At 44.7% G+C, this 113,256-nt stretch overlaps 3 protein-coding genes across 5 annotated transcripts; 1 reads left to right on the top strand and 2 right to left on the bottom strand.

Moving 5' to 3' along the window:
• Window positions 1–11,963: 11,963 nt before the first annotated feature.
• PCSK4 (proprotein convertase subtilisin/kexin type 4) lies at window positions 11,964–49,297 on the bottom strand. Its single transcript, XM_067473614.1, has 15 exons — window positions 48,984–49,297; window positions 42,741–42,845; window positions 38,611–38,697; window positions 38,387–38,515; window positions 37,837–37,913; window positions 37,591–37,679; window positions 35,431–35,603; window positions 25,659–25,871; window positions 20,977–21,077; window positions 20,556–20,659; window positions 20,285–20,402; window positions 15,590–15,775; window positions 13,386–13,510; window positions 12,950–13,069; window positions 11,964–12,286 (listed from the first exon to the last, which is right to left on the bottom strand). The coding sequence occupies exons 1-15, from the start codon at window positions 49,152–49,154 to the stop codon at window positions 12,039–12,041; spliced, it is 2,046 nt and encodes a 681-aa protein (XP_067329715.1). The 5' UTR covers window positions 49,155–49,297; the 3' UTR covers window positions 11,964–12,038.
• A 4,584-nt stretch (window positions 49,298–53,881) lies between these two features.
• On the top strand, window positions 53,882–68,581 carry REEP6 (receptor accessory protein 6). 2 transcript variants are annotated; one of them, XM_060784738.2, is made up of 6 exons: window positions 53,882–54,066; window positions 62,842–62,935; window positions 63,912–64,050; window positions 64,176–64,332; window positions 66,993–67,077; window positions 68,469–68,581. In XM_060784738.2, exons 1-5 carry the CDS (start codon window positions 53,952–53,954, stop codon window positions 67,016–67,018), a joined length of 531 nt encoding a protein of 176 aa, XP_060640721.1. In that variant the 5' UTR covers window positions 53,882–53,951; the 3' UTR covers window positions 67,019–67,077; window positions 68,469–68,581. The 2 variants fall into 2 exon arrangements, with proteins under 2 accessions (XP_060640721.1, XP_060640720.2); XM_060784737.2 differs by lacking the exon at window positions 66,993–67,077.
• Window positions 68,582–90,045: 21,464 nt separating this feature from the next.
• Window positions 90,046–102,259, bottom strand: LOC132780266 (retinal homeobox protein Rx1-like). Of its 2 annotated transcripts, none has more exons than XM_067473615.1 (3): window positions 101,712–102,259; window positions 92,823–93,100; window positions 90,046–91,963 (listed from the first exon to the last, which is right to left on the bottom strand). In XM_067473615.1, the coding sequence occupies exons 2-3, from the start codon at window positions 93,078–93,080 to the stop codon at window positions 91,541–91,543; spliced, it is 681 nt and encodes a 226-aa protein (XP_067329716.1). In that variant the 5' UTR covers window positions 93,081–93,100; window positions 101,712–102,259; the 3' UTR covers window positions 90,046–91,540. The 2 variants fall into 2 exon arrangements, with proteins under 2 accessions (XP_067329716.1, XP_060639860.2); XM_060783877.2 differs by having other exon boundaries at window positions 101,708–102,259.
• Window positions 102,260–113,256: the final 10,997 nt, after the last annotated feature.

Here is a 113,256-nt window from a genome sequence, read left to right on the forward strand (position 1 = left end):
TCTGGCTTCTTTGCACTTGTCCTATTTTTTCTCTTTGTTGGCACAGTTTGCAATTGCGCCTTGAGTATTTCACTCTTGAGAAATTCCCATCCATCCGTAACTCCCTTGTCTTTTAGTATCTGTGTCCACGGAATGCTGCTCAGTGTTTCCTTCATTTTTCGGAAATCAGCTCTCCTAAAGTCCAAAATGCGGGTTTGGCTTGTCTTAGTTTTGGTCTTCCTTTGTACCTCAAATTGCAGGAGCACGTGGTCCCTTGCTCCTAAGGATCCGACCACTTCAACCGCATCGATCAGGTCCTCCGCATTTGTTAGAATGAGATCAAGAGTAGCCGACCCCCTTGCTGCCTCTTCTACCTTCTGGACCATGAAGTTGTCTGCAAGGCAAGCGAGGAATTTGTTGGACCTTGTACTCTTGGCCGAGTTTGTTTTCCAGCAAATATCGGGATAGTTGAAATTGCCCATGACTACTACATCTCTCCTCTGTGCCTGTTTTGTCAACCATTGGCAGAAGACTTCATCAAGTTCTTCCTCCTGGCTTGGAGGTCTGTAGTAGACGCCTACAATGAGATCTTTTTGAGTCCCAGTTCCCTTGATTCTTATCCAGATGCTTTCAAGCTAAAATGACAACAAGGGGAGCCTGGGACACCCCCCCCCCCCGCGATAATGGGCCAATAGAAAATGGATCTTTTGGCACCCCAGAGTGAAAACAGGTATCTGCCCTCCTGATTTTGGGAGGCTCCGAAAGAACTGAACGGGGGCCCCACCGAAACCCGGGTCAAGGTTTACCACGAATGCATAAGCCTAGTTCCCCTGCGCTTTTCTACTGTTGGAAGAGTGAAAGGACTACTCCTAGGTATTTGAAACACGGGACCTGTTCAATTCTATGTCTGCCTATGCTCCAGGACTGACTCTTGAGAATTTTGGCAAATGCCATCGTTTTTGGTTTTGCTGCTAGATAAGTTGTACCATCATAGCCCATCTGTCTGGCAGTCTTGTCTTAGTGCTTTCAGTGCTTTTTCAAGGCCGATGGGTGCTCTTGAAAGTAGTGCTGCACCATCTGCATAGAGTAAGTGGTAGTATGTCTTCCCGCTAGTTTTGGAGGGTCGGAAATCCATTTATTTATTGTGTCAGAATCAAATGGAGAATACAGTTATAATGTACAGAGAAACCACAAACAAAGTTAAAAACTTGGCTTGATTCTAATTGTCCTTTGACCAGAAGCTGTCCACTTAGATTGCCTCTGGTGTGGCTGTGAGAAGGTCCTCCTTTGTGCATGTAGCAGGGCTGCATTATATTTATTTTATTTATTTTATTAATCAATAAAATTAATCAAGGCTTGGAGCAGTTTACAATATACATATGTGATACATTACACTTAAAATCAAAGAAAATTTAAATCAGCAAGATTCAAATGCCAGCCTAAATAAATAAGTTTTACAAGCTCTAAAAAAAACATAGCAAGTCTCTGAGAGCTCGTGTTTCCACTGGTAAGGCATTCCACAGGTAAGGAGCCACCACCGTGAATACTCTACGCCTAGTAGACTTCAGGTGAAACGTCCTAAAATTAGAAACTTCAAGGAGATTCTGATCATCTGAACGGAGTGATCTTGGGGGTTGGTAGGGGGTAAGGCATTCCCTCAGGTACTCCGGCCCCAAGCCATATAAGCCCTTAAAGGTAAGAATCAGCACTTTGAAGGTAATCCGGTGCTTGATCGGCAACCAGTGCAGTTACTGCAAGATTGGAGTGATATGACACCTCGCTGGGACCCCTGTGAGAAGCCGGGCAGCAGCATTTTGCACTAGTTTAAGTTTCCGGATCACCAATAAAGGCAGGCCTATGTAGAGGGCATTACAGTAGTCCAACCTTGAGATGACCATAGCCTGGATCACCGTGGCCAGGTCGTCCCTGGACAGATAGGGAGCCAGACGCCTAGCCTGACGCAGATGGAAAAATGCGACTCTGCTCGCGGCGGGGACCTGGCCCTCCATTTTCAGCAGAGGGTCCAAAAGGACTCCCAGACTTTACCAAAGATGACGAGCATAATGTCACGCCATCCAGCGTAGGCAACCGGATCACTCCTCCGTCCGGGCGACCCAACCAGAGGATCTCCGTCTTCGCTGGATTCACCCTCAACCTGCTGCCATACAACCATCCAGTAACGGCCTCAAGGCATTGATGGAAATTATTGGGTATGGAGTCTGGTCGGCCTTCCATCCTCAGAATGAGTTGAGTGTCATCAGCATACTGATAGCACTCAAGCCCAAAGCCTTGCACCAGCTGGGCAAGTGGTCGCATATAGATGTGGTAGGTGGTCTGTGGTTTGCTCTTCTCCACACTCGCATCTCACGGACTCCACTTTGTGGCCCCATTTCTTAAGGTTGGCTCTGCACCTTGTGGTGCCAGAGCGTATCCTGTTCAGCACCGTCCAAGTTGCCCAGTCTTCTGTGTGCCCAGGAGAGAGTGTCTCATTCAATATCAGCCATGGAATGAAGATCTGGGTTTTTGCCTGCCACTTTTGGACTCTCACATGCTGAAGTGTTCCTGCAAGTATCTCTGTAGATCTTAGGAAGCTATTCCTTGTTTTAAGGCATTGGCATGCTGGCTGATATCCAAACGGAATGGGCCGGAGATGTCACTGCCTTGGTCCTTTCATTGCTGGCTGCTACTTCTCGGCGGATGTCAGTGTGTGCAATACCAGCTAAACAGTGTAATTTTTCCAGCGGTGCGGGGCTAGACATCCTGTGATAATGCAGCATGTCTCATTAAGAGCCACATCCACTGTTTTAACGTGATGAGATGTGTTCCACACTGGGCATGCATATTCAGTAGCAGAGTGGCAAAGTGCAAGGGCAGATGTCTTCACTGTATCTGGTTGTGATCCCCAGGTTGTGCTAGTCGGCTTTCATGCGATGTTATTTCTAGCACCCACTTTTTGTTTGATAGTCAAGCAGTGCTTCTTGTAGATCAGAGCACGGTCCAGAGTGACTCCCAGGTATTTGGGTGTGCTGCAATGCTCCAGTGGGATTCCTTCCCAGCTCATCCTCAGAGCTCGAGATGCTTGTCTGTTTTTAAGGTGAAAAGCACACGCCTGCATTTTAGATGGATTAGGAATTGGCTGGTTTTCCCAGTAATAGGCAGTAAGAGCACCTAAAGCTTCGGAGAACTTCTGTTCCACCATTTCAAAATTCCCTGCTTGAACAGTGATGGCACAATCATCAGCATAGATGAAAGTTGCTAATCATTTGTGTAAATGTTAAACATTGTTGGCGCAAGCATGCTCCCCCCGAGGCAGGCCGTTCTTCTGTTTTCGCCATCTGCTTCTCCCCTTAGGATCATAACACATCCGAGTATTTTATTTGTCGTGTCAGAGCAGCCAGTCCGTTATATTGCATTTCTAACAGAACAAAGCAAACAAACAGAAAAATACACAACTTGTGAGTTTGGTAGCTGGTTAAATGTCCTTTGACCAGTATCTGGCCACTTGGAGTGCTTCCGGTGTTGCTGCAAGAAGGTCCTCCATTGTGCATGTGGCAGGGCTCAGGTTGCATTGCAGCAGGTGGTCAGTGGTTTGCTCCTCTCCACACTCGCATGTCGTGGATTCCACTTTGTAGCCCCATTTCTGAAGGTTGGCTCTGCATCTCGTGGTGCCAGAGCGCAGTCTGTTCAGTGCCTTCCAAGTCGCCCAGTCTTCTGTGTGCCCAGGAGGGAGTCTCTCATTTGATATCAGCCATTGGTTGAGGTGCTAGGTTTGAGCCTGCCACTTTTGGACTCTCGCTTGCTGAGGTGTTCCAGCGAGTGTCTCTGTAGATCTTAGAAAACTATGTCTAAATTTAAGTCGTTGGCGCGCTGGCTGATACCCAAACAGGGGATGAGCTGGAGATGTCTCTGCCTTGGTCCTTTCACTATTGGCTGCTACTTCCCGGCAGAAGTCAGGTGGTGCAATACCGGCTAAGCAGTGTAATTTCTCCAGTGGTGTAGGGCGCAGACACCCCGTGATAATGCGGCATGTCTCATTAAGAGCCACATCCACTATTTTAGTATGGTGAGATGTGTTCCACACTGGGCATGCATACTCAGCAGCAGAGTAGCACAGCGCAAGGGCAGATGTCTTCACTGTATCTGGTTGTGATCCCCAGGTTGTGCCAGTCAGCTTTCGTATGATATTGTTTCTAGCACCCACTTTTTGCTTGATGTTCAGGCAGTGCTTCTTGTAGGTAAGAGCATGGTCCAGAGTGACTCCCAGGTTTTTGGGTGCGCTGCAATGCTCCAGTGGGATTCCTTCCCAGGTGATCTTCAAAGCTCGGGATGCTTCTCTGTTCTTGAGATGAAAGGCACATGTCTGTGTTTTGGATGGGTTGGGGATCAGCTGGTTTTCCCTGTAATAGGCAGTGAGAGCACCTAGAGCTTCGGAAAGCTTCTGTTCTACCGTCTCAAAGCTCCCTGCTTGTTTCTAGCACCCACTTTTTGCTTGATGTTCAGGCAGTGCTTCTTGTAGGTAAGAGCACGGTCCAGAGTGTCTCATGGGCAATGTCTTTGCAGACAGCTAATTCTCTTACACCAGAAGCAATTTGCAGTATGCAACCAAACAAACAAATGGACCTTTTCAGGTGGAAATCCACGTTGTGAAGATGATCCACTATGGAGTTGAGGTAGAAGTTAAATAGCAGAGAGGCCAGAGTGCAGTCTTGCTTGACGCCTTTCTCAGTTCCAACTGCATTGGTGAGGTAGCCTTGAGGGTTATATCCTATTTTCAGTGACATCCCTTCGTGGAGTCTGCGGATTAGGTGAAGCAGTTGCCAGGTCTCCAGTATTTCCATAGTTTGACTTGGGAAATGGAAACAAGCTTTTCTGGCAGATGGATGGCCTCCTCTTGTTTTCTCCTCCTGGACGAAACCTCCTGTAATATTAATATTAATCTCATGATAATTAGGGCAAAGCAGCGTTGCAAACACAGGCCGTTAATAATGCATACAGGCAGACAGCTGTTTCAAAAGAGCGCATAACCGACTGACCGGGGGTTACTCCAGGTCAAGTTGACCCAGCCACACAACCAACGTCACGAAAGTGAGGTCTTGTTTCCTCAGATTGTTTTCCCACATTGGTTTCCCATCAAAGGCCTTGGCTTCCCCCTTTTGGAGACAAAAAGACAGGCAGAAACAAAGCCATGCCTGTCGGATTTTTAAAAGCACAAAATTAATTAAGGGAAGCAGAGTTTGAAAAGAGGTAAGAATAGATTACCATATCGACTGGAGTCTCATGCACCATCCACTCGAATCATAGACTCATAGAATCAAAGAGTTGGAAGAGACCTCATGGGCCATCCAGTCCAACCCCCTGTCAAGAAGCAGGAATATTGCATTCAAATCACCCCTGACAGATGGCCACCCAGCCTCTGTTTAAAAGCTTCCAAAGAAGGAGCCTCCACCACACTCTGGGGCAGAGAGTTCCACTGCTGAACGGCTCTCACAGTCCATGATGTCAACAAGGGGGCGAACCTATGTGTCCACAAGCACCTTCCTGATGGTAATGACCCATTATTTTAAGCAAGGTCAAATTGTTATTAGCTCACCGAGTCACAAATTGTCTTCTGGTGTAATTAGAAGACAAGTAGAGCGATCATATGATTGATAGTTTCTACGTAGCCATATTATATCCTTCACTCCGACTTCTGATGCTCTCCTTGAAAGAATTTGAGCCAGAGATTTGCAGACCGCCCTCCTTAGAATCATAGAATCAAAGAGTTGGAAGAGACCTCATGGGCCATCCAGTCCCTGTCAAGAAGCAGGAATATTGCATTGAAATCACCCCTGACAGATGGCCATCCAGCTTCTGTTTCAAAGCTTCCAAAGAAGGAGCCTCCACCACACTCCGGGGCAGAGAGTTCCACTGCTGAATGGCTCTCACAGTCAGGAAGTTCTTCCTCATGTTCAGATGGAATCTCCTTTCTTGTAGTTTGAAGCCATTGTTCCGCGTCCTAGTCTCCAAGGTAGCAGAAAACAAGCTTGCTCCCTCCTCCCTGTGGCTTCCTCTCACATATTTATACATGGCTATCATATCCCCTCTCAGCCTTCTCTTCTTCAGGCTAAACATGCCCAGCTCCTTAAGCCGCTCCTCATAGGGCTTGTTCTCCAGACCCTTGATCGTCCCCACCAATTGCGCCTGCGATGGAGGTGGGAGCACGAGCAGGGCCTCTCCAAATGATTGAAGAGATCGTGTGGGTTCGTACACAGAAATGTGGTCACGCAGATAGGCAGGTCCCAAACCGTAAGAACCTGCACCTTGAATTGGGACCAGAAAATGAACGGCAGCCAATGGAGCTCCTTAAACAGGAGGGTTGACCACTCCCTGCAAGGAGCACCAGTTAACAACCTGGCCACTGCCCATTGGACCAATTGAAATTTCCGGGCCGTTTTCAAGGGCAGCCCCATGTAGAGTGCATTACAGTAGTCCAATCTGGAGGTGACTAAGGCATGGACCACCCTGGCCAGATCCGCCTTCACAAGGTACGGTCGCAGTTGGCGCATGAGTCTTAATTGTGCAAAGGCCATCCTGGCCACCGCCCACGCCTGAGCAAGTGTCAGTGATGAATCCAGTAGGACACCCAGACTGCGGACCTGTGACTTCGGGGGAGTGCAACCCCGTCCAGCACAGGTTGCCACCCTATACCCCGATCTGGTTTACGATCGACCAGAAGGACCTCTGTCTTGTCGGGATTAATCTTCAGCTTGTTCATCCTCATCCAGACAGCCACAGCAGCCAGGCACTCGCCCAGCACCCGTGGGACTTCCTTGGAGTTAGGAGGGAAAGAGTAGTAGAGTTGCGTGTCATCTGCGTAGAGATGGCACCCAACTCTAAAACTCTGGATGACCTCTCCCAGCAGTTTCATGTAGATATTAAAAAGGATGGGAGAGAGAATGGAACCTTGCGGGACCCCACAGGTCAAAGGCCAGGGGTCCGAGCAGGTGTCTCCCAGCTTCACCATGTGGGACCGACCCTCCAGGAAGGACCAGAGACATGACAAAGCCGTGCCTCCAAGGCTGATCCCGGAGAGTCGTCCCAGAAGGATACCATGATCGATGGTATCGAAAGCCGCTGAGATATCCAAGAGAACCAGCAGGGTCACACTCCCCCTGTCCAGCTCCCTGCGGAGATCATCCATCAAGGCGACCAAAGCCATCTCGGTACCATGACCAGGTCTGAAGCCAGACTGTGACTGATCCAGATAGTTGATGTCATCCAAGAAACCCTGGAGCTGAGAGGCGACCACCCGCTCCAACACCTTACCCAAAAAAGGAAAGTTGGAGTTTGGTCTATAGTTGGCCAAGACCATGGAGTCAAGGGAGGTCTTTTTAAGGAGTAGCCTGACCACAGCCTGCTTTAGTCCAGATGGAAAAATCCCTTGCTCCAACGATACATTAATGATCAACATAAACCAATCAATCAAACCACCTTTGGCCGATTTAATTAGCCAAGACAGGCAAGGATCCAGAGCCGACGTGGTCGCCCTCACAGCCCTGAGGACCTCCTCCACGTCCTCAGGACGAACGGAAAGAATCCCACAAAACCGGACAAGCAGATGCCTCGGTCACCTCCCCGGCACTGTGATGGAACTGGAGTCCAACTCAAGACGTATCTGTGTGACTTTATCTACAAAATGGTGCACAAACTCGCAGCACCGAGTTGTCGGGTCATCGAAGGCCTCCTCCACCTCAGGGGGGTGAAGGAGTTCCCCAACAACCCGAAACAACTCCGAAGATCTATTAGATGCAGATGCTATAAGGGCAGTCGTGAAAGTCTCCCTGGCTACCCGTATAGCCATGGAATAGTCCTTAAGTGAGGCTCTAGCCCGTGTTCGGTCAGAGGCATCCTGAGATTTCCTCCATTTGCACTCTAGCCTCCTTCTCGTGTGCTTCATCACAGCCAACTCCCCAGTGAACCAAGGAGATGGTGTGTCTCTACGCAACGAGATGGGGCGTTCGGGAGCGATCGTGTTTATCACCCTGGCCATCTCACTGTTGTAGCGATCAACCAGGGTGTCGACAGGATCGCCAGGCTCCATGACAGGAAGAGCCCCAAGATTCCTCAGGAATCCATCTGGATCCATCAGTCTCCTGGGGCAGACCATCTTGATTGGTCCTCCACCCCTGCAGAGGTTAGAGGTCACAGCAAGTCTAAAACTGATCAGATGATGGTCAGACCATGACAACGGAAGAGTATTTTGCTCTTCCACTCTGACCTTTCCACTGTCCGCAACAAAAACCAGGTCGAGTGTATGTCCAGCCTGATGGGTGGGTCCAGATATAACTTGTGATAGCCCCATGGTCCTCATGGCAACCATGAAGTCCTGAGCCATTCCTGTTAAAGAGGTCTTTGCATGGATATTAAAGTCCCCCAGCACAATTAAGTGCTGGGAGACCAGGGCCGAATTGGAGACCACATCTGCTAGCTCAGGCTGAATCCCCAAGCTATCATGGTTTCCCAACCTCAGGTGAACACACTCAAAACCAGAGGATTGCGGTACAGCACATCTGACCACGGCGATGGACTGCCGAAAGACTACTGCGACCCCTCCTCCCCACCCCCCAGACCTAGCCTGCTGGTGCACCCCGAAACCAGGTGGGCATAACTGGGTGAGATTTACCCCACCCAGCTCGTCCAACCAGGTCTCACTGATGCAAGCCAAGTCCACCCTCTCATCCAGGATCAAGTCCTGGATGGCAGCAGTCTTTCCATTGATGGATCTCCAGCAGGGCCTTAAGACTGGGGGGGTCTGTCATGGAGTATACCACTTCCTACCTTCTCCAGGGTCGCAAGAGCTCTGTTGCACTTCTCCCTGGGATGTTGGTGACCAGCAAATCTTCTCCCTCACACGACCTGAATGGTGCCCATCTCCTCCGGAACCCCTCCATCCCCCTGGGAATCATATTCAATGGCTAGTCAGCTCTCTAAAGAGGGGGAGCTAGGGCGTGATTTCCTTTGGGCATGTCATATAAGGATGTTTCCAATGTCATCGAAGAAAGGGAATCGTCAAGGGAACTAAGAGGACTGAAAAGAAGGAGAGTCCTTGGGCGGGAGAGTGTGGCCGATTGAGTGGGGACAACAAGTGCAGATGGAGTTTCTAACTGGTATTGTGCAAGTGGGATGGTCCTAACCGGGGAGCTATTTGTGGATTTATCACTGGGACCAGATGGAACATGGTGAGAAGGTTCCATGATGTCAACAAGGGGGCGAACCTATGTGTCCACAAGCACCTTCCTGATGGTAATGACCCATTATTTTAAGCCAGGTCGAATTGCTATTAGCTCACCGAGCCACAAATTGTCTTCTGGTGTAATTAGAAGACAAGTAGAGCGATCATATGATTGATAGTCTCTACGTAGCCATATTATATCCTTCACTCTGACTTCTGATGATCTACTTGAAAGAATTTGAGCCAGAGATTTGCAGACCGCCCTCCTTAGAATAATAGAATCAAAGAGTTGTAAGAGACCTCATGGGCCATCCAGTCCCTGCCAAGAAGCAGGAATATTGCATTCAAATCACCCCTGACAGATGGCCATCCAGCCTCTGTTTAAAAGCTTCCAAAGAAGAAAGCCTCCAACACACGCCGGGACAGGGAGTTCCACTGCTGAACGGCTCTCACAGTCAGGAAGTTCTTCCTCATGTTCAGATGGAATCTCCTCTCTTGTAGTTTGAAGCCATTGTTCCGCGTCCTAGTCTCCAAGGAAGCAGAAAACAAGCTTGCTCCCTCCTCCCTGTGGCTTCCTCTCACATATTTATATATGGCTATCATATCTCCTCTCAGCCTTCTCTTCTTCAGGCTAAACATGCCCAGCTCTTTAAGCCGCTCCTCATAGGGCTTGTTCTCCAGACCCTTGATCATTTTAGTCGCCCTCCTCTGGACACATTCCAGCTTGTCAATATCTCTCTTGAATTGTAGTGCCCAGAATTGGACACAATATTCCAGGTGTGCTCTAACCAAAGCGGAATAGAGGGGTAGCATTACTTCCCTAGATCTAGACACTATGCTCCTATTGATGCAGGCCAAAATCCCATTGGCTTTTTTTGCCGCCACATCACATTGTTGACTCATGTTTAACTTGTTGTCCACGAGTACTCCAAGATCTTTTTCGCACGTACTGCTCTCAAGCCAGGCATTGTCCCCTATTCTGTATCTTTGCATTTTGTTTTTTCTGCCCAAGTGGAGTATCTTGCATTTGTCCCTGTTGAACTTCATTTTGTTAGTTTTGGCCCATCTCTCTAATCTATCAAGATCGTTTTGAATCCTGCTCCTGTCCTCTGGAGCATTGGCTATCCCTCCCAATTTGGTGACATCTACAAACTTGATGATCCTGCCTGCTAACCCTTCATCTAAGTCATTAATAAAGATGTTGAACAGGACCGGGCCCAGGACGGAACCCTGCTTGTGGCACTCTGCTCATCACTTCTTTCCAGGATGAAGAGGAAGCATTGGTGAGCACCCTCTGGGTTCGTCCATTTAACCAATTACTGATCCACCTCACCGTAGTTTTGCCTAGCCCACATTGGACTAGTTTCCTTGCCAGAAGGTCAAGGGGGACCTTGTCGAAGGCCTTACTGAAATCCAGGTACGCTACATCCACGGCATTCCCCGCATCTATCCAGCTTGTAACTCTATCGAAAAAAAGAGATCAGTTTAGTCTGGCATGACTTGTTTTTGATAAATCCATGTTGACTATTAGCGATGACCGCATTTGTTTCTAAGTGTTTGCAGACCACTTCCTTGACAATCTTTTCCAGAATCTTGCCTGGTATCGACGTGAGGGTGACCGGACGGTAATTGTTTGGGTCATCCTTTTTTCCCTTCTTGAAGATTGGGACCATGTTTGCCCTCCTCCAATCTGCTGGAACTTCTCCCGTTCTCCAAGAACTCTCAAAGATGATTGCCAATGGTTGATGGTCCTTGAGGTCCATCAACCTCAAGGACCATCATGGTATATTGGGGGTTCCCGGGGGGAGGATTGTGGGTGATGGCAAAAATTCCTCCCGGAGCTGCTGTGAGTTCCTATTGTAACTCCGCCATCTTGGGAGGGAAAAAAAAGACCTTGCTTTTACTCTTGCTGAAGCCTCACCAAACTACAAATCCCAGCATGGCAGAGCATTGAGCCATTACATGAGAGGGTGGATGGACAGACGCAGAGCCCACAACTTCTGCCTTCAGGGCTTCCTCTTTTGGGCCATCGCTGGATGCTGCTTCCTTCACACCCGTTTCCTTGGACACAGCCTCCCAGGGAATTCACATTGCTCAACAGAATCGGGTGAATCCAGAACAAACCACACAAGACAGAACCCCCCCCCCCCTTTCCCTGAGGCTTTGAACTGGGACGTCCAGGAGGAATTGAGCCAGTGCTCAATAAAGCCTCAGAACCAATTTACAGGTAAAGCTTACGTTCTCAAGCTTATCTGCCAGGCCTCTCTAATTATTGTTTGCAGAGTTCCTGAGCACGCCCAGAGTGCTTCTCTGTCTCTCTCCCCAGTGAGGAGATGGGCTAAACAGTACCAATCATCATATTAAATAATAAGAAGAACAACAACTTTTACCAGGTGGGGAGCTGGGCCTAATAGTAAGGAGGAGGAGTAGGAGTAAAATTGGGCAAAGAGTACCAATCATCATCACATAATATTTTGCCAAATGGGGAGATGGGCAAACAGCAGTGGCAGCAACGTCGTCTTCCAAATGGAGAAATAGACAAACAATGCCATTTATTTATTTATTTATTTATTTATTTATTTATTTATAATTTATTACCTGCCTCTCTCTCCTGGAGGCTTGAAAGGCAGGTGGTGAATGGGACGAAGCAGCCTGTGGGGCTCAAACATACCCCTTTCCCCTCTCCTTCGAATATATTGTATGTCTTTTTTCCAATTAGTAATGTCATTCGAAGGCCCTGTTGAAAAGAATGAGCAGGAGAGGGCTGCACTCTGGAGAAAGGGTTTATTAGCATTGCTTTCGGAGGGGCATAAATACCCAAGGAGCATCCGGAAATCCTCCCTGGGGCTCAAGGTGGCAGCAGAGGAGGAGAATGAGTGCTGTGGGGGGGCCCTGGCTGGGGGACGTGGGGTGGGCCCCACTTCCTCTGGCGTCGGCGGAAGAGCAGGAACAGGAGGGCCCCCAAGGCCAGCAGGGCTGCCAGCAGGGGCAGCAGGATCCTGGCGGGGCCTCGGAGGGCCCTCTCTTTGGGGCCCAGCTGCACGGAGGAGGAGGAGGAGGAGGAGGGCAGGGGGCAGTCGGCAGGGGCAGCACAACCTGGAAAGAGGAAGTGGACAAGGGAGATAAACACCCCAAATTAATACACACAATAACAATAACAATAGCAACAACAACACTATGTTACAAGCTTTTTGTTCCTGGGTGATCAATGTCATGTCCTAATTAGTTCTGTCATAAAGCATGAGGCAAATGGATTCAACTGTAAAATGGTTATAATATATAATACTATAGCAGTAATAATAATATAGGAGCCCCCGGTGGCGCAGTGGGTTAAAGCACTGAGCTGCTGAGCTTGTTGATCGAAAGGTCGCAGGTTCGATTCCGGGGAGCGGCGTGAGCTTCCGCTGTCAGCCCTAGCTTCTGCCAACCTAGCAGTTCGAAAACATGCAAAATGTGAGTAGATCAATAGGTACCGCTCCAGCGGGAAGGTAACGGCGCTCCATGCAGTCGTGCTGGCCACATGACCTTGGAGGTGTCTACGGACAATGCTGGCTCTTCGGCTTAGAAATGGAGATGAGCACCACACCCCAGAGTCAGACATGACTGGACTTAATGTCAGGGGACTACCTTTACCTTTTAATAATAATATAATACTTATAATAATATACAATTATGATAGCACTGTTTACACTAATCATTGTCATCCTAATCGTCCTGTGGGGTGTAAAGCCATGGCAAATGCAGGGGGGGGGGGCTCACCTCGACATGTCCCGCTGGGGCCTGGCTTCCAGCAGCCCCCCTTCAAGGCAGCCGGGCTGCTCCGCGCCATCATGTCCTCTTCCGTCCCATAGAGCTTCAAGGTGGCGCCATCCAGGAACCCTGTCAGGCAGAATCAAGGCAATGTGGAGGGAGATGCATATACACACAAATATAGACATGCTTTAAGAGCCCAAAGCAGCTGTGGAATAGTTTGGATGTCAAGCATAAATATAGGATCAGGAAGATGGAAGGGACCCCACAATGTCCATCCAGTTTAGCCTCCTTCTTTCTGCCAGGCAGGAATAGCACAATTCAAGCCCTCCTAACAGGTTGCTACCCAGCCTGTTTACATGCCTCCAGAGAAGGAACATCCACCAGCATCTGAGGCCCCCCAAACAGCACACGGAAAGAGGGGCAAGATGGAAGGGAGGCCCACCTGTGTTGTCGGCGTCCCCTTTATTCTCCAGCAGGAGGGTCCAGGTGCCCCGGGGGTCTTCGTCCCAGTGGTGCGTGGACATGAAAGACCAGTCCCGGTAGCCCTGGCGGCTGGTGTCGGAAGGCCTGCTGGGCAAAGGGACACACAGGCGTCACCCGGGGGGGGGGGGGGCGTATTGGAAGGGACTGCAAGGGCCATCTAGTCCAAAGCCCTTCTGCTTTCATGCAGGAAAAGCATCATCAAAGCCCCCCTGACAGATGGCCACCCAGCCTCTTTTTTAAAAACTTCCAAGGAAGGGGCTTCCACTGGACCCAGGTCAGAGTTCCACTGCTGAACAGCTCTCACAGTTAGGAGAGAACTGTGCATGATGAAGATGATGGAGATGCTAGAGATGGTAGAGATGATGATGATATAGATGATGGATATTATGAAGATGGAGTGGATAGAGAGGATGAAGATGACAGAGATGATTAAGATGATGGGGATAAAAATGATGGATGATGGAGATGCTAGAGATGATGGTGATACAGATGGTGAGTATTATGAAGATGGAGATGATGGATAGCGATGATGAAGACAACAGAGATGATGAAGATGGGGATAAAGATGATGGAGATGATAAAGATGATGGCGATAGAACGATGGAGATGATATAGATAATGGAGATGAAGATGAAAGAGACGAAGATTATAAAGATGAAGGAAATGATGATGGAGACAGTAATGATGAAGATCTGGCACCACAAGGTGCAGAGCCAACCTTAAGGAATGGGCCACAAAGCAAAGTCCGTGACATGCGAGTGTGGAGAAGAGCAAACCACAAACCACCTACTACAATGCCCTGCCACATGCACAATGGAGGACCTTCTCACAGCAATACCAGAGGCACTCCAAGTGGCCAGCTTCTGGTCAAAGGAAATTGAGTATAATGCCAAGTTTTTAACTTAGTTTGTGGTTTTTCTATACATTATACCTATATTCTCAATTCACTTCTGAAATAATAAATAAAAAATGGCACTCCACCAGTCTCTTCTTTCTAGGATGAAGAAAAGCAACTACTGGGGAGGAGCACCCTTTGGGTTTGGCCGCTTAACCAATTACACTGTTCTACAAGTTTTCAGTTTTTCTCAGTTACAGAAACAAAATGTGCCGTTTCTTAATAAATTTAACATGCTGAATTCTAATATAATAATTAAATGTGTTAATTGGCTCTGGTTTTTATGCAACAGCTATTTCAATTTTCTCCACAATAGGTAATTCGTTAATATTATGATAATGCGCCTAACCTTACTGCATGTATATAAACCGTGAATATTTACTAAATTTTAGTCATATTATATTGCCAATAGTTTATACATGAGAAATATTTATTTAATTAGTCTATTGTTTATGTTTGTGCAGCAAGAAACTATATTAGTAGGCCTAATGCAGTTGAAAAGTCTGAAAGTTTAAATGTCGCTTTGATCGTGACTTTAGTTTATATCCTGTTTGCTTCTCTTGACTTTTCTTTTGTATTCAAGGAAAGGATTGTCTCTTACAATGCTCCAGCAGGAGTCTGACAGCATTGACGGAGTCCATTCGCCTTGATATCTTTTTTCCATAGTGCTTTATTTACACACGTGCGAGGCATAACTACAGTAAAAAGAACAATGTAAAACGATGTTTAACGAGACTGTCTCAGTCTTCAACTGACTGACCCTCACCGTTCAAAGGTCTGGCCTTATATAGGGCTTTCTGGCTTTTGCACACGGCACTAATACTGCGTCATCAAACTTTCTAGAGTATTCTAGAATCTTCCATAGTGTAAGTCGCAACATGCATTTTTTCAACCATACGTGATCACGTGATTGCTTATATCATAAAAACTAGAGCCAATATACATTTTTAAATGTCATTTTCGTTTTCAGCACCCCAAAATCATAAAAGAACAGCTATTTTCAGGCCCGCAACTTTCTAGAATCTTCTATAGTGTAAGTCACAACATGCATTTTTTCAACCATACGTGATCACGTGATTGCTTATATCATAAAAACTAGAGCCAATATACATTTTTAAATGTCATTTTCGTTTTCAGCACCCCAAAATCATAAAAGAACAACCATTTTCAGGCCCGAAACTTTTTCTCCGTTGAACAGTGTTACCGATTTGCCTCAGAGTAGCATTGCCGAACTCACATTGGATTAGGGAGATCCTGATCCCACGCACCTGACGTCGACCAAGACAGAGCGGGTCCCCCTGGGGCTGGAGAGGGAGATGGCCAGGTCCCCGCGGCGGCTGTAGCGCAGAGAGAGCTGGACCTGGACGTGCTCCAAGGAGCGGATCCAGCGGCTCTCCCCCAGGCAAGACCCCGTCATGTTCTGGGAGACCCGAAGCCTTGGCCCCGCCAGCCGTCTGCCTCCAGAAAGAAAGATCATCAATCAATCATCCTCATACTGCATTGACTCGAGTCTCATGTGTCATCAAATCTAATGCTCACCCCCATTTTCAAAACCCTGGCACCCAAAAGGATTTGCTGCCGAATGTCATGCGCAATAGCAAAAAGTGCCCTCTTCGTGTTGCAAATTACAACTTTCCTTAAGTCTCCTCTAGTAATTTGTTTATAATCCTGCTGCTAACTTATTATATGTATGTTCTGGGATGCAGCTTTATTTCCTTGCTCTATGTTTTCCTAAGAAGTTGTGAGAGGGGTCACAGGTCACATGATCTGCTCTGGGATGAGCACAGAGCACAGACTCCTTTAGATTTTGTGACTGCTCAGATAGCAGCCTTGCAAACACTTGCCTGTTGTTTATTTCTAAGAGAGATGTTCTGACCGGATAGCACAGAAACTATCTCAAACATACCTGTAACTGACTGTGTATGTTATTTTTACTAAAGTCAACTTTATTTTGTCTCTTGAGTGCATAATATAAAACAAGTTGTTTTATGGGAGAGTAGATATATTTTGGGGCACTGAAAAACACCCCTCAAGAACTTCTATGTTATGCACTGGCATATTCTCCGTTTCCTCACAGATCAGAGACAACAGGTTATTCAGTCTAACAACTGAAGCCAATTACCTTTGTATAATTACATTTGGTTGTATACCACTTGAGAAGATTCTACTCAAATGGGTTTTTGGCTCTTCTCTAAAAGGTTGTGAATACAATTTACTAAAAGGTTATGATCTCTAAAAGGTCATGCTTTTCCAAAACTTTGTCATTTGGTCATACACTCACTTTCTTCTTTAAAAGCAAAAGTGTTAGGACACCAAAGCTTCCAACAACAGAAAGGAAAACCTTGGGGTACATCTTTGCTGCAGAATGAATCCACTTCAAATAATAATAATAATAATAATAATAATAATAATAATATTATTTTTTTTTTTTAGTGTGAGCCACTTTGAGTCTTCTTTGGGAGAGAAGAAGTGGGATATAAATGAAGTCGAGCATGCCCCCCCCCCCCAAACAAGGGATGGTGACTTATAGTTCTGCAAAGGACAAAGGTACCAGACTGCACAATAGGGGTTAAGTCTTGGTCAATTTGCCAAGACCTTAACAACAATGAGGACCTCATGAAACTTTGGGAATGGCTAGACCTTGGGGTCTCTGCCTCTCTCGAGAGCTGTAGTTTTCCAGCTCTCGAGAGAGGCAGGAAATTCCTATCTCTAGCATCGGAAGATGGTCCACTAGAGTAAAGAATTGTTTGACAAAAGTTTCTGTAAGATAAGGGGAAATCTTCCCCTCTGCTTTTGTTTACTTAGCATTAACCTCAGGCTGCCATCATTGTATTCCTGTCTCACAGCCAGGAAGGATCTGGATATTTTTACACATGATGATTCACAACACTCATGAACACAATAGATCGGCCCTGTTTGAGCTCTTTGTCTCGCCGGCCACATGGCATTTCCTTTGTTTAAAGATCATCCTGCCTCCATCTCTCCTGATTGGCTGTTGCCACCAGGTGGCAGAGGTCTCCTCATTGGATCCTACGGACCACTGGAGCTTCCTGATTGGTCCAGAGGCACCGGGGGCAGGAGGGCCGCCTCCCAGCTGTTCACCCATCGCCCAATCATGGCGGGGAACAACAGGGAAGCCGGGGCGGGGAGTTTGAACTCTGCAACTTTGAATTTGCTATAAATATGACTGTATTGGTGTACTCCCCTCATGCTTAGCTTTGGCAAATTATTGCAGCTCTGCATCCGTTTCAGCTGAATCGCATTAAACCTCGATGACTTTTCTTCAACTGGTGAGACTTTTCATTGGGAAATCAGGGAAAAATATGGGTTGCTTCTCTGTCTTGCCAGGGAAAAATAACTCTTTGATGAGTCTAATTGGTCTCTGCCTCCTGGCAAAGACCCCTAAATTTTAGCTCTATAAAATAAATACTATCTATCTATAGCCATAATAAAAGTGTAAATGTTTATGCATGTGTGTGGCTGAGATACCCACTTCCACAGACAGGCTCTATGTAACATACTGGCTTACTGTGCAGGGCTGGTGTTTGGTTCCTTAAAGGCCAAAAGCCAAGTAACCATTTTCTTAGCTCAGAACTGAGGGGGCGGAGCCAGCAGGCATCCATTTTGTTAGCACAGAGCCAAGAGGGGTGGAGCCAGCAGGCAGCCTTGAGGATACGTGTCTCCACCTGATTGGTCAATAGCCCTGGAGGAAGAAAGTGAGTGGAGCTAAGACGAGGCAAGGCAAAGAAGGGAGCCATTTTATGTCAGTTGGAGTTTGGGTTTTGAAAAGGGAGGAAGAAGGAGGTTTAGGTTAGAAGTGGAAGTTTAGCTTCAATAGTTACCTCAAAGAAGAACTATTTTTTTAAACAGACCCTGGTGATTGGGCTGTTTGTAATTAAGGAACTGTTTAGTGGAAGACTAAAAGTTTCTTGGGTTTTGAATGTGTTGAATGGAACCTGTAAATTAAGCTCTGAACTACTTCTAAAACCATCACGCTTTGTACAAGTATTACTGCAACCATTAAGCTTCTGTGCCTGTTCTAAATAAATAAATAAACAACTTTCTTTGTTCATACCAAACAAAAGTTTCTGTGTGCCTCACATACAAGCTACAGATATAAGGAGGTAGCCTGTTGAAATGTTCTGTATTTGGTGGCATCGTGTATTAAACTTTAAGAATAATAAAGGAGACTCTACAGTTGAGTGACACAAAGTCTGATATTCCTAAGCTATTAGGGTATCTGTTACACTCCCATTTCTACAAACAGCTTTAACCTATGGTGCTGAGGAGCCACCGAAAGCCCTCTCTTCAAAGACAATTCAGGCTATAGAGCGCCATGAACATGCAACCCAACTCCTGCCAATGTCCTCCTCAAACACCACACTGCCCACCACCCAAGTGAAGGCTTTCATATGGGGACAATTCCATCCTAGATTTTATGTGTTTCCTCCAACACAGGCATCCCAGTGTTCCTTTCTCTCTCTACTGCTGTGAAATTCGCATGACCCCCACCCACTGCCTCCCCCTTAACCCTTTCCTATTCTATTCTTTGGCATACAGCAAACAGAGGAATTGATCAGCAATTGAACATACTAGAGAGGTTTGGAGGACTGACTCAACATCATGGAAGTTCACCCTGCATCAAGGCAGAGCACTGTGACCCCTTTCAATAATGTACCTGTTCTGTGTACATTTTGGCACACAGAACCCCCATAGCCAATGAGAAATACTGGAGAGGTTTGGGGAGAATTCACCTTGAGTTATAGGAATTGTAGGTACCGGCAATCCAAGAATACTCTGAACTCCCCCAACGGTGTACCTGGAACTAACTTGTCACACAGAATCCCCGTGACCAAGAAAAAAATACTGGAGATCTTTCAAGGAATTTATAGGAGTTGTAGTTCACCCTACAACCAGACCGTAGTATGAACCCAAACAATGGTGGATCTGGAGCAAACTTGTCATGCATACCCAATATGCCCAAATTTGAATACTGATGGGTTTTGAGGGGAATTGGCCTGGACATTTTGGAGTTGGAGGTACTGGGATGTATAGTTCACCTGCAATCAATGAGCCCTCTGAACTCCACCAAAGATGGAATTGGACCAAACTTGGCACAAAGAGCCAAGTGACCAGCAAAAAATACTGGAGGTATTGGGGAAAATTCACCTTGATTTGGGGGAGTTGTAGTTCAGCTCCATCCAAAGAGCACTGTGAACCCAAACACCAATGTATCTGGACCAAACTAGGCACACAGACCTGATATGCCAAAATTAGATTACTGGAGAGGTTTGGGAGGAACTGACCTTCCCTTCTGGGAGTTGTAGTTCACTCCCAACCAGAGACACTGTGGCTTCCACTGATGATGGACCTGGACCACACTTGGCACAGAACCCCAAGTAACTCAAGTTACTGGAGGAGTTTGAAGGGACTGACTCACCATAGTGGGAATTGTAATTCACCCTACAACCAGAGAGCAAACTGGACCCCTCCGACAACGCATCTAGAGCAAACTTGCCCAACATAACAAACTTGAAGTACTGATGGAGTTTCAGGGGGTTAACTCATAATGTGAGTTGTAGTTCACCCACAACCTTATGCATTTTGTACAGTTACAAAATAGACTTTTTCAAATAACCCAGGCAACACCAGGTACCCAACCTTGTATATAACAATAACAATAACAATAATAATTTTAGTGTGAGCCACTTTGAGTCTGCTTTGGGAGAGAAGAAACGAGATATAAATACTATATGACCCTGCTGACTTTCTCATACCAATACGTACACATTACTTTTTGCCTTTGGCCTGAAGGAGAATGTTTCTCAATGTGTCTAAAATGTTCCAGAGATGCCAGGCACATCCTGGACTTTTACGTGTTCTCCTGCAGGGAAACCCAGTCAAACCAGTCTTGAATGGGTGGGCAATGGGGGATCCTTTGTGCATCCCTCCCTCTTTCTTACATGGGCTGCTGGAGCATCTTGACAGCGCATTGCCTCTGTGGCCGAGTGGCATTCCACGTTGTGGCCAAGGCCACTAAGGCCCCAGCGTCCAGGAGCCCATATCCGTAATAGTGACTCACTGAAAGGACAAACAGAAACCACAAGGAAACACACAGAAAGAAACAAAGGGAGAAAGAAATGGCTTTTAGAAGAGCTTGTTCCTGAGGTTCCCAGGCCTGTCTCCATTGAGGGGAGACCTATCCCCAGATGTTCTTCAATGAATAAGACGTACCTTTGCGTCCCACTCCATTTGTGACCCAGTCATCTGCCTGGAGGTGGGCCGGACGAGAGGCTCTGACCACTAAGTGCTGCATGTCGCGCCAAGTCAGGGCCGGGCTGGGGGAGGAAAGAGAGAGAGAGAGAGAAAGGATGTGTCAGTCTCCTCAGAAGATGAATGGATGCTCCTCACTGGGGATCTTTGCCTTGGTTTTGCATCACTGTCCGAAGAAAGACACCAAAGTGACTGATTAGACCAGGATGGACAAACTTTGGCCCTCCGGGTGTTTGGAACATCCACTCCCAGAATCCCTGGCCATGGGACAAGCTGGAAATAGGGGTGTCTGGGAGTCCTGGAGCTCCCAATAGGGGTGTCTGGGAGTCCTGGGAGCCCTGGAGGGCTACAAGATGGACATCTCTTCCCTACGTTTCCTTACTTGGCCTCCAGCGCGAGAGCAATCATGCCGGCGGCCAGAGGGGCCGAGGCTGAGGTTCCCGTGTGGCTGCCGGTGCAGGTGTGTCTCAGGTCTGTGGTCACCTGGAAGAGGGAGGTTTGGAGGTCAGACTCAGGGGCTTTGACGCAGGCAAGAGGCACCCCACCGCCCTCCTCGCCCTCTTCCCAGAGACAGCCATAGCACAAGCCATGATTCTGTGATTGAAGAATGAATGAAATGTTGTTTAACATCTACATGAAGCCGCTGGGGGAGATCATTCAGAGTTTCGGACTGAGGTGTTATCTCTACGCAGATGATGTCCAGATCTGTCACTCCTTCTCACCTGTCACCAAGGAGGCTGTCCAGACCTTGAATCGGTGTCTAGCTGCTGTGTCGGACTGGATGAGAGCTAACAAATTGAAACTGAATCCAGACAAGACAGAGGTCCTACTGGTCAGTCGCAAGGCCGAACAGGGCATAGGGTTACAGCCTGTGCTGGATGGGGTTACACTCCCCCTGAAGACTCAGGTTCGCAGCTTGGGAGTGATCCTGGACTCATCGCTGAGCCTGGAACCCCAGGTTTCAGCGGTGTCCGGGAGAGTTTTTGCACAACTAAAACTTGTGCACCAGTTGCGCCCGTACCTTGGGAAGTCTGATCTGGCCACAGTGGTCCACGCTCTTGTTACATCCCGAATAGACTACTGCAATGCACTCTACGTGGGGCTGCCCTTGAAGACTGTTCGGAAACTTCAACTGGTCCAGCGAGCGGCAGCCAGATTGCTCACTGGAGCGACATACAGGGAGCACATCACCCCCCCCCCCCGCTGTGTCAGCTCCACTGGCTGCCGGTTCAGTTCCGAGCACAATTCAAGGTGCTGGTTTTGACCTACAAAACCCTTTACGGTTCCGGTCCATTGTATCTGTCCGAACGTATCTCCCTCTATGTCCCACCCCAGAATTTGAGATCATCTGGAGGAGGCCGTGGTCTCGACCCCACCGCTATCACAAGTGAGGCTGGTGGGGACGAGGAGCAGGGCCTTCTCAGTGGTGGCCCCTCACCTGTGGAACTCACTCCCGGGGGAAATTAGGGCATCAACATCCCTCCTCTCCTTCAGGAGGAAGGTAACGACGTGGTTGTGGGACCAGGCCTTTGGGCAATCTGACAACTAGATATGGACAACCAGATGGATAGGACTGAAAGGACTGACAAATGTGGATTGGAATTTGAACTATGAGATTGCGAAACGCTGACCGTCAATGAGAAGAATGGTTTGTATTGGTTTTATTTCTTTTTACTGGTTTTATGGTTGTTTTTGCCATACGATAATTATTGTTTCTGTTAATTGTTATGTTAAATGACATTGTTAAATGTTATTGCTAGAATTGCTGTTTTCTGTTAAGTGATGTTATTTGTCTTATTGCTGTTATGTGATGCGGGCATCGAATTGTGCCTTGCTTTTGTAAGCCGCCCTGAGTCCCCTCCAGGGTGAGAAGGGCGGGGTAGAAGCAACCCAAATAATAATAATAATAATGACTGGGGTCTGGCTGGAACCTATGAAGGTCTGCCAAGGCTGAAGACACCAGTCTAAAATTGAAACCTCGGAAATTGCATGATGGAGACACAAAGGAGGTGAAGAATTTGATTAACTTTAGCATGAAAAGTGATGAATGGATGAGAACAGACCTGAGAACTTTTGGTGTAAATAACGCATGTTTACATAGTCAGGGACAATGACTCTTTAAGTCAAGGAAGTTAAACAATGCCTGTTCCGGAACTGATGAAGCTCCAGCAAGCCTGAGCTGAATGACAGGTAATCTAAACCATTAAGCACAACAAGAACAACCAAGCATCGCAACATAAGGAGACCCTTTTCAGTTTCCAGAGTGTACCAGACTTGCAGAAATGCAGCATTCTGAACACCCGTCTCCTTCCTCCCTAGAAGCCAGATGGATTGAATGAAGGATGGTGAGTATGAATGTTCAATGCATGTGATGGTGAGTATGAATGAGTGAATGGATGGATTGTGAGTGAATGTTGGAGAATATGTAATGTTTCCCTTTTTGTGTAACTAAGATAGTTATTAAGACACAGTACTGGAGTCTGTGTGTTGATTACTTTCTCTGAAAGTGCCTGATGTACTCTATCCCACTGGAAACTAGTTAAAGATTGGGTTGCTGTGAGTTTTTCGGGCTGTATGGCCATGTTCCAGCAGCATTCTCTCCTGACATTTCACCTGCACCTGTGACATGCACCCTCAGAGCTTTGTTCAGAGGTTTGTTGGAAATGAGGCAAGTGGGGTGTATATCTCTCTGTGCAGGCATGTAGCCGGGAGGGGCTTGGGGGGCTTCAACCCCCCCAAAATTCTCATGGTGGTCTGCGAGAAGGCCTTATTGGTACATTATTTCAACTGTTATGTTTATTCATATCATGATCTGATCACCATGCTCAATATATCCCATATGCATGGGGGTATTGGGGTAACGATACAAAAGGTTTGCTAGGGTAGACCCCCTTTCACTCAGACTCAGCCCCCCCCCCCGAACCAAACTCAGCCCCCCCCCCCCCCCCCGAAACAAAATCCTGGCTACGGGCCTGTCTCTGTGGAATGATGTCCAGGGTGGGAGAAAGACAAGGGTCTATGTAAAGCAATGTAAATGTTGCAACTTGCAAGAATGATTAGCACTGAGTAGCCATGATATTTGCAAAGTTAATTAATACAGTTATTTGGAAGCACCTTCTGTTCGGGAGGTGTTAACTGGCCCTTGATTGTTTGTTGTCTGGAGTTCCCTGTTTTCAGAGTCTTGCTCTTTATTTACTGTCCAGATTTTAGAGGGTTTTTTTTAATACTGGGAGCCAGATTTTGTTCATTTCCATGGTTTCCTCCTTTCTGTTGAAATTGTCGACATGCTTCTTGTAGATTTCAGTGGCTTCCCTGTGTAGCCTAACATGGTGGTTGTCAGAGTAGTCCAGCATTTCTATGTTCTCAAATAATATTTTGTGTCCAGGTTGGTTCATCAGGTGCTCATGCTAAGGCTGACTTCTTGGTTGAGTCAGTTTGCAGTGCCTTTCATGTTCTTTGATTCGTGTCTGGGCAATGGTGCTGCAATTGGTGGTCCCTATGTAGACTTGTCCACAGCTGCATGGTATGCTGGTAGATTCCTGTTTCAAACACAAGAGTTCTTTCCCCCACCCTGGATAGCACACAGATTTATTTATTTATTTATCATGTCAGAAGAGAATTGAAAATACAGTTATAATGTACAGAAAAACCACAAATAAAGTTTAAAACTTGGAATGCTAAATGTCCTTTGACCAGAAGCTGGCCACTTGGGAGTGCCTCTGGTGTGACTGTGAGTAGGCCCTCCTTTGTGCATGTGGCAGGGCTCAGGCCGCATGGTAGTAGTTGGTCTGTGGTTTGCTCTACTCCGCACTCGCATGTCGTGGATTCCACTTTGTGGCCCCAGTTCTTAAGGTTGGCTCTGCGTCTTGTGGTGCCAGAGTGCAAGTTGTTCAGTGCCTTCCAAGTCTCCCCGTCTTCTGTGTGCCCAGGACGGGGTGTCTCATACAGTCCCAGCCACGGATTGAGGTTCCAGGTTTTTGCCTGCAACTTTTGGACTTTTGCTTGCTGAGGTGTTCCTGCAAGTATCTCTGTGGATCTCAGAAAACTATTTCTTGTTTTAAGGCGTTGCAATGCTCGCTGATATCCAAACAGTAGATGGGCCGGAGATGTCACTGCCTTGGTCCTTTCATTGCTGGCTGCTACTTCCCAGTGTGTCAGGTGGTGCAATACCAGTTAAACAGTATAATTTCTCCAGCGGTGTAAGGCATAGGCATCCTGTGATAATGTAGCATGTCTCATTAAGAGCTATATCCATTGTTTTAGCGTGGTGGGATGTGTTCCACTCTAGGCATGCATATTCAGCAGCAGAGTAGCCAAGCACAATGGCAGATGTCTTCACTGTATCTGGTTGCGATCCCCAGATTGTGCCAGTCAGCTTTCATATGATATTATTTCTAGCACCTACTTTTTCCTTGATAGTCAGGCAGTGCTTCTTGTAAGTCAGAGTATGGTCCGGAGTACCTCCCGGGCATTTGGGTGTGTTGCAATTCTCCAGTGGGATTCCTTCACAGGGAATCCTCAGAGCTCGAGATGCTTGTCTGTTCTTAAGGTGAAAACAGAAGAACAGCCTCCCTCATGGGAACATATTTGCTCCTTCAATGTCTAACATTTCCACAAATGACCAGCCACTGCCAGATGGAGCAGAGAGTTTCATCTAGGCTGACGATCATGCCATTACCGATCAAGTAGGGAGCCTTGAAATGGTTGTACAGAGCTCTCCAAAGCTTTAGGTGCTCTTACTACTTGTTACAGAGAAAACCAGCTGATTCCTAATTAATCTAAAATGCATATGTGTGCTTTCCATCTCAAGAACAGACAAGTCCAAGTGGAGTGTGTATGTGTATACATACATAACACACACTCCACTAGCCTCACTTCCAAGAGACCTCTAAACAAACCTCTGAGGATGCTTACCACAGATGCAAGTGAAATGTCACAAAAATGCTCCTGGAACATAGCCATACATTCCAAAACACTCACAGCAACCCAGTGATTCTAGCCATGAAAGCCTTCGACAATACATTAAAGGCGGCGGTTAAGATTCCGAAAGTGTTTGTGACTCACGATCTGCCGCTCGCCCTTAGCCCCGCTGCTGTAGGTGGTGGTGAGGGTGGAGGCGCAGGCCTCACTGTACCAGGGCACCCGCCCACCTTCGCTGGTGCTGCCCACCGACAAGGTGTAGAGGCTGTTGGTGTAGCCGTCACAGTTACAGTCATCGCGGCGCAGGCCCCCATTCCCCGAGGCCCATACAAAGAGCGAACCCAAGCCGCCACGGCCCTAGGAGCAAAAGGAGGGAGAAACCTTTTGTTGACCTCTAGGCTTGAGACACCTTTTTACCCAGCACCACACCAGAGTCCAGTAGTACTATCTACAAATGTTTATTAAGAAAAGCATGTACAAAGGAGAAAAAGGAGAATTCCCAAAAGTGCAGTAGAGTAGGAAATACACAATAGCAGCAATCCAAAAGTGTCAAAGTACACAAAGTCAATAGAGCCAAAATCTCAAGCATAAAACCATAAACATGAAAGCAGAAACTTTTTCCAAGGCAAACCCTTCAAGGAACATAGGCAAAAGTAGGAAACTTGAATCATGAACTTGAGAACTATGACGGGAAAGCAATTCTTTTTTTTAAGTTTATTATAATTTTGCTTACAAATATTTTAAAAGCAGAAAGAAGATCGAATGGGGGAAGGTGATTGGGCAGGGTTGAGTATAAGGGTGTGCAGGGATGGGTTAGGGATGTATTGGGGAGTGGGGGGGAGAGACAGAAAGTTGAAGATAAAGGAGAAAAGGGGGAGGGAAGGAGGAATTTATTTATTTATTTATTTCAGAGTTTTCTATACCGAGCTTCTCAACCTCATTGAGGGACTCAGCCCGGTTTCCAGCCATAAAAAACATATACACTCATTAAAATATCATATATCACAATTACAAAAACAACTTTAAAAACACTATATATAAAACTACAGTGGTCAGTCGTCCTATTAAGATGGATCTACATCAACTTCCATCCAGGGTCCTCATTCATCGAAGGCCTGACTCCACAGCCAGGTCTTCACCCGTTTCCTAAATGTCAGGATGGATGGGGCGGTTCTGGCCTCCAGAGGGAGAGAGTTCCAAAGTCTCTCCCTCTGGATGCAAGTGAAAGGAAAGAAAAGAAAAAGAAAAAAGGACAAAAAAGAGAGAAAAATACATAGCAGGTAAAAATCAGGTTTGAAGTAGGTTCTATTAGTTGACTTCCACCTTTATCTTCCCTGGGTAGTTTTAGTTTTCACACTGGTGCCATACTTTTGTTTGATGTTGGTCATTTCTTTTTTGGATTTTTCAAATCTCTAATTTCTTGTTTTCAATTCTATATCTCGTACTCACTTGGGAGTATCAAGTTTTCGTGGGCTTCGTTGTAATCTATATATATAAATTTGTTAGGGGCATTCAACGAGGAAACAAAACTCAAAAACCCCCCAACGAAACTTAACCAAAATTCCCATGCCCATAACACAACCCACAAGGTACAAACATATCTACTCAAAATGAAAAACAACACAACAACACACTCACAAAACGGCAAAACAACAAAACTAAAAAAAAAACCCAACGAAACTTAACCAAAATCCCCGTGCCCATAACACAACCCACAAGGTACAAACATATCTACTCAAAATGAAAAACAACACAACAACACACTCACAAAACGGCAAAACAACAAAACTCAAAAATCCCCCAACGAAACTTAACCAAAATCCCCGTGCCCATAACACAACCCACAAGGTACAAACATATCTACTCAAAACGGCAAAACAACACAAAGTTAGAGGAAGAAGAAAAGGAAAGAAAAGGAAAGATGGAAGGAAAGAAAAGAGAGACAGCAGAAGAGAAAGAAAAAGGGGGAAGGAAGGAAAGAGATAGAGAAAGAAGAGGAGAAGGAAAGATGGGAAGGAAGGAAGGAAGGAAGGAAGGAGGGAGGGAGGGAAAGAAGGAGAGAAAGAGGGAAGATTGGCCATAGCAACACGTAGCGGGTAAAGGTTGTTATTTCTATTATTATTATTATGCTATTGTTCCTATGAGACCCTTTTAGGGGGAATGGGACAGGTGTCAGGTCCCAGAGGCAATGCATTACATTATTGTTATTGTTATGATGGTGGTGAAATAAAAGGAAATAAAAAGTGAAAGAAGGAAGCAAACAGGGAGGGAAGAAAGGCAAAGGAAGGAAGGGGGAGGGAATGAAGGAAAGAGAGAAGGATGAAACCAAGTAGTGAAAGAAGGAAAGAAAGAAAGAGGTAGAGAAGGAAGAAAGGAGAGAAAGGGGGAGGAAAAGGGGGAAGGAAGAGGTAGGGACCTCTCTTTCATAATAGTCCAGATATCTACCTCAACTTTGATAAGTTTTACTATAGGCCACAGCAACGCGTGGCAGGGCACAGCTAGTGCCTTATAATTTTTATAAAGGGTCCAGTCTGTTGGGTTTATAGGTTTGCCCTCTGGGTCTTTTAGGTGGTATGTCAATAGGTCCATATCCATGATTTCGGATACTTTAGCTTCCCATTCTTCTTTGGTTGGCAGTTCCTTTAGTTTCCACTTCTTAGCATATATTATCCTTGTGGCTGTTGTCAGGTAGGTGAATAGTTTGTCCTTATTTTTTTTTAAGTGCAATGTCTTCATCCGTAATGCCGAGAAGGAAGTATTCTGGTTTTAATTGTATTGTTTGTAGTATCTTCTGAGAGGCTTCCTGTATTGTTTTCCAGTATTTTCTAGCTCTGGGGCATGTCCACCTCATGTGGCAGAATGTTTCCACATGTGTTTGGCACTTCCAGCATTTATTTTGGATATTTTTATACATTAGGCTCAGCTTCTGTGGGGTCATGTGCCATTGAAAGAACATTTTGTACCAGTTCTCCTTCAGATCAGTTGAATATGTGTATTTTAGTTTCAATTTCCATAGTTGTTCCCATTCTCTTAAGTTTATCGGTCTTCCAATATTTCTGGCCCATTTGATCATGCATTCCTTTATTAGTTCGGTCATGGTGGACCATTCTAGTAGTTTTGAATAGATCTTAGTTATAATTTTCTTTCCGTTCTTTATCAGGGGTTCCCAGAAATCGTCCTTATCCGTGAATCCTATCTTTGAGTCTTTACTGAAATGTTCCTTGATTTGCAAGAATTGGAATCAGGATATGTTTTTGTATTGTGATGTTATCTCCTCTTGTGATTTTAGTTGTATTTTCCCTTCCTTCTTCATTAACAAGTTGCTGTATGTTGGCCATTCGTACCAACCTAGTAGTCTCCTTTGGCTCGCTTCTAGGGGCGAGATCCAAGTTGGCGTTTTTGTATAGAAGGAGTTCTTGTATTTTTCCCATATCCTTATCAATGCAGCTCTTACAAAATGATTTTTGAAGTTCTTCTCGATTTTTATCTTTTCATACCAGAGATAGCCGTGCCATCCGACCCTTAGATCGAACCCTTCCAGGACTAATATCTTCTCTCTTTTAAGTGTAATCCAGTCTTTTAACCAAGACAACCCGCATGCTTTGAAATATAGTTTAAGATCCGGTAAACCGATACCTCCTCTTTTTTTGCTATCTATCAGGTTTTTAAAATTTATTCTCGGTTTTTTCCCCTCCCATACAAATTGTAAGATGTCTTTGTTCCATTTTTCAAATGTTTTGTTGTTTCTGATTATTGGTATGGTTTGGAACAAATATAAAAACCTTGGTAATATATTCATTTTGATTATTACAACTCTACCCAATAGTGGGAGTTTTAGATTTTTCCAAGAGGATAGATCTTTCTTAATATCCAACCACAGTGCTTCATAGTTATTTTTTAGTAATTGGGAGTTTTTTGCTGTTATTTGGATTCCGAGGTATTTCATTTTGGTTGAAATTTTCATGTCAGTTATTTTCTCTAGTTTCTCTTGATTTATTTTGGAAACATTTTTCGTCAAAATCATTGTTTTTTTCTTGTTTATTTTGAGACCGGCCAAGTTGCCGAATTTTTCAATTTTATTTATCCATTTTCTGATGTTGTCTCTAGGTTCTTCGACAAAGCATATCAGGTCAACCGCGAAGGCTTTTATTTTGTAGGTTTATTTTCCTACTTTTGGTCCTAATAATTCCTGGTCTGTCCTTATGTTTCTCATTAGGATCTCGATGGAGAGGATAAAAATTAGGGGCGAGAAGGGACATCCTTGTCTTGTGCCTTTTTGTATTTGGAAACTCTCTGTCAGTTGGCCGTTAATCCATAATTTTGCCTTTTGTGTTTCGTATATTGCTTTGATTGCGTTTATGAAATGGAAGCCTATGTCGACTTCCTCTATTAGGAGTTTAAAGTCCCAGTTCAGGTTATCGAAAGCCTTCTCTGTGTCCAGTGCAAGGAAGGCTATTTCTTTTTGATGGTTGGTCTCATAAAATTCTATTAGTCGATAACCGTTCTCACGTTGTCCTTAATGTGTCTATCTGGGATGAATCTACCTTGGTCTTCTCCTATCCATTCGTTAAGCCATGTTTTGAGCCGTTCCGCTAGGATGTTCGTGAAGATTTTGTAGTCAATGTTGAGCAGAGATATTGGCCTGTAGTTTTGGACGTCCGTCTCGTCTGCATTTTCTTTGTGTATCAGTGTTATAACAGCTTCTTTCCAGGTATCTGGGATATTTTCACCAGTTAGCACAAGGTTCATCAATTTCTTGAGGAATGGTGTTATCTCCTGTTTCATTACTTGGTAGAATCCCGCCGTCAAGGTTCTTTATCGCTTTCTTTATTTCATCCTCAGATATTTCTCTGTTTAATAGTTCTCTATGGTATTCTGATATCTTATCTAATTTTTGTTTTCCCAAGAAGTTCGTGATGTCTTCTTTTTTTATTTGATCTTTATTATACAGCTTAGTAAAAAATTTGTACAATTTGTCCTTAATATCCTGTTCCGATACTATTATATTATTTTCTGCTGAGACTCCGGTTATGAGGTTCGCTTGTTTTTTCTTCCTGATCTTCCTAGCTAGCCAACGGCCCAGTTTGTTTGCATTTTGAAAGGTTTTTTGTTTGATGAATTTCAATTCTTTAGCCATTTGTTCTATCTCTAGTTGGTGTTTTTGCTCTTTTAGAAGGTCCAGTCTGTCTGTCTTTTGGTTTTTGTTTAAGATTTTTTTCCTCTCTATTGATTTCTGCTTGTATCTCTTGCAGTTTTTGTCGTTGTTTTTTGTTTTTGGCCGCAGTTTGCTGAATAAAATGGCCCCTCGTGACTGCTTTGCAGGCATTCCAAATTGTCTCTGGCTTTACATCTGGTGTAATGTTATTGTCGACATATTCCTTTATCAATGCTGTGTTTTTCTTAATATCTGCCTCTTTTTTCAGTAGGTTGTCATTCACTCTCCATCTTCTCACATTATTTCTATGGTTGATTTTCATTTCTATTGGACAATGATCTGAGTAATTCCTGGCCAGAATTTTTCTTTGGGTTATTTTGGAGGTTAAGGACTTTGAAGTCCAGATGTCAATTCTGGACCAGCTTAGGTGTCTATTGGAGAAGAATGTGTAGTCTTTTTCTTTTGGGTTATGTGTTCACCAGGCATCTTGTAGGTCGAGTTCTTCTTTCATTCTTACTAGAGATTTTGGAAGTATACTGATTTGTTCTTGTTTTCTATTTTTCTTTTTGGGGTTTTTGTTGGATTCGGTATCTAAAACACCATTAAAATCTCCAAGAATGATCAGGTTGTCAAAGTCTTGTTCTTCTATGTGTTGCTTTAGTGCTGTCACAAATTTGGTCTTTGGTCCATTTGGGGAGTATATGTTGCAGATTAGGGTTGTTAGCCATCCTATTTTTAGCTTTACCCCCACTATTCTGCCTTCCTGATCTTTGAAATGTTCTCTTTTACGTACACCACCACTCCTCTTTTTTTCTGTTGCCAAGGAATAGAATTCTTTACCCAAATTTTTGTTCATCAAATGTGATGCATGTTTTTGTTTTATATGAGCTTCCTGCAGCGCCACTAGATTGTATTTGGCTCTCTTAATGTGGTTAATTTTTTCCCCTTTAGTCAGGGAATTGAGTCCATTTATATTGTTGGAAAAACATTTTATTTCTATTTGTACATCATTCATCATCATCTTTATCATTAATAAGTATCTCATCCGGGGTGGTTTCGTCTTCTTCGGAGTTGTTCGGCTGCTGGGTATCCATGCTAGTTGTTGCTCTGGTATATTCTGGTGAGGAAAAGTGGCGTTTCGTAGTCATTCTTGTCTCTCTTGATTCGTTTGAGGTATTTTGCTCTTTGTCTTTCTTCAGTTTCTTGTAGAAATCCCAGGCTTTTTCTTCGGAGGTGAGTCAGTGTCTGTTCTTTATAGGTGACCATTATGCCTTTGGACTTTTCACATCTAAATCTGATTTGGAGTTTTTTTAGCTCATCAGTCAGGAAAAATACTTTCTTCTTTTACTTAGGGTGGACATAGAATGTTCTTTTAAGATGATCACTCTATTTTCTTTGAAGAAGGTTGGTGACTCACTGTTCTTCTTGAGGATTTCGTCGCGTGTTCTTTTTTTGTTGAATTGAACAATTACATCTCTGGGAGCATTATTTCTTTTGCCGAAGTTAGTGGAAATTCTGAAGGTCCTGTCTATTTCCTGATCCATTTGTTCTGTTTCTTTTTGCAGGATTGACGCTGCCATTTTCACAATTATCTGTCTTATATTTTCTTTTGGTTCTTCCTGGATGTTTCTAAATCTTAATTGAAACTCTAGCTCTTTTTGCTCTAGTCTTTCCTGCATTTGTTCTAATTTTGTGTTCTTGATCTCTAATTTTTTTACTCTTTTTTGGATTTTTTCTTGCGTTGCTTCTATTTTCTCTTTATCCAATTTGAGTTCCTTCGTTCCATTACGTACTGTTTTAATCTTAAGCAACATAAGTTCTGCTTTTATAAAGCCGACGTCTTCAGCAAGGTCAGTTTTCATATTCTGGATATGCTCTTGAACCCTCTTGTACTTTTCTTCCTGTCTCTCCACCAGGGTTTCAATTTTTTGTTGGTGAAGGTCTTGTTTCTCAGCTAGTTTTTGTATTTCTTTTATTACGTCTTTTAGTGATGTTTCCTCCGATCCTGAGGGTCTTCTCTGTGTGCCTTTTATCTCTTTGATGTCTTTGTTTTTTGGTGTAGCCATGTTCTTCTTCCAAGTCCTGATTTCCTTTGCCAAGGTTATATGGTATATTTTGTCTTAGAGCTTTATGTTATGTTATGTGGTGTTGTTCTGTTTAACTTAATAGGTTAATTAATTAGTTATTTATCTTTTAAACTTTTAATCTTTCTGAGGTAGGAATGCTAAAAATTGACTAATGAGGATTGGTGGGTACCTTAGAACTAAATTGATAAAATATATTATTTAATATATTATTTATTCTTGTAGTAGATAATAAAATGCAATATCATAGATTAATTGATTAATTAATAGTTATAATAAATAGTAATGTGCAATATCATAAGTTGATTAATTAGAAGGTGGTATAAAGACTTTTAAATAGATTAATTAAGTAATATGTTGATAAGTTGATTAATTTCTCTATAGAGTTATTTGTGTATTTAATTTAGGTATACAATTTGATAGTTAAAACATTCCTTTAGATTCTTCTTTTGAAGTGAAATATCTCTTTTATTAATATATTGTGAAGTTCGGTTAATTCTTTATTTTATATGTATTTAAATATTTATTTTTCCTATTTAATTGATGTATTAAGGCACTCTGAATTGTTTTAATGTTTTAGGAAGTGTCAAAACTTTGGACAGGTGGGGGGGAGGGTAGTAGTTAATCTTTATTTTCTATCTTTCTTCTCACTTTAATCATCCTTCTCCGGTCCTCTTTTACATTGTATGCTTTACTATCGTCTCTCTCGCCTCCGTTTAGGATGGATTCTCTTCTTCTCTTCTTTCAGCTTTTGCCAGCTGTTCTCTCCCTTCTGTGGTTCCTACCGTGCCTGCTTCTATTCTCCCCTCCCTGCGTCTCATTGAATGATTTGATTTATTCATTTATTTGTCTTTTTGAGTTTAATTAGTATTTATTATTTTATTTTTATTTTATTTTTTCCTTTACTTCCAGTTATTTCCGCCCTCACTGAGGTACTCTTGCCCTTTCTTAGAGCTCCCTCCTTCCTGTATCCTGTTGCGCACTCCCTGATTTCTCGGCTTTGCTGTTTTCTTGCCGCTCTATCCCGTCCTTTGCCCTCTTTGATTTTAGTTGTTTAAAAGGAACCTTCCCTCCAGATCGAAGCAGTCTATTCTTCAAAGTAAGTGTGGTCTTTTATTTATTTATTTATTTATTTATTTTCCACTCGGGCTGCCATGTAAGAATGTTTAGTTGGTTGAAGTGGGAGCCTTCCCTCCAACTAGTTAAAGTTAATATTAAACTGCAAAAGTTCTTTCGGTTCCTTTTCTTCTCCCGTTCCTGGCCCTGTTCCCTCTGGCTTCTTCTGTCTCCAGTCTTTTATGATTGTTTTAGAGAGTATATTTTAATTCATTACTTAATAATCACTATGAGTGTCCTTTTCGTACCCAGAATGAATTTAAAGGGTGTTCTTTGGTAACTTACTGTTACACTGTGGCTGGTCTCTCGCCTCACCGCTTGTAAGGTCTTTTTCTTTTTTCCCTTTTGGTTAAAAAGATGAGCAGGGCTGGCAGTTTCTGCAAGCTGTCACTCGCTTCCCTCCTCTTGGCCCGCTCGCCAGCACCCCTTTGCCGGGCCCACTCGGCTGGCCCCCATGAGGGGAGTCAGCTTTTGGGGTCGTCGGTGGGGTTGCCTGGGCTTCGCGTCCCCTTGTGGCTTTTTTTCCGCCTGGGGAGGGGGGTTTAAACGGCCCACCTGGCCTGAAAGGTGGTTGATATCCTGAGCATTCTCAGAATACCCTACCTGCCGCCATCTACGCTCACCGGAAGTCCAGGAAAGCAAATCTTAAGCAACATTATCTCCTCTGAGAGGCACCAAGTAAACATCACTTAATTTAAACGTGACCAAGAAACCATGAAATCATGCTGCAAGGATTTCTCACAGGGTCTCTCAGAATATCTAATTATTCTATCTTTCACTCCACCCGTCCTCAACCCTAATCTGGCTTCACGGGAAAACTCCTCATTGCCTAGAGGCTGTTTCACAAGGGAACCGAACTCCTCATTTTCTGTTGCCTGGGAACAAGGACTGGAATCCAAAACAATGGCCTCATCGGCCTGCAATTCTCTCTGAACAGGACCGGCAACAGGGAACCCCCCCCCCCCCAATCTCTGCACTTCAGTGCAGCTGTACTGAATGCATTGCCCCCAAGAGCAACGTCAGCAGACAAGCAACGAAGCACTCTCTGCGCACAAATCTAGCAAGGTTTAAGCTTTTCCTTCATTCCAGTCACTCTGTAGAATCATAGAATATTAGAGTTGGAAGAGACCCTAAGGGCCATCTAGTCCAACCCACTTCTGCCAAGCAAGAAAAGCACAATCAAAGCACCCCTTGACAAAGTACATTAGAATCAAAAATCAGAAGAAAATTTGGGGTTGGGAAGCCTTTTGCAAATCAAAACGGCAACTTGCAAATGCAAAACTTCTGTATATGGAAATCCAATTCAGAGTTTCCTTTTTTCAAAAAACACCTTTCTGGCGGTCTGCGAGTGAAATTGTCCAGAAGTGTCTGCAGATCCAGGATCCCAATGGCAGCTCCAGCCCAAACACTTCTGGAGGGCCCAGGTGGTCACTCACGACTGAGGGAGGATGAGCCCACCACCCCATTCCATGTCCCGGAGAGGGTGCCTCCAAAGCCAGGCAAGCCCTGGATTGGAGGCTGGAGATGCAGAAGGGGCCGCGGAGATGGGGCCCGGACTCACACTGAGCACCCCTTTGAGAAAGGCTTTGGTAGCCAGGAAGGCAGGGCCGTCCACAGTTCTCCCATCGTCCTCGGGACCCCAGCTGGCACTGTAGATGTGGATGTGCTGCGGGTGCAGGCTCAAGGACTGGGCCTCCACCACGTCCGTCACTGGACCATCCAGCATCCGCACCCCTGCAAGGGAATGGAGAGGCAAGGGCTAAGATCATAGCAACTGTGTTGTCAAAGGCTTTCATGGCCAGAATCACTGGGTTGCTGTGAGTTTTCCAGGCTGTATGGCCATGTTCCAGCAGCATTCTTTCCTGACATTTTATCTGCATCTGTGGCTGGTGGCATCCTCAGAGGTTCTGTTGTCAGTGAGGCAAGTGGGGTGTATATACTTGTGGAATCATGTGGGAGAAAGAACCCTTTTCTGTTGCAATTAATCACCAATCTGCAATAAATCTTGCCAACCAGAAGGCTGATAGTTCGAAGCCCAGGTCAGGGAGAGCACCTGACCTTTCAGCCCAGCTTCTGCCTACCTAGCAGTTCAAAAACAAATATGTGAGTAGATAAATAGGAACCGCATTAAAAGCAAGGAGGTATTTTAGGCACGGCTTTTCCATCAGAAAAAGGAGGAAAGTTTACAATAACAGAAAAATGCTCTTTGGCAAGGAGATGGAGCAACAGCACTCTGGAACCGAACACAGCCTCCAAAGATGCCGTAAGATGGGAAAGCCTAAATACGTACCTCTATCTGTTGTCTCTCTTGTCATTATATAATTGGCATTGGATGTTTGCCATATATGTGTTCTGTGATCCGCCCTAAGTCCCCTCTGGGATGAGAAGAACTGTAAATGAATAAATTGAGGTAGAAACAGGAGAACTCCAGACAGCAAACAATCAAGGGCTGGTAAACACCTACCAAACAGAGGATGCCCCCAGACACCAAAGGTCAAGCTACCTCTATGCAGAATCCCCCATTAATTGGCTGCAAACTTCATGGCTACTCCAATGCTAATTCAAGCTTGCTAATAGCAACATGCACACTTGCTTCAAACAGACAAGGGTCATTTCTCAACCCTGGGCATCATTCCACAGGAGTATATATACACTCCACTTGCTTTACTGCCAATAGAACCTCTGAAGATGCCAGCCACAGATGCAGGCTAAATGTCAGGAGAGAAAAAACTCTGAGCAAGTCAATTGTTAAATTGCTTTGCATTGTATTTTTAACAATGTTAATCGATGTATACACAGCTTGTTGTCAGAGGAAGGAGAGAAGGGCTACAAGAAATGAGTTGAGACACAAAAGATTTTTCACAGTTCTGAAGGGAGTGATTTCTAGGCCCGAAGATGACTGCAGACGCAGATTGTAGCCAGGAAATCCTTCTTGGGAGGAGAGCAAGGACCAATCTCAATCAAAGAGTGAAGAGTAGAGACATCACACTGGCAACGAAAATCCGCATGGTTAAAGCAATGGTATTCCCTGTAGTAAACTATGGATGCGAGAGCTGGACCATGAGGAAGGCTGAGTGAAGGAAGAGAGATGCTTTTGAACTGTTGTATTGGAGGAAAATGCTGAGAGTGCCAAGAAGATCCAACCAGTCCATACTCCAGGAAATAATGCCCGGCTGCTCACTGGAAGGAAGGATATTAGAAGGATATTTGGTCACATCATGAGAAGACAATGATGCTGGAGAAAATGGAAGCAAAAAGACAGGCAGACCAAGGGCAAGATGCTATCCTTGAAGTGACTGAAGTTGCTGGGGGTGGCCACTGTTGACAGGGAGCTCTGGTCTGGGCTGGTCCAGGAGGGCAACAAGAGGCAGAAGCAACTGAATAAATAAACAACAACAAGCAGCTCACTGGAGGGAAGAGTATTAGAGGCAAAGTTGAAGTACTTTGGCCACATAATGAGGAGACAGAAAAGCTTGGAGAAGATAATGATGCTGGGGAAAATGGAAGGAAAAAGAGGGACCAAGGACAAGAGGGATTGATGGTATCTTTGAAGGGACTGGCTTGACCTGGAAGGAACTGGGGGTGGCCACTGCCCACAGGGAGCTCTGGTATGGGCTGGTCCAGGAGATCATGAAGAGTTGGAAGCGACTGAATTAATAAACAACAACAACGAAGGGAGTGATATTCCTAAGTAGAAGCCAGCCAGCAAATGCTCACTTGCCCCCAATTTTGGCTCTGTAGGCGACGCCGGCTCCACAGATATTGTTGTTGGCGGCTGCAGCTACCTCACCTGCACATCGCGTCCCGTGTCTGGGAGGGAAAAACAAAGAATGATTTTGACACTTAGCACCATTGTGCCATTAATGCAATTGATCTCTATGTCCCTTGTGTTTAATTCATGAATGGGGCAAAGCACAGATCCCCCTAACTCTTCCTATAATTTTTCCAGTATCTCCCTAAAACTAACCTGTTCTCATCCCAGGGATTGTATCGTGGCTGAGGATCAGGATCATTGTCGTTGAAGTCATGACTCGCCAAAGGATCCTGCAGAAAGAGGGAAGCGGGAACCACAACAAACAAAAACAATAATATATAATAAAATAATAAATATAAATAATAACAATAATGTAATAATAAATGTAATAAATTGTTGTTGTTGTTGTTGTTATTATTATGGCAGGAAAATTAATCCTCGAGAGATATCTAAACATGAGGAAGAACTTCCTGACCGTAAGAAGAGTTCAAAAGGAAAATTCTCGGCCTCCTCAGAGTCCGGTGGAAGCTCCCTCCTTGGAGGCTTTTAAACAGAGGCTGGATGGATGGCCATTTGTTGGAGGTGCTATTATGATGCTTTTCTTGCTGGCAGAAATAGGGATTGGACTGGATGGCCCATGTGGTGTCTTCCAACCCTAGAATCCTATCTATCAGTCTATCTATCTCTTAAGAGGTTGGACTGGATGGCCCCTTCCACCTGTAGGATGGTTCAATGATGCTCTCAAGCCCCACCTCCGACTCACATAGTTGGGGGCCAGGTCTGGGTGGTCCTTCTCAAGCCCGTCGTCCAGGATGCTGACCACGACCCCGGATCCTGTGTAGCCCTGTCTCCAGGCACTCAGCACCTCCAGGTCCGGATGCAGCTCGTGGTTCTCCAGGGGGAAGAAGAAGAAGACAAGGGGCTCTCAGACACAGGGGGGCTCTCGGGCACCTGGGGACCAGCCCTGCTCCGCGCCGCACAACGCACCATGTACCACTGCTTGGGGAACCAGGGGTCACTGGGCACCGCCCTCCGCACGCGCCGCTTCAGTGTCTGCTGCTCGAACCACAGGATCTAGAGCCAAAATACACCGGGAGTCACCTGCCTGGAGGTCTTCCGAACAAGAGCGGTCCGATCGATTGATCAGTAGATAGATAGACAGTCAAGAATATAGAAAAGGACAGGGGTGAAAATTAGAGACGTATAAAGAGTTAGAAAGAAAATTTATTTGGAAACTAGCCATGCCCTGCCATGTGTTGCTGTGGCTTTTTGAAGTAGAGGTAGCTGACTGGACAATTATGAAAGAGAGGTACCTACCTATTCCTTGCCCCCTTTTTCTTTCCCTTCTCCTTTTTCTCCTTTCTTCCTTCTCTACCTCTTTCTTTCATTGCTTTCTTCACTCTTTAGTTCCATCCTTCCTTCTCTCTTTCCTTCCTTCTTTCCCTCCTCTTTTCTCTCCTTCTTCCCTTCTCCCCTTCCTTCCCTCCCTCCCTGTTTTCTTCATTCTTCCACTTTTATTTTCTTTCCCCTTCTTTACCTCATTCCTTCCTTTCCTCCCCTTTCTCTTTCCTTTCTCCTTTGTCTTCTTTCCTTCTGTACCTCTTTCTTTCTTTCCCTCCTTCCTTCCCTATTTCCTTCCCTCCTTCATTTTTTTCCTCCCTCCTTCTCTCTTTTGTTCCTTCCCCCTTGCCCTCCTTCATTCCTTCCCTCTTTTCCTCCCTGCCTTCTGTCCTTCCTTCCCATCTTCTTTCTTTCTTTCTGTGTTAAGGAGGTCTTGGCTTTAGTCCTGCCTCTTGTTGTTTCTCCCTCCTGTTGCTTTCTGCTGCAGCCTAGCCACCTGGGACATCTTCCTCGTTCCCCTTCCCTTGTGCTCTGTGCCCACTTCTCCCACCGCCAGCACCACTGCCACCATCATCTTGGGCTCCCTTGGTAGCCACCAAGGCCAGAGCACATCGACAGCAGGCGCCCCAGGCAGGTGGTTGCCATCGATCACTCCGCCATCCGCTATCCATCCTTGGAGGCCAAATAGAGGGAACAGAAGAGACAGAGCAGAAAACACTAAGCGTTTTGGACTTCAATTCCCAGATTCCTTTCTCATTGTCCAAGCTAGTAGAGGCTTCTGAAAGTTGAAGTCTAGTGTGTGGGAATCACTGTGAGGGGCTGAGCCTCCCTCCTTGGGCCTGATGGAGCCACTGGGGTGGCTCCAGCTGCTGCCAGGGCTTGCCTCACCAAGCCTCCATGCCCTCCATCGGGCCAGGCCTTCTCCTTCCTTCCTTCTTTCCTCAATCAAGAATCCTAACCTGGGGATGTAGACGTGTCAACCAGTTCTGGAGGGGGTATCACTCCCCCTGAAGGACTGGGTTCACAGATTGGATCAAGGGCTCCTGGACCCATCTCTCCAGAGAGAGATGCAATGTTTAGGCTTCCTACCACCTTTGGTACCAGCTTTAGGTCAAAGGACCTAACCTCAAGGATGGACTTCTGCAATGCGCTGCCCTTCGTATCAAGTTCAGGAATTCTCCAATTGGTTCAAAACACAACAGCCAGACTAGTTATAGAAACTTCCAGATGTGAGCACATCACCCAACAGGGGGGTTATTATTATTATTATTATTATTATTATTATTATTGCTTTTATTAGTTTATTCTGTTATTACTGTTATTACTACATTTCCGTTATTTTACTCTATTATTATTATTATTTCTTTTACATATATTATTTTACTCTTTATTATTATTGGAAGCATACGTAAGCAAATTTACATTGAAGAAGGTTAGAATAATGGTTTAATCAGTTGGACAGTCTTATCTTAAATTATAGTTTTATGTAAACATTCAAAAACATTTAACCTACTGATGCCTCAATTACTGCATTTTTATTGGTATCTATTTTTATTTTGAAATTTATCAGCTGCTGCATTTCCCACCCTCGGCTTATACTCGAGTAAATATATTTTCCCTGTGTTTTGTGGTAAAATTAGGTGCCTCAGCTTGTATTTGGGTTGGCTTATACTCGAGTATATACAGTATTTTATTTTCATACATTTTGACTTAGTTGTAGCCCTCCTTGAGTTCTTAGGGGAGGCGGGTAACAAATAACACCGGGACTGTGGCGCAGCTGGCTGGGAGTCAGCTGCATTAAGATCACTACTGACCAAAAGGTCATGAGTTCGAAGCCAGCCCAGGTTGGAGTGAGCTACTGACCAATTTGTGTAGCTTGCTGTCGACCTTTGCAGCCTGAAAGACAGTTGCATCTGTCAAGTAGGAAATTTAGGTACCGCGCATGCGGGGAGGCTAATTTAATTAATTTATGACGCCATAAAAATCTCCAGCAAACATGCAAAGAATGAGGAAGTACTTCATCAGTGTCACAAATGGACGGTGAAGCGACAGCTCCCCTGGTGGCCAGAATACCCTCATCAAAAACCTAGAAGTTAAATAGCCTCTGTGTGTAAGTCTATATATGTTGTGTGTCTATGGCATTGAATGTTTGCCATGTATATGTACATTGTAATCCGTCCTGAGTCCCCTGCAGGGTGAGAAGGGAGGAATATAAATACTGTAAATAATAATAATAATAATAATAATAATAATAATAATAATAATGGGATTTGCAGTACTTTCACCCAATTCAGCTTCAACTTCCACAGACCACTGTGACCCACACAAATGAAGGACCTGGACCAAACTTGACACACAAACCTCCCGTGACCCACTATATGTCCTGTTGAAGTTTGGGGGAGGACGGACCATGGATGATGGGATTTGCAATACTTTAACTCACTTCCAGAGAGCACTGCGATCCCCACGAATGACGAACCAGGATCAAACTTGGCACACAGACCCCCTCCCCCCCATGACCCACTATACGTTCTGGTGCAGTCTGGGGGAGGATGGACCATGGATGTTAGGATTTGAAGTACCTTCATCCAATTCAGCTCCAACTTCCACTGTGACCCCCATGAATTACGGACCTGGACCAAACTTGGCACACAGACACCTCATGACCAACAGAACATACTGGAGAAGTTTGGGGGCCACTGACATTGATTTATGGGAATTATACTTCACCTGCATTGAGGGAAACTGTGACACCCCCCCCCCCCCAACGACAATGGACCAGGACCAAACTTGGCACAACAAAGCCCCGTGACCACCTGAACATATTGCAGGGCTTTGTGAGAATTGACCTTGATTTGGGGAGTTGTAATTCACTCTTCCAGAAAGCAATGAACCCAGCCAGTGATGAACTTGGACCAAACTTGGCACACAGACCCAACACGGGAACTGTGCATACTGGCAGGGTTTGGGGGTGATTGCCCTGGGAATCTGGGAGTTGTAGCTCACCCTTATCTAGATATCACTGAACTCAGCTGATGTCGGATCTGGACCAAACTTGGCACACAGACCCAACATGGCCAACTTTGAATAATTGCAGGGTTTGGAAATGATTAACCCATGTTTCCGGGAATTGTCGTTCACTCACATCCTTATGCATTTTCTAATGGGAGCATTCATAAAAAACAAAAGGAAAGACTTCTAACCCTGCAGATATGGTAGCCATGTATAAATAAGTAAGAGGAAGCCACAGGGAGGAGGGAGCAAGCTTGCTTACTGCTTCCATGGAGATTAGGACAAAGAAAAATGGCTTCAAACTACAAGAAAGGAGATTCCGTCTGAACATGAAGAAGAACTTCCTGACTGTGAGAGCTGTTCAGCAGTGGAACTCTCTGCCCCAGAGTGTGGTAGAGGCGCCTTCTTTGGAAGCTTTTAAACAGAGGCTGGATGGCCATCTGTCAGGGGTGATTTAAATGCAATATTCCTGCTTCTTGGCAGGGGGTTGGACTGGATGGCCCATGAGGTCTCTTCCAACTTTTTGGTTCTAAGATTCTATGACTGGCTTTAAAAAATAAATAGCGTTACATTAGCAAACTGATATTACCAAACTTCGCAAAACAAATAATGCCTTTCTCAAATAACCGGGGCACCGCCGGATCCCCAAGCTAGTAAGCAATAAACAATGATGATGGTAGTAGTAATAATAATAATAATAATAATAATAATAGAATAATATTAATGACTGAAGTCATTTCAACCCCAGGGTTGGGGGAACTGACCTTTGGCTCTTTCTCTAGGCGGAGGTTCCATCCCCGATGCCGTCTCAAGGACTTCTGGGCCAAGCCCCGGTGCTTCAGGTGGAAATAGGGCTCTCCTTCAATCACCTGGGAAGCAAAGAGGGCATCACCTGCAAAGTTATTTTCGAGGTCCTTCAGCACAACTCTATGCTAGAGACCTCACAGATTGGGAGTCATATCAGAAATTCAACTTGGCTAAGAATCAAAATAAAGTCTTTTATTGGGTTGTTGTAGATTTTTTCGGGCTATATGGCCACGTTCTAGAGGCATTCTCTTCTGACGTTTCACCTGCATCTATGGCAAGCATCCTCAGAGGTAGTGAGGTCTGTTGGAACAGCGCAACAGAAAGAAGCTTAGATTGTGCATCCACCATTAAGGGACTTTTGGGAAAGAGTTGTTCTTATTGTTGATATTATTATTATTATAATGGCCAATGTGCCATCATCATCATCATTAAAAAGACTAATGGGTCAACGTCAATATTATTGTCATTAGAATGGCCAATGGGTCAATGTCATTATTATTATTATTATTATTATTATTATTATTATTATTATGTGCCAACGTCATTATCATCATCATTAGAATGGTCAATGGGCCAATGTCGATATTATTATTGTTGTTATTAGACTTGCCGATGTGCCATCATTATTATGAGAAGGGCTAACAGGTCAATGTCAATATTATTGTGTTGTAGAAGACTTTCATGGCTGAAATCAACAGATTGCTGTGTGTTTTCCAGGCTGTCTGGCCATGTTCCAGAAGCATTCTCTCCTGACGTTTTGCCCACATCTATGAAAGGCATCCTCAGAGGTTGTGAAGTCTGTTGGAAACTAGGAAAATGTGGTTGATATATCTATGGAATGATGTCCAGGGTAGGAGAAAGAACTCTTGTCTGCTTGATTAGCATTAAATGGCCTTGCAGTTTCAAAACCTGGGAGAATCTTTTGTTGGGGGGGGGGGGTGTTAGCTGGCCCTCATTGTTTCCTGTCTGAAATTCCCTTGTTTTTTGAGTGTTGCTCTCGATTTACTGTCCTGATTCTAGAGTTTTTAATACTGGTAGCCAGATTATGTTCATGTTCATGGTTTCCTCCTTTCTGTTGAAATTGTCGAAATGCTTGTCAGGGCCAGCTAGCACCTCCTAACAAGGTATTCCCCCAGGCAAGAAGCAGCCAGGCTTTGGGGCTGCAAAGCCATTCAGTGCTGACCAGGATGGCCAATGGCAACGTTCACACTTGCCTCAAGCAGACAAGAGTTCTTTCCCCCACCCTGGACATTCCACAGATATATAAATCTCACTTCCCTAGTTTCCAGCAGACCTCACCTCACATCACATATGGGCGAAACATCAGAAGATTTATTTATTTATCGTGTCACAACATTATTATTATGAGAAAAGCCAATGTGTTGCATCATAATAATAATATTATTATTATTATCAGGAGGAGCCCCCGGTGGTGCAGTGGGTTAAACCCCTGTGCCGGCAGGACTGAAGACCGACAGGTCGCAGGTTCGAATCTGGGGAGAGGCGGATGAGCTCCCTCTATCAACTCCAGCTCTTCATGCGGGGACATGAGAGAAGCCTCCCACAAGGATGATAAAAACATCAAATCATCCAGGCGTCCCCTGAGCAACGTCCTTGCAGACGGCCAATTCTCTCACACCAGAAGCGACTTGCAGTCTCTCAAGTCGCTCCTGACACGACAAAAATTATTATCAGGATGGCCAATGAGTCAATGTCATTATTATTGTGATTGTTATTATTAGAATGGCCAATGTAATAATGTGTGAACGGAGACCAAGGGGGAGTGTCTTGGGTTCTCAGAACTAGGCCCATTAATAAATAATAATAATAAAGTAAAATAATGGAAATGCAATAATAACAGTAATAATAGAGTAGAATAATAAATACAATAATAATAAAGTAAAATAATAAATGTAATAATAATCATAAATAGTGTAAAATAATAAATGTAATAATAATAGGGTAATATACTGTAAATACTGTAAATGTAATAATAATAAAGAGTAATGTATTGTCGAAGGCTTTCATGGCCGGAATCACTGGGTTGTTGTAGGTTTTTCCGGGCTATATGGCCATGTTCTGGAGGCAATTTTTCTCCTGACGTTTCGCCTGCATCTATGGCAAGCATCCTCAGAGGTAGTGAGGTCTGTTGGAAGTAGGAAAAATGGGTTTATATATCTGTGTTTATATGTGTTTATATATCTGCAGCTGTAGATAAGTCTACATAGGGACCACCAAACGCGGCGCCCAGACACACATCAAGGAACATGAAAGGCACTGCAAACTACTCCAACCAGAGAAGTCAGCCATAGCAGAGCACCTGATGAACCAACCTGGACACAGCATATTATTTGAGAACACAGAAATGCTGGACCACTCTCACAACCACCATGTCAGACTACACAGAGAAGCCACTGAAATCCACAAGCATGTGGACAATTTCAACAGAAAGGAGGAAACCATGAAGATGAACAAAATCTGGCTACCAGTATTAAAAAACTCTAAAATTACTACAGCAAAACAGCAGAGAGGAAACAAACAGGCACATAAAATCACTCTCAACAAGGGATTCCCCCCGGGCACTTCCAAGCCATTGAATACTAATCAAGGTGATCAGCTGAAACATTCACAGCTAGCCCCAGCAGACAAAAGTCCTTTGTCTCACCCTGGTCATTCCACAGATATATAAACCCATTTTTCCTACTTCCAACAGACCTCACTACCTCTGAGGATTTATTTATCGTGTCATCAGCAACCATACCATTGTGTTACAATTCTAACAGAACAAAACAAACACACAGATTAAAAAGAAAAAAAAACACACAGATTTTGCAAACTTGGTAGTTGGTTAACTGTCCTTTGACCAGTATCTGGCCACTTGGAGTGCCTCTGGTGTTGCCGCAAGAAGGTCCTCCATTGTGCATGTGGCAGGGCTCAGGGTGCATTGCAGCAGGTGGACTGTGGTTTGTTCTTCTCCACACTCGCATGCCGAGGATTCCACTTTGTAGCCCCATTTCTTAAAATTGGCTCTGCATCTCGTGGTGCCAGAGCGCAGTCTGTTCAGCGCCTTCCAAGTCGCCCAGTCTTCTGTGTGCCCAGGGGGGAGTCTCTCATCTGGTATCACCCATGGATTGAGGTTCTGGGTTTGGGCCTGCCACTTTTGGACTCTCACTTGCTGGGGTGTTCCAGCGAGTGTCTCTGTAGATCTAAGAAAACTATGTCTTGATTTAAGTCGTTGACGTGCTGGCTGATACCCAAACAGGGGATGAGCTGGAGATGTCTCTGCCTTGGTCCTTTCACTATTGGCTGCTACTTCCCGGCGGATGTCAGGTGGTGCAATACCGGCTAAGCAGTGTAATTTCTCCACTGGTATAGGGCGCAGACACCCCGTGATAATGCGGCATGTCTCATTAAGAGCCACATCTACTGTTTTAGTGTGGTGAGATGTGTTCGACACTGGGCATGCGTACTCAGCAGCAGAGTAGCATAGCGCAAGGGCAGATGTCTTCACTGTGTCTGGTTGTGATCCCCAGGTTGTGCCAGTCAGCTTTCGTATGATGTTGTTTCTAGCACCCACTTTTTGCTTGATGTTCAGGCAGTGCTTCTTGTAGGTCAGAGGACGGTCCAGAGTGACTCCCAGGTATTTGGGTGTGTTGCAATGCTCCAGTGGGATCCCTTCCCAGGTGATCCTCAGAGCTCAGGGTGCTTGTCTGTTCTTAAGGTGAAAGGCGCATGTCTGTGTTTTAGATGGATTAGGGATCAGTTGGTTTTCCCTGTAATAGGCAGTAAGAGCACCTAGAGCAGTGTTTCTCAACCTTCCTAATACCGTGACCCCTTAATACAGTTCCTCATGTTGTGGTGACCCCCAACCATAAAATTACTTTTGTTGCTACTTCACAACTATAATTTTGCTACTGTTATGAATCGTAATGTAAATATCTGATATGCAAGATATATTTTCATTCACTGGACTAAATTTGGCACCAATACCCAATATGCCCAAATTTGAATACTGGTGGGGTTGGACAGGGATTGATTTTGTCATTTGGGAGTTGTAGGTGCTGGGATTTATAGTTCACCTAAAATCAAAGAGCCTTCTGAACTCCACCAATGATGAAATTGACTCAGACTTGGCACACAGAATTCCCATGACCAAAAGAAAATACTGGGAAGGTCTGGTGGACATTGACCTTGAGTTTTTGGAGTTGTAGTTCACCTACATCCCGAGAACACTGTGGACTCGAGCAATGATGGATCTGGATCAAATTTGGCACAAATACTCAATATGCCCAAATGTGAACGCTGGTAGAGTTTGGAGAAAATAGACCTTGCCATTTGGGAGTTGTAGTTGTTGGGATTTATAGTTCACCCACAATGAAATAGCATTCTGAAACCCACCGATAGAATTGGACCAAACTTTCCACACAGAACCCCTATGGCTAACAGAAAATACTATGTTTTCTGATGGTCTTTGGTGACCCCTCTGACACCCCCTCGCGACCCCCACAGGAGTCCCGACCCCCAGGTTGAGAAACACTGACCTAGAGCTTCGGAGAGCTTCTTTTCAACCATCTCAAAGCTCTGAGGATGCTTGCCATAGATGCAGGCAAAACGTCAGGAGAAAAATTGCCCCCAGAACATGGCCATATAGCTCGGAAAAACCTACAACAACCCAATAAAGAGTAAAATAATAAATAACCTTGACTCGAGTATAAGCTGAGGGGAGCTTTTTCAGCCTAAAAAAGGGGCTGAAGACCTAGGTAATACACAGGGCCGTAGCCAGAAAAAAATTTCGGGAGGGGTTGAAATTTTCGGGGGTGTGTGTGTGAAAATTTTGCAGGGGGGGGGGTTGAAACCTGCCTTCTAGCTCACGCTGAAGCAAGGAGCACAGCAGGGGGCAGAGCAGCCTTCAATAGCCTGGAGCTCCACCCCTGTCAACCACCTCCACCAAGTCTGGCCTCCTTAATGAGAGCATTCAACACACACACACCCAACTTGGTTGCTTCACTACATCGGCTATTGCTGCAAGTAATGACAGTGTGAATAAATTGTCAATATTTAAGGCCTTGCATGGTCTGGGGCCGATGTACCTGAGGGACTGCCTCACCCCCTACCAACCCCAGAGATCCCTCCGTTCTGAGGACCAAGATCTATTGGAAATTCCCAGTGTCAAGACCTTGCGTCTAACAGCAACCAGACGCAGAGCCTTTACAGCAGTGGCACCATCACTCTGGAATACTCTGCCACCTGAAGTCTGTGCCTTGCGGGACTTATCAGCTTTCCGCAGGGCATGTAAGACATATCTGTTTCGACGGGACTTTGATCTCTGATATTGCTGTTTTTAAGTTGTTTTAAATTGTTTTTAAATTGTGTTTGATTTTAGCCTGTTCTTGCAAGCCGCTCCGAGCCCCAGGGGAGTGGCAGCATATAAGTTTGAATAATAAATAAATAAATAAATAAATATTTGATTGAGATAGTGCTTGCAGTTCTGGAGGGACTCTTAATTTTTTACATCTCATAGAGTTAGCATGGGGATTTGGTTAACCAGTTAAAATTCATGAGTAAACTGGGTTTTTTAAAAAAAAATCTGAAACATTTGGGGGGGGGGGGCTGAACCCCTAGAAAAAAACCCCTCGCTACAGGCCTGAAGTTGGGTGTGTGTGTGTTGATAGCTGATGTAGTGAAGCAACCAAATTGGGGGGGGGGGGGTGTTGAATGCTCTCATGAAGGAGGCCAGACTTGGTGGAGGTGGTTGACAGGGGCGGAGCTGCAGGCTATTGAAGGCTGCTCTGCCCCCTGCTGTGCTCTTTGCTTCAGCGTGAGATAGGAGGCAGGTTTCAACCCCCCCTCGTGAAAATTTCAAACACCCCCCCCCCGAAAATTTCAACCCCTCCCGAAATTTCTTTCTGGCTACGGCCCCGGGAGCTTTTTCAGCCTAAAAAAGGGGCTGAAAACCTAGGTATATACAATATTTGTACACAGACACTCTCGCCTTTCATAGGGAAAGCGCTCTGCGCATGCTCAGAACTTCCCTCCGAAACGCAACAGGTTTCCCTCATAAAGTTTCTCCTGCTCCTGAGGGAAGGCGCTCTGCGCATGCTCAGTTTCCCTCTAAGGGAAAACGCTCTGGGCATGATTCCCTGAGAAAAGCAACCCGTTTGGTGGTTTCCCTCCCAAAGTCTCTCCCTGCTCTCGCTCACCTGCCCGAGGAAGAGCAGGGCGTGCTTGCGGGCGAGGCGCTGGGCCTGGAGGCTTCCTTCGGGGACGCGTACGGCCCAGTGGTTGACGTACACGCGCCCCTGTCCGCGCCCGCCCCCCAGCAGCAGGCCGAGCAGCCCCAGCATCCCCAGCAGACCCGCTGCCCCCCTCATGGCGTCCTCCAGCCGCCTTAGAACCTCGCCGCGGCCTCCCGCTTTATAGTTTCGAGTCGCGCCAGGTGGGCCACAGCCATCGTCGCCATGGCAACAGCGGGGCCCCGCCCTCAGGAAAAGAGAGAGCAGATTAGAGTTTTCTTTCCCTGGCAGGTGTGGTCCCGCCCCTTCTCTCCCATTGGCCGGACGGTGCCTCTGCCCTGGAAGCCCCGCCCACCTGTTAGAGCTGAGCGGCTATTTTATTTATCGTGTCAGGGGCAGACCAAACAGTTACGTTGCATTTTTTAACAAACAAACAAACAAACAAAGCACAAAGTTTGCAAGCTTGGTAGTTGATTAAATGTCGCCCAGTTTTCTTTGTGCCCAGGAGGGAGTCTCTCATTTGGCATCAGCCATTGGTTGAGGTTCTGGGTTCTAGCCTGCCACTTTTGGACTCTCGCTTGCTGAGGTGTTCCAGCGAGTGTCTCTGTAGATCAGGGTTCCTCAAACTAAGGCCCGGGGGCCAGATGTGGCCCTCCAAGGTCATTTACCCGGCCCTCGCTCAGGGTCAACCTAATTCTGAAACAACGTGAAAGTGCACAATAATAACAACAATCCTATCTCATCACCCAAAAGTAGGACAACACTTCCCACTGAAATACTAATAAATTTATATTTGTTAAAATTGTTCTTCATTTTAATTATTGTATTGTTTGTAAGTGTCTTTTGCACTACAAATAAGATATGTGCAGTGTGCATAGGAATTCATTCATGTTTTCTTCAAATTATAATCTGGCCCTCCAACAGTTTGCGGGACTGTGACCTGGCCCTCTGTTTAAAACGTTTGAGGACCCCTGCTGTAGATCTTAGAAAACTATTTCTTGATTTAAGTCATTGAGAGAGGTCAACCCTCCTGTTCAAGGAGCTCCACTGGCTGCCGTTTGTTTTCCAGATCAGACTTCCCAAGGTACAGGCGCAACTTTGGAAGCTTTTAAACAGAGGCTGGATGGCCATCTGTCAGGGGTGATTTGAATGCAATATTCCTGCTTCTTGGCAGGGAGTTGGACTGGATGGCCCATGAGGTCTCTTCCAACTCTTTGATTCTATGATTCTAACTGTGAACCTAAACCTAACTGATGCGGGCACGATTGGTGGGGACGAGGGAGAGGGCTTCTTGGTGGTGGCCCCTCGACTCTGGAATTCACTCCCTAAGGACATCAGATCAAGGGTCTGGAGAACAAGCCCTATGAGGAGCGGCTTAAGGAGCTGGGCATGTTTAGCTGAATAAGAGAAGGCTGAGAGGAGATATGATAGCAAAGATACAAAATAGGGGGACGCCTGGCTCGAGAGCAGTACGTGTGAAAAAGATCTCGGAGTCCTCATGGACAACAAGTTAAACATGAGCCAAGAATGTGATGTGGCGGCAAAAAAAGCCAATGGGATTTTGGCCTGCATCAATAGGAGCATAGTGTCTGGATCTAAGGAAGTAATGCTACCCCTCTATTCTGCTTTGGTGAGACCACACCTGGAATAATGTGTCCTATTCTGGGCACCACAATTGAAGAGAGACATTGACAAGCTGGAATGTGTCCAGAGGAGGGCGACTAAAATGAGCAAGGGTCTGGAGAACAAGCCCTTTGAGGAGCGGCTTAAGGAGCTGGGCATGTTTAGCCTGAAGAAGAGAAGGCTGAGAGGAGATATGATAGCCATGTATAAATATGTGAGAGGAAGCCACAGGGAGGAGGGAGCAAGCTTGTTTTCTGCTTCCCTGGAGACTAGGACGCGGAACAATGGCTTCAAACTACAAGAAAGGAGATTCCTTCTGAACATGGTTACTGAACACTGGAATGGAACAATGGATGACGAATCTGGAACATGTTTTTGATGACGAGACGACAGTGAATGGGTATTGTAGTAACTGTTTATTAATTGTGTAATGTGTTAGGTTGTCAACTGTTTCTATACTGTAGCACTGAATTTTTGCTGTTCGTATTTGTTGTGAACCGCTGTGAGTCACCTTCAGGCTGAGAACAGCGGTATATAAGTAAGGTAAATAAATAAACATGAGGAAGAACTTCCTGACTGTGAGAGCCGTTCAGCAGTGGAACTCTCTGCCCCGGAGTGTGGTGGAGGCTCCTTCTTTATTTTATTTTAATAATATGTCGCTCCGGTGAGCAATCTGGCTGCCACTCGCTGGACCAGTTGAAGTTTCCAAACAATCTTCAAGGGCAACCCCACGTAGAGTGTGTTGCAGTAGTCTATTCAGGATGTAGCAAGAGCATGGACCACTGTGGCCAGATCAGACTTCCCAAGGTACGGGCGCAACTTTGGAAGCTTTTAAACAGAGGCTGAATGGCCATCTGTCAGGGGTGATTTGAATGCAATATTCCTGCTTCTTGGCAGGGGGTTGGACTGGATGGCCCATGAGGTCTCTTCCAACTCTTTGATTCTATGATTCTATGAGCGGCTTGTCTCTCTCCTGAGGAATCTGTACAAGGACCAAGTCGCAACAGTAAGAACTGACCACGGAACAACAGACTGGCTCAAGACTGGGAAAGGCGTACGGCAAGGCTGCATACTCTCACCCAACCTTTTTAACTTGTATGCAGAACACATCATGCGATGTGCGGGGCTGGATGAATGCAAAGCTGGGGTGAAAGTTGCTGGAAGAAACATTAACAACCTCAGATATGCAGATGACACCACTCTGATGGCCGAAAGCGAGGAGGAGCCGAGGAGCCTTCTAATCAAGGTGAAAGAAGAAAGCGCAAAAGCCGGCTTGCAGCTAAACGTCAAAAAAACCAAGATTATGGCAACAAGAATGATTGACAACTGGAAAATAGAGGGAGAAATCGTGGAGGCCGTGATAGACTTTGTATTTCTAGGTGCAAAGATGACTGCAGATGCAGACTGTGGCCAGGAAATCAGAAGACGCTTACTTCTTGGGAGGAGAGCAATGTCCAGTCTCGATAAAATAGTGAAGAGTAGAGACATCAGACTGGCAACAAAGATCCGCCTAGTCAAAGCCATGGTATTCCCTGTAGTAACCTACGGATGTGAGAGCTGGACCTTAGGGAAGGCTGAGCAAAGGAAGAGAGATGCTTTTGAGCTGTGGTGTTGGAGGAAAGTTCTGAGAGTGCCTTGGACTGCGAGAAGATCCAACCAGTCCATCCTCCAGGAAATAAAGCCCGACTGCTCACTGGAGGGAAGGATACTAGAGACAAAGTTGAAGTACTTTGGCCACATCATGAGGAGACAGCAAAGCCTAGAGAAGACAATTATGCTGGGGAAAGTGGAAGGAAAAAGGAAGAGGGGCCGACCAATGGCAAGATGGATGGATGGCATCCTTGAAGTGACTGGACTGACCTTGAAGGAGCTGGGGGTGGTGACGGCCGACAGGGAGCTCTGGCGTGGGCTGGTCCATGAGGTCACGAAGAGTCGGAGACGACTGAACGAATGAACAACAACAGTGTCTAGATCCAGGGAAGTCATGCTACCCCTCTATTCTGCTCTGGTCAGACCACACCTGGAATATTGTGTCCAATTCTGGGCACCACAATTGAAGAGAGACATTGACAAGCTGGAATGTGTCCAGAGGAGGGCGACTAAAATGATCAAGGGTCTGGAGAACAAGCCCTATGAGGAGCGGCTTAAGGAGCTGGGCATGTTTAGCCTGAAGAAGAGAAGGTTGAGAGGAGATATGATAGCCATGTATAAATATGTGAGAGCAAGCCACAGGGAGGAGGGAGCAAGCTTGTTTTCTGCTTCCTTGGAGACTAGGGCGCGGAACAATGGCTTCAAACTACAAGAGAGGAGATTCCATCAGAACACGAGGAAGAACTTCCTGACTGTGAGAGCCGTTCAGCAGTGGAACTCTCTGCCCTGGAGTGTGGTGGAGGCTCCTTCTTTGGAAGCTTTTAAACAGAGGCTGGATGGCCATCTGTCAGGGGTGATTTGAATGCAATATTCCTGCTTCTTGGCAGAATGGGGTTGGACTGGATGGCCCATGAGGTCTCTTCCAACTCTTTGATTCTATGATTGTAATTGTGAACCTAAACCTAACTGATGTGGGCACGAGTGGTGGGGACGAGGGAGAGGGCTTCTTTGTGGTGGCCCCTCGACTTTGGAATGCACTCCCTAAGGACATCAGATCAAGGGTCTGGAGAACAAGCCCTATGAGGAGCGGCTTAAGGAGCTGGGCATGTTTATGAGAAGGCTGAGAGGAGATATGATAGCCATGTATAAATATGTGAGAGCAAGCCACAGGGAGGAGGGAGCAAGCTTGTTTTCTGCTACCTTGGAGACTAGGATGCGGAACAATGGCTTCAAACTACAAGAGAGGAGATTCCACCTGAACATGAGGAAGAACTTCCTGACTGTGAGAGCCGTTCAGCAGTGGAACTCTCTGCCCTGGAGTGTGGTGGAGGCTCCTTCTTTGGAAGCTTTTAAACAGAGGCTGGATGGCCATCTGTCAGGGGTGATTTGAATGCAATATTCCTGCTTCTTGGCAGGGGGATGGCCCATGAGGTCTCTTCCAACTCTTTGATTCTATGAGCGGCTTAGAGTTTAGGGAAGTGTTGTCAAAGGCTTTCATGGCCAGAATCCCTGGGTTGCTGTGTTTTCTGGGCTGTCTGGCCATGTTCCAGATGCAACCCAGTTTAGAGAAGTATTTTCCCCTGGCAGGTGTGGCCCCGCCCCTTCTCTCCCATTGGTTGCTCGGTGAAGGGGCTCTGCCTTCTGCCCTGGAAGCCCCGCCCACCTGTAAGAGCTGACCGGCTTAGAGATCCCCGCTGGTCTCCGTCTGGGCTTTGTTCTGCGATGGACCCGCTGCAGCGTCGCTTCCAGGCCTTTCTGGACCAGCCAGGCTGGCTGGGCGACCTCCTGGGCGGGCTGGAGGCCAGGACCGGCGTTCAGCGCTATTACCTGGCCACAGGTGAGCCCCTAGCTGCCCTTGGGAAGTTTGCGCATGTGCACAAGCGCCCTTGGCCCACCTTTGGCTGCTCTCCTCAGCCTGAGGAGTGGGCAGGCAAAGAGAAGCGCCTGGTTATGTTAGTATTATTATTATTATTATTATTATTATTGTATTATTATTGGTATATATTATGTTATTTGTACTATGATATATTATGACATATATTATAATAATACAAATAAAATAACAATACAATAATATAAGATATAATAAAATAATATGTCATAATATATCATAATAAAATGTATAATAATATATCATAATAAAATAATACAATTATAATTTATAATATATTATAATCATACAAATAAAATAACAATACAATATGATATAATGAAATAATATGTCATAATATATCATAATAATCATGTATAATATCATAATAAAATAGTAATACAATTACTATAATCTATAATATATTATAATACAAATAAAATAACAATACAATAATATATAATAAAATATGTCATAATATATCATAATAAAATGTATAATAATAATGTATAATAATATATCATAATAAAATAATACAATTACTAGAATCTGTAATATATTATAATAATACAAATAAAATAACAATACAATAACATAAGATATAATGAAATAATATGTCATAATATATCATAATAAAATGTATAATAATATATCATAATAAAATAATACAATTACTATAATCTATAATATATTAGAATAATACAAATAAAATAACAATACAATATGATATAATGAAATAATATGTCATAATATATCATAATAAAATGTATAATGATATATCATAATAAAATAATACAATTACTAGAATCTATAATATATTATAATAATACAAATAAAATAACAATACAATATGATATAATGAAATAATATGTCATAATATATCATAATAAAATGTATAATGATATATCATAATAAAATAATACAATTACTAGAATCTATAATATATTATAATAATACAAATAAAATAACAATACAATAATATAAGATAGAATGAAATAATATGTCATAATATATCATAATAAAATGTATAATAATATATCATAATAAAATAATACAATTACTAGAATCTATAATATATTATAATAATACAAATAAAATAACAATACAATAGTATAAGATATAATAAAATAATATAGATTATAGTAATTGTATTATTTTATTATTATATATTATTATACATTATTATTATACATTTTATTATAATCTATAATATATTATAATAATACAAATAAAATAACAATACAATAATATAAGATATAATAAAATAATATTATAAATTATAGTAATTGTATTGTTACGTTATTTTATTATTATATATTATTATACATTATTATTATACATTTTATTATGATATATTATTAGATTATATTGTTATTGTATTGTTATTTTTTGTATTATAATATGGCCCCCGGTGGCGCAGTGGGTTAAAGCACTGAGCTGCTGAGCTTGTTGACCAAAAAGGTCGCAGGTTCGATTCCAGGGAGTGGCGTGAGCTTCCGCTGTCAGCCCTAGCTTCTGCCAACGTAGCAGTTCGAAAACATTCAAATGTGAGTAGATCAATAGGTACCGTTCCGGCGGGAAGGTAACGGCGCTCCATGTGGTCATGCTGGCCACATGACCTTGGAGGTGTCAATGGATAACGCTGGCTCTTCGGCTTAGAAATGGAGATGAGCACCACACCCCAGAGTCAGACATGACTGGACTTAATGTCAGGGGACTACCTTTACCTATATTACATATTATATTTTTGTATTTTACATTGTATTAAATAATATTGAAGATTTGTATTATTATGTTATTTTATTGTATTATTGTTGTATTTTGTTTTTTTCCTTTATTATTATATTTGTTTTTTATATTATTATATATTGTTGTTATTATTACTTGGGGTCCATTGCTCTTTCTATATTACCCCTCCCCATTCTTTTTGCACTGTAATTCCCATCAACCTCCATCCTGCCTGATGATCTTTCCAGTCCAACGGAAAGAGCAGCCTTTCCCAGCAGGAGGAAATTATTATTATTGTTGTTGTTGTTGTTATTCTAATATCTAATGTTATTTTAATGGGTTTTAAAAATAATTATTCAATGTATTTCCTGTGCATATCTTCCAATATTGCCGCGCACTGCACACTGCACTTGCCCTATAATCCTTACATATCACCTGTCACATCAGTACTTTTAATTCTGTACCCTTTACTCTGGCCCGGCCCAGTTTTATTGTGTTTTGGTGTATTGTTTATTGCTTGTTGTTTTAATATTGCTTTAACTGTTTTTAATTTGCTTTAGGTGTTGTATTGTTATGTTGTGTATTGAGGCCTTGGCCTTTGTAAGCCGCATCGAGTCCTTCGGGAGATGCTAGCGGGGTACAAATAAAGATAATAATAATAATAATAATAATAATAATAATAATATTTTAATATGCTGTCGCTAAAAATGGGGTTCATCCATGAAACGTAAAATTTATGTAGCGTAACTACATGCAATAAGTGAGTTTCTTTGTGGGGTATTATTATTATTGTATTATATTTTATATTATATATATAATATTTATATTATACAATTATATATAATATATTAAATATGTTATTATAAAGTAGATATCATATAATCATTAATATAGCATATTAATATTATAATATTATTCTTATTGGTATATATTATATTATTTTGTGTTATAATGTATTATGATTTATTGTTATTAATTTAAATGTATTAAATATTATAATATGATATATTATATCATATTGTTATATTTATATTTTTAATTATATTTTTATTAATGGCATATATTATATTATTTCTTGTATTATAATATGATGTATTTGTTATTTCATTATTATTATTTTATTTGTATTATATTATGATATATTATATAATATTATTATACATATATATATTTAATGATACAATACGTTTTATTATATTTTAATATTATATTCTAGTATTTTATTATTATTATTGCAATAATAGTAGTAGTAATAATAATCAATTGGTGTTTCACCACAAAATTAATTTTCTTCCAACCAATAAGTAGAACACATTTAGTAAACAAACCCATCCTCTTCCTCACTTTGGGAGAACTTTCTTTCCTTGGGAACAAACTTTATTTTAAAGAGTGGGGTTTTTTTCAGATTTAGAAAGAGTTTAGGAAGAATTTAATGCATTTCCTTAGAAATTCATTAAATTTGAGCAGTTAGCCCCAGAAGGGATTTCAAACTGGAATATCGGGTTTGCTCAGTGTGTGGCAATGCACAAAACACAAAGATATGAGATTTCTCCAGAATATCAGTGTTTTATTTCAACGTTTCCTTGCATTGAAAGGCTGGTGTTGACCTGCACTTTGCCTTTAAAATGTTTAATAATTGTCCAACCACAATAAATCGTTCCTCCCGGGTTCAGAGATCGCTTCATTAATGCTTTGCAGATCATGACGATTTGCATACTAACTTGGGTCCCTGGCATTGCCCTGATTATTTGAAAAAGTCATTTTTTTACTTGTACAAAATGCCTAAGGTTGTGAGTGAACTACAACTCACATCATGCCAGTTTAGCCTGAGAGACTCCATCAGGATTTAAGGTTTATTACGCTGGGCAAGTTTGCTCTAAGATGCACCATTGGAGGGGTTCAGTGTGCTCTCTGGCTGCAGAGTAAACTACAACTCCCATCATGGTGAGTCAGCCCCCCCAAACCCCTCCAGTAGGCTGAGGGAGTCATTGGGGGGGGGGGGGGGGTTCTGTGTGCCAAGTTTGGTCCAGGTCCATCATCGATAGAGGTCACAGTTTCTCTGGTTGGAGGTGAACTACAACTCCCAGAAAGGAAAGTCAGTTCCTCCCAAATCCCCCCAGTAATCAAATTTTGGCATATTAGGTCTGTGTGCCTAGTTTGGCCCGGATCCATCAGTGTTTGGGTTCACATTGTTCTCTGGGTGAACTACAACTCCCCCAAATCAAGGTGAATTCCCCCCAAAGACCTCCAATATCTTTTCTTGGTCATGGGGGCTCTGTGTGCCAAGTTTGGTCCAATTCCATCTTTGGTGGAGTTCAGAGTGCTCATTGATAGCAGGTGAACTATACATCCCAGTACCTACAACTCCAAAATGTCCAGACCAATTCCCCTCCAAACCCATGATGAATTCTCTCTAGTATGTTCAGTTGCTCTCAGTTCCTCTGTTTGCTGTGTGCCATAGAAAAGAGTAGGAAAGAGTTAAGGGAGAGGCAATGGGCGGGATCATGCAAATTCCACACCAATGGAGAGAGTCAGAAACACTGAGATGTCTGTTGTGGACAAAACACATGAAATCTAGGGTGAAATTGTCTTCATCTTAAAGCCTTTCCTTGCGTGGGCCATTACACCAATGAGTAGTGGGAACTGCAGCTGTTTGTGGAGGCAGGAGCTTGCCTTTTCGCTTTTATTATGCGCAGAGATAGATTGTTTTCCAAGCCAAAGAACCATAGGATTTTTCAAGCTAGAAAGAGTCTTGGGATTGTTTCAGTTGGGAAATAAAAGCGAGATGATGATGATAATGATAATAATAATAATAATAATAATAATAATAATAATAATAATTCTGCAGCTTTTAATATTTTGAGCTGCTCTAGAATCATAGGATCACAGAATCAAAGAGTTGGAAGAGACCTCATGGGCCATCCAGTCCAACCTCCTGCCAAGAAGCAGGAATATTGCATTCAAATCACCCCTGACAGATGGCCATCCAGCCTCTGTTTAAAAGCTTCCAAAGAAGGAGCATCCACCACACTCCGGGGCAGAGAGTTGCACTGCTGAACGGCTCTCACAGTCAGGAAGTTCTTCCTCATGTTCAGATGGAATCTCCTTTCTTGGAGTTTGAAGCCATTGTTTCACGTCCTAGTCTCCAAGGAAGCAGAAAACTATCCAGACTATCACAGTTGCTAAGTACCGGTTCCGGACTTGAATAGCCTCCTTAGTAGCAGGTGGGAAGGAGTGACAGAGTTGGACGTCATCTGTGTACAGGTGACACCGCACTCCAAAACTCCAGATGATCTCCCCCAGCAGCGTCATGTAGATGTTAAACAACTATTGATCTTTGCAGGACCCCACAGGACAATGGCTGGGGGGGTCGAGCAGGTGTCCCCCAACAACACCTTCTGGGAATGGCCCTCTAGGGAAGGACTGGAGCCACTGCAGAACAGTACCTCCGAGGCCCATTCCTGTGAGACGTTCCAGAAGGATACCATGGTCAACAGTATCTAAGGCCGCTGTGAGGTCCAGCACAACCAACAGGGACACACTCCCCCTGTCTAGCTCCTGGTGTAGATCATCCACTAAGGCGACCAGGGCTGTCTCGGTTCCATGTCCCTTCCTAAAGCCAGACTGTGCCGGATACAGATAATCTATGTCTTTCAAGAACACCTGGAGTTGCAAGGCCACCACATGTTCCAGGACTTTGCCCAAAAAGGGGAGTTTGGAAACTGGCTGATAGTTGATGAATTGAGTGGGGTCGGTGATTTATTTTTTTCAACAGTGGTTTTATTACAGCTTGTTTTAAGCTGGCTGGAATATTGCCTTTCCTTAGGGAGGCATTAGCCACCACCTTCACCCACTTTGCCAAACCTCCTCTGGCTTCCTTTATCAGTCAGGATGGGCATGGATCTAGGATGCATATGGTCACTCTCACCTCTCCAAGTATCTTGTCCACATCCTCGGACTGCACCAATTGAAATAAATCCATCAAAACTAGACAAGCGGATGCTCGTGCTAGATCCTCAGAGACTGCCGTTAAAATGGTATCCAGGTCAGAATGGATCAATGCGACTTTGTCTGCAAAGAACTGAGCAAATGCTTTACAGCGTGCTGCCGAGTTGACAGGGATCTTGTCTTGGATGATGGGCTTTAACAACCCTCTGACTGCTCGGAACAGCTCCACTAGACGGTTCCTTGTGGACGCAATATTGGCTGCCAGAAAAGATTTCTGTGCAGCTTTTATTGCCGTGGCATATGCTCTTAAGAAGGCATACAGCTGTGTTCGATGTGCTCTGAATGCCACACACACTCTAGTCTCCTCTTCCTTCGTTTCATTGCTGCCACCTCCTTGTTGGACCAAGGGACTGGTTTAGCTCTGCTATTCGAGAGGGACGTTCGGTAGCAATTGTGTCTATTGCCCTGGTCATCTCGCCATTCCAACGGACCATCACTCCATTGTCATGGACTGACCATCACCTGATCAGGTTTAGGCTTATTGCTCCCCCTAACCTCTGCAGGGGTGGAGGACCCATTAAGATGGTCCGCCCCAGGAGGCTTATGGATCCGGATGGATTCCTGATGGCTCTTGGGAAATTTCCCACCACCTCGGTAGGTGATCCTGTTGAACTCCTCCAGCACAATGAGCCGTAGGGACTCCCAACGCCAGGCTCGAGACGAGACCATCCCGGCTAGCTCAGGTAGGGAGACTGTAGTGCATCGGGTTGGACAGTACACTAGCAGAGTCCCTATTCTGTCCTGGTCACCTACTCTCAGGTGGACACATTCAAAAATGGTTGATTGCAGGATGGGGCACCTGGTCAGGGAGATGGAATCCCTATAGACCATGCAACCCTGCCTCCCCGCCCTCCAGATCTCAGCTGGTACTGCACAGAGTAGCCTGATGGGCAAAACTGGGTCAAATTTACACCTCCAGCCTCATCCAGCCAGGTCTCCGTTATGCACACCAGATCTGTCCTGGATGAAAGCTGTTTTCTGGATGAAAGCTGTTTAAGTCCTGGATGAAAGCTGTTTTCCTGTTGACAGATCTGGAGTTCAACAGCATCACCCTTAATCCAGAGGGAACGCCATCCTGGGTACTCAGGTTTACCATGCCAGGAGGCCATTTTGGAACTACTAATGTTCTCTCGCGTTCCCTAGGCCAAATTGATGGTCTCCCTTTCCCGTATCTCCCCCTTTCCCAGACTACTACTATGGGGGCCCCTCAACCAGTGGCACCCCTTCCTCCCTCAAAACATCCAACCTCCCCCCTTACTCCTTGTGGCTCAAAGGTTAAAACGTGGCTAAAATGTTCTTCATTAGAAACTGGCATCCTTCCCCAGTCATATCCTCCCCCCCCCCCCCCGCATTCCCCACCCCCTCCAGCCCTCCACAACCCCCACAAAGTGCAAAAAAAAGTGCTAAGGGTTAGAGAACACCATGGGAGCAGATTATATAGGTCTTAATGAGTTTGTAAAGTGTAGGTAAACTGTCCAAAATCACAGTAAAAGTGTTCCTAAATGGTTCCGGCCCAGCTTACCTATCTGAACGTATCTCTCCATTATGTCATGTTAAATGTTTTAATGGTATTTATGACTGTTGTGGCATTAAATTGCTGCAAATTGTAAGCCGCCTTGAGTCGCCTTCGGGCTGAGAAAAGCGGGATAGAAATACGGCAAATAAACAAACAAATAAATAAAGTTGCCAGAAGTTCCAAGTAGTCAATCAAGTCTAAAGTGTCGAAGTGCAACGACTCCTAGTCAGCGTCCTCCCACTCCTTGTAAGGTCTTATGCTTATCAAACCTTCATTGATCTGTAGTTGGAATATCTGCTTAGAAAGGTAAGAATAAGTACTAGAAATAGGCTCCCCCTCCCTCCAAAGTAGCCCCAGGCTAATCTGTCTGTCTATCTATCTATCTATCTATCTATCTATAAAAATGCTCTGTGCATTAAAAAAAAAGCTCTGTGCATAATAAGTACCTTAAAAACAAAAGAACCAATGAACGAAATCACACCAAATTTGGCAACAAAACGTCTCACAATACAAGGAGTGACCATCACTCAAAAAATTATGATTTTGTCATTTGAGAGTTGTAGTTGCTGGGATTTATAATTCACCTACAATCAAAGAGCATTCTGAACTCCATCAACAATGGAATTGAACCAAACTTGCCACACAGAACTCTCATGACTAACAGAAAATACTGGAAGTGTGTGGTGGGCATTGACCTTGAGTTTGGGAGTTGTAGTTCACCTACATCCAGAGAGCACTGTGGACTCAAACAATGATGGATCTGGACCAAACTTGGCACAAACGCTCAATACGCCAAAATATGAACACAGATGGAGTTTGGGGGAAATAGACCTTGACATTTGCGAGTTGTAGTTACTGGGATTTATAGTTCACCTACAATCAGCATTCTTAACCCCACCAATGACAGAATTGGGGCAAACTTCCCTCACAGAATCCCCATGACCAACATCCAGTTCTACTCCCTTCACCAGGTCAAGAAAACGTAATCAAAGCCCTCCTGACAAAGAGCCATCCAGCCATAGATATAGGTAGATATAGATAGATATGATTCACACACACAGAGATATAGTATCATAGATGTGAAAGGAACCCCTAAAGAAGGACAATTATATGTTGCATGTTCCTGATTAGGCAAACCAGACTGACAAAGAAACAGCAAGAAATACTGTTTACCCACAAGCATAAAGAAATTACATATATTAGAAACCAACACTTTCTCTTTACTTTATATTGCAGATCACCAGACTGGGCCACAGCAACGCGTGGCAGGGGGGCAGCTAGTAATAATATAAATAGAAGCTTTATGGACGCATATTCTGGACCTAAGTTTCCTGCTTTGCACATAATAGTGTCACGGCATCTTGGGCCATGTTGTTCTAGAACTTTCATAAGTTTCCGTTATTCTGGTTGCTTCATTTGGCTTCCCCAAACTCACAGTGTCTTCTCTGTTGTGTTTCTCTGGGACCTTTCCTCCTCGCCCTCCCTCCAAGGTGTGGTGGCCTTCCTGGGCCTCTACCTGATGTTCGGCTATGGGGCCTCCCTCCTCTGCAACCTCATCGGCTTCGTCTACCCCGCCTATGCCTCGTAAGTATTCAAAGGCCCACCTCCCACCTGGAAGTGGTGGGGAAATCATGGATTAAAAAAGACCCACCTTCCTGAAAATGATGGAGGAATAATGTATTAAAAGACCCACCTCCCACCTGGAAATAATATATTAAAAGACCCACCTGCCAGTTGGAAATAATGTATTTAAAATCCCACCTCCTACCTGGAATAGGTGGGGCAATCATGTATGAAAAGGCCCACCTCTTCCTGAAAATGATAAGGATATAATGAATAATAATAATAATAAAAAACACTTGCTGTCATAAAATGAATGGGGAAATCATGCATTTAAAGACCCACTTTCCATCTGAACATAATGGGGAAATAATTGTGTGAAAAGACCCACCTAGTTCCTAAAAATAATGGGGAAATAATATATTAAAAGACCCACCTGCCACTTGGAAATAACGGTGAAATCATGTATTAAAAATCCTGTCACCTGGAAATGTGTTAAAAGATCCACCTGCTTCCTAAAAAGGGTAAGGAAATAAAGTATTAAAAGACCCACCTGCTACCTGGCAATAAGGTGTTTTCCCTTGGTGTTTACTTTTATTGATTTAGCCTAATTTTATTGTGCATTTTATGTGTTTTATTTGCACTGTTGCTGTCTTGTAAGCAGCCCCAAGTCCCTTTGGGGAGATGGGGCGGGATATAAATAAAGATGATGATGATTATTATTATTTTTATTATTAAAAGACCCGCCTGCTTCCTAAAAAGCATGGAAATAATGTGTTGAAAGACCTACCTGCCACCTAGAAATGATGGGGAAGCAAAGTATTAAAAGACCCACCTGCCACTTGAAAATAACAGAGAAGTAATGTATTAAAAACCCACCTGCTATCTGAAAAAGGATGGGAAAATGCTGTATAATGCCACTCGAAAATAAGGGGGAAGTCATGTCTTAAAAGTCTCCCTCCCTTCATGGAAATGATGCAAGGATGCCTTTCTTCCCCAGCATCAAGGCCATTGAGAGCTCAGCCAAGGAGGACGACACGACGTGGCTGACCTACTGGGTGGTCTATGGGCTCTTCAGCGTTGCCGAGTTCTTCTCTGACACTTTCCTCTACTGGTTCCCTTTCTACTACGTTGGGAAGGTAAGTGCAAGTGGCCGTCCATCCATCCATTGACTTGGATTATATAGTCTCGCTTCGGTCCCTGGCCATGCCTGGGGAGAGGGTCATTCGGTCAGTTCCCATCCTCCTCCTCCTCATTGTTGCAGAGCCTCTTCCTGGTCTGGTGCATGGCGCCTGTCTCCTGGAATGGCTCGCAGGTGCTCTACCGGCACGTGGTGCGGCCCTGGTTCCTGCGGCACCACCAGACAGTGGACAGTGTCCTCAATGATCTCGGGGGGAGGGCTGCCGCCGTCTCCAAAGAAGGTAAGGAACAATGTCTCCTTACCAACAAGAAGACCCTCCATCAGACCACGTTGCCCAGTGGCACCTGTTATGTTGAGGCCCCTATTGTCCATCAAACCTCGTTGTTCATCGAGTCCCCTCTCACCCAGCAAATGCATAGTGTTCTCATCCAACAGCTGTCATCATTATCCTATTACCCTGTAGCTCCCACCATCCTATGGCTCCCATTGTTGCACTCTAGCATTGAGTCACCTTTTCATCCAGCACTACACCAGAGTCCAGTGATCACTAAATACAGTAGTTTATTTACAAAAGCCTGTACAAAAGGGGAAAAGGGGCATTTCCCAAAAAGCAGAATAGTCCATATGTACAATAGTCCATATATACAAAGATCGGTAGTCCAAAATAGCAAGGTACATGAAATCCAGGAAGTCAGGAACATAGGCATAACTCCATAAGCATGAAAGCAGGAAGTTTTCCAAGGACTTCTCATGGAGTCTATCTGAATGCCTAATTAATCTATCCTTCACTCCCTCGTGGGAAGGCATAATCTGATATCAGGTTATGAAGGCCAATTCCCAAGAGAAACAAACTTTTCCCAGTCCCTAAGAACGGACATTGGAATCCCAAAGATCCTCTGTCTCATTTTCAGCTGTTGGCACTTCTCTCTGACCTAAGGCCTGCAATTCACCCTGATCACACACAGACTCCTCAGTGGGAAACACATCACCCGCCTTGCCCCTTGAGAAATCCCCAGCATCTTGCTGCTGAGCCCCAACACCCATGACCCTGCAAATCCCATTGTCCAGCAGTTCCCGTTATCTATCGGGTCCCCTCTTGTCCATCAGATACTGCCCACTGGCTCCCATTACCCAGCAATCCATATTGCCCTGCAGCTTATATCACCATGCAAATCCCATTGTCCAGTGTCTCCCATCATTCCGATGCCTTGATTGCCCAGCAGCTCCTGTATCATCCTGCAGTCCCTATTGTCCTGCAACTCCCATCATCTCATGGCTCCTATCAATCTGCAGCCACTATTGTTGTTGTTATTATTGTCCAGTGGTTCCCATTGTCCATCAGATCCCATTATCCACCAGGTCTCCTCTTGTTCAGAAGCTCCTACACAGCTCTGCAGTCCCTGTTACTGCCCTGTAGCTCTCACCGTCCTATGGCTCTCAGTGTCCCGCAGCCCCACTTGCCCAGCAAATCCCATTGTCCATCAGGCCCCCCTCTTGTCCCGGAAATATTGTTGCCCCTGTATGGCTTCCTTAGGGCTTCCCTTTTAATCAGAATCCAGAGACGAAGAGGTTTAAAACACAATTGTTTAATTTGCAGAATAATACTAATGCCTCTAGAACAGTGTTTCTCAACCTGGGGGTCGGGACCTCTGAGGGGGTCGTGAGGGGGTGTCAGAGGGGTCGCCAAAGACCATAAGAAAACACTGTATTTTCTGGTGGTCATGGGGATTCCATGTCGGAAGTTTGAGCCAATTCTATCGTAGGTGGAGTTCAGAATGTTCTTTGATTGCAATGAACTATAAATCCCAGCAATTACAACTCCCAAATGTCAAGATCTATTTTCCCCAGACTCCACCAGTGTTCACATTTGGGCATATTGAGTATTTGTGCCAAGTTTGGTCCAGATCCACCATTGTATGAGTCTACAGTGCTCTCTGGATATAGGTGAACTACAACTCCCAAACTCAAGGTCAATGCCCATCAAACCCTTCCAGTGTTTTCCATTGATCATGGGAGCCAAGTTTGGTTCAAATCCATCGCTGGTGGAGTTCAGAATGCTCTTTGATTATAAGTGAACTATAAATCCCAGCAACTACAACTCCCAAATTACAAAATCAATCCTCCCCCAACCCCACTAGCATTCACATTTGGGTGTATTGGGTATTTGTGCCCAGTTTGGTCCAGTGAATGAAACTGCATCCTGCATATCAGATATTTACATTATGATTTATAACAGTAGTAAAATGACTGTTATGAAGTAGCAATGAAAACAATATTATGGTTGGGGGGTCACCACAACATGAGGGACTGTATTAAGGGGTCACGGCATTAGGAAGGTTGAGAACCACTGCTCTAGAACATGGCCATATAGCCCAAAAAAACCTACAACAACCCACTAAGGGAGGGGTTGTGCAATAAAAAAAGTGCATCATGCGTTTTATAGTCGGCCAGAGTATTGTCCTGTGACTCCCACCGTCCTGCAGCCCCTATTGTCCAGTGGTTCCCATTGTCCAGCAAATCCCATCGCCCTTCTGCATCCTAGGGATGATGGGCATCGCAGTGCCTAGAGACTGCTCTTTTTGGTCCCATTCATGCCAAGCCCAACGGCTCAAAACACACCGGCAAAGGGCCCATCAATGGGGCACATCCACTCCTGCATTTAGTCCAAACTTGAACAGATTCAGCAAAGCCCTCTACGTTTTAAAATCAGGGAGGTTTTTTTCCCCCCTCTTTCAAACTTGGTCCTTTAGCTGTCCTTCCTATCCTCTGATTTCTTATTATTTTCCTTTCTTTCTTTCTTTCTTTCTTTCTTTCTTTCTTTCTTCCTTTCCTTTCTTTCTTCCCTCCTTCCTTCCTTCCTTCCTTCCTTCCTTCCTTCCTTCCTTCCTTCTTTCTTTCTTTCTTTCTTTCTTTCTTTCTTTCTTCCTCTTTTGGCCTCAGTGCTCCAGTCTCTGGTCAACGGCTGAATCCTTTTGCTGCCAAAGGAAAAGGGGGAGCTTCCAGTCGTTTGTGCATCCATTCATCTGTATGTAATAACCCCAAATAATGGAAAACTATGTGTTTTATCCCATACTGTGTTTACTGCCAACCTATCCGTTTGTCATAAATAAAAACCCCTATCTTGAGGGAGATGGGAAACGCCTCAGTGGGTCAGCCTACTCCTGCTCAAAGCAGTCGTCTATATTTGTACATATGTGTTTGTTTATATGTATGTATGTATGCTTGTATTATCTGTGTTTGTTTGTATGTATGTACATAATGTATTGATATTATCCAGGCCCTGTTTCCCATCTGCCGGACAGCCAGCCAGTCATAAATCTCTAGTATCCAAGTCCCAGGTAGTCACTATAGACAGGAGATCACCATTATAGTGAGTTTCTGCATCGGATAAACACATGGTGAGCTTTACACAAAATGGAGTGCCACACACATCTGAATCCAGCTTCCGTTTTTATAGACATTCTTAACTTTCATTCCCAGATAAACTTTTCTCTTCTGTGTGCAGACACTATAAAGCCATTTGACATTATGCCATCTATTTTATTGCTGTGAGCATGCACATTCAGACCCATTGTGTCAGTGTTAGTCAAGTAGCTGCCTAATTTTCCCATCTGTGAGAAGATTTATGGCCTTGCTGTGTCAACCATTGCATCATTATTTCATTTCTGTCAACATGTGCATCCAGACCCACTGTATCAGTGCTAGCCAATTAGCCTCCTAGTTTTTTCCCATTGTCTATGAGAAAGTTTGTGGCCTTGCTGTGTTGACCATTACATCATGATTTCATAGCTGTAAACATGCACATTCAAACCCATTAAGTCAGTGCTAGTCAAGTAGCTTCCTAGTTTTTCCCATTGTCTATGATAAGATTTATGGCCTTGCTGTCTTCCTCCCTATGTTTAAGCTTGAAAGTGTTCACAAACAACTCCATTAAATCTGTTTGTTGAAGTTTCATCCCTGGTCGAACTGGCCCTTCTCGGAGCCTAACTAGATGCTAACCTTTAGGCGCAGAGCAGTGATCAATATCAACTTGCATTATTGCATTATTAGGCAGTTATCAATATATACACAGTGTTGTTGCAAATCAGAGCAGAGGTTAATACACATGATGCAATTATTTTTGAGTACACTTATTGAGCAGTTATCATTCGCAAACATCACAGAAGTTATTGTGAGCTAATACCGTGGAAGCAAATGTCTCAGATTTCAATTATTCCAAGTGGTGTGTCTTCATTCCCTCCATGGATTGGGGTTCTATTTCAGACCAAAGAGGCTTAATGCTTCTGCGAGCCTGGTTTGGAAAGTGGATTAGGCTGGCATTACCTGCTCTGTGGCTATTTCTGTCAGGCGCCAAAAGGAGGAAACTCATTGATATACATTGGTATTTATTTTTTCCTTTTTTATTTGTTTCTTCAGTTTCCAAAGAAGCCGTCAAACGGACCTTTCGGGCAACAGAAGACTGATATAGATAGAGATATATATATTTGTAAACAACCCAAAACTCCAAAATAAAAAGATGCCGAAATGTCCAGATTCTGTACATTCTGTTACACCTGGAAATTGGGTTTCTTGGAAGCCATGTCTGTCTGTTTGTGTATGTGTGTGTATCTGTTTGCCGTGTGCCATAGAAAAGAATTATGGGAGGAGCAGTGATCAGGGTCATGCAAATTCCACACCAATGGAGAGAGACTAAGGAAGACTGGGATGCCTGTAGTGGAGGAAACACACACAGTTTAGGATGGAATGGTCCCCAAATGAAACCCTTAACTTGGGTGGTGGGCAGTGTTATGCATGTTGAGGACAGTGGCAGGGCTCTTGGACGTGTTCATGGCACTCATTATAACCTGCCATGTCATTGAAAGGACAGCCTTTGGTGTCTCCTGAGGAGTGGGAGCTATAGACTGTTTGTGGAGGAAGGAGTCTGTCGGTGAAAGTGGACACCCAGCCACATACACAGATACATATTTTCACTTTTATTATGTGTATAGATTATACACACACACACACACACACACACACACTAGCTGTCCCCTGTCACGCATTGCTGTGGCCCAGTCTGTTGATCTGGAAAATAAAGTAATGAGAAAGTGTTGGTTTCTAATATATGTAATTTCTTAATGCTTATGGTAAACAGTATTTCTTGCTGTTTCTTTGTCAGTGTTGATGTGGAGAGTATCTGGTTTGTCCACCCTGGAACATGCAACATATCATTGTCCTTCTTTAGGGGTCCCTTTCAAATCTATGATCTGTGTGTGAATCATACGTATCTATCTATATGTATGGCTGGATGGCTCTTTGTCAGGAGGACTTTGATTACGTTTTCTTGCCCCGGTGAAGGGAGTTGGACTGGATGACCTTAAGTATTTTCTGTTCGTCATGGGGGTTCTGGGTGGGAATTTTACCCTGATTCTGTCGTTCATGAGGTTCAGAATGCTCTTTGATTGTAGGTGAACTGTGAATCCCAGTGACTACAACTCCCAAATTTCAAGGCCCATTTCCCCCAAACTCCATCTGTGTTCATATTTGGGCGTATTAAGTGCTTGTGCCAAGTTTGGTCCAGATCCATCATTGTTTGAGTCCACAGTGCTCTCTGGATGTAGGTGAACTACAACTCCCAAGCTCAATGCCCACCAAACCCTTCCAGTATTTTCTGTTGGTCGTGGGAGTTCTGTGTGCCAAGTTTGGTTCAATTCCATCGTTGATGGAGTCCAGAATGCTCTTTGATTGTAGGTGAACTATAAATCCCAGCAACTACAACTACCAAATGACAAAATCATAATTTCTGAGTGATGGTCACTCCTTGTGTTGTGAGACGTTTTGTTGCCAAATTTGGTGTGATTTCGTTCATTGGTTCTTTTGTTTTTAAGGTACTCATTATGCACAGAGCGCAGCCATAACTTTCAAAATGTGTGTGTGTGTATATATATATACACACACGTATACACTCACAGACACCTGTCTTTTCACTTCCAAGACAATCCTGCAAAAAGACCCTTTTTAATGATTCATGATCAGTTATTACAACTATAGTTAGCAATAATAACTTGGCCATTGATTCGTTATCAATTATAACTATAGTTATCAATTATAACTTGGCTACTGATTCGTTATCAATTATTACAACTATAGTTAGCAATGATAACTTGGCTATTGGTTCGTTATCAATTAGTCATAACTATAGTTAGCAATTATAACTTTGTTGTTAATTGGTTATAACTGCAGTTATCAATTACAACTTGGTTATCACTTAAGTTCTCAATTATTTAGAATGAGTTACCAGTTAGTTATGACTTGGTTATCACAGGGTTATAATAGGATTGATCACTTAGTTATCACTTACTTATAATGGGTTCTTAGTTATTACTTGCTTACAAATGGAGCCCCCGGTGGCGCAGTGGGTTAAACCCCTGTGCCGGCAGGACTGAAGACCGACAGGTTGCAAGTTCGAATTTGGGGAGAGGCGGATGAGCTCCCTCTATCAGCTCCAGCTCCTCATGCGGGGACATGAGAGAAGCCTCCCACAAGGATGATAAAAATATCGAATAATCCGGGCGTCCCCTGGGCAACGTCCTTGCAGACGGCCAATTCTCTCACACCAGAAGTGACTTGCAGTTTCTCAAGTCACTCCTGACACAAAAAAATGCTGTTCTTGCAGGGCCATCGGTCACCAGAAGGGGGCGCTGCTGCACAAGGATTTCCAGTTCTTGCAAAGGCCCAACAGTAGGCGGCATTGCATTACATTACATATCATTCTCGTTACTTTCTTGGCTTAAAAAGCAGCTATCATATTATTATAATAATTACTATATCAATATTATTACATTAATGATACTACATAGAGTATCATGTGAACTGTAGGTGAACTGTGAATCCCAGTGACTACAACTCCCAAATGTCAAGGTCTATTTCCCCCCAACTCCATCTGTGTTCATATTTGGGCGTATTGGGTGCTTGTGCCAAGTTTGGTCCAGATCCATCATTGTTTGAGTTCACAGTGCTCTCTGGATGTAGGTGAACTACAACTCCCAAACTCAAGGTCAGTGCCCACCAAACCCTTCCAGTATTTTCTGTTGGTCATGGGAGTTCTGTGTGTGGTGGAGGCTCCTTCTTTGAAAGCTTTTAAACAGAGGCTGGATGGCCATCTGCCAGGGGTGCTTTGAATGCGATTTCCCTGCTTCTTGGCAGGGGGTTGGACTGGATGGCCCATGAGGTCTCCTCCAACTCTATGATTCTATGATTCAATTCCATCGTTGATGGAGTTCAGAATACTCTTGGATTGTAGGTGAATTATAAATCCCAGCAACTACAAATCCCAAATGACAAAATCATAATTTTTTGAGTGATGGTCACTCCTTGTGTTGTGAGACGTTTTGTTGCCAAATTTGGTGTGATTTCGTTCATCGGTTCTTTTGGTTTTAAGGTACTCATTACACACAGAGCATTTTTATATAGATAGATAGATTTGGATAGATAGATAGACAGACAGATAGACGCTTTAATTGTGGTGCTGGAGGAAAATCCTGAGCGTGCCTTCGACCAGAAGAAGATCCAACCAGTCTATCCTCCAGGGAAGAAAGCCCAACTCAGTGTTTCTCAACCTGGGGGTCGGGACCCCTCGGGGGGGTCGCGAGGGGGTGTCAGAGTGGTCACCATCAGAAAATAGTATTTTCTGTGTGGGAAGTTTGGCCCAAATCTCTCATTGGTGGGGTTCAGAATGTGCTTTGATTGTAGGTGAACTATAAATCCCAGCAATTACAACTCTCAAATGTCAAGGTCTATTTTCCCCAAACTCCATTAGTGTTCATATTTGAACATATTGAATATTTGTGCCAAGTTTGGTCCAGATCTGTCATTGTTTGAGTCCACAGTTCTCTCTGGTTGTAGGTGAACTACAACTCCAAAACTCAAGGTCAATGCCCACTAAACCTTTCCAGTATTTTCCGTTGGTCAAGGGAGTTCTGTGTGTCGAGTTTGGTTCAATTCCATCATTGGTGGAGTTCAGAATGCTCTTTGATTGTTGGTGAACTATGAATCCCAGTAAGTACAATTCCCAAATGTCAAGGTCTATTTCCTCCAAACTCCATCTGTGTTCATATTTAGGCATATGGAATTTTTGTGTCAAGTTTGGTCCAGATCCATCATTGTTTGAGTCCACAGTGCTCTCTGGATGTAGGTGAACTACAACTCCAAAACTCAAGGTCAATGCCCACCAAACCCTTCCAGTGTTTTCTGTTGGTCATGGGAGTTTGGTTCCTTTCCATCGTTGGTGGAGTTCAGAATGGTCTTTGATTGTAGGTGAACTATAAATCCCAGAAACTATAACTCCAAAATTACAGAATCAATCTGCCCCCACCCCCAACACCACCAGTATTCAAATTTGGGCATATCGGGTATTTGTGCCAAATTGGGTCTAGTGAATACATCCTGCATATCAGATATTTACATTATGATTCATAACAGTAGCAAATCTACAGCTGGGAAGTAGCAACAAAAATAATGTTATGGTTGGGGGGTCACCACCACATGAGGAACTGCATTCAGGGGTCATGGCATTTGGAAGGGTGAGAACCACTGGCCCAACTGATCACTAGAGGGATGGAGATTACAGGCAAAGATGAAGTCCTTTGACCACATCATGAGAAGACAGGAAAGCTTGGAAGAAGATAATGATGCTGAGGATAAGGGAAGGAAAAAGGAAGAGGGGCCGACCAAGGACAAGGTGGGTGGATGGTATCCTTGAAGGAAATGGCTTGACCTTGAAGGTGCTGGGGGTGACCACAGCCGACAGGGAGGTCTGGCCTGAGATGGGCCAGGAGGGCACCAAGAGGCGGAAGCAACTCAACAAATACCAACAACATAAATATGCAGAGAAATACATATATCTTTGTGTGTGTATATATATATATATATATATATATATATATATATATATTTAGAGAAATATATATGGGGAAAATATATACTGTATACTTATGTAGATAAATATGTAGAAATACATGTATATACATATATGTGTATATATGTATATATTTGCATATATAAATATATATAAAGAGAAATATATATGTATATAAACTCACACATATATATTCCTCTACATATTACATATGTATACGAATGAGGCACCCTATTCATTCATTCATTCATTCATATATATATATATAAATAAATGTAATGTTAGTTCGTGCTACCATCAGAACTCAAAAACCACTGGGGGAATTGACACCAAATTTGGACACAAGACACCTAACAGTCCAATTTATGTCCTCCACTCAAAAAAATTGATTTTGTCATTTGGGAGTTGTTGTTGGGATTTATAGTTTACCTACAATCAAAGAGCATTCTGAACTCCACCAATGATGGAATTGGGCCAAACTTAGCACACAGGGCTCCCATGACCAACAGAAAAAACTGGAAAGGTTTGGTGGACATTGACCTTGAGTTTGGGAACTCTGTCTTCATATTTGGGCATATGGAGTATTTGCCCCTATTGATGCAGGCCAAAATCCCATTGGACTAGTTTCCTTGTCAGAAGGTCATGGGGGACCTTGTTGAAGGCCTTGCTGAAATCCAGGTACGCTACGTCCACGGCATTCCCCGCATCTACCCAGCTTGTAACTCTATCGAAAAAAGAGATCAGATTAGTCTGGCATAACTTGTTTTTGATAAATCCATGTTGACTATTAGCGATGACCGCATTTGTTTCTAAGTGTTTGCAGACCGCTTCCTTAACAATCTTTTCCAAAATCTTGCCCGGTATCGACGTGAGGCTGACCGGACGGTAGTTGTTTGGGTCATCCTTTTTTCCCTTCTTGAAGATTGGGACCACATTGGCCCTCCTCCAATCTGCTGGAACTTCTCCCGTTCTCCAAGAACTCTAAAAAATGATTGCCAATGGTTCCGAAATGACTTCCGCTAGTTCCTTCAATACTCTTGGGTGTAATTGATCTGGCTCTGGGGAAATAGAGCTAAATTGAAATAGAAATAGAGCTAAATCCTTTTTTTCCTTCTTGAAGATTGGGACCACATTGGCCCTCCTCCAGTCTGGTGGAACTTCTCCTGTTGGCACTCCCCTCCTTCTTTCCATTTTTTAGCTATTAACAATCTTGCTGCTGTTACCAGATTGGCAATTAATTTTTTTAGTTCTTTTGGTATTTTAACATTATCAATAAATGACAGCAGTGCTTTCTCTGTTATCTCTATTTGGGGGATTCTTCTTATTTCTTGAAATACATTTCCCCAAAATTTTTGAACAAATTTGCAAGACCACCACATGTGTATATATGTGCCAGTTTCTTGACAGCCCCTCCAGCACTGCTTAGAATGTTTCTTGTCAAGTTGGTTTAATCTGATTGGTGTGAGGTACCATCGCCACACCACTTTGTAATAATTCTCTTTTATTCTTATTGACATATTTTTTAAATATTTATTTCATTTATTTATTTCAATTACTTTTACCTCGCCCTTCTCACCCCAAGGGGGACTCAGGGCGGCTTACAGACGAAGGCACAATTCGATGCCTGAATCAATTCACAAACAATACAAAAAGCAATTCAAAGAGTTAACAATTAAAAACATCAATACACAATAAAATAGCAAGACAATCTCATTCTCAGTGTTCAGAGTCCGTATATCCATTCCATTCCATCTGTCCTTGTTTATCATCAGGTCTTTCCTTTAACTGCTAGAATGTCCAAAAGCTTGGTCCCAGATCCAGGTCTTCAGTCTTTTCCTAAATGCCAGAAGGGAAGTCGCTGATCTAACCTCCTCGGGGAGTGAGTTCCATAGGTGAGGGGCCACCACTGAGAAGGCCCTGCTCCTCGTCCCCGCCAACCTCACTTGTGATAGTGGCGGAGTCGAGAGCAGGGCCTCCCCAGATGATCTTAAAGTTCGAGATAGGATGTAGAGGGAGATCCGTTCGGACAAATACACTGGGCCGGAACCGTATAGGGTTTTGTAGGTCAAAACCAGTACTTTGAATTGTGCTCAGAATTGGATCAGCAGCCAGTGGAGCTGACGCAATAGGGGGGTGGTATGCTCCCTATACGCCGCTCCGGTGAGCAATCTGGCTGCTTCTCGCTGGACTAGTTGTAGTTTCCGAGCAGTCTTCAAAGGCAACCCCACGTAGAGTGCGTTGCAGTAATCCAACCGGGATGTAACAAGGGCATGGACCACCGTGGCCAGATCTGACTTCCCAAGGTACGGGCGCAGCTGGCGCACAAGTTTTAATTGTGCAAAAGCTCTCCCAGCCACCGCCGAGACCTGGGGTTCCAGGCTCAGCGATGAGTCCAGGATCACTCCCAAGCTGCGAACCTGCGTCTTCAGGGGGAGTGTAACCCCGTCTAACACAGGCTGTAACCCTATACCCTATTCGGCCTTACGACTGACCAGTAGGACCTCTGTCTTGTCTGGATTCAATTTCAATTTGTTAGCTCTCATCCAGTCCGATACAGCAGCTAGACACCGGTTCAAGGTCTGGACAGCCTCCTTGGTGACAGGTGGAAAGGAGTGACAGATTTGGACATCATCTGCGTAGAGATAACATCTCATTCCGAAACTCCGAATTATCTCCCCCAGCGGCTTCATGTAGATGTTAAATAACATTGGGGACAGAATTGAACCCTGTGGGACTCCACACAACAACGGTTGCGGAGCCAAACAGGTGTCACCCTGTAACACCTTCTGGGACCGTCCCTCAAGGAAGGATTGGAGCCACTGCAAAGCAGTGCCCCCGAGCCCCATGTCCATGAGGCGCCCCAGAAGGATACCGTGATCGACACATAATATACGCATATTCCACATTCCTTTCCAGTTTTGTGGGTGTATTACTTTATTACAATCAAACTCCCACATTCTTTTGAGGTGCTGCTGCTCCTGGAGAAGTCCCAGTGTAGTTTGATGTGTTCATTTTCTGTAACTTTTTCAGGCTTGTGATCCCACCAGTTCTTTGTCACAGGCAGATATTACTATTATTATTATTATTATTATTATTATTATTATTATTACTAAGTCCTTGTGGGTTTTTTCGGGCTATATGGCCATGTTCTAGAGGCATTTCTCCTGACGTTTCGCCTGCATCTATGGCAAGCGTCCTCACCTCTGAGGATGCTTGCCATAGCTGCAGGCAAAACGTCAGGAGAGAATGCCCCTAGAACATGGCCATATAGCCCGAAAAAACCCACAAGAACCTAGTGATTCCAGCCATGAAAGCCTTCGACAATTATTATTATTATTAGATTTTAACAATGTTTTAACTTTTGTGCTGTATGTATGTTTTACTTTGTTGTAAGCCGCCTTGGGTCCACTTGCAGAGAAAAGCAGGGTAAAAATACCATTAATTAATCTATATAAATAAAAATGTAATGTTAGTTCGTGCTACCATCAGAACTCCAAAACCACTGGGGGAATTGGCACCAAATTTGGACACAAGACACCTAACAGTCCAATTTATGTCCTCCACTAAAAAAAATTGATTTTGTCATTTGGTAATTGTCGTTGCTGGGATTTATAGTTTACCTACAATCAAAGAGCATTCTGAACTCCACCAATGATGGAATTGGGCCACACTTAGCACACAGGGCTCCCATGACCAACAGAAAAAACTGGAAAGGTTTGGTGGAAATTGACCTTGAGTTTGGGAATTGTAGTTCACCCACATCCAGAGAGCACTGTGGACTCAAACAATGATGGATCTGGACCAAACTTGGCACGAATATTCCATATGCCCAAATATGAACACAGATGGAGTATAAGGGAAATAGACCTTGACATTTGGGAGTTGTCGTTGCTGGGATTTATAGTTCACCTACAATCAAAGAGCATTCTGAACTTCACCAATGATGGAATTGAACCAAACCTGGCACATAGAACTCCCATGACCAACAGAAAACACTAGAAGGGTTTGGTGCGCATTGACCTTGAGTTTGGGAGTTGTAGTTCACTTACATCCAGAGAGCACATCAAACAATGATGGATCTGGACCAAACTTGGCACAAATACTCTATATGACCAAATATGAACACAGATGGAGTTTGGGGAAAATAGACCTTGACATTTGGGAGTTGTAGTTACTGGGATTTATAGTTCACTTACAATCAAGGAGCATTCTGAACTCCACCAATGATGGAATTGAACCAAACATGGCATACAGGACTTCCATGACCAACAGAACACACTAGAAGGGTTTGGTGGGCATTGACCTTGAGTTTGGGAGTTGTAGTTCACCTACATCCAGAGAGTACTGTGGACTTAAACAATGATGGATCTGGACCAAACTTGACACAAATATTCCATATGCCCAAATATGAACACAGTTGGAGTTTGGAAGAAATAGACCTTGACATTTGGGATTTGTAGTTACTGGGATTTATAGTTCACTACAATTAAAGAGCATTCTGAAACCCACAAACGACAGAAATGGGTTAAACTTCCCACACAGAACCCCCATGACCAACAGACAATACTTAAGGCCATCCAGTCCAACTCTCTTCACCAGGGCAAGAAAATATAATCAGAGCCCTCCTGACAAAGAGCCATCCAGTCATAAATATAGATAGATAGATATGATTCTCTTGCGCACACACAGATATAGTATCACAGATTTGAAAGAGACCCTTAAAGAAGGACTATGATATGTTGCATCTTCCAGAATAGGCAAACCAGACACTCTCCACATCAACCCTGACAAAGACACAACAGGAAATACTGTTTACTCACAAGCAGAAAGGAATTACATACATTAGAAACCAACACTTTCTCATTACTTTATTTTCCAGATCACCAGACTGGGCCACAGCAACGCGTGGCAGGGGACAGCTAGTAATAATAATAATAATAATAATAATAATAATACTTATTTTTCTTCTGCTCCTGGGCTCTAAATGTGCCTTGATGGAGAGCAGTGAGGGCTGTGTGTTGGGTTGGAGGCCCACCTGGGGGGCTTTGACCCAATTATCCCCCAATTAGAAGGGGCTTCGAGGGGAAGGAAAGACAGCTGCGGGAATGGGCCTGGCCTTATTGTTATTAGGGGGAAAGAGGGGGTCCCATAAGGGCAGTGCTTCCCCCCACCGCCACTGCGACCCTTCAGGCCGAATTAGTGCTGCTGCAATGGGTGGGCTCTCTTTCCTTCCCAAAGCAATGGAAGCCATGGGGAGCCCCAAAGACCATCTAGTCCAGCCCCATTCCTTCCTGGCACCGTCCGATCCCTCCTGGCAGATGGCCAGCCCCATTCCAAACCTCCAGAGGAAGGAGTCTTCCAGGCAGTCTATATCCCACCACTGAATGCCCCCCTCCCTCTCTCTATATATAATGAGTCCAGAGTGAAGAGGGGGCAGCCAGGAAAACCCAGTTCCATCGTGTCTCCTGCAGCATCACTTGGGAGCCCCTTAATATATGCAAATGATAATAATATATAGATTGTAATAACTATTGTAAATAATATATGTAAAATAATAGAATCATAGAGTTGGAAGAGACCTCATGGGCCATCCAGTCCAACCCCCTGCCAAGAAGCAGGAAAACTGCATTCAAAGCATCCCCAACAGATGGCCATCCAGCCTCTGTTTAAAAGCTTCCAAAGAAGGAGCCTCCATCACACTCCGGGGCAGAGAGTTCCACTGCTGAACAGCTCTCACAGTCAGGAAGTTCTTCCTAATGTTCAGATATGATAAAAAATAAAATATATGTATATAATAAAATTGTAATGTAATAGTACTAATATGTTATATATAATAATGTTGTAATGTATTATATATACTACAACTAACAGTATAATATATTGGGAGTGTATTACATATATTGTGGTATTCTAGATTAACATAAATAATATAAAATAATGCAATCTATATGCTCTCTCTCTCTCTCTATATATATATATATATAATGCTAGCCGTCCCCCACCACGTGTTGCTGTGGCTCAGTCTGGTGATCTGGAAAATAAAGTTATGAGAAAGTGTTGGTTTCTAATATATGTAATTCTTTTATGCTTGTGAGTAAACAGTATTTCTTGCTGTTTCTTTGTCAGTGTTGATGTAGACATTGTCTGGTTTGCCTACTCTGGAACATGCAACATGTCATTGTCATTCTTTAGGGGTCCCTTTCAAATCTAGGATACTATATCTGTCATATACATGTGTGTGTGTGTGAATCATACGTATCTATATCTGTGGCTGGATGGCTCTTTGTCAGGAGGGCTTTGGATTATGTTTTCTTACCCTGGTGAAGGGAGTTGGACTGGATGGCCTTAAGGCAGCTTTTCTCAAACTAGGGGTCACGCGCGGGGTATCTAAAGGGTTGCCAAAGGCCACCAGAAAACACAATATTTCCTGTTGGTCATGGGGGTTCTGTGTGGGACGTTTGGCCCAATTCTATCATTGGTGGGATTCAGAATGCTCTTTGGTTGTTAGGTGAACTATAAATCCCAGTAACTACAATTCCCAAATGTCAAGGTCTATTTCCCCCAAACTCTGTGTTCATATTTGGGCATATGGAGTATTTGTGCCAAGTTTGGTCTAGATCCATGATGGTGAACCTATGACACGTGTGTCAGCACTGACACGCGTAGCCATTTTTGATGACACACAGCAGCATGCGGCCGCATATAGAGAAGATGGGGCCGCATCCCAAGAAGGACATTTCATCCTCGGCTCCTACACCAGCATTTTTCTATAATGCCGAGATATATGGCATTACAGAAAAAACAGGTAACTTAAATAATTAGTTTTTGGTTTATTAAATACAGTTATATATTACAATAATATATTTTTCTTACTAAACTATAAATATCATGATTTTTTTTTCTCAAAGTGATATCCCACCCGAGTTATGCTCGGGTTTTTTTGGTGAGTATTGACACACCAAACTCAAAAGGTTGCCCATCATTGGTCTAGATCCTTCATTGTTTGAGTCCACAGTGCTCTCTGGATTTAGGTGAACTACGACTCCAAAACTCAAGGTCAATGCCCACCAAACCCTTCCAGGGTTTTCTGTTGGTCATGGGAGTTCTGTGTGCCAAGTTTGGTTCAATTCCATCATTGGTGTGGTTCAGAATGCTCTTTGGTTGTAGGTGAACTATAAATCCCAGCAACTACAACTCCCAAATGACAAAATCAATTTTTTCGGTGATGGTCACTCCTTGGCGTAATAGCTGTCTTGTGGCCAAAGTTGGCAGCAAATAAATAAATAAATAAATTCATCCAGCGGATTTTGTGTTATGATGTCAATCAAAATGAACAGAGCATCTATATAAATAAAAATGTAATGTTTGTTTGTGGTATTCACAGAACTCAAAAACCCCTGGATGAATTGGCACCAAATTTGGACACAATACACCTAACAACCCAATGTATGTTCTCCACTCAAAAAACCCCCATGAAAACAAAGAGCAGAAAGGACTTCTCGGCTACATGTCCACAAAGGAGAAACTGCATGTCTACAACAGCCGTCTGTTTCCTCGTGGGGAAACAGACGGCTGTTAAAGCATGAGGAGCCAGGCGCGCGTGCATGCCCCCCCCACACACACACACACAAGTGAGAGTGGGCACCATGGGAGTGGAGGGGGAGGCTTGCCGCATGGAGCCCCTTCTCTTTCCCTGCTATGCCAGGAGGGCGGTCTCCTCCTCCTCCACCTTTCCCTGTTGGAAGAAGCCGGCGGGTGGGGGACGGACTTTCTGTAGACTCTTCTTTCTGTTTTAACTCTTTCCTTTCTGTCTGACCTGCTCGCCTGTCTCCGGCAATACGAGCACGCATTTAACACAACAATTCAATACAATAAGCCTTTATTGGCATAACATGGCAGAGAGTATAAAAAATAGTACACATAATAAAAAAGGGCTTCTCGTTTGCTACACATTCAGTTTGCAGACTTCATTCAGGAATCTTGCCACTGAAAGGCAGCAGCTAAAGTCCTGGCAATTTAAAAGCAAAATCACTTTGTCAGAATCGCTGCGGTTCTTCAGTGAGTCTAAAACTTGTGTTAGCAGACTGGATCTTAGCTCCTGGTAGAGTGGACAGTGCAGGAGACTATGCGGTATGGAGTCTAGCTGTCCTGTGCTGCAGAGGCAGACCCTCTTGTCGCTCGGGAGGCCATTGAGTCTTCCTCTATGGAGCGGCGATGGCATGATGTTAAATCTAGCCAGCATGTAGGCTCTTCTGTAAGAGGGGTTGGTGAGCTCTGTGATGTAAAAGGCTGGATTTCCCTGTGTGTATGGAATTGCCAAGTTAATAGGTGAGCAGGATTTGTTTGCCAAGCTCAACAATTGGTTGTGGTCCCTATCTAGCAGCCTCCTTTTGATGAGGGTAAAAAACTCGGGAAAAGATAGTAGGGTCAGGAAATCGCTGTCGTAGCCCAATTCCCCGATCTTTGCTAGGACAGTTGAGCACCATTTGGAGTGGTGGAGTTCGCTCAAGGTGAGTTGAGTCAGAGAGTCTCTGGGACTTTGATAGTGTATAGATAGCCAAAATTTAATGACGATTAGCCAGATAGTAGCCTCAATAGAATATTGCCCAGATTCAAGACAAAGAACTGCATACGGGACACAGTTGGGGGCACCATATAGTTTGTGGAGGAATTTCGAATGAAAAGATCTGATGGCGCTGTTATTGGGGGTTAACCAGATGGGTGCTCCATAGAGAAGTTGTGACATCGCCTTTGCTTTGAAGACTTGCAGAGCTAGGGGGATATATTGATTACCCCTGGAGTGGAAGAACCTCCTGGCCAGATAAGGCTGCGAATTGCTAACAACAACATAAACAAGGATAGATGGAGATCATACAGAACCATCAGAACATCGCTGGGCCAGCTACTACGTATACCCCCTCCAAGTGTGGACCTAATTAAAGTGAAATGGTTACCCCAAGTCTCTGCAGACAAGACCATTGAAATTACTTTTGAGCAATCAATACTACCATCTATGCTGATGAAGATGAAGCTCTTCTTGCTCAAATTCCAAATAGTTCCACTGAGGGTTTTCCGTGATCTGGACATTAGCCCACCGATAACTCCCATGCACGGCGACGACATGCCTGCATCAGTGGGCAAACCCAGCCTACTAACCTCCAGGGAGGCTTCCGGAAAAAATAAGCCACAGCCCAGTCCAGCTAAGGCTGTTAGCAAACCATCACAGAAGCACTCCATGAGCCTGAGCAATGCAGTCTGCGGCGATCAGCGAGACACTGATCTTGGATTGGGTCACCTCGAGACTGCAGCGACCACTATAGAGATCCCGGATGAGCCATGGGCGGGCTTAATGTCCACTGTAGAGTCCCCACAGGATGAAATGGACTTAGAAGTGGCCCCTATAAATGACCTTCTGGAGCTGGAGCTGAACGAGAAGGACGCGACCCGCACCCTGTCTCCAATTCAGGTCCTGGTCCACAGGAAGGATGGCAGCAGCCCCCCTACTCATGATCTATTTCCCAGGGAAGGAAAGAGTTCACCCCCTACACCACTGCTGATTAACACTACTGCCAAAGAAATGCAACAACAACAACAGCAACATCTGCGGCAAGGCAGAGAGGAGAAAAGAGATTCCATCAACAGCTGTGTTTTCAATGGGGATATTGGAGGCATCGCACTAGCCTCAGATATCACTCCTGAGAAAACCATCTCAGCCCCTAGCCCGGTACCTACAGCAAGCATTTAACACACACACACACACACACACACACAGGAGGTAGCTGCCTCTGCCACACTCCACTCGAAAGGACTTCCTTCCCTTCTTTCCTCCCTCCCTTTCTTTCCTTTTCTTCCTTCCTTCCCCTTCCTTTCCTCCCCTCCTCCTTCCTTCCTGTCCCTCCCTCCTTCGTTCTCCTTCCTTTCCTTCTTTCCCTCCTTCCCTTCCTTCCTGTCCCTCCTTTCTTCTTCCTTTCCTTCCTCCCTCCCTCCCTTCCTTTCCTCCTTCTTTCCCTTTCTTAATTTCCTTCCCTCCCTCCTTTCTTCACCCCCTCCTTCCTTTCCCTCCTTCCTTCTCCTTCCTTTCCTTCCTTCCTTCCTTCCTGTCCCTCCTTCTTTCTTTTCCTTCCCTTCTTTCCCTCCTTCCTTCCTCCTTCCTTTCCTTCTTTCTATGTAAGATATAAATATAATATTTTGTATATATATATTTATATAGATTACTATATAATATGTTACATATATTACTATATAATACAAATTAAATGGAAGGGACAGTCAAGAAATAACGAGGGAAAGAGGGAAGGAATGAAGGAGGGAAAGGGGGAAGGAAGGAAGGAGACAAGGAGGGAGGGAAAGAAGAAAGGAAAGAAAGAAAGAAAGAAAGAAAGAAAGAAAGAAAGAAAGAGAAGCAAGGAAGGAGAGAAGGAAATAAAAAAGTGAAAGGAAAAAGAGAAGGAAAGGAGAGAAGGAACGAAAGACAGGGAAGGAAGGAAGGAAGGAAGGAAGGAAGGAAGGAAGGAAGGAAGGAAGGATGGAACCAAAGGGCAAAGAAGGGGGGAAAGAAACAGGTAGAGATGGAAGAAAGAAGAGAAATAGGAAGGGAAAGAAATAGAGGAAAGGAAGGAAAGAGGGAAGGAAGGAAAGAAAGAGGGAGGGAAGTTTGGCCACAGCAACACGTGGCGGGTACAGCTAGTCTATACAAATAAAAACGTAATGTTCGTTTGTGGGATTAACGTAACTCAAAAACCACTGGGGGAATTGGCACCAAATTTGAACACAAGACACCTAACAACCCAATGTATGTCCTTCACTCGAAAATTGATTTTGTAATTTGGGAGTTGTAGTTGCTGGGATTTGTAGTTCACCTACAATCAAAGAGCATTCTGAACCCCCCCAACGATGGAACTGAACCAAACTTGGCACACAGGACTTCCAAGACCAACAGATAACAGTAGAAGGGTTTAGTGGGCATTGACCTTGAGTTTTGAGTTATAGTTTACCTACATCCAGAGAGCACTGTGGACTCAAACAATGATGGATCCGGACCAAACTTGGCACAAATACTCCATATGCCCAAATATGAACACAGATGGAGTTGGGGGGAAATAGACCTTGACATTTGGGAGTTGTAGTTACTGGGATTTATAGTTCACCTACAATCAAAGAACATTCTGAATACCACCAACGTTAGAATTGAACCAAACTTTCACAGAACCCTCATGACCAACAGAATATACTGTGTTTTCTTATGGTCTTTGTTGACCCCACTAACACCCCTTTATGACCTTCGCAGGGGTCCCCACCCCCAGGTTGAGAAATGCTGCCTTAAGGCCATCCAGCCCAACTCCACCAGGGCAAGAAAACATAACCAAAGCCCTCCTGACAAAGAGCCATTCAGCCATAGATATAGATAGATATGATTCACACACACACACACACATATGTATATGACAGATATCTATATAAATAAAAATGTAATGTTCGTTTGTGGGATTAACAGAACTTAAAAACCACTGGACAAATTGACACCAAATTTGGACACAAGACACATAACAACCCAATGTATGTCCTTCACTCAAAAAAATTGATTTTGTCATTCGGGAGTTGTAGTTGCTGGGACTTATAGGTCACCTACAATCAAAGAGCATTCTGAACCCCACCAATGATGGAATTGAACCAAACTTGGCACACAGTTCTCCCATTATCAACAGAAGATACTGGAAGGGTTTGGTGGGCAGTGTCCTTTGGTTTTGGAGTTGTAGTTCACCTACATCCAGAGATCACTGTGGACTCAAACAATGATGGATCTGGACCAAACTCTACACGAATACTCAATATGCTCAAATGTGAACACTGGTGGAGTTTGGGGGAAAATAGAATCTTGACATTTGGGAGTTGTAGTTGCTGGGATTTATAGTTCACCTACAATCACAGAGCATTCTGATTCCCACCAACGATAGAATTGGGCCAAAGCTCCCACACAGAACCTCCATGTGGACCACAGCAACGCGTGGCAGGGGACGGCTAGTAATATCATAGAATTAAAAGGGACCCCTAAAGAAGGACAATTATATGTTGCATGTTCCAGTGTAGGCAAACCAGACAATCTCTACATTGAAACTGACACAAAAACAACAACCAAGAAATACTGTTTACTCACAAGCATAAAGAAATTACATATATTAGAAACCAACACTTTCTAATTACTTTATTTTCCAGATCACCAGACTGGGCCACAGCAACGCATGGCAGGGGACAGCTAGTATATATATATATAGAGAGAGAGAGAGAGAGAGAGAGAGTATTCTAAGATATTATATATAAGAAATATATAAGAATATAAGAATATATTATATATAAGAATGGATTTGATATAATATACAATAAGGGATTATGTATAAGAATATATAATATACTAGCTGTCCCCTGCCACGCATTGCTGTGGCCCGGTCTGGTGATCTGGAAAATAAATTAATGAGAAAGTGTTGGTTTCTAATATATGCAATTCCTTTATGCTTGTGAGTAAACAGTATTTCTTGTTGTTTCTTTGTCAGTGTTGATGTGGAGAGTGTCTGGTTTGCCTACTCTGGAACATGCAACATATCATTGTCCTTCTTTAGGGGTCTCTTTCAAATCTATGATACTATGTGTGTGTGAATCATATCTATCTATCTGTCTGTCTGTCTGTCTGTCTGTCTATCCATCTATAGTTATGACTGGATGGCTCTTTGTCTGGAGGGCTCTGATTCGAATGGTCCAAAATGCTGCAGCCAGGCTGCTAGCGGGATCATCTATAAGATCCCATATTACACCTATTCTGCAACAACTGCATTGGCTACCAATAGAACATCGGATCTCTTACAAGATGCTGATCCAGACATTTAGAGCTCAAAATGGCCAAGGACCTTTATATCTTAGGGACTGTCTCATTCCTTTTCCCCATCAGTGGTCGCAGAGGCACATTTGGAAGCTACAAGGCGTAGAGCTTTTTCGATCTATGCTCCAATTCTGTGGAACTCATTGCCTCCATATATTAGAGCAATGTCGGAGTTGCGGCCTTTTGCAAAGGCGCTCAAGACTTGGCTGTTTGGTTGTGCATTTAAGTAACCGGATCAAATTTTGCCATAGTCATTGCTGAATGTTTTTATGTTGAATGTTTTATGTTGAATGTTTTTATATTGAATGTTTTTATATTTAATGTTTTATATTGTGTATAAACTGTTTTAAATTGTAAGTCGCTCGGAGCACCTTGGTGGAGAGCGACTAATTAAGAAATAAAGTGATGATGATGATGATGATTACATTTTCTTGCCCTGGTGAAGAGAGTTGGACTGGATGGCCTTAAGTATTTTCTGTTGGTCATGGGTGTTCTGTGTGGGAAAATTACCTCAATTCTGTTGTTTGTGGGATTCAGAATGCTCTTTGATTGTAGGTGAACTATAAATCCCAGTAGCTACAAATCCCAAATGTGAAGGTCTATTTCCCCCCAACTCCATCTGTGTTCATATTTGGGCATATGGAATATTTGTGCCAAGTTTGGTCCAGATCCATCATTGTTTGAGTCCACAGTGTTGTCTGGATGTAGGTGAACTACAACTCCCAAACTCAAGGTCAATGCCCACCAAACGCTGCTAGTATTTTCTGTTGGTCATGGGAGTTTTGTGTGCCAAGTTTGGTTCAATTCCATCGTTGATGGAGTTCAGAATGCTCCTTGATTGTAGGTGAACTATAAATCCCAATAACTACAAATCCCAAATGTGAAGGTCTATTTCCCCCAAACTCCATCTGTGTTCATATTTGGGCATATGGAATATTTGTGCCAAGTTTGGTCCAGATCCATCATTGCTTGAGTCCACAGTGCTGTCTGGATGTAGGTGAACTACAACTCCCAAACTCAAGGTCAATGCCCACCAAACGCTGCTAGTATTTTCTGTTGGTCATGGGAGTTTTGTGTGCCAAGTTTGGTTCAATTCCATCGTTGATGGAGTTCAGAATGCTCCTTGATAGTAGGTGAACTATAAATCCCAATAACTACAAATCCCAAATGTGAAGGTCTATTTCCCCCAAACTCCATCTGTGTTCATATTTGGGCATATGGAATATTTGTGCCAAGTTTGGTCCAGATCCATCATTGTTTGAGTCCACAGTGATCTCTGGATGCAGGTGAACCACAACTCCCAAACTCAAGGTCAATGCCCACCAAACGCTGCTAGTATTTTCTGTTGGTCATGGGAGTTTTGTGTGCCACGTTTGGTTCAATTCCATCACTGATGGAGTCCAGAATGCTCCTTGATTGTAGGTGAATTATAAATCCCAGCAACTACAACTCCCAAATGACAAAATCATAATTTTTTGAGTGTTGCGAGACGTTTTGTTGCCAAATTTGGTGTGATTTCGTTGATTAGTTCTTTTGTTTTTAAGGTACTCATTATGCACAGAGCATTTTTATATATATATAGAAGATAATATATGCTATATCTTACTATATAAGAAAATACAGCATATAATAATATGTATATATCATGATAATGTAAACCTCTGACCCAACCAAGTGTCCTGTTTCCAACCTTTGTGCCAAAATCGATCCGTTCTCATAAATCTGTTGGAATGTTTGCTCTGGATGCCGAAACATTGCACACGTTTCTGCAAAAATGGTTTTTATTTTTAAATAAACCCTGGATCCCCGAAGCGTACCCACACAGAGAGAGCACTTCCCTTCTCTCCACCTTGGTCTATCTTAATTTTCAGTATAAGAAATATTGCATTATAAGGAATATTTTGAAAGGAGAAGCACCGATATCTTTGGACAGAGGGAGAGAGAAAGAAGAGGATTGAGAGAAAGCGACGGATTGCATTTGTTTGACGCGGCGACGGCACTGGGAGTGACGGGGACCCAAATTCTCCTAATGACCCCTTCTAGGGCAGCCATGGGGGTCCTACCCGAGCCCCTTTGCGTCAACGGGGCAGCCAGGCGTACTCGCTTCGCCTCCCAGCCCTCTGAGCGAAATTGAACCACAACAAGTTGCGCTGTGCAGATGGTTCCTCCTTTCTGCCTTCATTTGGCGCCCGAACAGGGACTTGTTTTTTTGGAGACTCGGCCTGGCTGCGAAATGGAAGCAAGGAGACACTAAAGCGGTATCAAACTGCAACAAGGGTGTTGTGTGTGCGGACTATTTGGGCCTCCATCGTTGAGGAATTGGGGAAAAGGGGGCCCTCTTTCCCTTTCTTTTTGTTTCCATGGGGCCACAGCAGTTCAAAGGGCCATTGGCTCTCTTTGGGCCCTTCCAGACAGTCCATTTATCCCAGAATCTGATCCCAAGTTTTCCATTTAGCCTAGATCAGGGGTCCTCAAACTAAGGCCCGGGGGCCGGATGCGGCCCTCCAAAGTCATTTACCCGGCCCTCGCTCAGGGTCAACCTAAGTCTGAAACGACTTGAAAGCACACAACAACAACAACAATCCTATCTCATCAGCCAAAAGAAGGCCCACACTTCCCATTGAGATACTAATAAGTTTATATTTGTTAAATTGTTCATCATTTTAATTATTGTATTGTTTTTAAGTGATTTTTCCACTACAAATAAGATATGTGGTATGTATAGGAATTCATTCATGTTTTTTTCAAATTATAATCCGGCCCTCCAGCAGTTTGAGGAACTGTGACCTGGCCCTCTGTTTAAAAAGTTTGTGGACCCTTGGCCTAGATTATCTGGCAGTGCGGAGCCCCCGGTGGCGCAGTGGGTTAAAGCACTGAGCTGCTGAGCTTGTTGATCGAAAGGTCGCAGGTTCGATTCCGGGGAGCGGCGTGAGCTTCCGCTGTCAGCCCCAGCTTCTGCCAATCTAGCAGTTCGAAAACATGCAAATGTGAGTAGATCAATAGGTACCGCTCCGGCGGGAAGGTAACAGCGCTCCATGCAGTCATGCCGGCCACATGACCTTGAAGGTGTCTACGGACAACGCCGGCTCTTCGGCTTAGAAATGGAGATGAGCACCACACCCCAGAGTCAGACATGACTGGACTTAATGTCAGGGGACTACCTTTACCTTTTATCTGGCAGTGCGGACTCATATAAGCCACTTTAAAGCAGAAAACCTAGGATCAGATCCTGGGATAAAGGACCCGTCTGGAAGGGCCCTTGTTCGATTTGATGTCCAGTGACCCCTGAACCCTTGGTGTGTATTCTGTCCAAACTTTGACCAACGGACAAGGTTTGGAGGGAAAAGAGATAAGTGTTGTGTCCCCAGGGGCGGCTCAGTCATTACGCAAAGTAAGCATTCGCAGTATAGTTGATTTTGCCCAGGGGCGCTCTTGAGGCACTCTTGGGGGGAAATAGACCTTGACATATTCGAGTTGCAGTTACTGGGATGTAGTTGTAGTTACTGGGATGCCTATGAACCCACCAGGACTTTAAGATCTTCCGGGGAGGCCCTGCTCTCGATCTCGCCTGCTTCTCAAGCACGGCTGGCGGGGACGAGAGATAGGGCCTTCTCAGTGGTGGCTCCTCGGCTGTGGAACGCCCTTCCTACAGACAATAGACTAGCACCATCTCTAATGGTATTCCGTAGGAAAGTGAAGACCTGGCTGTTTGAGCAGGCGTTCGAATAATTAGTGCAATGATTGGTTAATGAACATTGGAACGGAATAATGGATGACGAATCTGGATCGTGCTTTTGATGATGAGACGATAGTGAATAGTGAATGGTTATTGTAGTAATTGTTTGTCAATTATGTAATATGTTAGGTTGTTAACTGTTTTTACACTGTAGCATTGAATTTTTTGCTGTTCTTATTTGTTGTGAACCGCTGTTAGTCGCCTTCGGGCTGAGAACAGCGGTATATAAGTAAAGTAAGTAAGTAAATAAATAAATAGTTCACCTACAATCAAAGAGCATTCTGAACTCCACCAATGATGGAATTGAACCAAATAGGGCACACAGAACTCCCATGACGAACAGAAAATATATATCAATGATTTGGGGGGGGGGGGCACCAAAGAGACAGCCCTAGGTAATTTTCAGCGGTAAGCAAACAGTATTTTGCCCCCCCCCCCCCGCCAATCACTGATATATATTTTCTGTTCGTCGTGGGAGTTCTGTGTGCCATATTTGGTTCAATTCCATCATTGGTGGAGTTCAGAATGCTCTTTGATTGTAGGTGAACTATACATCCCAGTAACTACAACTCGCATATGTCAAGGCCTATTTTCCCCCAAGAGCGCCTCAAGAGCGCCCTTGGGCAAAATCAACTATACTGCAAATGCTTACTTTGCGTAATGGGTTGAGCCGCCCCTGCTTATAAGTACACGAAATGCTTGGCAATGTGGTGATGGGTTTTTTTGGTCATGTCAGGAGCAACTTGAGAAACTGCAAGTCGCTTCTGGTGTGAGAGAATTGGCCGTCTGCAAGGATGTTGCCCAGGGGACGCCCGGATGATTTGATGTTTTTAATCATCCTTGTGGGAGGCTTCTCTCATGTCCCTGCATGAGGAGCTGGAGCTGATAGAGGGAGCTCAACCGCCTCTCCCCGGATTCGAACCTGTGACCTGTCGGTCTTCAGTACTGCCGGCACAGGGGTTTAACCCACTGCGCCACCGGGGGCTCCTGTGGTGATGGGTAAATAGGTCATGACTAGCAGTGGGGTGATGCTGCAGAAGGGATGGAAGGGGTCAGTCTCCCTCCTGGTTCTAAAGGGCAGAGTAATCTGTATGTAAAAACGTAAGGACAGAGGCCTGCAGAGATAGGATGCAGTTGTATTCAGCTGCATAAAAAGAGACTGGTGAATGGGGGGAAATGTATCTGCAATGCTTGACCGTGGATGCTGGTGTGTGGTATCCTGATCTCTCATGAACTCTTGGAATTACCTAGTACTTTGAAGAACCCTGGAACCCGGTGAGCACCTTGGTGAACCCTGTTGCTCTTGTATCCTGTTGTATCTTGAATCCGTAGACTGACTCTTGACTACGTATTTTGGATTTCCCTTGAACTCTGGACCCTCTGGCTGGACCTTTAGAACTACGACTACGCTTTGGCCTCTTGAACCTCAGACATGAATTAGCGAACCCTCAGCACGTGACTCCCAGGCTGCAGCCTTGCCTATGGTGGACTCCTGAACCAGCATTTGTAGCACGCTCCTTGCCTTTGCTTTGTATCTGCAGAGGTGTGCTATCTTTATGTTTTGAGCTTGGACCTTGAAACAGCCAAATGAGTCAGTGCTGCTTTAAGTAAATAGTTTTGAGGAAAAGCCGAGTGTTTGGTTAATCTCGGCCTGCACACCGGCAGAGCCCTGGAACCTGACACTAAGTCATTGGCTCTCTTCAATGTGATGTCCGGTGACATCCGAACCCTTGGTGCAGATTCTGTCCAAACTGCAACCAATGGACTTAAAACTTGGAGGGAAGAGGGCCAAGTCTCGTTTGTTTCAGTGCCTGCCATCTTGGCTCTGTGCGATTGACGCCTCGATACTGATCCCCATTTCAGACTGAGGAAGGGTCCTTTTGCACAAAGAGGAAACTCTTTGTGTCTGGTTTTACCAAGGCCCAAACTGTCCCGGGCCGCCATGGTGGGCAGGGCCTGCCGACCCTTGTCCCCCCGAGTCCTGCTCAGATGGGCTGCCAGGTCTTGTCAATGGTCTGGATGTGCTCCTTGGCCTTGAGGCGCAGGGCGGCGATGCTGGAGCTGCGCTGGTCAGCCTCCTCCAGCGGGAAGGGCGAGCCCCCCACGGCGGTGCAGGGGAAGCCACCCATGCTCTGGGGCAGCGGTTGGGGCCCGTTCAGGAAGGGGAGGGGCCCATAGGCCGGGGAGGGGAGGCCCTGCCCAGGGCCCATGAAGCCCGCCAGGCCGGGGAGGGCACCGCCCGGGGGGCCCGAGGGGGCTGGCATCCAGGGGTCCAGCGGGAGGGGCCCCACTCCTGGGGCCAGCGGGGAGCGCCCGAAGGAGAGCAGCGGTGCCTCATGCAGCCGGGATGCCCCTGACTCCATCTTCTCCTGCCGACGCCATTTGGCCCGACGGTTCTGGAACCACACCTGGGAGTGGAAGGAAGAACAGAAGCGGGTTGGGCAAGGAGGGGTTGGGTTGTGTCCTCTGGCACAATAGAAATGGGGTTGGACTGGATGGCCATCTGTCAAGAGGGATCAGATAGTTTCTTCCTGTTGGTAGAGCACTGGAATATATGGCTAGGAGGGATTGGATGGTGCCCTCTGGCATAAAAGAAATGGGGTTGGACCGAGTGGCCATCTGTTGGGAGGGATTGGGTGGTTTTTTCTTCTTATTATTATTATTATTGGAGCCGGCAGTCATGCCGGCCACATGACCTTGGAGATGTCTACGGACAACGCTGGCTCTTCGGCTTAGAAATGGAGATGAGCACCGCACCCCAGAGTCAGACATGACTGGACTTAATGTCAGGGGACTACCTTTACCTATTATTATTATTATTATTCATCAATAAGGCTCGGAGCAGTTCACAAAATACACATGTAATACATAACATTTAAATCAAGGAAGAATTCAATCAGCAAGGTTCAAATGCCAGCCTGAATAAATAAGTTTTACAATCTCTACGAAAAGATAGTAAACCTGGCAGTAGAGCACTGGACTAGATAGTTGTCTGTTGAGAGGGATTGGATGGCATACTAGAAATGGAGTTAGACCAGGTGGCCAACTCTATGAATCTATTATCAATAGTATTATTAAGCAAGGTGGCCATCTGTTGAGAGGGTTCTGAAATAATATAAATGGGTTTTGACTGGGTGGCCATCTGTCAGGAGGGATCATATAGTATCCTCCTGAGTAACAGAAAAAGGGGTGGACTAGATGGCCTTGGAGGGTCTCTTCCAGTTCTAGGATTCTATGATCATGAGGAGGAGGATTTTGCCTACACACCTGGACGCGGACCTCAGGCAGGTTGACCTTCATGGCCAGCTCCTCGCGGCTGTAGACGTCCGGGTAGTGGGACTTCTCGAAGGCGCGCTCCAGCTCGTGCAGCTGGTAGGTAGTGAAGGTGGTGCGGTTGCGCCGGTGCTTCTTCTTGGGGGGCTCCAGCCCCTCCGCATCTCCCTCAGGGATCCCCTCCGTCACACCCTCCACCTCGCCTTCCTTGCGCAGCGATACCAGCTCCCCCTCACACTTCCCCAGGAACATCCCGGCAATGGCAGCAGAGGCTGTTGGGTGACAGGCAAGGTGGCCATCAGCATCAAGGGCGAGGACCTTTCAGAAGCCTTCGAGCCCACCCCTAGGAGGACCTCCCTAAGGCTAGATGGCCTCGGGATTATTATTATTATTATTACTATTATTATTATTATTATTATTATTATTATTATTATTACTAGCTGTGCCCTGCCACGCGTTGCTGTGGCCTATAGTAAAACTTATCAAAGTTGAGGTAGATATCTGGACTATTATGAAAGAGAGGTCCCTACCTATTCCTTCCCCCTTTTCCTCCCCCTTTCTCTCCTTTCTTCCTTCTCTACCTCTTTCCTTCTTTCACTACTTGGTTTCATCCTTCTCTCTTTCCTTCATTCCCTCCCCCTTTCTTCCTTTGCCTTTCTTCCCTCCCTGTTTGCTTCCTTCTTTCTCTTTTTATTTCCTTTTATTTTACCACCATCATAACAATAACAATAATGCAATACATTGCCTCTGGGACCTGACACCTCTCCCATTCCCCCTAAAAGGGTCTCATAGGAACAATAGCATAATAATAATAATAATAATAATAATAATAATAATAATAATAGAAATAACAACCTTTACCCGCCACATGTTGCTGTGGCCAATCTTCCCTCTTTCTCTCCTTCTTTCCCTCCTTCCTTCCTTCCTTCCCTCCCATCTTTCCTTCTCCTCTTCCTTCTCTACCTCTTTCCTTCCTTCCCCCTTTTTCTTTCTTTTCTGCTGTCTCTCTTTTCTTTCCTTCCATCTTTCCTTTTCTTTCCTTTTCTTCTTCCTTCTTTCTCTAACTTTCCTTCCTTCCCCCTTTTTCTTTACCTCCCTTTCTCTTTCTTCCTTCTTTCCTTTCTTCCTGTCTTTCCTAGATTTTGACAGGGCAGGAAGGGGCGGGGTGGGGTTTGGAGGTGGTGTGAAGTAAAAGGAGGTAAGATTGGGGCGGGGGAGTGATGGAGCATGGGGTTGCGTGTGTGTGTGCGGCGGCGGGGGGAGTGATGGAGCGTGGGGTTGCGTGTGTGTGTGCGGCGGCGGGGGGAGTGATGGAGCGTGGGGTTGCGTGTGTGTGTGCGGCGGCGGGGGGAGTGGGGTTGCGTGTGTGTGTGCGGCGGCGGGGGGAGTGATGGAGCATGGGGTTGCGTGTGTGTGTGCGGCGGCGGGGGGAGTGGGGTTGCGTGTGTGCGTGCGGCGGCGGGGGGAGTGATGGAGCGTGGGGTTGCGTGTGTGTGTGCGGCGGGGGGGAGTGGGGTTGCGTGTGTGCGTGCGGCAGCGGGGGGAGTGATGGAGTGTGGGGTTGCGTGTGTGTGTGCGGCGGCGGGGGGAGTGGGGTTGCGTGTGTGTGTGCGGCAGCGGGGGGAGTGATGGAGTGTGGGGTTGTGTGTGTGTGTGCGGCAGGGGGTGTGTGTGTGCGGGAAGCGGCGCGGCGGGGCTTGAAGTGGGCATGGTTTCCGCAGAGGGAACGTTGGCCGGAAGGCCATGTGTGCGCGCCAGGGAACTTGCGGCTGGGCGCCAATGCGCATGCTCAGTTGTTTTGCTGTTTTGTGAGTGTGTTGTTGTGTTGTTTTTCATTTTGAGTAGATATGTTTGTACCTTGTGGGTTGTGTTATGGGCATGGGAATTTTGGTTAAGTTTCGTTGGGGTTTTTTTTAGTTTTGTTTTTTTGCCGTTTTGAGTGTGTTGTTGTGTTGTTTTTCATTTTGAGTAGATATGTTTGTACCTTGTGGGTTGTGTTATGAGCATGGGAATTTTGGTTAAGTTTCGTTGGGGTTTTTTTGAGTTTTGTTCTTTTGCCGTTTTGTGAGTGTGTTGTTGTGTTGTTTTTCATTTTGAGTAGATATGTTTGTACCTTGTGGGTTGTGTTATGGGCATGGGAATTTTGGTTAAGTTTCGTTGGGGGTTTTTTGAGTTTTGTTTCTCCGTTGGATGCCCCTAACAAATTTATATATATAGATTATTATTATTATTAAACTTTATTTGTACCCCGCTAGCATCTCACGAAGGACTTGATGCGGCTTACAAAGGCCAAGGACTCAATACACAACATAACAATACACCTAAAGCAAATTAAAAACAATTAAAGCATCATTAAACAACAAGAACCACAAGCACTAAACAATACATCAAACAAGATAAAAACTGGGCCGGGCCAGAGTGAGGGGTACAAGATTAAAAAGTGCTGATGTGGCAGGTGATATGTAAGGATTATAAAACAGTGCAATGTGCAGTGAGCGGCAGTCTTAATTCTAATAAAGTGCATCTGGGACTTGGTATTGGAGATTTCCTAATCAGGAAAGGCACATCGGAACAGCCAGGTCTTCAAGTTCTTTCTGAAGACTGCCAATGTAGGGGCCTGTCTAAGATCTTTGGGGAGAGTGTTCCAGAGACGGGGGGCCACCACGGAAAAGGCCCTGTCTCGCGTCCCCACCAAACGTGCTTGCGACGCTGGCGGGATCACGAGCAGGGCCTCTCCAGATGAGCGCAGTGAACGCATGGGTTCATAGACGGAGATGCGGTCACGCAGGTAGGCTGGTCCCAAACCATTCAGGGCTTTGTAGGTAAGCACCTGCACCTTGAATTGGGCTCGGAAGATAAACGGCAGCCAGTGGAGCTCCTTGAACAGAAGGGTTGACCTCTCTCTGTAAGGAGCGCCGGTTAACATCCTGGCCGCTGCTCGTTGGACAAGTTGGAATTTCCGAGCCGTTTTCAAGGGCAGCCCCACGTAGAGTGCATTACATCATTAAACATCATTACATCCAACCTAGAGGTGACCAAGGCATGGACCACTCCGGCCAGATCAGCCTTTGTGAGGTACGGTCGCAGTTGGCGCACGAGTCTTAGTTGTGCAAAGGCCCTCCCAGACACCGCCGACGTCTGAGCCTCAAACGTGGGCGATGAATCCAGGAAGACTCCCAGACTGCGGACCTGTGGTTTCAGGGGGAGTGTAACCCCGTCCAACACAGGTTGCCACCCTATACCCCGATCAGGTTTGCGATCGACCAGGAAGACCTCTGTCTTGTCGGGATTGATCTTCAGCTTGTTCCTCCTCATCCAGATAGACACAGCGGCCAGGCACTCGTCCAGCACCCGAGAGGCCTCCTTGGAATTAGGTGGAAATGAGCAGTAGAGTTGTGTCATCTGCGTAGAGATGGCACCCAACTCCAAAACTCTGGATGACCTCTCCCAGCGGTTTCATGTAGATGTTAAAAAGCATGGGAGACAGAATAGAGCCTTGCGGGACCTCATTTTGGCGTTCCCCCCCCCCTCCCCAAACCAATCATTGATATGGAGCAGGAACGAGAGGGGCTAGGCGAGGCTCAAGGGATCTCATAGAGCAGGAGTTGTCTCCCAAAGTCCATCTAATCCGCCCCTCAAGCTCATCCGGTCCACTCTTCAATGACCACACTGGCCCTCCATAAGACTAGGTGGCCTCGGGATCTCATACAGCCAGAGGAAACCCCAAAGATCATCTGGGAAGGGTCTCATAGAGCTAAAGGGGACTCCAAAGGTCATCTAGCCTGCCCCTAAATGAAGTAGATGGCCTCAGGATCTCACTGAACCAGAGGGTACTCCCAAAGGCCATCTAGCCCACACTTAGGTGGCCCTCCTTAAGACTAGATGGCTTTGGGAACCCATACAACCAGAAGGGAACTCAAAGACCACCCAGTGTCTCATAGAGCCGGAAGGCACCCCCAAAGGTCATCTAGTCTGTCCCTCAATGACCAAGATAACCTTCCATAAGGTTAGATGGCCTCAGGATCTCACAGAGCTAGAGGGAACTCCCTAAGGCCATCTAGTCTACCCCTAGGTGGCTCTCCCTAAGGCTAGATGGCCTCAACATTTCACAGAACCAGAGGGGATCCCAAAGGCCATCTAGTCTGTCCCTCAATGACCAAGGTGGCCCTCCCTAAGACTAGATGGCCTCGAGATCTCATAAAGTCAAAGGTTGTCTTCTGGGAAAGGTCTCATAGTGCAGGAGAGGATTCCAAAGATCATTTAGTCCACCCCTAGGTTGCCTTCTGTAAGACTAGATGGCCTCAGGATCTCATAAAGTTAAATGTCATCTGGGAAGTCTCATAGAGCCAGAGGGGACCCCCAAAAGCCATCTATTCCCTCCCCCCCAGGGGCTCCTCCATAAGACTAGATGGCTTTGGGATCCCATAGAGCCAGAGAAGACCCCCAAAGGTAATGTAGTCTGCCCCCTAAATGAAATAGATGGCCTCAGGATCTCATAGAGCCAGAGGGAACCCCCAAAGGCCATCTAGTTCACCCCTCAATGACCAAAATAAGACAAGATGGCGTCAGGATCTCATAGAATCAGAGGGGACCACCAAGGGCCATTTAGTCTGCCCCTAGGGGGACCTCCCTAAGGCTAGATGGCCTCGGGATCTCATAAAGTTAAAGATTATCATCTGGGAAGGGTCTCATAGAGCTGAAGGAGCTCCCAAAGGCCATCTCGTCTACCCGTAAGAGGACCTCACTAAGACTAGATGGCCTCCGGATCTCATACAGCCAGAGGGACCACGAAAGACCATCTAGCCAACCCCTAGGGAACCTCCCTAAGGCTAGATGGCCTCAGGATCAATGCCATCATCTGGGAAGGGTCTCATAGAGCTAAAGGGAACCCCAAAGATAATCTAACCTGCCCCTAAATGAAGCAGATGGCCTCAGGGACTTCCAAAGGCCATCTAGCCCACCCCAAGGTGGCCCTCACTAAGACTAGATGGCTTTGGAATCCCATACCACCAGAGGGGAACACAAAGGCCACCCAGTGTCTCATAGGACCAGAAGGGACCCCAAAGGTCATCTAGTCTGTCCCTCAACGACCAAGATGACCTTCCATAAAGCAAGAAGGCATCAGGATCTTTTAGAGTCAGAGGGGACTCCCAAAGGCCATATAGTCCACCTGTAGGTGGCCCTCCCTAAGGCTAGATGGTCTTTGGTGTTGCCTCCAATGATCATAGATGACCTTTAATACCAATTCTGTGGTATCCCATAAGGAGGGCAAAGAAGCTGGAGGTGACCCAAAGGTCATCACCCCTAGATGGCCAGGATGAGCCTCCTCAAGACTAGAATAATGGATGACCTTTGGAGTACCTTCCAAATCATCAAGTATTATTATTATTATCATTGTTATGATGAGCCCCACTTCTGGAGGGGTCTCATAAAGCTGGAGGGAACCCCCCAAAGGCCATCTAGTCCACCCATTGATAACTGTACATAAGACTAGATGGCCTGTAAGCAGGGGCGGTTCGTCCATTACGCAAAGTAAGCGGTTGCAGTACATTTTTTTTTGCCAGGGGCGCAGAGGTGCCTCTGTAAATGCCCCTTGACTGCCACTTGAGGAGCGCCTCCTCGGCTCACAACAGCCCTAGCAGTCCGGGGGGAGCCTCGGCTTCCTTGCCTCACTGCCGGGCGATCCTCTTCCCGAAGGGGCCGGGCCCTTGAGCCTCGCCTAGCCCCTCTCGTTCCTGCTCCATATCAATGATTGGTTGGGGGGGGGGGGCAAAGTACTGTTTGCTTACCATTGAAAATTACCTAGGGCCGCCTCTGCCTGTAAGGTCCCTTCAAACTCATAGAACTCATAGGCTTTGAAGGGATCCTAAAGGTTATTTCATCCCATCAACTGAGGTCATCTCATCTCACTGTTTGAAGGAACCCCAAAAGTCATCTATTGTTAGTCTTATAGATGTTGAATAGGACTGCAAAGGCCATCTAGTTGCATAGACTTTGAGGCTCCCAAAAGCCATCTACTCTTACGGAATTGGAAGAGCTTCCGTGCCCGCCTTGTAGAGTCTCATAGAGTTGGAGAGGACCCCAAAGGCCATCTATGTTTATGTCCTTTGGGATCCCTTCAAAGCCTATGGGACTAGATGCCCTTTGAGGTCCATTTTATTTGAGATGAAATGGCCTTTGGAGTCGCCCTTTAAACTATATACGATGAGATGGCTTTTGGGGATCCGGCTATGGCGCAAGGTGGCCTTTGGGAGTCCCTTCCAATAATCAGTGGTGACTTTCAAGCCCTAGAAGGTCCTTTGGTTCGATTTCTTCCCTTTTTCCTCTTAGGAATCGTTCCTCGTCATCTCCCAAGTTCCCTGGGGAGGTAGGGTGGGTTTTAAATAAAATATATTATTATTATTATTATTATTATTATTATTATTATTATTATTATTATATCATGCATTATATTATTATAATATAATTTATCATTATTTATTATCTCATGTACAGAGATCTGGTGGGAAGCTCACAATCAATGCATTTATTTGGGATATATATTCCTCCTTCCCCTCCCTTTTCCCCTCCTTCTTCTTCCCTTCTTCCCTCGACCATCCGTCTTTGCAGATTTCTTCTGATTTATTTCCTTCCCTTTCCTCCCCCCCCCCCCCCCCCGGCTTTAAGGTCTTAAGCTCAAAGATTGGGAGGGCAAGCAAGCAATCTTCGGAGGGATTTGGTCATCTGCCTCCGATGCCGCTTTCGCCTTTAAAAATGCCCATATATATATATATAGCCAAAACCCAAAGCAACAGGTTCCTAGCACCACTTTGGACAGAAAGATCAATTCATATATTTATTATAAATATGAATATATTAATATTCCGCACGGCACCCTCTTCCTGACCTTGTTTCCGCCTCTATTAAGCTCATATTATAATTGATATTATAGTTGATAATAATAATAATAATAATAATAATAATAATTGTTATTATAACAGCCAAGACCACTCCATGTTTTGCACTTGTTGCAAAGCGCATGCTGAGCTTTTCCAGGAACATAAATATATCTGTATTCAATAGTGTGGAACTATTTATTATTATCATTATTTATTTATTTATTTATTTTTATCCCACTTGTCCATGGGTGGGACTCTATTAATGATACAATATGTGTGTAAGTATAGCTATATATACATTATATACACTCTCTCTCTCTCTCTCTCTCTCTATATATATATGCAATAGTCTGGAACTATTTATTATTATCGTTATTTATGTATTTATTTATTTTTATCCCACTTGTTCATGGGTGGGACTCTATTAATGATACAATATGTGTGTAAGTATAGCTATATATACATTATATATACACACACTCTCTCTCTCTCTCTATATATATATATATATATATATATGCAATAGTCTGGAACTATTTATTATTATCGTTATTTATTTATTTATTTTTATCCCACTTGTTCATGGGTGGGACTCTATTAACTATACAATATGTGTGTAAGTATAGCTATATATACATTATATACTCTCTCTCTCTCTCTCTCTCTCTACACATATATATGTATATGTATTATTATTTATATGCTACTTTTTCTTATTTAAAAGAGACACAAAGCGGCTAACAAGGCTACAAACAATATATATGTATGTGTGTGTGTGTGTAATTTATCACCTAAGGCATCTAAACACTAAAACAGAATTGAATATAGGCTACGTTTGTACAATTTATAAACATAATATGTACACACACATATAGATATATAAATGTAATGTTCGCTTTTGGGATTAACATCACCCAAAAACCACTGGACGAATTGACACCAACTTTGTACACCATACACCTATCAGGCCAACAAGTGACCATCACTCATAAAAACACTGAAAAACACAGCGAAAGGGACTTAAAAAGCCAAAAAATAAAAATACATTACAACACATGCGCAAAACCACATCTATACACATATGCACAAATATATACACACATATATACACACACAAAACACATATATACAGACTGGGCCACAGCAACGCATGGCAGGGGACAGCTATATATATGTTGTCTGTAGTTTAACTGTACATATACAGGCTGTATATATGCACACACATATAATGCAATATATATACATACATACATACACACACATTTATGTATGTAGTGTATGTGTGTATATATATGGGGAACATATACACATATTCACACACACACGTGCACAGATTGTAATGTGTGTATATGTATACATATATACAAACATACTTATATGCTGTAATATAACTACATTTATACGCACACACACACATATATTTGCATATGTCTATATATGTTTATGTAAATAAAAATATAGTATAATGTGTGTATGCATACACACATATACTGTAATATATTTACATGCATATTTAGGGTTTTGTTGCTTATACAATTGAACACACATCTATATATTCGTGTGTGCATGTATATATGTGTGTATGTACACACACATATATACATGCACATGTGTATATATAGATGTGTGTTTCAGCGTGTTCAATTGTCTAAGCAACAAAACCGTTTCAGCCTTGTAGCGAGACTTTTAAAGCTTGCTGGCTTTAATCGATTTATAATATGGAATTGGATCGGAGCTGATGTTACCTCTGACCCCCAATACCGTCCCAAATGGCATCTCTAATGGGTCTATCAATAATGTGGAAATATCCAGGGACCCTTGTTGGCAAATGGAAGGAGGCCCAACTGTTGCATGTTGGCGGCAAGCTTCTCTCGGGCTGGTGGCCCTCAAGAGAGGTGCTCCACGGGGGTGCCCGGTGGTGCAGGTGGGATCGGGGGCCCGGGGCCGGGAAAGGGTCCGGGAAGGGAGGGAAGAGTCCCCAGAGTAGGGGCCTTTGGTTACCTGCCTGAGGGGATGGCGGGTCCCAGCGTCCCCTCTGCCTGCCTGGCTGCTGGCTGTGCTCCGACCGCAAGCACAGAAGTCTTTATTTAGTCTTGCAGATGTCACCGGACCCTGAAGATTGGAAACGAGTCCAAGGGATTAAGACGAAGGAGGTTATTAATTGGAGGCCTTCCCCTTTAAGAGTGATTGACAGTGACTTTCGGGATCAGTAATTGCTCTAAGTGGGAGAGGGAGGCAAGGAGGCACCGGTGGGTCAGTTGTGGTCCGAGTGAGTGAGTGGGGGGCCCTCCCCTAATCCCCTCATTATGGTGGGCAGGCACCACCGTCTTTGTCTCACAGCCAAAAGGACACCCGGGAAGGGGAGGAAGGCTCAAGGGGGGGCCACACTGGGGTTGGAATGGGGCCAGAGGGGCCAAAGAGCAGCCCCAAGGTGGGTTTCAGCCGAACTATAGAACCGAAGTTTCATTTTGATCAGTATATGGACCCCAAGTTGGGTTCAGAGCAAGGCCAAAGGGTCAAGAGAGTGACCCCAAGATGGGTTTCAGCCAAAAGAGTGACCCCAAGTTAGGCTCAGAGTAGAGCCAAAAGGTCAAAAGAGTGACCCCGAGGTGGGCTTTGGCCAAACTATAGACCCCAAGGTGGGTTTCAGCCAAAAGAGCAAGCTCAACTTGGGTTCAGAGTAGGTCCAAATAGTCAAAATAGTGACCCCGAGTTGGGTTTCAAACAAAGGGTTGACTTCAGGTTGGGTTTTCAAAAAGAGTGACCCCAAAGTTAGGCTCAGAGTGGATCAAAGGGCCAAAAGAGTGACTCCAAGTTAGGTGCTTGGCCAAAATGTAGGCCAAAGTTGAGTTTTGGCCAAAAAAGTGACCCCAAGTTAGGTTCCAAGTAAGGCCAAAGGGCCAAAAGAGCGACCCCTAGATGGGTTTTAGCCAAAAGAGTGACCCCAAGTAAGGTTTGGAATTTGGGCCAAAGGACCAAAAGAGTGGTTTTGGCCAAAATAACTTGGGTTTTGGGCAAAATAATGATCCTGAGTTGGGCTTTGGCCAAAAGAATTACCCGAAGTAAAGTTTGGAGTAGAACCAAAGGGTCAAAAGAGTGACTCCGAGGTGGGTTTTGGCCAAAAGAGTGACCCAAGTAAGTTTCGGAGTAGGGCCAAAGGGTCAAGAGAATGAAGATGGGTTTTGACCAAATGAGTGATTCCAAGTTGGGTTCTGAGTGGGTTAAAAGGGCCGAAAAAGTAACCCCGAGTTTGGTTTTGGCCAAAAGAGTGACCCCAGGTTAGGTACAGAATAGGGCAAAATGTCAAAAGAGCAACCCCATGATGGGTTTTAGTTAAAAGAGTGACACCAAGATGGGTTTTTGTTTAAAATGTAGACCCTGAGTTGAGTTTGGGTCAAAATATGGACCCCAAGTTAGGCTTGGAGTAGATCCAACGGGTCAAATGAGTGACCCTGAGTTGTTTTTGGCCAAAAGTGTGACCTCAAGTTGGGTTCAGAGTGTGTTCAAACGGACCAAGTGGGGTTTTGGCCAAAATATGGACCTCACCTTGGGTTTTGAGTAAAGTGTAGACCCTGATTTGGCTTTTGGCCAAACTGTAGACTTGAGTTGGTTTTGTCCAAAAAGTGACCCCAAGTTAGGTTTGGAGTAAGACCCAAGGGTCAAATGAGTGACTGTGAGTTGGGGTTTTGGGCAACATTAGACCCTGAGATGAGTTTGGACACAAATATAGATGCCAAGGTGGGTTTGGGCCAAAATACAGGCCCTGGGTTGGGTTTTGGTCAAAAGAGTGACCCCAAGTAAGGCTCAGAGTGGATCCAAAGGGCCAAAAGAGTGACCCCAAGGAAGGTTTTGGCCAAACTGTAGACATAAGTTGAGTTTTGATCGAAAGAGTGACCCCAAGTTAGGCTCAGAGTGAGTCCAAAGGGCCAAAATAGTAACCCTGAGTTGGGTTTTGGCTGAAAGAGTGACCCCAAGTTAAGTTTGAACCCAAGTATGGATCCTGAGTTGGGTTTTGGCCAAAATATGGACCCAACGTTGGGTTCAAGGTAGTTCCAAAAGTAGGGCCAGAAGAGTGTTCTCAATTCAGAAGTGGCTTCAGTGGATGAAACGTGGGCCATCCCCAAGTTGCCTTCAGCAGTGACTCCAAAGGGTTCCCATGTGGCCCTTTCCTATTATTATTATTATTAGTAGTAGTATTATTAGTATTATTAACTAGCTTGGGGACCCAGCACTGTCTGGCTTATTTAAGCAAGACATTGTTTGTCAGCACTCCAAGTTTAGTCTAGATCCAATGCTGACTGGGTTCAGTGGGTGCAGGTGAACTATAGCTCCCATCTACAAGTCCCATTGTCCATGGTCCATCCTCCTCCAAACCACACCAAAATATAGAATGAGTCATGGGGGCTCTGGGTGCACAAGTTAGGTCTTGATAAGTCATTGGTGTGGTCACAATGGTCTCAGGAAGTGAGTGAAGCTACTGCAAGTCCCATAATCCTGGATTCATGGGCCCACAAACCCCACCCGTAGAGTGAGTCATGGGTGCTCTGTGTGCCAAGTTTGCTCTTGATCAGTCATTGATGTGGGTTGCAGTGGTCTCAGGAAGTGAGTGATGACTTCAAGTCCCATCATCCAGGGTCAAAATTCCAAACTGCAACAGGATGAAGAGTGGGCCATGGTGGCTCTATGTGCTCTTGATCCATCATTTGTGGTGGACTCAGTGGTCTCAGGAAGTAAGTGACAGTACTGCAAGTCCCCTTGCCCATGATCCATCCTCCTCCAAGCCGCACCAAGATGTAGAGTTGGTCATGGGGGCTCTGTGTGCCAAGTTGAGTCTTGATCAATCATTGGTGTGGGTTGCAGTGGTCTCTGGAAGTTAGTGAAGATACTGCATATCCCATCATCCATGGTTTGTAGTCCCCCAAACCGCACCAGGACACAAAGTGAGTCATGGGGGCTCTTTGTGCCAAGTTTGGTCCTGATCAGTCATTGGTTTTGGTCACAGTGGTCTCAGGAAGTTAGTGAAGGTACTGCGAGTCCCATCATCCATGGTTCATCCTCCTCCAAACTGCACCAGGATGTAGAGTGGGTCAAGGGGGCTCTGTGGTTCAAGTTTGGTCTTGAACAGTCACTGGTGAGGAGCCCAGTGGTTTCAAGAAGTGAAGATACTGCGAGTCCCAAGTTGTGTACCAAGTTTGGTCCTGACCTGTCATAGGTGGGGGTTGCAGTAGTCTCAAGAAATGAGTGAAGGTACTGAAAATCCAACCATCCTTTGCCTGCCCTTCCCGTAACTACACCAGGATGTAAAGTGGGTCATGGGGAGTCTGTGTGCCAAATTTGGTCCAGGTCTGTGATTTGTAGGGGCCGCAGTGTTACGTGGGAGGTGAATCAGGTGAAGGTACTGCAAATCCCATAGTCCGTGGTCCATCCTTCCCCAAACTTCACCATGGAGTGAGATGTGTCATAGGAGGGTTTGTGTGCCAAGTTTGGTCTTTATCAGTCATTGGATGAGGGGGCGCAGTGGTTTCACAAAGTGAGTGAAGGTACTTGAAGTCCCATAGTCTGTCGTCCATCCTCCTCCAAACTGCACCAGGATGTAGAGTGGGTCAATGGGGGCTCTGTGTGCCAAGTTTGGTCTTTATAGGTCATTGTTGTGGGTCGCAATGGTCTTAGGAAGTGAGTGAAGGTATTGGAAGTCCGATCATCTGTGGTCCATCATCCCCCAAACCGCACCAGGACGTAAAGTGGGTCATGAGGAGCCTGTGTGCCAAGTTTGGTCCTGGTCTGTGATTTGTGGGGGCCGCAGTGTTCTGTGAGAATTGAATTAGGTGAGGGTACTGCAAATCCCATCATCTGTGGTCCATCCTCTCCCAAACTTCACTAGGGTGTGAGGTGGTTCATGGGGGCTATGTGTGTCAAGTTTGGTCCAGGTCTGTCATTCTTTCAGTAAGTGAAGGTACTGCAAGTCCTATCATCCATGACCACCGTCCCCCAAACCACAACCCCTGCCTTGTGGAATTCCTTGCCTTCCTATTTGAGAGCCATGCGCGACTTGGGGCTTAAGACCTGGCTTTTTACTGGAGCATTTGACTCATGTTAATTTTAATATTTGTATGTATGTGTTTTATCCTGTGTAATTTCTGCAGTATAATTCGCCTGGAGCATCTCGGATGGAGAGCAATTAATAAGTAATTAAAGATGAGATGAGATGACTATGTCAAGTGGGTTACGGGAGCTCTGTGTGCCAACTTTGATTGTGATCCATCACTGGTAGGGGTCACAGTGGTCTTTGGGAGTTGAAGCGATTGAAATTACTGCAAATCCCATCATCCGTGGTCCATCTTCCCCTAAACCACACCAGGGCATAAAGTGGGTCATGGGGGTTATGTATGTCAAGTTTGGTCCAGGTCCGTCATTCATGCTAGTTCCAGTGGTCTCACAAAGTGAGTGAAGGTACTGCAAGTCCCATCATTCATGGTCAATCCTCCTCCAAACTGTACCAGGATGTAGTGTGGGTCATGGGGGTTATGTGTGCCAAGTTTGGTCTTTATCGGTCTTTGTTGGGGGCCAAAGTGGTCTGTGGGAACCAATGGGTTTGAAAGTACTACAAATCCCATCAATCTTTGTCCATCCTCCCGCAAACCTCACCAGGATGTAAAGGGGGTCATGGGGGTTTTTTGTGCCAAGTTTGATCCAGGTTCGTCACATGCTGGTCACAGTGGCCTGTGAAAGTGGGAGCCAACCAGAAGGCTGCCACATACACCGTCCTTCCTCCGCATACAAACACCGACTTTTATTATATACATAGACTAGCTTGGGGACCCAGTGCTGCCCGGGTTATTTGAGAAAGGCATTGTGTGGCAAGGTTGGTCTTTATCAGATATTTATGTGGCTCACAGTGGTCTCAGGAAGTGAGTGAAGGTACTGCAAATCCCATCATCCATCGTCCGTCCTCCTGCAAACTGGACCAGGATGTAGAGTGGGTCATGGGAGTTCTGTGTGCCAAGTTTGGTCATTATCGGTCATTGGATAGGGTTAGCAGCGCTCTCAGAATGTACTGAAAGTCCCATCATCTATGGTCAATCCTCCAAACTGATCCAGAATGGAGATTGGGCCACGGGGGCTCTGTGTGCCAAGTTTGGTCTTGATTGGTCATTAGATGAGTGTTGCAGAAGTCTTGGGAAGTGAGTGGAGGTACTTGAAGTCCCATCATCGATAGTCTGTACACCCCCAAACCTCACCAGAATATTGAGTTGGCCATGGGGGCTCTCTGTGCCAAGTTTGGTCTTTATTGGTATTTGGATGAGTGTCGCTGTGGTTTCAGGAAGTGAGTGAAGGTACTGCAAGTCCCATCATCCATCATCCGTCCTCCTTCAAACAGCACCGGGATGTAGGGTGGGTCATGGGGGCTCTGTGTGCCAAGTTTTGTCTTGATTGGTCATTGGATGAGGGTTGCAGCAGTCTTGGGAAGGGAGTGGGGGTACCTGAAGTCCCATCATCCATGGTCTGTCCTCCTCAAAGGTGCACCAGGATGTAGAGTGGGTCATGGGGGCTCTGTGTGCCAAGTTTGGTCTTGATCAGTCATTGGTGAGGGTCTCAGTGGTCTCAGGAAGTGAGTGAAGTTACGGCAAGACTCATCATCCATCTCCAAATTTTTCCAAACTGCACCAGGATGTAGAGTGGCTCATGCAGGCTCTCTGTGTGAATGGTGATCCTGATCCATCATTTTTGGCAGTTGTAATGGTTTCAGGAAGAGAGTGCATGTATTGCAAGTCCTATCGTCCATTGTGCATCCTCCTCCAAACCGAAGCAGGATGTAGAGTGCATCATGGAGACTCAGTGTGCCAAGTTTGGTCTTTGTCGGTAATTGGATGAGGGTTGCAGTGGTCTCAGGAACTGAGCGAAGGTACTGCAAGTCCCATAATCCATGGTCCATCCCCGACCAAACCACACCAGGGCATAAAGTGGGTCATGAGAGGTCTATGTGCCAAGTTTGGTGTAGATCAGTCATTGGATGAAGGTCACAGCAGTCTTAGAAAGTGAGTGATGGTACTGCAAGTCCCATCATCCATGGTCCATCCTCCTCCAGACTGCAGTAGGATGTAGAGTGAGTGAAGGTACTGCAAATCCCTCAAGCCCTTTTCTTTCTCTTCTCATCCATTTGAGAATGTTAAATGTTTTTTTGTTTGTTTGTTTTTTGTCGTGACAGGAGCGACTTGAGAAACTGCAAGTTGTTTCTGGCGTGAGAGAATTGGTCATCTACAAGGACGTTGAGCAGGGGACACAGGATGTTTTGATCTTTTATCATCCTTGTGGGAGGCTTCTCTCATGTCCCCCTTTCTGTCATGAACCCTTTTCTCCACCAGGGGCTCCTGTTGAAGTTGGCCAATCAGAGACCATATGCAAATAGCACCACAGCGGCAGCCAATCGGAAAGCTGGCACATACACGTCCTCCACATACTCCTCCACAAACATTCACTTTTAATTTATAGGTATAGATATAGATATATAGTGTTCTGTCGCTGCTGGGCTTGAAACAAAGAGCCTTTAAAACAGGAAGCCAGGGGGCCCGAAGAGAAATTTTGAAGGATTTTCACCATAAACAGGCTTTAGAGGGCTTGTGATATAACAAAGTTTTTATTGGTGAACAATCAATAGAAACTCCTTTTGTCTTCAAAGGGTTAAACAAATACTTTCAGGCTTCAAACAACTAGTGGCTTCTAACTGATTCTTTGCTTTACTTTAAAGGAAAACCCCTTTCTAAATTTCTCCCAGGCTAACTATGAACTTAAACCTTATTGATGTGGATTCACTACCGGGCTGAACTGCATCTCAACACCAAGTGAACCTATCAAAAGGCTTGTAATCACTTAGCTGGAATCCTTTATGCTTAAAGCTGTTATTCCCTCCGGAATTCTTCAGGGCTGTAAAGCTGTTTGCCTGGAACCTTCGAGAATCTTTAGATGATCTTAAGACTGGTTCTCCCCCGAGAGGTCTTAAGGGTCAAAGCCTTTTTACGGGAGGAAATCTACACACATCCTGTACATTGACTTCCCTGTAGAAAACTAACTGAAATGGTTCCTCCCTCTTCCCAAAACCCAGAAAAAGGGGCGGAACCAAAGCTAAATGAAGATGGACAGGGGGCTTGCCCTATGACTGCAAACTACAACAGGAAGCCACCCTGTTGCAAAATCTCAAGCCTGAGATTGCAAACAAACCTTTAGTTCCAAGCAAATAAAATTGGAGCTCCTGGAGCAGCTGTTCCAGAACATATAGATATAGATATAGATATAGACTAGCTTGGGGACCTGGCACTGCCTGGTTATTTCAGAAAGGCATGTTGTGCCAAGGTTGGTATGTATCAGCTATTTATGTGGCTCGCAGTGGTCTCAGGAAGTGAGTGAAGGTACTTCAAATCTCATCATCCGTGGTCCATCCTCCTCCAAACTGCACCAGAATGGAGAGTGGGTCATGGGGGCTCTGTGTGCCAAGTTTGATGTTGATCTATCATTGGTGGGGGCCACAGTGGTCTGTGATAGCCCAAGCGTTTTAAAGTACTGCAAATCCCATGATCCGTGGTCCACCTCCCCCAAACTGCACCAGGACGTAATGTGGGTCCAGAGGCGGCCCTAGGTAATTTTCAACGGTAAGCAAACAGTATTTTGGTGCCCCCCCCCCCGGACCAATCATTGATATGGAGCAGGAACGAGAGGGTCTAGGCGAGGCTCAAGGGCCCGGCCCCTTTGGGAAGAGGATCGCCCGGCAGTGAGGCAACGAAGCTGAGGCTCCTCCCGGACTGCTAGGGCTGTTGTGAGCCGAGGGGGTGCTCCTCAAGAGGCGGTCGAGGGGCATTTACTGAGGCACCTCTGTGCCCCTGGCAAAAAAAAAGTGTACCGCAACTGCTTACTTTGCATAATGGACGAGCCGCCCCTGAGGGGTTATGTGTACCATGTTTGGCCCAGGTCCGTCGCTCGTGCAGGTCACAATGGTCTGTGAAAGTGGCAGCCAATCAGAAAGCTGCCACATACACACATACATACAAACATTCACTTTTATTATATTAATAGATATAGATAGGTAGATATAGATGCCTAGTTTTTTCTCTCCACAAAGGTTCCTCCAAGCAGCTGACAAGATAGGCACTCCTGTACCATTCCAATTCCACAGAAGTGCAAACCATATTATTATTATTCTCATCATGATCAAGGTGGCTGGCCAAGCTGGCACCAAGAATAGGGAATTTTTAAAATGATATATGTTGTAATTTCTTGATTTGTCATGTTGTTGTTCATTCGTTCAGTCGCCTCCGACTCTTCGTGACCTCATGGACCAGCCCACGCCAGAGCTCCCTGTCGGCCGTCACCACCCCCAGCTCCTTCAAGGTCAGTCCAGTCACTTCAAGGATGCCATCCATCCATCTTGCCCTTGGTCGGCCCCTCTTCCTTTTGCCTTCCACTTTCCCCAGCATCATTGTCTTCTCTAGGCTTTGCTGTCTCCTCATGATGTGGCCAAAGTACTTCAACTTTGTCTCTAGTATCCTTCCCTCCAGTGAGCAGTAGGGCTTTATTTCCTGGAGGATGGACTGGTTGGATCTTCTCGCAGTCCAAGGCACTCTCAGAACTTTCCTCCAGCACCACAGCTCAAAAGCATCGATCTTCCTTTTCTCAGCCTTCCCTAAGGTCCAGCTCTCACATCTGTAGGTGACTACAGGGAATACCATGGCTTTGACTAGGCGGATCTTTGTTGCCAGTCTGATGTCTCTGCTCTTTACTATTTTATCGAGACTGGACATTGCTCTCCTCCCAAGAAGTAAGCGTCTTCTGATTTCCTGGCCACAGTCTGCATCTGCAGTAATCTTTGCGCCTAGAAATACAAAGTCTGTCACGGCCTCCACATTTTCTCCCTCTATTTCCCAGTTGTCAATCATTCTTGTTGCCATAATCTTGGTTTTTTTGATGTTTAGCTGCAACCCGGCTTTTGCGCTTTCTTCTTTCACCTTGATTAGAAGGCTCCTCAGCTCCTCCTCACTTTCGGCCATCAGTGTGGTGTCATCTGCATATCTGAGGTTGTTAATGTTTCTTCCAGAAATTTTCACCCCAGCCTTGCATTCATCAAGCCCCGCACATCGCATGATGTGTTCTGCATACAAGTTAAAAAGGTTGGGTGAGAGTATGCAGCCTTGCCATACACCTTTCCCAATCTTGAACCAGTCTGTTGTTCCGTGGTCAGTTCTGACTGTTGCTACTTGGTCCTTGTACAGATTCCTCAGGAGAGAGTGGCTTGGTATGCCCATCCCACCAAGAACTTGCCACAATTTATTATGATCCATACAGTCAAAGGCTTTAGAATAGTCAATGAAGCAGAAGAAGATGTTTTTCTGAAACTCCCTGCCTTTCTCAATTATCCAGCGGATATTGGCAATCTGGTCTCTCGTTCCTCTGCCTTTTCTAAACCCAGCTTGAACATCTGGCAACTCTCGCTCCATGTATTGCTGGAGTCTTCCTTGCAGGATCTTGAACATTACCTTGCTGGCATGAGAAATAAGGGCCACTGTACGGAAGTTTGAGCAGTCTTTCTCATTTCCCTTTTTTGGTATGGGGATATAAGTTGATTTTTTCCAGTCTGATGGCCATTCTTGTGTTTTCCATATTTGCTGGCATATGGCATGCATCACCTTGACAGCATCATCTTTTAAGATTTTAAAATGATTTGTCATATATGGTTTTATATGGTGTACAATTCGTGTATTTGGTTTATCAAGTTTTTTTGTTTGAATTTGAATGTTATGTAATTTCTGTTTTTAACCATTGTATATTGCTTTGAATCCCACCCATGGGAGAAAAGCAGGGTATAAATAAATAAATAAGATGATGCTGACGTTAAAAGGCCTTCGTTGCTGGCCTCTCGATCTCAAATTCAGACCTTCTTGTGGAGCCAGGCCTTCACAAGATGAATTATTACAGGTAACTACCAATTAGCAGCTGATAGTATCTACCTCTAAAATGCTCTATTGGACTTGTCAATGTGGCACAGCCTAATGAAAATGGGGATCTTGGATAACCTCATTTAAAAAGAACCCCGCTGGCCTGAGGTTTGAGAATTTTGAATGGTATATGTTGTAAATTATTAATTTATTGTTTATGATTGGATAATTGGGTATTTGTGTTAGTTGTTTATTATGTCTTGTTGAATGTGTATTTTATGTAAATTCTGTTTTGAATCCACTGAGCACTGCTTTGAGTCCCAGCCATGGGAGAAAAGCGGGATAAAAATGAATAAATAATAATAATAATAATAATAATAATAATAATAATAATAATTTGTTTGGTTTTTGTTTTTTTGTCGTGTCAGGAGCGACTTGAGAGACTGCAAGAGAATTGGCCGTCTGCAAGGACATTGCCCAGGGGACGCCCGGATGATTTGATGTTTTTATCATCCTTGTGGGAGGCTTCTCTCATGTCCCCGCATGAGGAGCTGGAGCTGATAGGAGCTCATCCGCCCTGTCGGTCTTCAGTCCTGCTGGCACAGGGGTTTAACCCACTGTGCCACCGGGGGCTCCATAATAATAATAACAATAATAATAATAAGGATGAGGATGATGATGATCAATGCATGGCCCCCTCTCTCCCTTCTTTTGTGGGACCCCTAACACTCTCTGGAAGGTCACATGGGGGCAAATGTCGCGACCTTTGACCCACCCAGGCTTGACCTTCAAGGGTGCCCGGGTGTGCCTTTGGACCCATCCGTAATGCTCAGTACGGGAGATGTGCCATGAAATATGATGTATGCAATTGTATGAAAGTTGTATGGTTGGGTCGATATAGCTGAGATATACCATCCTAAGATTGAGGCCTGGAAAACTACAAGAAGAAGGGGAAGAATTCATGGGCTGTGATTAAAAGTGGCTGAACTCCTTGATGACCAGGAATAATGAAGAACTGGCGAACTTTTGGTGAAAAACAACATGTTTACCGGTCCTGTTCAACATCTTTATTAATGACTTAGATGAAGGGCTAGAAGGCATGATCATCAAGAACAATGGCTTCAAACTACAAGAGAGGAGATCCCATCTGAACATGAAGAAGAACTTCCTGACTGTGAGAGCCATTCAGCAGTGGAACTCTCTGCCCTGGAGTGTGGTGGAGGCTCCTTCTTTGGAAGCTTTTAAACAGAGGCTGGATGGCCATCTGTCAGGGGTGTTTGAATGCAATATTCCTGCTTCTTGGCAGGGGGTTGGACTGGATGGCCCATGAGGTCTCTTCCAACTCTTTGATTCTATGATTCTATCAGAGACAAAGTTAAGGAAACAGAGATCTGACCCTTGGCATTGTCCTTACAGAAAGGATGATGCCTTTTTGTGTTTTGGAAGTTTTGGGCAGGTGGGCAGGCTGCAGGGAATGCAGTGCCTGGCCTAAGCAGGTGCTTCTCCAAGGAGAGAGAAAGGGTGTGGTAATATTTTGGATGGATGCATGAGAATGAATGTGTATGTGTAATGTGAATGTGGCGTAAATATGTAATTCCCCTTTGTCTGTTAGCCAAGGTAATAGGTTGT

This window comes from Anolis sagrei, chromosome X (assembly GCF_037176765.1).
Source record: "Anolis sagrei isolate rAnoSag1 chromosome X, rAnoSag1.mat, whole genome shotgun sequence".
NCBI lineage: Eukaryota > Metazoa > Chordata > Lepidosauria > Squamata > Dactyloidae > Anolis > Anolis sagrei.

Bases quoted from the DNA above. Each gene is read 5' to 3' on its own strand.
- REEP6 (XM_060784737.2), top strand. From the start codon at position 53,952: ATGGACCCGCTGCAGCGTCGCTTCCAGGCCTTTCTGGACCAGCCAGGC. The intron at 54,067-62,841 runs GTGAGCCCCTAG...CCTCCCTCCAAG, and splicing joins GCGCTATTACCTGGCCACAG to GTGTGGTGGCCTTCCTGGGC. The intron at 64,333-68,468 runs GTAAGGAACAAT...TTGTTTCTTCAG, and splicing joins TGCCGCCGTCTCCAAAGAAG to TTTCCAAAGAAGCCGTCAAA.
- LOC132780266 (XM_067473615.1), bottom strand. From the start codon at position 93,080: ATGTTCCTGGGGAAGTGTGAGGGGGAGCTGGTATCGCTGCGCAAGGAA. The intron at 91,964-92,822 runs GTGTGTAGGCAA...TTCCACTCCCAG, and splicing joins TGCCTGAGGTCCGCGTCCAG to GTGTGGTTCCAGAACCGTCG.
- PCSK4 (XM_067473614.1), bottom strand. From the start codon at position 49,154: ATGAGGGGGGCAGCGGGTCTGCTGGGGATGCTGGGGCTGCTCGGCCTG. The intron at 37,680-37,836 runs GTTAGTTTTAGG...TTTCCCTCCCAG, and splicing joins AATCCCTGGGATGAGAACAG to ACACGGGACGCGATGTGCAG. The intron at 13,070-13,385 runs GTGGGCCTCCCT...TCTGCCTGACAG, and splicing joins AGGGGACGCCGACAACACAG to GGTTCCTGGATGGCGCCACC.